The 121,896-nt window shown below is 44.9% G+C and overlaps 3 protein-coding genes across 10 annotated transcripts; all 3 read right to left on the reverse strand.

Moving 5' to 3' along the window:
* Nucleotides 1-29,140: 29,140 nt before the first annotated feature.
* On the reverse strand, nt 29,141-29,745 carry LOC115081044 (zinc finger protein 501-like). Its single transcript, XM_029585556.1, has 2 exons — nt 29,701-29,745; nt 29,141-29,512 (listed from the first exon to the last, which is right to left on the reverse strand). The coding sequence occupies exons 1-2, from the start codon at nt 29,743-29,745 to the stop codon at nt 29,141-29,143; spliced, it is 417 nt and encodes a 138-aa protein (XP_029441416.1).
* A 16,959-nt stretch (nt 29,746-46,704) lies between these two features.
* On the reverse strand, nt 46,705-115,408 carry LOC115080610 (zinc finger protein 2-like). 8 transcript variants are annotated; one of them, XM_029584886.1, is made up of 12 exons: nt 115,160-115,408; nt 114,340-114,466; nt 110,882-110,995; nt 110,611-110,724; nt 109,702-109,851; nt 109,196-109,270; nt 88,120-88,233; nt 86,936-87,085; nt 86,430-86,504; nt 65,703-65,821; nt 46,978-47,091; nt 46,705-46,820 (listed from the first exon to the last, which is right to left on the reverse strand). In XM_029584886.1, the coding sequence occupies exons 1-11, from the start codon at nt 115,181-115,183 to the stop codon at nt 46,993-46,995; spliced, it is 1,161 nt and encodes a 386-aa protein (XP_029440746.1). In that variant the 5' UTR covers nt 115,184-115,408; the 3' UTR covers nt 46,705-46,820; nt 46,978-46,992. The 8 variants fall into 8 exon arrangements, 7 of the variants coding, with proteins under 7 accessions (XP_029440746.1, XP_029440745.1, XP_029440744.1 ...); XM_029584885.1 differs by having other exon boundaries at nt 86,430-86,507; XR_003853607.1 differs by lacking the exons at nt 46,705-46,820; nt 46,978-47,091 and adding an exon at nt 75,928-76,809 and having other exon boundaries at nt 65,728-65,821; nt 86,430-86,507.
* Nucleotides 74,663-75,901, reverse strand: LOC115080613 (oocyte zinc finger protein XlCOF8.4-like). Its single transcript, XM_029584891.1, has one exon. It carries the CDS (start codon nt 75,878-75,880, stop codon nt 74,699-74,701), a length of 1,182 nt encoding a protein of 393 aa, XP_029440751.1. The 5' UTR covers nt 75,881-75,901; the 3' UTR covers nt 74,663-74,698.
* Nucleotides 115,409-121,896: the final 6,488 nt, after the last annotated feature.

Consider the following 121,896-nt stretch of genomic DNA (forward strand, 5'->3'; position numbering starts at 1 on the left):
CAGGCACAGCGCTTACACCTCCACAGCCCCCAGGAGCAATGAAAGAGGTACTCCAGGTTGGAACGGAATCGCCAAATGTGAGTGATCTTGAATCGCAACATGTTATGGCTGAGGCTGAATCAGCCACCTACGCTGAAGTAGGGGAGGAGCATATCATTGTTAACATTGGCGACTCTCAGATAAGCTCTGTAGATCCAGCTAATGTGAATCTAGGGGATTTGTGGAAAGTGCTGGTAAAATTGGACTCAAACTTAATTCAGGTCAATTCTTCTCTCTCAGCTCTAGTAAATGTGAATAGAATATCTATTGTAAATCAAGGTAAAAGAGTGAATGAAGTAGAGTTAGCATTGAAAGATCTGTCTGTAAAAATTAACAAGGCTCAGAATTTAGAAAGTATGATCATTGGAGATACCAAATTGTTACATTTCGAACTAGAAAATGTGGAAAATTTAATTAGAATCAAAAATTTGAGATTGGTTAACTTTCCTGTTACTAGATTGTTGTCACCTAAAGAAATGTTAGTGAAATATTTGAAAGAGATTTTGTCGTATGATGAAAAGGATATACCATCTATATCTAAGATATATTATTTTACTTCAAGATCTAATAAGGATACTAGTATAGTTGAAGAAAATTCTGAAGGTATTTCTACTTTCTTAGAAGAAAGTACAGACATTATATGTTGGATTCGTGGACCCTTGGGCCGATCGGAACCAGAGGAGGAGTTGCTGTGGATGGTGGCAGCAGTGGCCCCGACCGGGAGGCGGCAAAGACGGGCTCGGAACTGGCCGGAGGAAGGACTCTGGAAGCCCTATGCGACCAAGGGCTTTGGCGAGGAGGGTGGAGACGACGGAGCTGGTCCAGTAGTGGGAAGATCTTCGCCCTGGAAGCCGATCCTCCCCCGAGAGGAGCTTGTAGGAGTTCGGCCGCTGGGACTTAGGAGATTCACCCTGGAAGCCGGAGTCCCCCCAGGAGGAGCCTGTAGGAACCCGGCCGCTGGGACTTAGGAGGGCCCGCGGGGGCTGAGTCGGATGAAGTCCAAGGTTGAGTGCCGAAGAGTCGTCGCTCGCCAGTCCAGAGTCAGGGACCAATGGATCACCGTAAGCCAGTCCGAGGTCAGGAGCCAAAGAGACAACGTAAGCCGGTCCGGGTTCTGAAGCCAGAGGATCACCATAAGCCAGTCCGGGGTCAGAAGCCAGAGAATCACCGCAAGCCAGTCCGGGGTCAGAAGCCAAGAATCACCGCAAGCCAGTCCAGGGTCAGAAGCCAAGTAGAAGCCAAAGGATACAGGAACGCAGCAACTGGAGACAGGAATACCTGGGAACCTCGTTGCAAGGCGAGGAGCAGATCTCGTAGCAGGGTTTAAATACCCTGAGGGCGTCTGACGTCATCCTGGGGCTGTGCAGCAATTTCCCGCGCTGGCCCCTTTAAGAGCCGGGGCCTGCTGCGCGCGCGTCTAGGAGAGCAGAGCCAACTGCAGGGAACGCCGGCGGAGCTGGAGAGGCTGGAGCGTGGTGCCAGGAGGCCCTGCAGGCCCGAGAGCGGCAGAGTCGCGCCGGGAACGCTGCGGCCGAGGTCCCTGCGGCCCCGGGGGACAGGAAATAGAACCGAGACCGCGACGGGGTAAGAGCCGATCCCGGGGCCGTCCCGGGATCGCAACATTATAAACAAAAGATCAACGCTTTTTGTGTCATTTGCTTTAGAGAGAGAGAAAGATGTGTTATTAGAAAAGTTTTTTAGGAATAAAGATCTTAAATTTTGTGGCCAAAAGGTGTTTATTTTTCCAGACATCTCTAGAACCACTCAGGTTCGTAGGAGAAAGTTTCTGGAGCTTAAAAGTAAAACTCTGGAAATTGGTGCTACCTTTTATTTAAAATATCCTTCGAAGTCTTTTATAAATTACCAGAGTAAAAAATTTATATTTACTGAGCCACATCATTTAGAAAAGATAAATCGAGCCCAAAAGAAAACCAGGAGATACCATCAGTAATAGCGCTAGAGAAAGATGAGAATAATATCCCTTCTTAGATGATATTATTATTCTGTGTATTGGATTATATTAAGCCCTGGACATTATTTGTTCTTAATAGAAAATTTGAGGAGAAATTCTTTATTTATTTATTTTAAATTTTTATATACCGGAATTCCTGTATGCAATACAAATCAGTCCGGTTTACAAGTAACGAAAGAGGTTGCCCTGGTCTGGGAGGTTAGACCTGGGTTTTTTTTACATAGAACATGGAACAATAACAATAAACCATTGAACATTATTACAAGTAACATAGAAAGTAACAATAGCATTTAACAAATTTAACCTTTTTTACAAAGAACTTTAGTAGCGAATATGGTCTGCAGTAGACGGTTATATAAAGGTGAATAATGACTGTTAGATAGAATTGCGAATAAGCAAGTACGGTATGAAAATTAAGTGGCAAGGTGTTGGTGACACCCTGCAATGGTTGGATCTGAAAGTCAGGAGGAGGTGCCTATTGGAAAGCTTGCCTGAAGAGCCAGGTTTTTAACCTTTTTTTGAACTCTGGTAGATTGGGTTCGAGTCGAAGGTCTGGTGGGTCAATTTATGTATGGTCAATTATAAGTGAAAGTAAATATGTATATGTTCTTATTAAGATTGCCTATTGAGTTGGAGAATGAGATTTATGTTTGTAATTTTGTTTTAAAATATAATAAAGAGAAAATTGAAAAAAAAATTTACATGATTTATGAATAAAGTACTATTTTAACAGCGTTTAAAATTATAGCAACTTCTGATCGTTTCAGACAGTTAGTTATATACGGATTTCAATTGGAGACTAATTGACCCTTTTGTGCAGTGTTAGCTGAATTGTTGTTCATTTACCTTTTTATTTCGGAGCTTTTTTTTTTTGGTGTTCGGTGGGCCCGTGCCTTTGTTTTTCGCCGGGGTTTCTTTTAGTTTTTTTGTTTATTTCATACTTTTTATTTCGCGCCATTTTTTCTTTATAATGCCGCGAGGCGCGGCCTGCCGCGCTTGTGAAGATGCACGCGCGCGTCTCTCCAGGGAGAGTCTCTGTTCATCCTGTCTCCCCAGGGGGGAAGGCTCATCAAGTTTGCCGATAAAAAAAGGGACTCGGCCACTTCGCGCGGCCCCAAAACCTCGGCCCAGCTGCTCTCCTGCCCCGGACTCTTTTAGCTGTGTGTGGGAACTGAGGCACTCCTGTCTACTCTGAGGGTGGCGACACAACAAGCTTTTCCGGGTGCTTCTGACCCGCCTCCGCTGTTGCCGCAGCCGGCGGTCCCTGGGGGGGACAAGCCACGTGAAACAGGGCCATATTTATCGACTGAAAGCCTGGAGGAGATTTCAGATTCTTCTTCCTCTTCTTCTGCCTTTTCAGGGGATTTTCTTCGTTTTCTTACAAATCTAAGAAATTTCATAAGAGACATAAGAGTCTCTCATCTGAACAGAGGTTAAGGCCACGTTCCTCAAAAAGGGCTAGTCCCACCGATTTGGGAGAGGGGTCAGCTCCGAAGCGTCCCCTTTGTCAGGGTCCGGATCAGACAATTTTTTCTTTTTCAGATGATTCTGAGCATGGCTCTTTACCTATCCCGGACAAGTCCTTGCCGGAGAGGGATTTAAATGAAGATCCTGCTTTGAGAGATTTAAGAGTTTTGTCCGAAAACTCTTTTTTCACTCTGAAATGATGTTAGAACCAGGTTTTCAAGCATTCTGCACAATCTCTGAGGTGAAAATACAAGATTTAAGAGTTTTGTCCGAAAACTCTTTTTTCACTCTGAAATGATGTTAGAACCAGGTTTTCAAGCATTCTGCACAATCTCTGAGGTGAAAATGCAAGATTTAAGAGTTTTGTCCGAAAACTCTTTTTTCACTCTGAAATGATGTTAGAACCAGGTTTTCAAGCATTCTGCACAATCTCTGAGGTGAAAATGCAAGATTTAAGAGTTTTGTCCGAAAACTCTTTTTTCACTCTGAAATGATGTTAGAACCAGGTTTTCAAGCATTCTGCACAATCTCTGAGGTGAAAATACAAGATTTAAGAGTTTTGTCCGAAAACTCTTTTTTCACTCTGAAATGATGTTAGAACCAGGTTTTCAAGCATTCTGCACAATCTCTGAGGTGAAAATACAAGATTTAAGAGTTTTGTCCGAAAACTCTTTTTTCACTCTGAAATGATGTTAGAACCAGGTTTTCAAGCATTCTGCACAATCTCTGAGGTGAAAATACAAGATTTAAGAGTTTTGTCCGAAAACTCTTTTTTCACTCTGAAATGATGTTAGAACCAGGTTTTCAAGCATTCTGCACAATCTCTGAGGTGAAAATACAAGATTTAAGAGTATTGTCCGAAAACTCTTTTTTCACTCTGAAATGATGTTAGAACCAGGTTTTCAAGCATTCTGCACAATCTCTGAGGTGAAAATACAAGATTTAAGAGTTTTGTCCGAAAACTCTTTTTTCACTCTGAAATGATGTTAGAACCAGGTTTTCAAGCATTCTGCACAATCTCTGAGGTGAAAATACAAGATTTAAGAGTTTTGTCCGAAAACTCTTTTTTCACTCTGAAATGATGTTAGAACCAGGTTTTCAAGCATTCTGCACAATCTCTGAGGTGAAAATGCAAGATTTAAGAGTTTTGTCCGAAAACTCTTTTTTCACTCTGAAATGATGTTAGAACCAGGTTTTCAAGCATTCTGCACAATCTCTGAGGTGAAAATACAAGATTTAAGAGTTTTGTCCGAAAACTCTTTTTTCACTCTGAAATGATGTTAGAACCAGGTTTTCAAGCATTCTGCACAATCTCTGAGGTGAAAATACAAGATTTAAGAGTATTGTCCGAAAACTCTTTTTTCACTCTGAAATGATGTTAGAACCAGGTTTTCAAGCATTCTGCACAATCTCTGAGGTGAAAATGCAAGATTTAAGAGTATTGTCCGAAAACTCTTTTTTCACTCTGAAATGATGTTAGAACCAGGTTTTCAAGCATTCTGCACAATCTCTGAGGTGAAAATGCAAGATTTAAGAGTTTTGTCCGAAAACTCTTTTTTCACTCTGAAATGATGTTAGAACCAGGTTTTCAAGCATTCTGCACAATCTCTGAGGTGAAAATGCAAGATTTAAGAGTTTTGTCCGAAAACTCTTTTTTCACTCTGAAATGATGTTAGAACCAGGTTTTCAAGCATTCTGCACAATCTCTGAGGTGAAAATACAAGATTTAAGAGTTTTGTCCGAAAACTCTTTTTTCACTCTGAAATGATGTTAGAACCAGGTTTTCAAGCATTCTGCACAATCTCTGAGGTGAAAATGCAAGATTTAAGAGTTTTGTCCGAAAACTCTTTTTTCACTCTGAAATGATGTTAGAACCAGGTTTTCAAGCATTCTGCACAATCTCTGAGGTGAAAATACAAGATTTAAGAGTATTGTCCGAAAACTCTTTTTTCACTCTGAAATGATGTTAGAACCAGGTTTTCAAGCATTCTGCACAATCTCTGAGGTGAAAATACAAGATTTAAGAGTTTTGTCCGAAAACTCTTTTTTCACTCTGAAATGATGTTAGAACCAGGTTTTCAAGCATTCTGCACAATCTCTGAGGTGAAAATGCAAGATTTAAGAGTTTTGTCCGAAAACTCTTTTTTCACTCTGAAATGATGTTAGAACCAGGTTTTCAAGCATTCTGCACAATCTCTGAGGTGAAAATACAAGATTTAAGAGTTTTGTCCGAAAACTCTTTTTTCACTCTGAAATGATGTTAGAACCAGGTTTTCAAGCATTCTGCACAATCTCTGAGGTGAAAATGCAAGATTTAAGAGTTTTGTCCGAAAACTCTTTTTTCACTCTGAAATGATGTTAGAACCAGGTTTTCAAGCATTCTGCACAATCTCTGAGGTGAAAATGCAAGATTTAAGAGTATTGTCCGAAAACTCTTTTTTCACTCTGAAATGATGTTAGAACCAGGTTTTCAAGCATTCTGCACAATCTCTGAGGTGAAAATGCAAGATTTAAGAGTTTTGTCCGAAAACTCTTTTTTCACTCTGAAATGATGTTAGAACCAGGTTTTCAAGCATTCTGCACAATCTCTGAGGTGAAAATGCAAGATTTAAGAGTTTTGTCCGAAAACTCTTTTTTCACTCTGAAATGATGTTAGAACCAGGTTTTCAAGCATTCTGCACAATCTCTGAGGTGAAAATACAAGATTTAAGAGTTTTGTCCGAAAACTCTTTTTTCACTCTGAAATGATGTTAGAACCAGGTTTTCAAGCATTCTGCACAATCTCTGAGGTGAAAATGCAAGATTTAAGAGTTTTGTCCGAAAACTCTTTTTTCACTCTGAAATGATGTTAGAACCAGGTTTTCAAGCATTCTGCACAATCTCTGAGGTGAAAATGCAAGATTTAAGAGTATTGTCCGAAAACTCTTTTTTCACTCTGAAATGATGTTAGAACCAGGTTTTCAAGCATTCTGCACAATCTCTGAGGTGAAAATGCAAGATTTAAGAGTTTTGTCCGAAAACTCTTTTTTCACTCTGAAATGATGTTAGAACCAGGTTTTCAAGCATTCTGCACAATCTCTGAGGTGAAAATGCAAGATTTAAGAGTTTTGTCCGAAAACTCTTTTTTCACTCTGAAATGATGTTAGAACCAGGTTTTCAAGCATTCTGCACAATCTCTGAGGTGAAAATACAAGATTTAAGAGTTTTGTCCGAAAACTCTTTTTTCACTCTGAAATGATGTTAGAACCAGGTTTTCAAGCATTCTGCACAATCTCTGAGGTGAAAATACAAGATTTAAGAGTATTGTCCGAAAACTCTTTTTTCACTCTGAAATGATGTTAGAACCAGGTTTTCAAGCATTCTGCACAATCTCTGAGGTGAAAATACAAGATTTAAGAGTATTGTCCGAAAACTCTTTTTTCACTCTGAAATGATGTTAGAACCAGGTTTTCAAGCATTCTGCACAATCTCTGAGGTGAAAATACAAGATTTAAGAGTTTTGTCCGAAAACTCTTTTTTCACTCTGAAATGATGTTAGAACCAGGTTTTCAAGCATTCTGCACAATCTCTGAGGTGAAAATGCAAGATTTAAGAGTTTTGTCCGAAAACTCTTTTTTCACTCTGAAATGATGTTAGAACCAGGTTTTCAAGCATTCTGCACAATCTCTGAGGTGAAAATACAAGATTTAAGAGTTTTGTCCGAAAACTCTTTTTTCACTCTGAAATGATGTTAGAACCAGGTTTTCAAGCATTCTGCACAATCTCTGAGGTGAAAATACAAGATTTAAGAGTATTGTCCGAAAACTCTTTTTTCACTCTGAAATGATGTTAGAACCAGGTTTTCAAGCATTCTGCACAATCTCTGAGGTGAAAATGCAAGATTTAAGAGTATTGTCCGAAAACTCTTTTTTCACTCTGAAATGATGTTAGAACCAGGTTTTCAAGCATTCTGCACAATCTCTGAGGTGAAAATGCAAGATTTAAGAGTTTTGTCCGAAAACTCTTTTTTCACTCTGAAATGATGTTAGAACCAGGTTTTCAAGCATTCTGCACAATCTCTGAGGTGAAAATGCAAGATTTAAGAGTTTTGTCCGAAAACTCTTTTTTCACTCTGAAATGATGTTAGAACCAGGTTTTCAAGCATTCTGCACAATCTCTGAGGTGAAAATACAAGATTTAAGAGTTTTGTCCGAAAACTCTTTTTTCACTCTGAAATGATGTTAGAACCAGGTTTTCAAGCATTCTGCACAATCTCTGAGGTGAAAATGCAAGATTTAAGAGTTTTGTCCGAAAACTCTTTTTTCACTCTGAAATGATGTTAGAACCAGGTTTTCAAGCATTCTGCACAATCTCTGAGGTGAAAATGCAAGATTTAAGAGTTTTGTCCGAAAACTCTTTTTTCACTCTGAAATGATGTTAGAACCAGGTTTTCAAGCATTCTGCACAATCTCTGAGGTGAAAATGCAAGATTTAAGAGTTTTGTCCGAAAACTCTTTTTTCACTCTGAAATGATGTTAGAACCAGGTTTTCAAGCATTCTGCACAATCTCTGAGGTGAAAATGCAAGATTTAAGAGTTTTGTCCGAAAACTCTTTTTTCACTCTGAAATGATGTTAGAACCAGGTTTTCAAGCATTCTGCACAATCTCTGAGGTGAAAATGCAAGATTTAAGAGTTTTGTCCGAAAACTCTTTTTTCACTCTGAAATGATGTTAGAACCAGGTTTTCAAGCATTCTGCACAATCTCTGAGGTGAAAATACAAGATTTAAGAGTTTTGTCCGAAAACTCTTTTTTCACTCTGAAATGATGTTAGAACCAGGTTTTCAAGCATTCTGCACAATCTCTGAGGTGAAAATACAAGATTTAAGAGTATTGTCCGAAAACTCTTTTTTCACTCTGAAATGATGTTAGAACCAGGTTTTCAAGCATTCTGCACAATCTCTGAGGTGAAAATACAAGATTTAAGAGTATTGTCCGAAAACTCTTTTTTCACTCTGAAATGATGTTAGAACCAGGTTTTCAAGCATTCTGCACAATCTCTGAGGTGAAAAGAGCAAGATTTAAGAGTTTTGTCCGAAAACTCTTTTTTCACTCTGAAATGATGTTAGAACCAGGTTTTCAAGCATTCTGCACAATCTCTGAGGTGAAAATACAAGATTTAAGAGTTTTGTCCGAAAACTCTTTTTTCACTCTGAAATGATGTTAGAACCAGGTTTTCAAGCATTCTGCACAATCTCTGAGGTGAAAATGCAAGATTTAAGAGTTTTGTCCGAAAACTCTTTTTTCACTCTGAAATGATGTTAGAACCAGGTTTTCAAGCATTCTGCACAATCTCTGAGGTGAAAATGCAAGATTTAAGAGTTTTGTCCGAAAACTCTTTTTTCACTCTGAAATGATGTTAGAACCAGGTTTTCAAGCATTCTGCACAATCTCTGAGGTGAAAATGCAAGATTTAAGAGTTTTGTCCGAAAACTCTTTTTTCACTCTGAAATGATGTTAGAACCAGGTTTTCAAGCATTCTGCACAATCTCTGAGGTGAAAATGCAAGATTTAAGAGTTTTGTCCGAAAACTCTTTTTTCACTCTGAAATGATGTTAGAACCAGGTTTTCAAGCATTCTGCACAATCTCTGAGGTGAAAATACAAGATTTAAGAGTTTTGTCCGAAAACTCTTTTTTCACTCTGAAATGATGTTAGAACCAGGTTTTCAAGCATTCTGCACAATCTCTGAGGTGAAAATGCAAGATTTAAGAGTATTGTCCGAAAACTCTTTTTTCACTCTGAAATGATGTTAGAACCAGGTTTTCAAGCATTCTGCACAATCTCTGAGGTGAAAATGCAAGATTTAAGAGTTTTGTCCGAAAACTCTTTTTTCACTCTGAAATGATGTTAGAACCAGGTTTTCAAGCATTCTGCACAATCTCTGAGGTGAAAATGAAAGATTTAAGAGTTTTGTCCGAAAACTCTTTTTTCACTCTGAAATGATGTTAGAACCAGGTTTTCAAGCATTCTGCACAATCTCTGAGGTGAAAATGCAAGATTTAAGAGTTTTGTCCGAAAACTCTTTTTTCACTCTGAAATGATGTTAGAACCAGGTTTTCAAGCATTCTGCACAATCTCTGAGGTGAAAATGCAAGATTTAAGAGTTTTGTCCGAAAACTCTTTTTTCACTCTGAAATGATGTTAGAACCAGGTTTTCAAGCATTCTGCACAATCTCTGAGGTGAAAATGCAAGATTTAAGAGTTTTGTCCGAAAACTCTTTTTTCACTCTGAAATGATGTTAGAACCAGGTTTTCAAGCATTCTGCACAATCTCTGAGGTGAAAATGCAAGATTTAAGAGTATTGTCCGAAAACTCTTTTTTCACTCTGAAATGATGTTAGAACCAGGTTTTCAAGCATTCTGCACAATCTCTGAGGTGAAAATGCAAGATTTAAGAGTATTGTCCGAAAACTCTTTTTTCACTCTGAAATGATGTTAGAACCAGGTTTTCAAGCATTCTGCACAATCTCTGAGGTGAAAATGCAAGATTTAAGAGTTTTGTCCGAAAACTCTTTTTTCACTCTGAAATGATGTTAGAACCAGGTTTTCAAGCATTCTGCACAATCTCTGAGGTGAAAATGCAAGATTTAAGAGTTTTGTCCGAAAACTCTTTTTTCACTCTGAAATGATGTTAGAACCAGGTTTTCAAGCATTCTGCACAATCTCTGAGGTGAAAATACAAGATTTAAGAGTTTTGTCCGAAAACTCTTTTTTCACTCTGAAATGATGTTAGAACCAGGTTTTCAAGCATTCTGCACAATCTCTGAGGTGAAAATGCAAGATTTAAGAGTTTTGTCCGAAAACTCTTTTTTCACTCTGAAATGATGTTAGAACCAGGTTTTCAAGCATTCTGCACAATCTCTGAGGTGAAAATGCAAGATTTAAGAGTATTGTCCGAAAACTCTTTTTTCACTCTGAAATGATGTTAGAACCAGGTTTTCAAGCATTCTGCACAATCTCTGAGGTGAAAATGCAAGATTTAAGAGTTTTGTCCGAAAACTCTTTTTTCACTCTGAAATGATGTTAGAACCAGGTTTTCAAGCATTCTGCACAATCTCTGAGGTGAAAATACAAGATTTAAGAGTTTTGTCCGAAAACTCTTTTTTCACTCTGAAATGATGTTAGAACCAGGTTTTCAAGCATTCTGCACAATCTCTGAGGTGAAAATGCAAGATTTAAGAGTTTTGTCCGAAAACTCTTTTTTCACTCTGAAATGATGTTAGAACCAGGTTTTCAAGCATTCTGCACAATCTCTGAGGTGAAAATGCAAGATTTAAGAGTTTTGTCCGAAAACTCTTTTTTCACTCTGAAATGATGTTAGAACCAGGTTTTCAAGCATTCTGCACAATCTCTGAGGTGAAAATGCAAGATTTAAGAGTTTTGTCCGAAAACTCTTTTTTCACTCTGAAATGATGTTAGAACCAGGTTTTCAAGCATTCTGCACAATCTCTGAGGTGAAAATGCAAGATTTAAGAGTTTTGTCCGAAAACTCTTTTTTCACTCTGAAATGATGTTAGAACCAGGTTTTCAAGCATTCTGCACAATCTCTGAGGTGAAAATGCAAGATTTAAGAGTTTTGTCCGAAAACTCTTTTTTCACTCTGAAATGATGTTAGAACCAGGTTTTCAAGCATTCTGCACAATCTCTGAGGTGAAAATGCAAGATTTAAGAGTTTTGTCCGAAAACTCTTTTTTCACTCTGAAATGATGTTAGAACCAGGTTTTCAAGCATTCTGCACAATCTCTGAGGTGAAAATACAAGATTTAAGAGTTTTGTCCGAAAACTCTTTTTTCACTCTGAAATGATGTTAGAACCAGGTTTTCAAGCATTCTGCACAATCTCTGAGGTGAAAATGCAAGATTTAAGAGTTTTGTCCGAAAACTCTTTTTTCACTCTGAAATGATGTTAGAACCAGGTTTTCAAGCATTCTGCACAATCTCTGAGGTGAAAATGCAAGATTTAAGAGTTTTGTCCGAAAACTCTTTTTTCACTCTGAAATGATGTTAGAACCAGGTTTTCAAGCATTCTGCACAATCTCTGAGGTGAAAATGCAAGATTTAAGAGTTTTGTCCGAAAACTCTTTTTTCACTCTGAAATGATGTTAGAACCAGGTTTTCAAGCATTCTGCACAATCTCTGAGGTGAAAATACAAGATTTAAGAGTTTTGTCCGAAAACTCTTTTTTCACTCTGAAATGATGTTAGAACCAGGTTTTCAAGCATTCTGCACAATCTCTGAGGTGAAAATACAAGATTTAAGAGTATTGTCCGAAAACTCTTTTTTCACTCTGAAATGATGTTAGAACCAGGTTTTCAAGCATTCTGCACAATCTCTGAGGTGAAAATAGAAGATTTAAGAGTTTTGTCCGAAAACTCTTTTTTCACTCTGAAATGATGTTAGAACCAGGTTTTCAAGCATTCTGCACAATCTCTGAGGTGAAAATGCAAGATTTAAGAGTTTTGTCCGAAAACTCTTTTTTCACTCTGAAATGATGTTAGAACCAGGTTTTCAAGCATTCTGCACAATCTCTGAGGTGAAAATACAAGATTTAAGAGTTTTGTCCGAAAACTCTTTTTTCACTCTGAAATGATGTTAGAACCAGGTTTTCAAGCATTCTGCACAATCTCTGAGGTGAAAATGCAAGATTTAAGAGTTTTGTCCGAAAACTCTTTTTTCACTCTGAAATGATGTTAGAACCAGGTTTTCAAGCATTCTGCACAATCTCTGAGGTGAAAATGCAAGATTTAAGAGTTTTGTCCGAAAACTCTTTTTTCACTCTGAAATGATGTTAGAACCAGGTTTTCAAGCATTCTGCACAATCTCTGAGGTGAAAATACAAGATTTAAGAGTTTTGTCCGAAAACTCTTTTTTCACTCTGAAATGATGTTAGAACCAGGTTTTCAAGCATTCTGCACAATCTCTGAGGTGAAAATGCAAGATTTAAGAGTTTTGTCCGAAAACTCTTTTTTCACTCTGAAATGATGTTAGAACCAGGTTTTCAAGCATTCTGCACAATCTCTGAGGTGAAAATGCAAGATTTAAGAGTTTTGTCCGAAAACTCTTTTTTCACTCTGAAATGATGTTAGAACCAGGTTTTCAAGCATTCTGCACAATCTCTGAGGTGAAAATGCAAGATTTAAGAGTTTTGTCCGAAAACTCTTTTTTCACTCTGAAATGATGTTAGAACCAGGTTTTCAAGCATTCTGCACAATCTCTGAGGTGAAAATGCAAGATTTAAGAGTTTTGTCCGAAAACTCTTTTTTCACTCTGAAATGATGTTAGAACCAGGTTTTCAAGCATTCTGCACAATCTCTGAGGTGAAAATGCAAGATTTAAGAGTTTTGTCCGAAAACTCTTTTTTCACTCTGAAATGATGTTAGAACCAGGTTTTCAAGCATTCTGCACAATCTCTGAGGTGAAAATGCAAGATTTAAGAGTTTTGTCCGAAAACTCTTTTTTCACTCTGAAATGATGTTAGAACCAGGTTTTCAAGCATTCTGCACAATCTCTGAGGTGAAAATGCAAGATTTAAGAGTTTGTCCGAAAACTCTTTTTTCACTCTGAAATGATGTTAGAACCAGGTTTTCAAGCATTCTGCACAATCTCTGAGGTGAAAATGCAAGATTTAAGAGTTTTGTCCGAAAACTCTTTTTTCACTCTGAAATGATGTTAGAACCAGGTTTTCAAGCATTCTGCACAATCTCTGAGGTGAAAATGCAAGATTTAAGAGTTTTGTCCGAAAACTCTTTTTTCACTCTGAAATGATGTTAGAACCAGGTTTTCAAGCATTCTGCACAATCTCTGAGGTGAAAATGCAAGATTTAAGAGTTTTGTCCGAAAACTCTTTTTTCACTCTGAAATGATGTTAGAACCAGGTTTTCAAGCATTCTGCACAATCTCTGAGGTGAAAATGCAAGATTTAAGAGTTTTGTCCGAAAACTCTTTTTTCACTCTGAAATGATGTTAGAACCAGGTTTTCAAGCATTCTGCACAATCTCTGAGGTGAAAATACAAGATTTAAGAGTTTTGTCCGAAAACTCTTTTTTCACTCTGAAATGATGTTAGAACCAGGTTTTCAAGCATTCTGCACAATCTCTGAGGTGAAAATGCAAGATTTAAGAGTTTTGTCCGAAAACTCTTTTTTCACTCTGAAATGATGTTAGAACCAGGTTTTCAAGCATTCTGCACAATCTCTGAGGTGAAAATGCAAGATTTAAGAGTTTTGTCCGAAAACTCTTTTTTCACTCTGAAATGATGTTAGAACCAGGTTTTCAAGCATTCTGCACAATCTCTGAGGTGAAAATGCAAGATTTAAGAGTTTTGTCCGAAAACTCTTTTTTCACTCTGAAATGATGTTAGAACCAGGTTTTCAAGCATTCTGCACAATCTCTGAGGTGAAAATACAAGATTTAAGAGTATTGTCCGAAAAACTCTTTTTTCACTCTGAAATGATGTTAGAACCAGGTTTTCAAGCATTCTGCACAATCTCTGAGGTGAAAATACAAGATTTAAGAGTTTTGTCCGAAAACTCTTTTTTCACTCTGAAATGATGTTAGAACCAGGTTTTCAAGCATTCTGCACAATCTCTGAGGTGAAAATACAAGATTTAAGAGTTTTGTCCGAAAACTCTTTTTTCACTCTGAAATGATGTTAGAACCAGGTTTTCAAGCATTCTGCACAATCTCTGAGGTGAAAATGCAAGATTTAAGAGTTTTGTCCGAAAACTCTTTTTTCACTCTGAAATGATGTTAGAACCAGGTTTTCAAGCATTCTGCACAATCTCTGAGGTGAAAATACAAGATTTAAGAGTTTTGTCCGAAAACTCTTTTTTCACTCTGAAATGATGTTAGAACCAGGTTTTCAAGCATTCTGCACAATCTCTGAGGTGAAAATAGAAGATTTAAGAGTTTTGTCCGAAAACTCTTTTTTCACTCTGAAATGATGTTAGAACCAGGTTTTCAAGCATTCTGCACAATCTCTGAGGTGAAAATGCAAGATTTAAGAGTTTTGTCCGAAAACTCTTTTTTCACTCTGAAATGATGTTAGAACCAGGTTTTCAAGCATTCTGCACAATCTCTGAGGTGAAAATACAAGATTTAAGAGTTTTGTCCGAAAACTCTTTTTTCACTCTGAAATGATGTTAGAACCAGGTTTTCAAGCATTCTGCACAATCTCTGAGGTGAAAATGCAAGATTTAAGAGTTTTGTCCGAAAACTCTTTTTTCACTCTGAAATGATGTTAGAACCAGGTTTTCAAGCATTCTGCACAATCTCTGAGGTGAAAATACAAGATTTAAGAGTTTTGTCCGAAAACTCTTTTTTCACTCTGAAATGATGTTAGAACCAGGTTTTCAAGCATTCTGCACAATCTCTGAGGTGAAAATACAAGATTTAAGAGTTTTGTCCGAAAACTCTTTTTTCACTCTGAAATGATGTTAGAACCAGGTTTTCAAGCATTCTGCACAATCTCTGAGGTGAAAATACAAGATTTAAGAGTTTTGTCCGAAAACTCTTTTTTCACTCTGAAATGATGTTAGAACCAGGTTTTCAAGCATTCTGCACAATCTCTGAGGTGAAAATACAAGATTTAAGAGTTTTGTCCGAAAACTCTTTTTTCACTCTGAAATGATGTTAGAACCAGGTTTTCAAGCATTCTGCACAATCTCTGAGGTGAAAATGCAAGATTTAAGAGTTTTGTCCGAAAACTCTTTTTTCACTCTGAAATGATGTTAGAACCAGGTTTTCAAGCATTCTGCACAATCTCTGAGGTGAAAATACAAGATTTAAGAGTTTTGTCCGAAAACTCTTTTTTCACTCTGAAATGATGTTAGAACCAGGTTTTCAAGCATTCTGCACAATCTCTGAGGTGAAAATGCAAGATTTAAGAGTTTTGTCCGAAAACTCTTTTTTCACTCTGAAATGATGTTAGAACCAGGTTTTCAAGCATTCTGCACAATCTCTGAGGTGAAAATGCAAGATTTAAGAGTTTTGTCCGAAAACTCTTTTTTCACTCTGAAATGATGTTAGAACCAGGTTTTCAAGCATTCTGCACAATCTCTGAGGTGAAAATACAAGATTTAAGAGTATTGTCCGAAAACTCTTTTTTCACTCTGAAATGATGTTAGAACCAGGTTTTCAAGCATTCTGCACAATCTCTGAGGTGAAAATGCAAGATTTAAGAGTTTTGTCCGAAAACTCTTTTTTCACTCTGAAATGATGTTAGAACCAGGTTTTCAAGCATTCTGCACAATCTCTGAGGTGAAAATGCAAGATTTAAGAGTTTTGTCCGAAAACTCTTTTTTCACTCTGAAATGATGTTAGAACCAGGTTTTCAAGCATTCTGCACAATCTCTGAGGTGAAAATGCAAGATTTAAGAGTTTTGTCCGAAAACTCTTTTTTCACTCTGAAATGATGTTAGAACCAGGTTTTCAAGCATTCTGCACAATCTCTGAGGTGAAAATGCAAGATTTAAGAGTTTTGTCCGAAAACTCTTTTTTCACTCTGAAATGATGTTAGAACCAGGTTTTCAAGCATTCTGCACAATCTCTGAGGTGAAAATGCAAGATTTAAGAGTTTTGTCCGAAAACTCTTTTTGAGGTGAAAATACAAGATTTAAGAGTTTTGTCCGAAAACTCTTTTTTCACTCTGAAATGATGTTAGAACCAGGGTTTTCAAGCATTCTGCACAATCTCTGAGGTGAAAATACAAGATTTTTATTTTTTTTTGAAACCTTTATTTATCACAGTTTTCAATAACATGAATCACATCACAAATAACCTCTTGAAATTTGTTACAGATGGGTAAGATCCCCTGGTCCGTGACCGTGGATCATGATAGAAATAACAACAATATGAGACATCTGATATAGAAGAAGGAATGATGATTAACAATATTGAAGGGGATGTGTTGAATACAACAAGAAGTTATTACTTTCCAGCTTGCTCGATTCTCCCCTTCTCCCCTTCTCCTCCCCCCCTCCCCCCCTTTCCCTCCCCCACCCCGAGCGCTATGAAGGTTAAGATGAAAGAAGGATTAATATAGCACCAACAGCCAAAGACATTAAGTATAGAAGTAGGAAAACATAAAATAATCTTATCTGATGAGTCTCAATGGTAGCCGAACATGTGAAATAGAAAATAAACAGTCAGTGTTCAATTGTCTTTGTGTGATTTGTCCGTGGGTAGAGTTGCAGAGGTCGACTGCTATTGTCTAAACCAGCTATAACTAGGTCTCCCAGGACAAAATCTGAGTAGCAGGATTAACCTAAGGGTCAGAAATTGAGAATAACAGCATCCTCAAATTGAGGAGGCCAGGATTTTGCTGCGAGCCTTAGGGTTGAGAGACAAGAGGTATGGATTCCACATGTCCAGGTAGAGGTCATAGCGTTGTTGAGATGGCGATGACTTCGCTGACATATGCTCAAAGATGGCCAGTCTGTGAAGTCGTAACCTCCACTGCGTAATTGAAGGAGGTTCCTTCGCCAGCCACTGAGTGAGGATGGTCTGTGTGGCCAACAAAAAAGCTTTGCATAAGAATTGGCCCATGGGATAAGTAGTTGGGTCCGAGAGCGTGTTTTTGATGATGTGCAGTAAACAAAGTTGCGGGTTCAAGGGCAGATTAAAGGCTAGAAGTCCACTCAGGTAACGAAGGATCTTGGTCCAAAAACGCTGAATTAGCTCACAGTCCCAAAAATTGTGAATCAAAGTCGCAGGCTCCTTACCACACTTAATACAAGCGGCTGATGGCGTCAGCTTCCACTTATAAGCGAGAGTAGGCGGGATATAAAGTCTGTGCAGTAGCTTAAACTGAGTTTCCCTCAATTGTACATTTTCAACATAGGTGGCGATGCGCTGAAAACCTTTAGTTATATGAGAGGGAGAGACTTGGCAATGTAAGTCCTGGGACCATAAGGCCGCCAATTTTATAGCCCTGTCCGAGGAGATCAGGAGGTGAAGTTTCTTTACCATTGTAGAGCATTTCCTTGAGTTCGAAGTAGGCATGAGGAATCTGTCCAGGGACTCGTGTATAGTGGTATCAGTGGAAGAGCGTCCCCCACTCCGTAGGAAGTGTCGGATCTGCAAATAAGCAAAAAATGTAGTAGAAGGGAGATTAAAGCGAGACTGTAAATCCTCAAAGGAGTGGAGACAATTGCTCACAGGATCAAACAATTGATGCACATATTGCAGTCCTAGCACGGTCCAATGTTTAAAAGCAGATGCCTCCCAGCTAGGTGAGAACGCTGGCAACCCCACAATATTGGCGAAAGTGAAGGTCCCCCAGGAGATGTGGAGTTGTGTGCACAATCTCTTCCAGGCCGTGCGACAGGCTGTAAAGTATGGAAAGTTTTTGATATGAGCAGGTAGGAGGGATGGCGAAGCCCCTAGGATGTTGCATAAATCAAAAGGTGCGCACCAAGCCTGAAGTAAGGGCCGTGGAATCAAAATCTCCGTAGCAGCCACCCAGTCTTGCAGATGACAAAGTAAAGTAGCCACATTATACAAATGGATGTTGGGGCACATCAAACCTCCCTCAGACAATGGGCGCATGAGCTGTGCCAAACTTATCCTGGCTTTTTTATTCTTCCAGAGAAAGCGACGAAGGGCGTGATGTAGGTCCATTATATGTTGACGTTTAATCCACAATGGTAGCATATGTAAGACGTATAACCATTTTGGGAATTCAATCATTTTGAAGAGTTGTATCCGTCCTGATAGTGAAAGCGGTAGGTCCGTCCAATCTTTCAGCTTCTGCTTGGTTTTTGCGAGTAGAGGGAGGATGTTAGCAACATAGAGATTATTAATATCGATTGGAATACGAATGCCCAAATATTTCATCTCAGTCGTTACCCAGCGTAATGGAAAAGCCCCACACCAGCTACTTCGCACCTGATTTGTCACATCAATGGCCTCAGATTTATCGGTATTTATCTTTAAACCCGAAAATTTGCCAAATAGCGTCTGCAGTTCCAATACCCGGGGCAGGGAGGACAAAGGTTTTAAAACAAATATGAGCACATCATCGGCGAATGCCGCTACCTTAAAGCAGGTTCCTCCCACCCGGAACCCCTCTACTACCGGATCTGAGTGAATGGCCCTGAGAAGTGGGTCTAACGTAAGAATATATAACAGAGGAGAAAGCGGGCATCCCTGCCTGACGCCTCAATTCAATTTAAATGGGGCTGACAATAATCCATTTGCCACAATTCTCGATTGCGGCTGCCAGTAGAGTTGAGATATATTTTGGAGGATCGACCCTTGAAAGCCAAATCTTTTTAATACAGAAAACATGTACGCCCAATTCACCCGGTCAAAGGCTTTTTCAGCGTCAAATCCTACTGCTAATGCCGGGATTGCTCGAGCCGAGCAGTAAGTCATTGCAGCCCACAAACTTAATATATGTTTACTGGCTTTACAGCCCTTCACAAAACCCACTTGGCTGCTGGATATTAGGTGGGGTAGGACGGCACTCATCCTGGTAGCTAGGATTCTCGCAAACAATTTGACATCATAATTTAAGAGTGAGATTGGGCGGTATGAGGCCGGACTCAGTGGGTCCTTACCGCTTTTGGGAAGGACTGTTATATATGCCATAGTAGCCTCTGCTGTGAATCCTGTTTGTGCTACCGTAGAGAAATATAGTTGTAAGGGACCCGCACACTCAGTTTTCAACAATTTATAATAGTCTGCATTCAGACCATCAGGGCCCGGGGCTTTGTGGGACTGACTGGCCCTTATCTCATCCCAAATTTCCTTCTCTGTTATTGGGGCATTCAGGAAGTTCAATTGATTCTGAGTTAGATTAGGCAGGGAGAGGGAGCTGAAAAAATTGTCCTCAATCTGCTGAGCTTGGGGACGTGGCTCCTCCGCATACAGAGTTTTATAAAATTCCCTGAATAATGCACAAATTTTGGAGCTGGACGTATGCCTAGAGCCGTGTGGGTCTTGAAGGGCTGCTATAAAAGCCGTTCCTCTGTGGGCACGGACCTGGTTAGCCAACAATTTACCCATCTTATTGCCAAACCTATATAGCCGATGGGAATGAAAAAGGATATCCCGCTGTGTCCTCTGATGAATATAGCAATTTAAGGTGGTCGCTAGGTCTCTGTAATTCTGTTTAGATTTAGGAGTAGGGTGAGCTATCATAGTTCTTTTCGCCAGGTAGACAGCTCTGCCAAGATCGATCAACTGTTTGCTAGCGGCTTTCCGTTGTCTTATAACATATGCAATGATCTCGCCCCTCATAGTAGCTTTCCCCGCCTCCCACAATAGCGCCGGGTTATTTTTATGTTGGGAATTATGATACATATAATTGTCCCATTTCTCTTTGAGGAAGACTTGAAAGTCTTTATCTTCAGAGAGATGGTCAGGGAAACGCCATCGAGCCTTAGAAGCTTTTGGGCCCCCAATAAAGGCCTCTATCCATATTAAGGCATGGTCCGAACATTCAGCAGGCCCAATCTCTGCGGAAGCTATCTTATTGAAGCCATGGGTTGTAGTAAATATATAATCTATTCTGGACATTGAATTATGCGCCCTAGCAATGTGTGTATAGTCTCTCTCTTCTGGATGCAATATACGCCATGGGTCAACTAACTGCAGTTGATTACAAAGAAATGGAATCCCTTTTCGGGTGGAAGGCCGAGATTGTGGCATGGGGTTAGAGCGGTCTATTGTCGGATCTGCCACTTGATTAAAGTCCCCGGCTAATAAAACTAACCCTTTACTATGAAGTGTGATGAGTTGGGTTAAGCGTGTGAAGAAACTGTGTTGGTAGACATTCGGGGCGTAGACACTGCATAACGTGACCTCTTCACCAAATAATTTCCCTATGAGTAGTACATAACGACCTTCCCCATCCGCCAGTACCTGAGTCTCCTCAAACACTGCACTTTTTCCAATCAAGATGGCGACCCCCCCCTTTCCTATTCTGTGCAGGGGAATAAAACACCTTTCCTACCCAATCCCGGGACAGTTTTTGGCTTTCTGAAGCACTCAGGTGTGTCTCCTGCAAAAAGGCGATTTTTGCTTTGTATCGCCTCAAGGCTTGTAAAACTTTAGCCCTTTTCACAGGCGAACCCATACCCGCTACATTCCAGGAAACACAGCGAAGCTTGTCAGCCATAGTCTATCTGGAAACTGATCATGTAGAACCTCTTTAGTACGTAAATCTGAACCCAGGTATCGCACCCCTCCCAGCCTAGGGGTACCACGACCAGGGTCCACAAGCTTAAGCTCTGATACCAACTCAATCTGGTGAACAAGTTCCTATAGACCTCAACAATAAGTAGTGCCATGGTGCAAATAAAAAAAAAAGCGCTCCCCCAAGACCCTTTCCCCCCCCCTGCCCCCCTACCCAACCCAATAAATGTGAAATCCCCTAACTCCTCCATAAAACGGAGACAGGAGACCACAATTGTGCCTTACCAGCCCCCCCATCGTTAGTCAAGCGTCCAGTGACCAACCGGATTTTTAAGCCGAACAATAACATATAAAGCATAAATCCCCTGTTTTAACCATATGCAGAGGTAGCAAATACAAAAGGCAACACCAAGAATTTAACAGATTGATCGTCTCCTAAAAGGAGAAGAAGAAGTGAACACTGAAGTAGCCAGCGTGTCAGCGTCATTGCGGAGTGGAGGCGCTTGCCAGAAATGTTTTAGCATCTTCTACAGATTCGAAGTTGCGCCAGGCCCCATTATGTTCCAGTCTCAGTTTGGCCGGGTATTGGAGCATGAACCTGATTTTTCTGTTCACTAACTCAGCACATATTGGCGAGTACTCTCGGCGCTTAGCAGATACCGCTACTGAGTAATCCTGAAAAATCATGATTTTACAGCCTTCGTATACGAGATTAGCATGGCGCCGGAAGGCTTGAAGAATCACAGTTTTATGACAAAAATTCAAATAGCGTGCTATCACTACCCTGGGTCTCAGGGCATCCGCTTTTTTTATCCCCATTCTATGCGCTCTTTCGACAGTAACACTGCCCAGGAGCTCTGTCAGGCCCAGCTCAGTTAACAGCCATGTTTCCAAAAGTTTTGCTAGGTCTTTATCGAGCACAGCTTCGGGGAAACCCACAAATCTTAGATTGTTTCTTCTGGACCTATTTTCTAAGTCCTCCACCTTATCTTCAAGGGAGTGTACCTGTTTTAAAAGTTTTCCTTGATGTTGAAGAAGATTTTGGGTTTCAGTTTCCACATCAGCTATGCGCTGCTGCGTATCTGCCACTTGAGTTTTTATCTCTTGTAAAGTTTCATTGCCAGAGATAATTTTTTGAGCCAGGTCCGAGAATGGAGGTTCCAGTGCCTGGACTACTGCTTGTGTAACCTCTCCTACCAGATCTGGAGATTCTTTCGGCGTGCCGGGGCTCGGGGGTCCGGCGGCCATCTTGCCTTCTGTTTGCCGACTCGGAAGTTTTTCTCTGCGCTGTGATTTAGAAGCCATCCCAGGGTCACCACTATTGAAAAACGAGTCGAGGGTGGTTTGATGTGGGGTTATGTCCGCTGGAGCCGCCACGATGCACGCTAAATTCGCCGGTTTATTAGCTGTTTTTTGACGGGGGAGCCGGGAGCGCGGTGAGCGTGCTGCCTACCCGCTCATCAGGTCACGTGGTCTCCTCGAAAATACAAGATTTAAGAGTATTGTCCGAAAACTCTTTTTTTTCACTCTGAAATGATGTTAGAACCAGGTTTTCAAGCATTCTGCACAATCTCTGAGGTGAAAATACAAGATTTAAGAGTTTTGTCCGAAAACTCTTTTTTCACTCTGAAATGAGGTTAGAAGCAGGTTTTCAAGCATTCTGCACAATCTCTGAGGTGAAAATGCAAGATTTAAGAGTTTTGTCCGAAAAACTCTTTTTTTCATTCTGAAATGATGTTAGAACCAGGTTTTCAAGCATTCTGCACAATCTCTGAGGTGAAAATGCAAGATTTAAGAGTTTTGTCCGAAAACTCTTTTTTCACTCTGAAATGATGTTAGAACCAGGTTTTCAAGCATTCTGCACAATCTCTGAGGTGAAAATGCAAGATTTAAGAGTATTGTCCGAAAACTCTTTTTTCACTCTGAAATGATGTTAGAACCAGGTTTTCAAGCATTCTGCACAATCTCTGAGGTGAAAATGCAAGATTTAAGAGTATTGTCCGAAAAACTCTTTTTTCACTCTGAAATGATGTTAGAACCAGGTTTTCAAGCATTCTGCACAATCTCTGAGGTGAAAATGCAAGATTTAAGAGTTTTGTCCGAAAACTCTTTTTTCACTCTGAAATGATGTTAGAACCAGGTTTTCAAGCATTCTGCACAATCTCTGAGGTGAAAATACAAGATTTAAGAGTTTTGTCCGAAAACTCTTTTTTCACTCTGAAATGATGTTAGAACCAGGTTTTCAAGCATTCTGCACAATGTCTGAGGTGAAAATACAAGATTTAAGAGTTTTGTCCGAAAACTCTTTTTTCACTCTGAAATGATGTTAGAACCAGGTTTTCAAGCATTCTGCACAATCTCTGAGGTGAAAATACAAGATTTAAGAGTATTGTCCGAAAACTCTTTTTTCACTCTGAAATGATGTTAGAACCAGGTTTTCAAGCATTCTGCACAATCTCTGAGGTGAAAATACAAGATTTAAGAGTTTTGTCCGAAAACTCTTTTTTCACTCTGAAATGATGTTAGAAGCAGGTTTTCAAGCATTCGTGCAGAATGCTTGAAAACCTGGTTCTAACATCATTTCAGAGTGAAAAATCTCTGAGGTGAAAATGCAAGATTTAAGAGAACTGTCCGAAAACTCTTTTTTCACTCTGAAATGATGTTAGAACCAGGTTTTCAAGCATTCTGCACAATCTCTGAGGTGAAAATGCAAGTTTTAAGAGAAATGTCCGAAAACTCTTTTTTCACTCTGAAATGATGTTAGAACCAGGTTTTCAAGCATTCTGCACAATCTCTGAGGTGAAAAAGCAATATTTAAGAGTATTGTCCGAAAACTCTTTTTTCACTCTGAAATGATGTTAGAACCAGGTTTTCAAGCATTCTGCACAATCTCTGAGGTGAAAAAGCAAGATTTAAGAGTATTGTCCAAAAACTCTTTTTTCACTCTGAAATGATGTTAGAACCAGATTTTCAAGCAGGTTTTCAAGCAGGTTTTCAAGCAGGTTTAGAACTAGGTTTTGAAGCATTCTGCACAATCTCTGAGGTGAAAAAGCAAGATTTAAGAGTATTCTCCGAAAACTCTTTTTTCACTCTCAAATGAATTTAGAACCAGGTTTTCAAGCATTCTGCACAATCTCTGAGGTGAAAATGCAAGATTTAAGAGTATTGTCCGAAAACTCTTTTTTCACTCTCAAATGATGTTAGAACCAGGTTTTCAAGCATTCTGCACAATCTCTGAGGTGAAAATGCAAGATTTAAGAGTATTGTCCGAAAACTATTTTTTCACTCAGAAATGATGTTAGAACCAGGTTTTCAAGCATTCTGCACAATCTCTGAGGTGAAAATACAAGATTTAAGAGAAATGTCTGAAAACTCTTTTTTCACTCTGAAATGATGTTAGAACCAGGTTTTCAAGCATTCTGCACAATCTGTGAGGTGAAAATGCAAGATTTAAGAGTATTGTCCGAAAACTCTTTTTTCACTCTCAAATGATGTTAGAACCAGGTTTTCAAGCATTCTGCACAATCTCTGAGGTGAAAATGCAAGATTTAAGAGTATTGTCCGAAAACTCTTTTTTCACTCTGAAATGATGTTAGAACCAGGTTTTCAACCATTCTGCACAATCTCTGAGGTGAAAATACAAGATTTAAGAGAAATGTCTGAAAACTCTTTTTTCACTCTGAAATGATGTTAGAACCAGGTTTTCAACCATTCTGCACAATCTCTGAGGTGAAAATACAAGATTTAAGAGAAATGTCTGAAAACTCTTTTTTCACTCTGAAATGATGTTAGAACCAAGTTTTGAAGTATTTTGCACAATGTCTGAGGTGAAAATGCAAGATTTAAGAGAAATGTCCGAAAACTCTTTTTTCACTCTGAAATGATGTTAGAACCAAGTTTTCAAGTATTTTGGACAATCTCTGAGGTGAAAATGCAAGATTTAAGAGAAATGTCCGAAAACTCTTTTTTCACTCTGAAATGATGTAGAACCAAGTTTTCAAGTATTTTGCACAATCTCTGAGGTGAAAATGCAAGATTTAAGAGAAATGTCCGAAATCTCTTTTTTCACTCTGAAATGATGTTAGAACCAAGTTTTCAAGTATTTTGCACAATCTCTGAGGTGAAAATGCAAGATTTAAGAGAAATGTCCGAAAACTCTTTTTTCACTCTGAAATGATGTCAGAATCAAGTTTTCAACTATTTTGTACATCTGTGAGGTGAAAATCTAAGATTTAAGAAAAATATCAAAAAACTCTTTTCTCACTCTGAAATGATGTCAGAACCAAGTTTTCAACTATTTTGGACATCTCTGAGGTGAAAATGCAAGATTTAAGAGACATGTCAGAAAACTCTTTTTTCACTCTGAAATGATGTTAGAACCAAGTTTTCAACTATTTTGTAGCTGGGCTGTGACTCACAGCCTATTCCCAGTCCATCCTGCAGACCTCTTCTTCATGTGTCGGCAGTCCTAATTGTGTAAGCCTGAGCCCTAAGGGGGTGGGCCTCAAACCACCCCGATCCACCTGTGGTTACACCACTACTGTGGAGTATGAACTGGTTCAAAGACAGGAAACAGAGAGTAAGACTAATTGGTCAACTCTCTCAATGAAAAACGGTATATAATTCAGTGCCCCAAGGATCTGTATTGGAACCAATGCTTTTTAATCTTCTTCTATAACAATCACTATATAATCTCTGTCTATATATGTCTATCTCTCTATATATGCATATCTATCTATACTACTGGGTTCTTTATATCAACTGTCTCTAACTATATATACTGTATACAGTGTGTATAGATATATAGATGTAGTATATTATCGAAAACTGTCAGGCATTGCTTGGGTTGTCTGGTCCATAACAGCTATAAAGGTTAATATTAAACAATAAATATTATTTTAAATATTAATATTAATGTTAATATTAAACAATAAATATTATTTGTTATGCCATATAATATATTTATATTTTCCAACCACCTTGCTATATAGCTTTTCACTATAATATATTATGTTATTTTATTTTGCATTATGTTTCAAGATGTTTTTTGTTTCCTGTTTTATGTACTGCACAGTTAGTATTCTGATATTCTGTTGCCTGACATGTTACATGTAAACCGATGTGATGCTCTGCGAACTTCGGTATAAAAAAGCTTTAAATAAATACATAAATAAATAAATACATTTTATTTTAAGTAATTAACAAATATATATTTATGTCCTTTGGTCATTCAATGCATGCTATTTCTGCTCTGTAATTCAGGTTTTCTATCCACATTTTTTTATTTTTATAATTTTCATGCTGCAAGATGCATAGCAAACATTAAATGTTGGGACGGTAACTTTCCTACCGGCACACGTGTGCCCATTCGTCGGCCCACGCCCAGGGACACGGCCATTTTATAACACTCGCACGTGCATATGTGCACATGTTATAAAATAGTCTTGCTCTACGTACATGTGCACGCATGCGTGCAAATCCAACAACTTTTACCGCGTACGTTGGGGGGGATTTTAAATGGGACGCGTGCCAATGGCATTGCCAGTAAAACCAGTTCAACCCCAGTTCACCCAGTTAGCAGCTAGCTTCACCAAACCCCTAGTTTAAATGCCTTCATTTCCCCTCCCCCCCAGTTAGCCCCAACCCTTCAAACCCTGCAGATATGCCTAGTTTTTTTAATTTACACGGCATCCATAGCAGAAGCAAAGTTACGCAGTGGGGGGTTTCAGCGTGCGCTGGATCGCGTAAGTATCTGCACAGATATCAGCTTGGTCTGTTTCCATCTGCTGGCAGGGGAGCATAACGCATTGGTCCTGAGTCCATCCATCTATACTAAAGGAAAATGAAATTATGAGGTAAGTAATTTCTCCAATGGGTTACATAATAAAACATTTGCAGTAATCCAACAAAAACAACACAAACACATAAATAAAGCATACAAACAGCAATAATAAAATGTCATAAAAACTGAAAAATAGAGCTGTCCCATAATCTGACTATGTAGCTAAAAGCCCCATCATAGTGCATCGAACTTCCTGTCTGTGGGAATAGGAACGTCCCATGTGATCACTTCTTTGCTCTTCTATTCTATTAGGGTTGTGCTCCTAGTGTTTCTTTGCACGTTGATGTTATAATGTTTACACAGCTTCCAATGAATAAGCCCTGCCACCTTATTGTGCCTCTTTGTGTATAGGCTGGTATCACATCCCGAGCAGAGATGTCTAACCGCTTCCAGTTCTGTTCTGCAGAATCTGCATTTCTCCAGTTTACCTGACTTTTCTATGCTGACTATAAATCATCTTGTCTTTAGTCCATTATGCTGTGCTGCAATTACCAATCTCTCATCCATAGGTCTGAATTCACCTCTTCTCAACCACTGCTGTGTCAAATCTTGATCCACATGGGGCTGCTGAAGTAATTCTCTGTACTTCCCAGTGAATTTGTGTTTCTGAAAATCATCCTTCCTTGTTTGCTGATCTGATTCTTTAGAGTGTTTTTTGTTTTGCTGTTCTGTAGTATATTGGATTATTTTGTCTCATGTCTGAACAGATTTCCAACTGAAACATTTGTTGCATTCACAACATATAAATGATTATTTTGTGGGTGTTATAGCAGATTTATGAAAGAAATGTAGCAGAGAGGAGGCTGAAACCTAAAGACTGGTTAGCCTCACCTCTGTGGTAGGAAAATTAATGGAGACTCTGAAAGGATAATGAACTATCTATAATGGGGTCGGTTGCGGGACCCGAGGTAGCATGGATTCACCATGAGAAGGTCCTGTCTGACTAATTGTATTGATTTTTTTTGATTGAGTGACTAGAGAATTGGAGCAAGTAAGAGCACTCGATATGATTTGCTTGGATTTCAGCAAAGCTTTTGATACAGTCCCCCAGAGAAGGCTTGTGAATAAAATGAGAAGCTTGGGAGTGAGCGCCAAAGTGGTGATGTGGATTACAAACTGGCTGATGGATAGAAGACAGCGTGTAATGGTAAATGAAACCTGCTCTGAAGAGAGAATAGTGATAAGTGGAGTGCCTCAGGGATTGGTGTTGGGACCGGTCCTGTTCAATATCTTTGTTAGCGACATTGTGGAAGGGATAGAAGGTAAAGTTTGTCTATGTGTGGATGATACTAAGATCTGCAACAGCATGGACACGCCAGAAGGAGTAGAGAGAATGAGATGTGATTTAAGGAGGCTTGAAGAGTGGTCAAAGATTTGGCAGCTGGGATTCACTCGGCCCATTCAACGGCTCAGGAAAAACATTAAGAAATAGTCATGTCTCAAGTACACATTCGATTTTTCAACAGTCTCCTATTTTTGCATTGACTACAGCCCAAAACTTCCGTGCCATAGTTGTAAATTCATCTTATCAGGAACAAGGTCAAACCGCCCCCGATAACCAATCACTGGGACAATACATGTGACCACTATAATGAGTGTGATAAGATCACCCAAGGACCCCAACTGAGGTTACCTCAGCGTAAATCTTTTAAGTATCGACAGCACTTATCCTGTACATCCGAAGGTGTCATATATGCCCTATGGTGCCTTTGTGGATTAATATACATAGTTTTTCCTATTAGGATGTATCGTACACGAATCCAGGAACAAATGAGCTGTATTCACTGCCAAAGAACAGAGACACCAACGTTAGCTCATTGGATAACAGCATCACATACAGCAGAGGAAATCAAAAAGGCAGGGCTCATTCAGCTACATCTATCACCAAGAGGTGGAGACTTTGACGCACAACGTTTTAGAGTGGAACAACAGTTCATTTACAACAGAGATACCATCATAACTAGAGGACTGAATAAAGAGATAGATTGGTCCTTATTTTATTAAAAATACTTTATTAAATAATCATAACAAGCAGTTTTGACTCCCGCAGTGTTACATTGAGTGGATAGATTCAGGAGGGATTATAGCGAATGATTCTGTTGTAGGGGGCAGTTTCTCTAAATGGGTTTATTTTGTGCAGACCTTGATGGGAATCAACCTCATTCATAAACCAGGTTAGGTTAGGAATGATCTCAGTCTCTCTCCAATTCACAGCTAATGCCCTTGTTAGTACATGCATTATGCCAAAGAGCACCTCCTTCTGAAGGTGATTGGGTATAATATTCACAGGAAACATATCAAGGTACTTGGAAATTCCTTTGAATTATGCTAGTGTAGATTCTTTCAATTTTGCTTAGAGCAGATATATGACAAATATTTACCATAGTCAAAACATGTAAATGGTTTTGCACCTGTGTGGATTGTTTGATGTAGAGACAATTTTTTAATGATACATATCACATTCAGAATAGTTAAATGGTTTCTCATTGTATGAACTCTCTTGTGGTTATTAAGACTACATTTATAAGCAAAACATTTATCACACTGAAAACATTTAAATGGTTTCTCACCAGTGTGGATTCTGTGGTGTATTTTAAGATCAGATTTCTGTAAGAAACATTTATCACATTCAGAACATTTAAATCATTTCTCACCCATGTGCATTCTTTTGTGTTCTTTAAGTTTATATTGCTGAGTAAAACATATATCACACTCAGAACATTTAAATGGTTTCTCACCTGTATGGATTCTTTCATGTCTCCTTAGAACACATTTCAGACTAAAACATTTACCACATTCAGAACATTTAAATGGCTTCTCATCTGTATGAACTCTCTTGAAGTTTAGATTGCTGAGTGAAGCATTTACCACATTCAGCACATTTAACAGGTTTCTCACCTGTTTGGATTCTTTTGTGTAGTAGGAGAAGTGTTTAATGAAACATTTATCACATTCAGAACATTTAAATGGTTTCTTACCTGTGTGGATTCTTTTGTGTTCTGTAAGCTTATATTGCTGAGTGAAACATTTATCACACTCAGAACATTTAAATGGCTTCTCTCCTGTGTGAACTCTCTTGTGGGTTTTAAGTTTAGATAGCTTAGTGAAACATTTGTCACATTCAGAACACTTTAAAGGTTTGTCTTGTCTGTGAATTTTTTCTTGTTCTCTGAAGTTTGATTGCTTAGTAAACCTTTACTCACAATCAGGGCCCTGAAATGGTCTCTCTGCTGAGTGAATTCTTCCATGTTGGTGCAGCTCAGCTCTGAAGAAAAAGTACTTTTCAGACAGTGCATTTTAATGAGGGTTTTTTTATGTGAACTTTTCCATGTGCTGTAACTTTTGTTTTCTTAGGGCTTCTTATCTCTTTTTCCTTTCTGTGATATTATTGGATAGATGTGTGACTTGTTCTCTTGGGAAACTTGTTCCCACATTCAATCATTTTTTGCTGCTCAGCAGATTGCGAGTTTGAGGTTAAGTTTTCTGAAGTGTCAGCAATTTGAAATGGTCTCTCTCCTTCACTCAGTCTCTGCATTTGTACAAGAATTGGGCAGTGGTTGGAATTTATCTCTTGTTCAGAACATGCATATGGACTCTCTCGTTTCTGGACTTCTTCTTTCACCCTATGTCATGTTATTCTACTGATTCCTCCTGGACACTCAGTTGAAGGTCCTGGGCTGTCTCTGGAGGGGTCTCTCTCTTTCCATTCCTCCGGCTGCTGCCCATCACATATTCTCTTTCACTATTATTCCTGAATCCATCTTCTGGTGGATAAAAATGAGAATATATGATCATTAAGTTTACAGCAATGGAGAGAGACATATATAAGAAAATTGGTTCTTACTTGTTAATTTTCGTTACTGTAGTTCTGTAGACTCCTGGGTTTTGCCTCCCTGCCAACAGATGGAGACAGAGAGAGTCTCACTGACACTGTACATTTTATTTATTTATTTATTTAAAGGTTTTTATATAACGCGGCACGTTCCAAACATCACCTCGGTTTACAATAAACATAATTTAGCAACAAGCTTTATAATCAATTTAGAAAGAACGAGCATATATCGCATGTGGTAAAAGAACATAGCAGTAAATCAACATATATTACAATTGAATCAGGCCTAATCTCCTAGTAGAAACTATGTATAATTAGATACAATCAAACAAATGCAGAACATAGCAGTAAATCAACATATATTACGATTGAATCCGGCCTAAACTCCTAGTAGAAACTATTTATAATTAGATACAATCAAACAAATGCAGTAAGAGGAGTAAGGATTGGGATGTATTTGGAGTGGGGCAAGAAAATGAATGAAGAACATTGATTATTACCAGAGTGAGATGATCTTAGAGTTAAATTGTGTGAAGGAGAGGGGAAGGGGAGGACAGCAGTTTTAGGGTGGTCATTATGTATAGGCTTGTCTGAAAAGCCAAGTTTTTAAATTTTGTTTAAATTTTTTATGACAGGGCTCCAGGTGCAGGTCTGTGGGCATTTTGTTCCAGAAGTTGGTTCCTGCTATGGTAAAAGATCGTTCTCTTGTTGAAACATGCTTGATATGTTTGAGCGTGGGAGTCTGGAGTTTGGCTTGGTGCATTGTTCTTGTAGGTCTATTTTATTTATGGAATGTAAAATGGTCAGAGAACCATTGCATATCTTGGATGTAGATGGATTTGTGTATGAGGGTAAGGACTTTGTATGTAATCCTGGATGCTACTGGTAGCCAGTGAAGGTATTGGAGTACAGGCGTAATGTGTTCATGGCGGTGTGCGTCGGTGAGTATTCGGGCAGCTGCATTTTGTAGCATCTGTAAAGGTTGTAGCGAATTTTTTGGCAGTCCTAGCAGGATAGAATTACAGTAGTCCAGTTTTGACAATATTGTAGCTTGTAGAACTGTTCGGAAGTCGTGAGGGTGCAGGAGAGATGTAATTCTTTTTAGCATATGGAGTTTAAAGAAGCCGTTTTTGACAGTGGCCGCGATTAATTTTTTTTATTGAAAAATGATTGTACATGATGATACCGAGGCTGCGGACCTGCTGTAAAGAGAAATGGCCAGCTTGTGGAAAATTAGTAGGGTTTAGGGGATGTTGCTTTGTGGAGAGATGATGAGTAGCTCTGTTTTGTTGGTGTTTATTGCTAGAAAGTTTTCCGTGAGGAGATTCTTTATTTCTGCAAGGGCGGCATCCCAGATTTTCAGTGCGTTGGGTATAGAGTCCTTAATGGGGATGAGGATTTGCACATCATCTGCGTATATGAAGTGCGGGAATCAGAGATTCATCAAGAGTCGACCTAGGGGGATAAGGTAGATATTAAATAGTGTGATGAGAGAGAGGATCCTTGAGGTACTCCTTGTAGCAGTTTTCTAGGTTTGGATTCATGGCGGCCCATTTTTACACTGTATTTTCTATCATTAAGGTAGGATTGGAGCCAGCATAGGGCAGAGCCAGAGATTCCCATTTGAGATAGGCGAGTGATAAGGGTATTGTGGTTGACTGTGTCAAATGCAGATGATATGTCAAGCAGAGCAAGGATGTAAGAGTGTCCCATGTCTAGGGTTTTTAGTATTAATTCTGAGAGTGACAGGAGCAGTGTTTCGGTACTATGGTTCTTGCGGAATCCATACTGGGATGGTAGAAGTAGTTGATGTTCATTTAGAAAATCTGTAAGTTGTTTGTTTACGATTTTCTCCATTATTTTGGACAGGAAAGGGAGGTTCGAAACTGGGCGATAATTAGCTGGTTCAGTAGGGTCCAAATCCACTTTTTTGAGGGTCAGTTTTATTATGGCATGCTTGAGTTGAGTGGGTACCAGCCCAGAAGTGATGGATTTGTTGAGAATCTCAAAAATGGGTTTAGAGCATGTGGGTTGAATTGGTATTGATGAATCCTTGATGCGTAGTAGTCTTTCTTGGCTTTGTCTGTATTTTTACGGTATTCATGTAGAAGAGAGCGGAACTTTAAGAGTAGTGATGGGGCTTGGTTTCTACGCCATTTCTTTTCCATTTTACGGAGTTCCGTTTTCATAATTCTCAGATCGGGGGTGTACCAAGGTCTTTTGTCTTTCTTCTCAGTGTTGATTTCTTTCGAGAGTAGTGGGCACAGTTTATTTGCAATATTGCTGGTGATTTGGTGCCAGGAGGAACCAGCAGAGTTGGCATCGGTGAGATCTAACTCGAGGTGCAACCTGCAGTCCCTCAGAATTGATCTGTACCAAGCCAAGATGATAACCATACTTAAAAAAACCCTAATCTCCCGAAAGAGTAAACAGACAACATGGAGAAATATTAACACTGCACTACATACAAAATCATAAACGAGTGGCCGACTCTCCCACCCTCAATGGGCGGCTCTCTGGCCTGATCTGTGGTACTACAGGAACAAACATTAGAAGGTAAGAACCAATTTTCCTTTCCTGTTCATATCCCAGATCAGTCCAGACTCCTGGGATGTACCTAAGGTCCCTGTAACTTGGGTGGGACCTGGAGATTCCACTCGCAGAAAACTCTCACCAAAGCACATGGAAGCCGGAGCCCCGACATCCAAGCAACAGCATCTGGTGAATGTGTGCAGCAGCAGCAGCTACCAAGCAGTCTCCCTGCAAATCTCCTGTGGAGATACCTTCTGAGCCTCAGCCCAAGAGGTTGCCTGAGAACGCTTTACCTCATGCGATATATGCTCGTTCTTTCTAAATTGATTGTAAAGCTTGTTGCTAAATTATGCCTCACGAGAGGCAGGAAATGAATAAGCGCCAAATGCACAGCCCTCGTTTCCAGGCGACTGATTGGCCAGACGGCTTGTGCCTTTGTCCACTGCCCCTGGGCGGAGCTCCGTTGACACACTGCTCCCCAACCTGTCAGGCTGGCATTGGTGGTGACCACCACCCAATCCGGCATTTTGAGCGAGGTGCCTTGTGCGAGATGCAGTGGATCCAATCACCAAAGGAGGCTGGATCTGGCAATCAAGGGGAGAGGGAGGACTAGCTGGTAGTCCTGCGATACCGGTTTCCAGCGCGAGAGTAGAGCTGCTTGTAAGGGACACAGATGCGCGAATGCCCATGGTACTAGATCGATGGTGGAGGCCATGGATCCCAGGATCTGCAGATAATCCCAAGAGGTGGGCTCCAGAAGCGTGGCGAAGCGTTGGATCTGGTCTCGGAGAGATTGCGCCTTGTCTGGGCGTAGGAAAACCTTGCCCTGAACCATGTCGAAGCGTGCGCCCAATAAATCCAAATGCCTCGAAGGCCTGAGACAGCTCTTGGCGAAGTTCACCACTCAGCCGAGAGATTGAAGGAGTTGAACATCCCGGGAGACCGCCCGCTGTCCCTGGGAGAAGGTCTTCGCCCGGATGAGCCAATCGTCCAGGTAGGGATGGACTAAGATTCCCTCCCGTTGGAGAGCCGCTGCCACTACAATCATGATCTTTGTGAACGTCTGCAGGGTGGTTGCCAATCCGAAGGGGAGAGCCTGGAATTGAAAGTGCTGGTTGAGAATCTTGAAACGCAGAAATCTCTGATGAGCCTTGCAGATTGGAATGTGGAGATAGGCCTCTGTCAGGTCCAGAGAGGAGAGGAACTCTCCCTGATGTACCGCCGCGATCACGGAGCTCAGGGTCTCCATTCATAAGTGAAGGACCTGGAGGGACTTGTTGACCTCCTTGAGATCCAAGATTGGGCGGATGGCTCCATCCTTTTTGGGTACGACGAAGTAGATTGAATAATGGCCCGAACCCACCTCTCCGGAGGGGACGGGCGAGATGGCCCCAAGATCCAGGAGCCTGTTGAGGGTTTGTTGCACAACTTGTCGCTTGTGACTCAGACAGCACGGTGAGAAGAGAAATCTGTCCCTTGGGGTGTGAGCAAACTCCATTGCGTAGCCGTTCCTTAGGATGTCTAGGACCCACTGGTCTGAGGTGAACCGAACCCAGTCCTCATAGAAAAGGAATAGTCGTCCTCCGATCTGGGGGGGGGGGGTCGAGGAGTGGGTGAGCCTGGCATCATTGGGGGGATTTGGAGGAAACCCCTTGCGGAGCCCCCTCCCTGGGTGGTCTGCACCCATGAAAGGAACGGGGCCACGACTGTGTTCTGGTGGATGGAGACCGTGGCACCATCTGCCGGGGTCCGCGATAGTGGCGTTGAGCGCGGGGCCGACTCCGGAAAGAAGTGAACGATCGATTAGACCGCTGGTGGTCCTCGGGCAGATGATGGACCGCGTTTTCCCACAAAGACTTAATGATCTTGTTGAGGTCGTCTCCAAAGAGAAATGCCCTTGAAAGGAAGAGATCCCAGGCTGGCTTTGGAAGAGTAATCTGCCGACCAGTTGCGAAGCCAGAGGAGGCGCCTTGCTGAGAACACGGAGACCATGGACCTTGCTAAGACCCGGAGCAGATCGTACAGAGCATCCGCTCCGTAGGCTATGATGCCCTCCAGGCAGTCCGCTAGGACTGCATCCTCTAGTGGTAGTTCCTGGGAGGTGAGAAGTTGTTGGACCCAATGGAATCCAGCCCTCTGCATGAAAGAACTACAAATGGCAGCGCGAACTCCCAGGGCCGAGACCTCAAAAACCCTCTTTAGGTAGACTTCCATCTTCCTATCCTGGAGGTCACGCAGGGCCGTCCCACCAGTGACCAGTATTGTTGTCCGTTTGGTAACCGCCGACACCGCTGAATCCACCTTAGGAAACCTGAGGAGCTCCAGGAAGTCCTCTGGAAGCGGATAAAGTTTTTCCATCGCCTGGCTGACCCTGAGGGAGGCTGAGGGAGTATCCCTTTCCCTGGCCAGGAGCTGTAGGAAAGTGGCGTGGGTGGGAAAGGCCTGGGACGAGGGGCACAAGCCAACCAGAACTGGATCCCCTTTCTTGCTAGAAGAGGCGACGACTGGCGCGGGGGATCCTGGGGGGGGGGGGGGGGGGGTGTCTAGGGGAGGCTCGAGGTCCAGCTCCTGCAGGATATGAGGGATTAGGTCCTCTAGCTCCTCCTTTTGAAAGATGCGAAGGACCCGCGGATCATCTCCTTCCAGTTGCGCAGCGAGGAGCGGATCATCCCCAGTGAAGACGGCGGAGCTCCCCCCGGATCCGGGAGAGAGGTCACTCCTCCCCTGGAGGGGAGGGCAAAATGTATCCTGGGTACCCCCTGGTCCAGCCCTGGTGCCCCTCCAAAGTGCCCTGGGCCCCCATGGGTGTCTCCGATAGCCGGGGAGCCTTGGCTGGTGGTGGCTCGAACCCGGAAACCCTAGGATTCTCCAGGCGCTGCAGGTAAGCATTGTGCATAAGCACAATGAACTCCGCCGAGAACGCGGGGGGATCAGCGGGGGGGTGGGTCCCCCGGGGATGCCGGGAGAGCTAGCAAGGGAACCGGGGTAAGCATCGGCGGGGGTATGTCAAAGAAATCCTCCCCTGCATCTCCTGATGGCTGCTGCATGGTGTCCCCTGCTTCCAAAATGGTCACCGTTCCCGTTGAAAGCGGGGACGGGGCCGGCTCCTGTAGTCCACGGCGCGCTGGAGCGCGCGAAAAAGCTTTATCCCGCGGCAGGGAGGTGTCCTCCCCACCAGGGAGGCACCTTTCACAAAGACCCTCATGTGACCCTCGCGACCCCGGTCCGTGGCACGCCGAGCAGGGGGACCGCAGCATGCTTGGGGGCGACCGGGGGGGGGGGGGGGGAGAGGAGGGAGGTGAGCCGCTCGGAGCCAACAACTGAAGAGCGCCGTGGGGAGCGGGAAAGACGCCTCTGCTGTACCCTTATCCCCGGCAAGTGACAGCATAGGAATGTGCCTCTCTGCTGAGGTGGCCCGGGGAATGCGTGTCTCCGGGCCGCTGGGGAAAGCAAGGCGAGGTGGGGGGAGGGGCTGGCACCACCAGCATCCACCGCCCTAACAGCAAAGAGGCTAGAACCTGTAGGAGGAAACAGGAGAAAAATAACAAAAAAGTTCGAAGGAGCCACTTACCCCACCGAAGGAGGGATGGGGGAAGGGAAGGTGCCCACACAGAGCTTCTAACTTTCTTAAAACTCTTTTTTTTTTTTTTTAACCAAACTTGATCCAACCTTGAGAAGAGAAGAAGAAAAAATAGAATTGTGGAGAAAAATCCAAACAGGGGAAGGTTCCCCTACTCCTATCTGCTGGAGTCAGAAAGATACTGAGGATCTAGAGAGGGTGCACTGGTTAATATGTCAGCACCCTCCGAAGCTTTGTCTGACTCCATCTGCTGGACGGGGGACATAACCCACCGTCTGGACTGATCCTGTTACGTACAGGGAATCCAAGCCTTTCCTCACCGACGGACGCAAACGCTTCGCTCCCCGAAGGAAAGGTAGGACATCCCCGATGTGTTGACAGAGAATAACCCTGTAACTTGCCTTGGAGACAGCTCAAAGTTGCCACCTGCGCCCTCAGAGAGATAAAGGCCAAAACCTCCAGAAGGAAGTCAAAATATTCAGTACTGTAGCTTGAGTAGGGGTGGCAAAGCTATGGCGAAGTTAAATCGGTTACCGGAAGAGACGTACACCAGACCTTGAAGATTCTCCAAACTCGCACATACGCTAAAGACATGGAAGAGATAAGTGCCCCCACTCTATCAAGGGACTCGCCCCCCCCCCCAAAAAAAAAAACGGCACCAATCTCCCGAGCAGGGCGCGCAGTAGAAACGCTCTAAGAGCACAGATCCAGGAGAAGGGGAGGGGTCCATCATGGCCAGCCCCCCTTAGAATTTCCCTCAGAAATAATCCGCTGTGCCCCAATTCCTTCACCCCCGTCGGAGAGATCCGTAGGATCTGCCCATCACCCAAGACATTAAAAAATGGCTGCCGGACCACTGCCCTGAACCTTACCAGGAGAGAGAGGGACTGAGAGAGGCGGGGATGGATCTATCTTCCTCCCGCAGGCTAGAACCTGAGACGCTAAACCTGCCCCGCAGATCCTGCGTGCATCGGGGCACGATTATTATAACAGGAGCCTCTGTCATGGTCCCCGTGCAACTTCTCGACCCCTCAACGCTATCCCCCTCCCCCCCCGCCATGACCGTAAGAGGGAAAACCCCCTGGACATCGCCTCCCGCGCAGGCAGTTACCACGGTGCTCGCCAATGTAGAAGCGTGCACCGTGCACCCCCGCTCGCCTCAACGCCGCCGGCCTCCTCTCCCCGCTCCAAACAGCGAACGTCCGCTTCTAAATTAAACCGCCTGCGTGTCCCCCCCACCCCTTACAATGCCGCTGCAACCATCCAGGCCTGCGCTTAACACGAAGGAACTGTCCCGGTACCGCAGGCTCCACTTCCCGCCATCAGCGGCCCAAACGCTCTGCCTGCCACCGGGCGATCCTGTGCTCCCGATCTCAGCGGGATCTAGCAAAATGGCAATGCAATATTAAAATCGGAGAGGTGACCTCCTGCTCCCGCCACCGGCAGGACTGAGTACAGAGGCTCTCTGTACTCAGAGAGCCTCTGTACTAGTAAGGATGGTTTTGTGGTAGTTAAGATGGCATATGATGTGCAGATGGCATATGATGTGCAGATGGTTTTGTGGTAGTTAAGATGGCATATGATGTGCAGATCCTTATACCTATCAAGGACTCTCTTCCCAACGCACTCAAAATAGTGGAAAGTGTTCTAAAATAGTGGAAAGTGTTCTAAACATCAAAATCATAGAACATATAGAAAGACATGGTTTAATGGAACAAAGTCAGCATGGCTTTACCCAAGGCAAGTCTTGCCTCACAAATCTGCTTCACTTTTTTGAAGGAGTTAATAAACATGTGGATAAAGGTGAACCGGTAGATATAGTATACTTGGATTTTCAGAAGGCGTTTGACAAAGTTCCTCATGAGAGGCTTCTAGGAAAAGTAAAAAGTCATGGGATAGGTGGCGATGTCCTTTCGTGGATTGCAAACTGGCTAAAAGACAGGAAACAGAGAGTAGGATTAAATGGACAATTTTCTCAGTGGAAGGGAGTGGACAGTGGAGTGCCTCAGGGATCTGTATTGGGACCCTTACTTTTCAATATATTTATAAATGATCTGGAAAGAAATACGACGAGTGAGATAATCAAATTTGCAGATGACACAAAATTGTTCAGAGTAGTTAAATCACAAGCAGATTGTGATAAATTGCAGGAAGACCTTGTGAGACTGGAAAATTGGGCATCCAAATGGCAGATGAAATTTAATGTGGATAAGTGCAAGGGAAAAATAACCCATGCTATAATTACACAATGTTGGGTTCCATATTAGGTGCTACAACCCAAGAAAGAGATCTAGGTGTCATAGTGGATAACACATTGAAATCGTCGGTTCAGTGTGCTGCGGCAGTCAAAAAAGCAAACAGAATGTTGGGAATTATTAGAACGGGAATGGTGAATAAAACGGAAAATGTCATAATGCCTCTGTATCGCTCCATGGTGAGACTGCACCTTGAATACTGTGTACAGTTCTGGTCGCCGCATCTCAAAAAAGATATAATTGCGATGGAGAAGGTACAGAGAAGGGCTACCAAAATGATAAGGGGAATGGAACAGCTTCCCTACGAGGAAAGACTAAAGAGGTTAGGACTTTTCAGGTTGGAGAAGAGACGACTGAGGGGGGATATGATAGAGGTGTTTAAAATCATGAGAGGTCTAGAACAGGTAGATGTGAATCGGTTATTTACTCTTTCGGATAGTAGAAAGACTAGGGGGCACTTCATGAAGTTAGCATGGGGCACATTTAAAACTAATCGGAGAAAGTTCTTTTTTACTCAACGCACAATTAAACTCTGGAATTTGTTACCAGGGGATGTGGTCAGTGCAGTTAGTATAGCTGTGTTTAAAAAAGGATTGGATAAGTTCTTGGAGGAGAAGTCCATTACCTGCTATTAAGTTCACTTACAGAATAGCCACTGCCATTAGCAATGGTTACATGGAATAGACTTAGTTTTTGGGTACTTGCCAGGTTCTTATGACCTGGATTGGCCACTGTTGGAAACAGGATGCTGGGCTCGATGGACCCTTGGTCTGACCCAGTATGGCATTTTCTTATGTTCTTATGTTCTAACGGAAAACTCATTGGCAATAAATACCAACAAAACTGAACTTCTCATCATATCGCCACAAAACAACAACTTCACTAACCCTACGCAACAACCTCTATCTGACTCACACTCTATACAACAAGTACGCAGCCTTGGTGTTATAATTGACAATAATTTTACACTGAAAAAATTTATCACCTCCACCATAAAAAATGGTTTCTATAAGTTTCATACATTGAAAAGGATAAAACACTTCTACACCCAAATGACTTCCGGACTGTACTACAAGCTACTATATTAGCTAAACTAGACTACTGTAACTCTATTTTACTAGGTCTACCGAAAAATGCAATACAGCCACTGCAGATGCTACAGAATGCAGCTGCGCGACTCCTCACGAATACACACCTCCACAAACACATTACTCCAGCTCTTCAATTCCTACATTGGCTTCCAATCGGATTTAGAATAATATTCAAAGTCCTCACCCTTATACATAAATCATTATACAATCCAGATATGAATTGGTTCTCTGAATGTTTTATATTCCATACTTCAGTCAGACCTATTAGAAAAATGCACCTGGCGAAACTAACTACACCTAAACATAAACAAATAAAACATGTCGCAACGAGAGAACAAGCATTTTCGATTGCAGGAATTAATCACTGGAATAAACTACCTACAGATCTACGCCAAGAACCATGCCACAAGAAATTTAAACAGAACTTAAAAACATGGCTCTTCAAAAAAGCATACAATTTGTGAATTCTATCCATTTTGTTTCTTATTTCATATCATGACATTGTATAGAATAATTTCCCATTCCTTCATTCAGTTTATTTGCCAACAATTCTTAACACTCATTTTGGTAACATTTATTTCAAAATATACTTACTATAATAGTAATAATCAGTCTATTAATCTTGAATTTTCAAGAAATCACTAATTAGTAGGGATGTGAATCGTTTTTCAACGATTAAAATTATCGTCCGATAATGTTAATATTGTCTTAAATCGTTATAGAACACGATACAATAGAAATTCTAACGATTTATCTTTAAAAATCGTTAAATCGTGTTAGTGCACACTAAATCGAGTTAGTGCGCACTAACTCGATTTAGTGCGCACTAACTGAAAATGATACAAATAAACACTTTCCAGGTCACTGAAGGTCAGTTAGGAATGAATATGTGTTCCTATTGGCTGGCTGCCCTCTTATCTATTGATGTTACCAAGGTTACCACTGAGGTGATGGTTGGGGGGATGGGAAATGGAACTGGAAACTAACGAACACCAACAGAAAATGAAACAAAGTGTTCACACTTCCCAGGTCAGTAAAGGTCACTTAGGAATGAATATGTATGTATGTATTCCTATTGGCTGGCTGTGCTCTTATCTATTGATGTTACCAAGGCTAACACTGAGGTAATGGTTGGGGGGATGTGAAATGGAAACAGTTGGAAGCTTGACAAAAAAGTAATGTAATGATCAGCACTCACGTGACTAGAACTTGTTTGTTTATTATTTTTGTTAGCAGGCACCTGAAATGCTAGTGCAAGTTGAATTTGCCAATCACTGTGCATTTTAGAAAGGTGGTCCTGGCTGGAACTGTACACAGTTCAAATATATGTAATTGATTGTTGGTAAATGTATTTTTTAAGTAGCCACACTGGCACAAGTATGTTTACTTTTCCTCCTACTTAACTCACTAGCTCAGCTTTGTAAGAAGGGCTTCTCTGCTTGTGTGTTGTTTTTGTTTGGTGTGAGGAGAGCAGAAACATCAGATCTTTATTCAATCTACTACAGTCATCTCTTACAGTGCCCTATCCCTATTAATACCAGGAGTGTTGTGATCTTCCTGCACACAGTGCCCTAACCCTGATACCAGTCTGAGACAGCTGCCTCCCTGCATTACTAGTGAGAGGCTGGCTTCACAGACAGGGGGGAGCTGCCTGACCCTCACTCCTGACTTCCCCCATGTCCCAGCTAGTGAATGGTGTGTGGGTGAGGGGGGGGGGGAGGATGGTGAAGTCTGAGACAGCTCCCTCCCTGCATTACTAGTGAGAGGCTGGCTTCACAGACAGGGGGGAGCTGCCTGACCCTCACTCCTGACTTCCCCCATGTCCCAGCTAGTGAATGGTGTGTGGGTGAGGGGGGGGGGGGAGGATGGTGAAGTCTGAGACAGCTCCCTCCCTGCATTACTAGTGAGAGGCTGGCTTCACAGACAGGGGGGAGCTGCCTGACCCTCACTCCTGACTTCCCCCATGTCCCAGCTAGTGAATGGTGTGTGGGTGAGGGGGGGGGGAGGATGGTGAAGTCTGAGACAGCTCCCTCCCTGCATTACTAGTGAGAGGCTGGCTTCACAGACAGGGGGGAGCTGCCTGACCCTCACTCCAGACTTCCCCCATGTCCCAGCTAGTGAATGGTGTGTGGGTGAGGGGGGGGGGGGAGGATGGTGAAGTCTGAGACAGCTCCCTCCCTGCATTACTAGTGAGAGGCTGGCTTCACAGACAGGGGGGAGCTGCCTGACCCTCACTCCTGACTTCCCCCATGTCCCAGCTAGTGAATGGTGTGTGGGTGAGGGGGGGGGGGGGGAGGATGGTGAAGTCTGAGACAGCTCCCTCCCTGCATTACTAGTGAGAGGCTGGCTTCACAGACAGGGGGGAGCTGCCTGACCCTCACTCCTGACTTCCCCCATGTCCCAGCTAGTGAATGGTGTGTGGGTGAGGGGGGGGGGGAGGATGGTGAAGTCTGAGACAGCTCCCTCCCTGCATTACTAGTGAGAGGCTGGCTTCACAGACAGGGGGGAGCTGCCTGTCCCTCACTCCTGACTGCCCCCATGTCCCAGCTAGTGAATGGTGTGTGGGTGAGGGGGGGGAGGATGGTGAAGTCTGAGACAGCTCCCTCCCTGCATTACTAGTGAGAGGCTGGCTTCACAGACAGGGGGGAGCTGCCTGACCCTCACTCCTGACTTCCCCCATGTCCCAGCTAGTGAATGGTTTGTGGGTGAGGGGGGGGGGGGGGGAGGATGGTGAAGTCTGAGACAGCTCCCTCCCTGCATTACTAGTGAGAGGCTGGCTTCACAGACAGGGGGGAGCTGCCTGACCCTCACTCCTGACTTCCCCCATGTCCCAGCTAGTGAATGGTGTGTGGGGGAGGGGGGGGGGGAGGATGGTGAAGTCTGAGACAGCTCCCTCCCTGCATTACTAGTGAGAATCTGGCTTCACAGACAGGGGGAAGCTGCCTGACCCTCACTCAAGCAGAGAAGCCCTTCTTACAAAGCTGAGCTAGTGAGTTAAGTAGGAGGAAAAGTAAACATACTTGTGCCAGTGTGGCTACTTAAAAAATACACTTACCAACAATCAATTACATATATTTGAACTGTGTACAGTTCCAGCCAGGACCACCTTTCTAAAATGCACAGTGATTGGCAAATTCAACATGCATGTGTCTGCTAACAAAAATAATAAACAAAGAAGTTCTAGTCACGTGAGTGCTGATCATCACATGTCAAGCTTCCAACTGTTTCCATTTCACATCCCCCCAACCATTACCTCAGTGGTAACCTTGGTAACATCAATAGATAAGAGCACAGCCAGCCAATAGGAATACATATTCATTCCTAAGTGACCTTTACTGACCTGGGAAGTGTGAACACTTTGTTTCATTTTCTGTTGGTGTTCATGAGTTTCCAGTTCCATTTCCCATCCCCCCAACCATCACCTCAGTGGTAACCTTGGTAACATCAATAGATAAGAGGGCAGCCAGCCAATAGGAACACATATTCATTCCTAACTGACCTTCAGTGACCTGGAAAGTGTCTATTTGTATCATTTTGAGTTAGTGCGCACTAACTCGAGTTAGTGTGCACTAATCTGAAAAAACGATTTTTAACGATTTTTCAACGAAATAATCGTGCCAAACACGATTTTCTTCTCCTGCCACACGATTTCTATCGTTAAGACGATATGGAAAACGATTCACATCTCTACTAATTAGTATGAGTTACTCTCACTTTCTGTCATAATTGAACTGCTATTTCTGTACTGATATTCTTGATCCTCCAGTACCCTACACCTCCTTGGAAGTATTGTTGAGTTTTATTGTGTATTAACCTAATGTATTAGTTACATTATTATTGTTTATAAACTTGTTTAGCTATAATTTAATTTTGATTGTAAAGCCTGTTGCTAATTTAATGTTCTCTGTAAACTGAGGTGATGTTTGCTAACGAACCGCGGTATATAAAAATCCTTAAATAAATAAATAAATATTTGAGCAAAACATTTATCACATTCCGAACATTTAATTGGTTTCGCACCTGTGTGAATATTTGTGTGTTTTCCTATACTACATTTCTGACATTAATCTTTATCACATTCAGACCATAAAAATGACTTCTCTCCCTTGTGACTTTTCGGGTGACCTTTAAGCCAGGATCTATATCTGAAACATTTTTCACTTTGAGAACACTTAAAAGGTTGGTCTTGTCTGTGAATTTTTTTGTGTTCTCTCCGGTCTGATTTCTCAGTAAACCTCTCCTCACATTCAGGGCACTGAAATGGTCTTTCTCCAGATTGAATTCTTACATGTCCTTCCATCTCAGCTTGGAAGAAAAAGCATTGTTCACACTGAGTGCATTTTAATGGTTTCTTCTTTAGGTGATCTTTTGCATGTGCTGTAAGTTTTGTATTCATAGGGGTCCGTATCTCTTCTTCAGAACCCCCTGTAAATGTTGTTTTTTCCTTTTTCTGATATTGTTGGATAGATGTGCGACTTGTCCTCTCAGGAAACTTGTTCTCACATTCAATAATTTCTTGTTGTTCAACAGATTATGAGTTTGTGGTGAAGTTTTCTGAAATGTCAGCACTTTAAAATGGAGTCTCTCCTTCATTGAGTCTCTGAGTTTCTACAAGACTGGGGCAGAGGTTGAAATTTCTTCCTCGTTCAGAACATGCATATGGACTCTCTCCTTTCCCCCTGGGTGATATTATTCTACTGATTCCTCCTGCATACTCAGCTAAAGGTCCTGGGCTGTCTCTGGAGGGGTCTCTCTCTTTCCATTCCTCCATCTGCTGCCCATCACACATTCTCTGCCTCTCACTATTATTCCTGAATCCATCTTCTGGTGGATAAAAGCGAGAGTATGATTACTAAATTTACAAAAATGGAGGGAGACGTATATAGGGAGATAGCTCCATCTAATCACTGAACGGCATTAGGGTGGCTATGAATCCCTATCATATATAATAGAGCCTGGTGCTGATTGTAGACATGTACAGGTGGGCAACAGCGCATGAACAGAGGGGAACAGACCACGTCTGATCTCACCCTGCTGGTTCTGTGCCTCTCATCCTCACCTCCAGTCTCTGCACTGATTCCCTTCACTCTGATTGCAGTCACTCACCAAAAACTCTGCAATGCCCTGCTGGAGACCTGGGATTCATTCAGGACCCGGGTCCCTGAACCTCAGACCTGTCAGCTTAAAGTAACTGAACTCTAATGACTTAGTAATGAGAATTTAACTGAGAGCCAGTAATAAGATTCACCTCTACATGTAAAGTTTAACATTCTACATAGCCCATATTTTATGATAAATTAATGTTCTGCTCATCGCTCTTGGTCTCCTCCTCCTCCTCTCCTCCCTCCTGCTGGTCGCTGAAAAGAGGATCCTCCATTTTCAGGATCTCTGCTATGAGGTCAGGTCTGTGACCTCGGCTGCCTGTTAGAGAAATGGGAAAACATCTTCAGCCTTTAACCAGTCTTGGACCCTGACCCAAGAAAAGAGAGAAATGCAGAGTAAAAGACAGGAAAGAGGAGAAGAGGAGGTAGGAATGGGACAAGAGAGGGGGGAGGGAAATGGTGGGGGAAGATGAGAGAGAGGGAGAAGAAAGGAAAGAGAAATCTGAACATGAAAGAGAAAAGCAGAAGGAATGGAAAGAGAGCAAACAAATTCTCCACACAAGAAAGGTCAGAGGGCAGGGACATGATTTAACGCCTCCTCCCCGCTGTGTCTGGTCCAGAGGAGGCCTCGTGTCTCAGCAATGTTTGGATCGGCCCAGCAGTACCTTTAATCCAAGCTGCAGCGCCTGCTTCATGCAGCTCCTCACAGGCACTTGGGATGTTCAGGTTCCCTCTGTCCTCAGATCTCGGGGACTCAGTCCCACGTCCTTCTTGCTTAAATCGGATTAAAATGTCAGGGGTGACACTGGTGGAGCCTGGGATGGGAAAAGATGGTTATAAGATGTAGAAACGTTACCCTAGAGCCTGTATTATCAGTGCAAGTGAGCTCAGGATTATGCTGTGTTCATAGACACTGCCACCAGTGCAGCACTAAGAAAGGAGGGTGCTGTGTGCTGATCATCATCAGAAATTCATTCTAACAGTATCCTGAACATTTTAACACCGAGGTGGGCAATTTCATTCCTCAGGATCTACAAAATAATCTGGTGTGGTTACTGCTATTGCAAAAACATGCTGAACATTTCTACCTCAAAGGGTATTTTTGATAAAACCAGATGTTTTTTATCCAGCTGCCAGATTTCAGAAATCTGATTCTACCTGGCTCCTCTGCTTCATTATAATTATATGAGGCAGGGTGGGAGATGTCACTAGAAGGCACCAAAGCCAAGACAGGAGGGCGAGGGAAGGTGGAAAGGAGACTCCTGGAGAAGAGGACAGGATATGAAGATGACGGAGGAATGTGCAGAGGAAACGTGAGAGAATATTTCTTTACTGACAGGGTGGTGGATGCCTGGAGTCCCCTCCTGACAGAGGCAGCAGCAGCATCCAACCAATCAGCAAATTTACACAGATTTAGGACGGACACAGAGGGCGGTGGTAAAGGCAGGTGGGGAGCAATGAGTACAAGAAACGAGGGAGGGGCCTGTGTGTTAGCTCAGTCGTATGGAAATTCAGAGGGAAGACGAGGGGAGAATACAAGCCGAGGGCAGGGAGTGGTACTTTTTTTTCTTTTTATTTAAAGTTTTTCTATACCGGCATTCACAATAGATATCGCATCATGTCGGTTTACAATTAACAAGTGGATAGGTAACAAAAAAGGTAAAAACTAATATTTATCTTAATAATAATAATAATAATAATAATAATCGTAGTAATAATAATAAAACATTAAACAAGAGAAGGCTAAGGTATGCAGTTACAATAAAACAAGGGCGTAATACAACTTGGAGCATAGAAAAGAAGCAGGGGATACTTGCCTGTTACAGGAGGGTGAATCCCTTCAGGCCTCTTTGATTCAGGAGGATCCAGGAAGGGCAGATCTGCCTCTTGTTTAACGTTCAGTGAGAACACAGAAGTTACAATCGGAAGGCCTGGGATGAGAAAACAAACGTGTCTAGGAGGATTCACCCAGGACCTGCTAATATTATATTAGGAAATGGATTTGAAGTCTCCAAATGTTTGATGTTAATGCCCCATCTCCTGTGATCTGAAAATGCAGAGCCCTTTAAATCCAGAACATTTACTTACTGATGCTGGGGTCCTTCATGGTTTCTTTCCCCTCCAGCTCCCAGTGCTGAGGGAAATATGTCTCATTTTCCTTCTTAATCTTGAATACAACATCGGGATTAAGAGTTGAATAACCTGCCAATAAAGATAGCAAAATTACTCATAAATTGTACTTGTGCAGGCCTTGGAGCTTTTATCTCTTCACTGTTCTGATGGATATATGTGTGTGTGTGTGTCCGTGTGTGTGTGTGTGTGCACGCGTGCGCATCTTTGGATATTTGTGTGACAGAGCTTGGTGAGAAGAGACACTTGCAGGCTAGCACCTGATTAAGGTTAAACCTTGGAGGGTTTCTGGTGCAGTCATTTCTATTCCTGACCCTCCAAGTTGGAGACATTGCAGGTGCCAGTGCTCTCTGCCAGCCTGTGCCCTCCTGGAGAAGGGGTGCCCAGCTTCATATCAGGAGTGTCTGAGAAAGAGTTATCTTTGTATCCCAGGACTTGGGTTTTCCTATCTAGATGCCAGTGAGAGGGAGAGAGAGGATATTTGATCTGTGAAATATATAAAATGGTGCAAAAAATATATAGAATATTTGAATTTTCTTTTCTTCATTGTTTACAAAACATATTTTAATAGAAAGTCATTGTTAATACAATCTATGATATATAAACATCCCCACAAGCACGAGTGCTACCCCAGCCACACACACAGACACCACCCACTGAAAACATCACTAATCTCAACGAGGACCTGAGTTTTGATGACTGCAGTTACTCTTCTGCAGGGGATAAGTACAAGCCATTAGAAACACGATGCACTCTGCCCAAAGTACAATGTCACCACCATACAGTAATCATTGCCCAAACTCACATAAGATGCATTTAAATGTATTATTTCACAGTATAATTGACAATATTTAATATGCTCCGCTCGATGTCTTGGTTTGAGCCCACTGGTTCCCATGAGATGAACCTCTGTCCCTCCTGTGTCAAAACTTTAGAGACGCTGCCAGCTCTCCTAAAAGTCACCCAAGAAATCACAAAGAACCTTCGATCTTCTACCCTGTGCTCCTTTTAACCTCCAATGACCTCCCAGCGGAGCCCCCTCCTTACCCGTACAATCCTGGTTCTGACCCAATATATACCCGACTACTGCAAGGGCACAAAAATCGCATACATCGCTTGGGATGACAGACAATCCTATCCTGCCGGAAGTCCACATTCTCGCCGTTGAGTTTCTACAAAAAAAGTGCGTTGAGTTAAAAAACACAAGAGCATGCTGGACGGGACCCACACCGAACTTGTCCAGTTTGTCTCTATGGTACTTAAATCTGATACTGGAAGACGTGAAGAAGTTACACGGTCTCGCAACGAACGATTCTCTCTCATCACAAACACCGGTAATTCCTTAAACATAAGGCTCATGGCTTCAAACAGACCAATGGTGGCGAGCAATCGCCTGGACTTTGTTTGAAGGAGGAGCGTGAACAAACCTAGAAACCTGCGCCTTAACGGACGGTATGAATAGATTAGCAAGATTCGCGTAAAGCGCCCCTTACATACGTTCCTTTATGCAATCTGAAACCTTTGCAGAAGATCTAAATATCGGAGCACACAAAGAACCCCGACTTTCGTAAACCCGCAAATCCAAAAATGCTCTATGTTCCTGATGGCACTGTTAGCTAAACTGAAGATCTGGATCTAGAGTATTAATCCACTGTACAAACTCTTGTAATGAATCCAATGGACCAAGCCCAATGCACAGGGCATCATCGATTCACCTTTTCCAAGTGATTATATATTTCCAAAACTCAGATCCATAAATATGTTGACTTTCGGATCGGTCAATGTACAGAAGGGCAACTGAAGGGCCCACAGAAGACCCCCATCAGTATGCCTTTAAATCTGATGATAGATTATATCTTCAAATAAAAAGAAACTTTTCCTTAGCACAAAATTAGACTCCTAGCTGGGATTAGTAAAGTTTTTAGTTGGGGGTGGGGGTGGGGGTGGATTGGGCAGCACTCATGCTTAGGGGGATGATTATATATTTTGTATTGTATTTACAAAATATATTCTAATAGAAAACTATTAACAATGAATAAATAAAATCTAAATATTTTGTATATTTCATGCACCTAACTGTTTACTCCCCTGGTGGGCTTCCGAACGGATACAGCAGGAAGAAAGTCAAGAAATTAACAACGACCTACTCGGCTTCGCAGCCTAGCAATAGGCAGAGGAAAAAGAAGGAAGTGACTCCTCTTTGAGGTAAGAGCCCTTAACTTCGGGCTCTTTCCTCTGGCGTCTCTTATGTTTATGCTCTGTTTCTGCCCCTTCAACCAATGTCTCTTGTTAATTACTGTGTACCTACATTTGCTCCCTACCCATCCCCCATGTACGCTGCGTCTTGATTTCTCAATCCTGCACCCCACCCCTACACAAGCTCCAAGACTCATCTATACTCATGCGCTCTCCACAACTGGCTAGATAAGAACCTTCCCAAATTCTCACTCTCTGCATTCTCCCTTTCCACACACCACTCACACGCCCCTGTCTAACACCCCATCCGCACAACATGTATCAGCACCACATCTCCATCCTCAAATACAATAAACGTAGGCCCATCTATCCCCTCCATCCACGACAACACTCACATCTTAAAACTTGCCTCCCTTCTATGATCTCCCCACCTCTTTCCCAAATCATCGGTCTTACTGCTCTCTCTCTCATCTTCCTCAATGCCCAATCATTAAACAAAAAACCCCCTCTTCTCACTGACCTACTCACAGACCAAGACCCAGATATCTGTGCTATAACAGAGACCTGGCTTAAGGATTCCGACACGGTTCTCCTAAACCAGCTACCTTCCAAAACATACGACATCTTCTCCATACCTAGGCCAGAAAAGAAAGGAGGAGGTCTACTTTTAACCATAAAGAAAAAATTCAACATGATACTTCACCCCATCCCCCCCCCTCCCAAAATTGAAATAGGCCTATTCAAATCCCCGACTCTGCAAATCTGTCTCGTCTATGCCCCCCCTGGAACCCTACACAGCAACCCTTCAACCCTCATAGAATACATTGCACAGAACATATCCATTGACACCCCAGCAATCATATTAGGAGATTTCAACCTGCATGTTGACAACTCCCCCCGTTCCCCTTCATGTGACGCTATTCTTGATTCACTAAATGCACTAGGCTACAAGCAGTCTATCTACTGCCCCACTCATAAGGCAGGCCATACCCTCGACCTCCTTTTTACCAACGCACTCATTCAAGTTGATCCTCCCTCCCATACACCCATCCCCTGGTCAGACCATCACCTCATCGAAGCCTCTCTCTCCATAAAGACACCCTCCTTCCATCATAACACAAACAAAACTATCCAATACAGGAAAAACTGTACTAGAGATGACCTCATCTCAACGATCTCTAACAAACTCGACCACTTAGACCTCACCAATGCAAACACAGCGCTTGCCTCTTGGTATGACATCACCAGCAATATAGCCAACACCACTTGCCCCCTTCAATCAAAACTCATCTGTCCACAACAAAATGAAAAAAAGAAAGATTGGTACTCCCAAGAACTAAAAAACCTAAAACAACACCTTCGAAAATCCGAAAAGATCTGGCGTAATAACCCTACTCCTTCACACCTAGCACAATTTAAATCCTCTTTACATCTGTACAGCGAAAAACTTAATATAACAAAACGAGACTTTTTCGCTACCAAAATTCATCAATTCCAATACAACCCTAGAGTGTTATATGATTACGTTGCCTCACTTACCAAGTCAGCAGCCCCCGACATTCCAGATGAAGTAGCCAAATCCAAATGTGAAGAACTTGCCACATTCTACCAAATTAAAATAGACAAGTTGCTATCCAATTTCACCATTTCCTCTACAACTCCCTCCAACCACTCTAAATTTAACCTCAACCTTACAAACACTAGCAACAACACTAAAGTTCTTTCCTCCTTAGACTGCACCTCAACACTTGAAATAGAATCCTTTATCAAGAAAGCCAAACCCTCCACCCACCCAACCGATACAATACCCACCAAACATCTACTAACTATCCCAAACCTTATTGCTAAACCTTTAACAAACATCATTAACTTGTCCATCAGCTCAGGACAGGTTCCTGTTCCCCTTAAACAGGCAATCGTCAAACCTATTTTAAAGAAACCTAAACTTGACCCCTCCAATCTCGCTAATTATCGTCCCATTTCCAACCTACCCTTCATCTCTAAACTCCTCGAAAAAACCGTCAACAAACAACTCACGGAATACCTTGAGGATAACCAAATCCTTGCCTCCGCTCAGTATGGTTTCCGGAAATCCCACAGCACAGAGACACTTCTTCTCTCCCTGTCAGACCATATTCTTAAAGGATTTGATAAAGGACAATCCTATATTCTTGCCTTTCTCGACATCTCATCCGCATTTGACACCATCAGCCATTCCATTCTCCTACAGCGCTTAACTGAAATTGGTGTCACAGGTGTTGCACACAACTGGTTCAACTCCTACCTCAACAACAGAAACTTCAAAATCCAAATAGGAAATCACGAATCCAAGGCCATCCCCCTTAATCAGGGTGTCCCACAAGGCTCATCTCTCTCCTCAACCCTTTTCAATATTTACATGCTACCCCTCTGTCACCTCCTCTCTAGTCTCAATCTCCTTCATTTTGTCTACGCTGATGATGTACAGTTACTCATACCAATCACTGACTCTCTACCAAAAGCCATGGATATCTGGAACGATACCCTCCAATCCATAAACAATCTTCTATCTTCCATACATTTATCACTAAACACCACTAAAACTGAAATCATGCTCATCTCACCACAAAACCACCCTAACCACCCCTCTCTTACTCATATCCCATTTGCCCAACAAGTCCGTGATCTGGGAGTCATCCTGGATGGACATTTCACGCTGAAAAAATTAATCAGTAATATACTAAAAGACGGCTTCTTTAAACTACACACCCTAAAAAAACTTAAACCCCTACTACATCCCCCTGACTTCCGCACAGTACTTCAATCCACCATCTTCGCCAAAACTGACTACTGTAACGCTCTCCTCCTCGGCCTTCCGAACAACTCCATCCACCCCATCCAAATATTGCAAAACACAACTGCCCGAATCTTGACCAATTCACGCAGAAACGACCATATCACTCCTGTATTAAAAGAATTACACTGGCTCCCAATTGCATCCCGCATCCAATATAAGGCTCTCTCTCTCGTTCACAAGGCCCTTTACAATCCTGAAATGAACTGGTTTAACGAATCCTTCCGCCTCCACCAATCCAACAGGCCCACCAGACACCAACACCTTGCCACCATGCCCACCCCCTCTCCTAAACTCTATAAACTAACATCCACGAGAGCTAGAGCACTCTCGATCGCCTGGCCGACCCTCTGGAACTCAATGCCAGTCGAACTTCGGCAAGAAGAATGCATAAAAACCTTCAAACGGAATCTTAAGACCTGGCTTTTCACTAAAGCATACACCTAATTTCCTCTTCTCCCAACTTCTCCTTTCTCTTTTCCGTTAACCTATACTCTCCGCCACCTTCCCCTCCTTCCACTTCCCCCACCCCTCCCCACCCCTCCCCTCTTCCCCCTCATCTCATCCCAATTTCCCCCTAATTAATTTTTTATGTTATCTCCTCTTAATGTACATTTTGTATATAATTGCTAATCCTGTTTATAGTTTTTGTGTTAAATTCCCCATTATATCTCCCTTCCTCAATTATTCTTATGTTAACTCGTTATAACTGTTCGATGTAAAGCGCTACCCCAGGCGTCAGTTTGCGTTACACTGTGAACCGATGTGATATCATTGATGAATGTCGGTATATAAAAATTTTAAATAAATAAATAAATAAATGCAATTGCATTGGTGCCTTCAATGTAACAATACCGTGGTGATATTTGATCTGTGACAACTGGTTACCACAGTGGGGAAGTGCTAGAATAAACACTGAATACTGACCGTCAGCAAGGAAAATCTTTATTAGTAAGATATCTTACGGAGCAATGCAGAACATCATAGCATGGTAAGGTAAGGGTGGAGCTCGCTCATCTGAAGCTGGGCAATATGAAAATTAGTTCTTACCTGTTAATTTTCATTCCTGTAGTACCACGGATCAGTCCAGACAGTGGGTTGAGCCTCCTTTCCAGCAGGTGGAGACAGACTAAAACTTGAACATAAGAACATAAGAAAATGCCATACTGGGTCAGACCAAGGGTCCATCAAGCCCAGCATCCTGTTTCCAACAGTGGCCAATCCAGGCCACAAGAACCTCGCAAGTACCCAAAAACTAAGTCTATTCCATGTTACCATTGCTAATGGCAGTGGCTATTCTCTAGATGAACTTAATAGCTGGTAATGGACTTCTCCTCCAAGAACTTATCCAATCCTTTTTTAAACACAGCTATACTAACTGCACTAACCACATCCTCTGGCAACAAATTCCAGAGTTTAATTGTGCCTTGAGTAAAAAAGAACTTTCTCCGATTAGTTTTAAATGTGCCCCATGCTAACTTCATGGAGTGCCCCCTAGTCTTTCTACTATCCGAAAGAGTAAATAACCGATTCACATCTACCCGTTCTAGACCTCTCATGATTTTAAACACCTCTATCATATCCCCCCCATCAGTCGTCTCTTCTCCAAGCTGAAAAGTCCTAAACTCTTTAGTCTTTCCTCATAGGGGAGTTGTTCCATTCCCCTTATCATTTTGGTAGCCCTTCTCTGTACCTTCTCCATCGCAATTATATCTTTTTTGAGATGCGGAGACCAGAATTGTACACAGTATTCAAGGTGCGGTCTCACCATGGAGCGATACAAAGGCATTATGACATTTTCAATTTATTCACCATTCCCTTTCTAATAATTCCCAACATTCTGTTTGCTTTTTTGACTGCCGCAGCACACTGTACTGACGATTTCAATGTGTTATCCACTATGACACCTAGATCTCTTTCTTGGGTTGTAGCACCTAATATGGAACCCAACATTGTGTAATTATAGCATGGGTTATTTTTCCCTTTATGCATCACCTTGCACTTATCCACATTAAATGTCATCTGCCATTTGGATACCCAATTTTCCAGTCTCACAAGGTCTTCCTGCAATTTATCACAATCTGCTTGTGATTTAACTACTCTGAACAATTTTGTGTTATCTGCAAATTTGATTATCTCACTCGTCGTATTTCTTTCCAGATCATTTATAAATATATTGAAAAGTAAGGGTCCCAATACAGATCCCTGAGGCACTCCACTGTCCACTCCCTTCCACTGAGAAAATTGCCCATTTAATCCTACTCTCTGTTTCCTGTCTTTTAGCCAGTTTGCAATCCACGAAAGGACATCGCCATCTATCTCATGACTTTTTACTTTTCCTAGAAGCCTCTCATGAGGAACTTTGTCAAACGCCTTCTGAAAATCCAAGTATACTATATCTACCGGTTCACCTTTATCCACATGTTTATTAGATCCTTCAAAAAAGTGAAGCAGATTTGTGAGGCAAGACTTGCCCTGGGTAAAGCCATGCTGACTTTGTTCCATTAAACCATGTCTTTCTATATGTTCTGTGATTTTGATGTTTAGAACACTTTCCACTATTTTTCCTGGCACTGAAGTCAGGCTAACCGGTCTGTAGTTTCCCGGATCGCCCCTGGAGCCCTTTTTAAATATTGGGGTTACATTTGCTATCCTCCAGTCTTCAGGTACAATGGATGATTTTAATGATAAGTTACAAATTTTTACTAATAGGTCTGAAATTTCATTTTTTAGTTCCTTCAGAACTCTGGGGTGTATACCATCCGGTCCAGGTGATTTACTACTCTTCAGTTTGTCAATCAGGCCTACCACATCTTCTAGGTTCACCATGATTTGATTCAGTCCATCTGAATCATTATCCATGAAAACCTTCTCCATTACGGGTACCTCCCCAACATCCTCTTCAGTAAACACCGAAGCAAAGAAGTCATTTAATCTTTCCGCGATGGTCTTATCTTCTCTAAGTGCCCCTTTAATCCCTCGATCATCTAACGGTCCAACTGACTCCCTCACAGGCTTTCTGCTTCGGATATATTTTAAAAAGTTTTTACTGTGAGTTTTTGCCTATAGGATGCCCTATATCAGGACAGAGCCTATCCTCTAACCCAGGGTTGGGCAATTCGGTCCTCGAGGGCTGCAAACCAGTCGGGTTTTCAGGATATCCTTAATGAATATGCATGAGAGAGACCTGCATACACACTGCCTCAGTTGTATGCAAATCTATTTCATGCATATTCATTAGGGGTATCCTGAAAACCCGACTGGTTTGCAGCCCTCGAGGATCAGACTTACCCACCCCTGCTCTAACCCTTCAGTATAACGTTTGTCAAAGCAGAAAACAACAAACCCAAGAATAGGATCAAGCAAGTAACCATAAAGCTCAAAGGAGCAACTATAGAATAATGTAGAAACATGGTAACCTATACGCTCTTGCATAAACTTGGTATAAAAAACAACCAAGGCTTCCAGTATAATAGCTCAGTAATCTTGCACAAAGTGAAATATGAGAATCTGCGAACCTGCAAGAAAACAAGCTTCGAGGGGACAGAAAGACAGACAGGGAAAGGCTTCTGGACTGATCCGTGGTACTACAGGAACGAAAATTAACAGGTAAGAACTAATTTTCCTTTCCTATACGTACCCGGATCAGTTCAGACAGTGGGGTGTACCATAGCTTCCCTAAACTGGGTGGGACCGAGACAGTCCCGCTCGAAGCACTTGCCGCCCAAAGGAACCGAAAACCGGAGCGTGCACATCCAGACGGTAGTGCCGAGCAAAAGTGTGCAGAGACGTCCAAGTGGCGGCCCTGCAAATCTCCTGCGGGGAGACAGATTGACTCTCCGCCCATGAAGTAGCCTGAGAACGTAGAGAATGGGCCTTCGGACCCTCAGGAAGCGGACGACCTTGACAAAGATATGCCGAAGAAATGGCTTCTTTTAACCACCGCGCAATCGTGGTCTTAGAAGCCTGTTTACCCCGGTTGGGACCACTCCAAAGGATGAAGAGATGGTCCGACACGCGAAAGTCATTGGTAACCTGGAGATAGCAAAGCAAGACTCGTTTGACATCTAGCCGACGAAGGTCGCCACTAGACGTATCCGCAATCTCCTCCAGAGAGAACGCAGGTAGTTCTACTGACTGGTTGACATGGAAGGCGGAGACAACCTTAGGCAAGAAGGAAGGGACCGTCTTGAGAGAGACCCCGGAATCAGAAAAACGCAAGAAGGGCTCCCGACAGGACAGCGCCTGGAGCTCGGAAATCCGGCGAGTGGAAGAGATAGAGACCAGAAAGACAGTTTTGAGTGTTAGATCTTTGAGCGTAGCGTGGCGAAGAGGTTCAAAGGGAGCTGCACAAAGAGCACGAAGGACTAAGTTGAGACTCCACGACGGACACGTGGCACGAGAGGGGGGGCGGAGGTGTCTAACACCCCTCAGGAAACGAATCACGTCCCGGTGAGTTGCTAAGGAATGACCGTCCACCCGACCCAGAAGAGAGCCGAGCGCAGAGACTTGAACGCGTAGAGAACTGAAGGAGAGGTCCTTAGAGAGACCCTTCTGAAGAAAGGAAAGAACCAGAGGGATCGAGGCGGAGCGCGCCGGAACACCCGACTCCGCACACACGGACTAAAAAACTTTCCAGATGCGCACATAGGCCAGAGAAGTCGACTGCTTTCGGGCTCGCAGCAGGGTGGAGATGACCTCCTCCTTATTTATTTATTATTTATTTATTAAAGGCTTTTATATACCGACTTTCTTGATACAAATCAAATCAACTCGGTTTACATCGAACTAAGCAGTAACTATAACTAACCAATCAACAAGAGACAATTTAAAGGAGCATAAAGTTACATTATAACAAGGATGCCTTAACTGGGAGTAGGAAATAAAGAAAGGGAGAACGAAGATAAAGTACTATATGCAAGGGAGGGAGGCAAGGAGCCGACCTCATGATAGCTTGTAAGCGTGATTTAGCATTTGTTTATTTACATAAGTGATGGAACAATTCTAAAGTCAGGCTGTGGGGCTTGTAGTGGAGAAGGCTTGGCAGAACAGCCATGTCTTTAGTTTCTTTTTAAAAGTTAGTAGGCAAGTTTCCTGCCTAAGGTCCGGAGGCATGGCGTTCCAGATGGAGGGGCCTGCGATAGAGAATGTCCGGTCTCTGATGTTTGAGTGGTGTACAACTTTGATTGGAGGAACATGTAAGGATCCCTTGTAGGCATCCCTTAAGGGTCTGGCCGTCGAGTGCAATTTGAGAGGGTGTAGCAGATCAAGAGGGGTCTGATGGTGAATGTTTTTATGGATAATTGTGAGTGATTTATGGAGAATCCTGAAGTTTACTGGGAGCCAGTGAAGATCTTTTAGAATGGGAGAGATATGCTCTCTCCGATTGGTATTCGTCAAAATTCTCGCCGCTGCATTTTGGAGCAACTGGAGAGGTTTTATAGTAGAGGCCGGGAGACCTTGCAAGATGGAATTGCAGTAGTCGATCTTGGAGAACAGAATGGCTTGGAGGACGGATCTGAAATCGTAATGGAATAGGAGCGGTTTGAGTTTTTTGAGTACTTGTAACTTGTAGAAGCACTCCTTTGTAGTGTGTTTTATAAAATGCTTTAGGTTCAAGTGACTGTCAATTATGACTCCAAGATCTCTAGTGTGGGATATTTGTATATTAGCTTGCAATTGGTGATGGAAGGGACTGCCTTCTGGAGCGATTAGCAAAAGTTCTGTCTTGGAAGTGTTGAGCACCAGGTTGAGGCTTGAAAGGTAATGGTTGATCGTTTGCAGATGAGAGTTCCATAAACTGAGTGTTGAGTCCTTATAACCCTTATAAGGTTATAAGGACTCAACCCTGAGTGTTGAGTCCTTATAACCCTTACGCCTCAGACGACGCCGTTCAAAAGCCAGGCCACTAGACAAAAGTGATCGGCCTGGTCGAAAAATACAGGTCCCTGCCGGAGGAGACGAGGAAGATGACCGAGGCGCAGAGGCCTGTCCACCGCTAGATTGATGAGATCCGCGAACCACGGTCTTCACGGCCACTCAGGAGCGACGAGAATCACTGGTCCCTGGTGGAGTTCGATTCTCCTGAGAACTTTCCCCACCAGGGGCCACGGGGGGGGGGAACACGTACAGGACGTCCGCTGGCCAAGGCAGAGCCAGAGCATCCATGCCCTCTGAGCCGTGCTCCCTCCAGCGGCTGAAGAACCAACTGGCCTTGGCATTGCGCAGAGTCGCCATGAGGTCGAGGTGAGGTGGACCCCACCTGTCCACTATCAGAGCCATGGCGGCGTCCGAGAGCTCCCACTCTCCCAGATCGAGCGACTGACGGCTGAGGAAGTCGGCTTGAACATTTTCCTTGCCCGCGATGCGGGAAGCCGCAAGGCACTGTAGGTGTCGCTCCGCCCAAGAGAGGAGACGGCTGGCTTCTAAGGCTACCATGGGACTGCGAGTGCCCCCTTGGCGATTGATGTAGGCAACTGTGGTGGAGTTGTCGGACAGGACTCTTACCACCTTGCCGCGGATCAGGGGAAGGAACTCCTGAAGAGCCAGGCGAACCGCCAGGGTTTCCAGTCGATTGATGTGCCAGCGAGACTGAACCGGCAACCAGGTTCCCTGGGTGGAGTGGAGAGGCAGACCGCACCCCAGCCCAGCAGGCTGGCGTCCGTGGTCACTATCGTGCACTGTGGAGGTTGAAGAGGCATCCCTTGCAGAAGATGAGGAAGAGACAGCCACCACTGTAAGTCGTCGACAGTAGAGTCCAAGAACGGAAGGCCTATGTGAAACTGCTTCGACACTGGTTCCCAACGGGATAGCAAAGCTTTCTGCAATGGATGCATATGAGCAAAAGCCCAGGGAACAAGGTCGATGGTGGAAGCCATGGATCCCAGAACTTGCAGATAATCCCAGGCTGTCGGGGAAGGTAGCGCAATCAGATTCCGGACCTGATCGATTAGCTTGAGGGTGCGTGCCCGTGGTAAGAAGACCTTGCCTACTCGGGTGTCAAAGTGGGCTCCCAGGAATTCCAACTCCTGGGAGGGCTGAAGCTTGCTTTTGGAAAAGTTCACTATCCACCCGAGGGAAGCGAGGAGATCCAGTACGCGATCCACCGCCTGTTGGCAGGAAACTGCCGACTTGGCCCTGATGAGCCAATTGTCCAGATAGGGGTGGACAAGAATCCCCTCCCGGCGCAGAGCCGCCGCTACCACTACCATGACCTTTGTGAAAGTGCGGGGCGCAGTCGCAAGGCCGAAGGGGAGCGCCCGAAACTGGAAGTCCTGATTGAGGATGTGAAAGCGAAGAAATTTCTTGTAGTCGCGGTGGATGGGAATATGGAAGTACGCTTCTGCGAGATCGAGGGAAGCGAGGAACTCTCCGGGACGGACCGCCGCAATGACCGCACTCAGGGTTTCCATGCGGAAGTGAGGGATCTTGAGGGCCCGATTGACCCTCTTGAGGTCCAGGATTGGGCGGAAGGACCCGTCCTTTTTGGGCACGGTGAAGTAAATAGAATATTGGCCGGCGCCAATCTCCCTCTCCAGAACTGGAACCACCGCACCCAGATCCAGAGGTTTGGAGAGAGTCTGCACCACCGCGTCCCTCTTGGCCCGTCCGCAAGGCGAGAAAAGAAAGAGCCGGCAAGTCCCTGACAATCTCGAAAGCGTACCCGTCTTTGATAATGTCGAGGACCCACTGATCCGATGTGATTTTGACCCATTCCTCGAAGAACAGGAAGAGGCGTCCGCCGAGGTAAGGAACCGAGAAATGAGTCAGCTGAACTTCATTGCATGGCAGGTTTAGGGGTGGCATGAAAGGGCCGCCTCCCACGAAAGGGCTGCGACCAGGACTGAGCACGAGAAGAACCCCTCGAGGAACCGCCCCGCCCCCGTGAAGCGAAACGACGCTGACCTCTGAAATGAGAACGGGAGGGCGTGAAAGACCGGGCAGTTTTAGGACGGTCCTCTGGAAGCTTATGGACCTTGTTGCCAGCCAAAGAATCCATAAGCTTCTCGAGATCCTCTACAAAAAGCATCTTACCTTTGAAGGGCAGCGTGCCCAGCCAAGTCTTTGACGACTGATCAGCCGACCAATGGCGTAGCCAAAGGAGCCTCCGGGCAGCCACCGCCGAAACCATCGCCTTCGCCTGCACACGGACCAGATCGTAGAGGGTGTCCAATACGTAGGCGATTACGGCCTCCAGACGTTCAGCCTGCTCTGCCTCTGCCGGCGAAAGTTCCCGGGCGCAGAGTAACTGTTGGACCCACTGAAGGCCTGCCCGCATCATGAGGCTGCTACAGCAAGACGCCCGGATCCCGAGAGCCAAGACGTCAATATACATAATAAAATGTTTCACGACACAGCCTATCTTGTGAAAACCTTTCATTTATATTAAAAATATATAATATTCCAAGATTAATGTTATTGTTATAATTTATGAGTAACAATAATAAAACAAAGTTATTGTGTTATTCAATTTACCTCTTTAATGAGATATATGAGCTTGATGGGATGAACACAGCTTTTGAATATTTGGTAGGGATGTGAATCGTTTTAGGACGATTAAAATTATCGTCCGATAATTTTAATATCGTCTTAAACCGTTATGGAACACAATACAATACAGATTCTAACGATTTATCGTTATAAATCGTTAGAATCGTGAGCCGGCACACTAAAACCCCCTAAAACCCACCCCCGACCCTTTAAATTAAATCCCCCACCCTCCCGAACCCCCCCCCAATAACTTAAATAACCTGCGGGTCCAGCGGCGGTCCGGAACGGCAGCGGTCCGGAACGGGCTCCTGCTCCTGAATCTTGTCGTCTTCAGCCGGCGCCATTTTCCAAAATGGCGCCGAAAAATGGCGGCGGCCATAGACGAAAAAGATTGGACGGCAGGAGGTCCTTCCGGACCCCCGCTGGACTTTTGGCAAGTCTCATGGGGGTCAGGAGGCCCCCCACAAGCTGGCCAAAAGTTCCTGGAGGTCCAGCGGGGGTCAGGGAGCGATTTCCCGCCGCGAATCGTTTTCGTACGGAAAATGGCGCCGGCAGGAGATCGACTGCAGGAGGTCGTTCAGCGAGGGTTCCGGCGCCTCGCTGAACGACCTCCTGCAGTCGATCTCCTGCCGGCGCCATTTTCCGTACGAAAACGATTCGCGGCGGGAAATCGCTCCCTGACCCCCGCTGGACCTCCAGGAACTTTTGGCCAGCTTGTGGGGGGCCTCCTGACCCCCACGAGACTTGCCAAAAGTCCAGCGGGGGTCCGGAAGGACCTCCTGCCGTCCAATCTTTTTCGTCTATGGCCGCCGCCATTTTTCGGCGCCATTTTGGAAAATGGCGCCGGCTGAAGACGACAAGATTCAGGAGCAGGAGCCCGTTCCGGACCGCTGCCGTTCCGGACCGCCGCTGGACCCGCAGGTTATTTAAGTTATTTGGGGGGGGGTTCGGGAGGGTGGGGGATTTAATTTAAAGGGTCGGGGGTGGGTTTTAGGGGGTTTTAATGTGCCGGTTTTTCGATTTTTCGATTTTTAACGATTTTTAACGATTTTTCACGATATTTTACCCCCCCAAACGGCAACAATACGATTCCCTCCCCCTCCCAGCCGAAATCGATCGTTAAGACGATCGAGGACACGATTCACATCCCTGATATTTGGTGTTAATAAGAAAGTCCAAAGGGTCTTCTGCGTAATTTTAAAAAGCTGGCCAGTTTCACACTATATAATTATTTGATAGCCTCATTCAACTAATTCTATAAGACTTTGAGAGTGAAGTCTGGAATTTATAGGAAGGGACAGAATGTCAATATAAATCCTGCACCTCCAGTTCTGTAACTCTGTGCATCCACTGAAATTCCCCCAAACAATGGAGCTTGGATGTCTTATCCGCATCATGAGTACACTATCCAACTTTAGGCCTTCATAGTCCCCCTACTCAATTTTCCCTGTTTTTTCGCCCAAGTTATACAGACCCAATTCTCTATACTTGCTTCACCCACTTTATGTTTATCCAGAATATGTTGTTCCAAATTATTTCTACCCTGTTCATTGTTTATCCAGGTTATTTCTACCCTGTTCTTTGTAAAACAAGACTTTGTCTCTGTTAATTTTGCTGGTTATAATGTAAACCGAAGTGATAATTAATCTTGTTAATTGAACCTTGGTATATAAAAGTTATAAATAAATAAATAAATAAATAAATAAATACATGTTTCCCTTACAGCTCATCATACTAAAAGATATTTTCAAATTCTGGTGTCACCTCACAGTAACAGCAGCACAAACACCTTCCACTGCCAGGCACATTGTGAACGAAAATAAAACCTCGCAAAAAAAAAAAGACACTCAAAATCTATACTGCAATCCCATTGTAACATAACAGTAATAACACCACGGACTCAAACAACAATAACCCTACCTGTGAAAAAGCAAGGGTAAATATTATACTGGGTCCTAGAATACCAATACACCACCTACTGAGGAAACAAAACAAACCCGATTGCTATAGATCCCTATGCTAGCGAATTTCTCATCATGGTCACACACACAGAGCAGAGACAGACCCTCACCAAATACAGAATACAAAATAAAGGAGAAAAAATTAGACAAAAACTGAAATGGAAACCCCAAGAAGCCAGACTCTGTGTATTAATAATGGAAAAACAGAACCACCATTCCTCATAAAACAAATAAAATCAAGAAACATAAAGCATCAGTTATAATAGTAAAACCATACTAATAAAAGAATATTTTAAAACTACTGATAAATAGAATTTCTATTCATTAAAATCATATGCATTTTTTACAATTTCCCAAACACCAATAAAATATTTCAAAACAGCACATATATCAAATAACACCCAATAATTAAAACTAATAAGGATTTTTAAAAGCCCCTGATGTCCGTACATGGGAGCTCTTGATTTCCAGTCACCCTGATATTGTCAAGGATTAGGAGGTTATCCTCTCTCTCTCACACATACTCACATTTCCATTCTCTCTCACACATACACTGTCACATACATACACATTCATGCTCTTATACCCACCATAACCTCTCGCTCTCACAGACACTGACACACTCTCAAGCTCTAAGACACTCTCTCCCCCTCCACACACACCCCCCACACAAACTCTTACTCCCCTGGATTTTCTCATACACACTCTCTCTGGCTCCCTCACATACAAACAAACACACACACCCAGGCAAGTTCCCAAACATTCTCACACAAACACACACACCCAGGCAAGCTCCCAGTCATTCTCACACACTGAAACTGACCCCCAGGCAGGCTTCCATTCATTTTCACACCACTCCCTCACCATCCCCCAGGCATGCACACATTCATTCTCACACACACAGACCCCCAGGCAGGCACCAATTCATTCTCACACACACATACACCACACACAGGCCGGCACCTATTCTCACACATACAAACCCCAGGAAGACACCCATAAATTCTCATACACAGACACACCCTCAGGCAGGCACACACTAAAGGCAAACCCCCTCTCTTTCTTTTGCCAGCAACCTCGGAGCCTCTCTCATTCCTCTGCTGCCACTGTCACTGATGCCGCATGGCTATTGGGGAGGCGCTGATTGCTGCTATTGGCACTGAAGCCCATTCTGCTGCCTCCTCTGTGCAGGCCCCGTGGGTTTCCACTTCCTCCATGTTGATCTCGTACATTGTGAAATCAGCATAGAGAAAGTGCTAGTCTTGCACATTACCAAAGATTACATGTGCCAATCAGTAAAAAGTAATTTATTTCTTTTTTTTTACCTTTACTGTCTGATCTTAGTTTTCTAATCGGTTGGTCACAGGCTTTTTTGTTCCACCTCCCCTTTCTTATTTTTTTTGCCAATTCCTTTCATATTGTCTTTTTTTCTATTTCTTTTCTCTCCATCTATCTTCTTCCCTCAAACATTCAGTCAGGTTCTCATTCTCACATGCTTTCTCTCTCACATGCTTTCTCTCTCACACACACACACACAGGCTCTCACTCTCACAGGCTCTCTCTCATACAATGAGTCTCTCTCTTGTACGTGCTGTCTGACTCTCACACACCCAGGCTCTCTCTCACACCCACATGCTGTCTTGCTCAAGCACAGGCTCTCACTGTCACATGCTCTCTCTCATACAATCATTCATACACACAGGCTCTCACTGTTACATGCTGTCTCTCTAACACACACACACAGGCTCTCTCACATGCTGTCTCTGCAAACATTCAGGTCCTCACTCCCACACACAATCTCTCAACTCACCTCATACACGCACACAATCGCTCAACTCACCTCATACACGCACTCTACGGGCCCTCAGCCTCTCTCTTACCTCTGGGCCTCCTCTTCACGGGTTGCTGCAGGATGGGCTCTGCAGCGGCCCTGATCTTCTCGGGCCGATCGCGGACGGCAGTGGCCCTGATCTTCTCGGGCCGATCCGCGGTGGGGACCCTGCTATCGGGCCTCCTCCTCTTCTCGCCTGCTGCAACAACGCTGCTGCTCCTCTTCTGCACACGGCTGACGCTCCTCCCCCTTTCTGCCCGTGCGGCTCCGGCAACATTTTTCTTCCGGGGCCGCATGGGCAGGAAGGAGGAGGAGCACCTGCACGTATATACATGACCTTTTTCTTCTTCCGGCCGTGGTGACGTGAGCTCCACCACGGCCATACCGATCTTCCTGCTGTGTGTCTCCGGCACACAGCACAGCGATATTTCACTGCTCAGCCGCCAGTGGGATGAGCTCCACCGGCGGCTGCATTGGCTCCCACTTGCCGGTGTGTCAGGTGCACCGGGCTTGTGCGACACACTGGCAAACTGCAGGCGACACACTAAAGTGTTGCGACACACACTTTGGAAAGCTCTGGGTTAGAGGATAGGCTCTGTCCTGATATAGGGCGTCCTTCAAGTTTTAGTCTGTCTCCACCTGCTGGAAAGGAGGCTCAACCCACTGTCTGGACCGATCCGGGTACGTACAGGAAAGGTTGTATACATTACCTCCTCCAGACCTGCACACCAATGGGTTAGTTTCTATATTTGCATAATATGGTTAGTACTATTATCTTCTCTCACATATGCCAATAATACCACATTCTTGTAAGCTGAGCCCAGAAGATAGGAGCAAAATTTAATGTGAGGTTTGACATATTTCAATATCCTAACAGCCTTGGCTATTTCCAGAAGTCTGAGCAGTTCCATCTTCTTATGCTGCTATTACCTTTCTGCTTCTTCACCACCTCCAACTGTTCTGTCTCCACAGAGAACCCCTTATAGCATCCTTACACTGGTGCAGAGCTAACGTATGAGCTCCTTGCACAGAAGCTGGAATCAGAAGAGCAAATCCTCCCTACTGTTCCTCTGTGCCAGCTTTAGTTGTAGAGAAAGGAGAGACAGACTCCAGCTGGTCTACGTTAACCTATAAAAGATTCATCTTCCAGCACAGAGCAGCATCTTGTGCCGGGCCTGCAGCAGAGGTGTCTCTCACTGGGCCCTGGGGACCACAGCAGCTCCTGTTGGACTTGGCATGAGATCAGAAGCCAGACTGTATATTATATGTGCCCAAGGGACCTGGCACCTGGGATTATTCCAGCCCTGATAAATGGCAGAAGCCATCCTGCAGGGTGTGTATGGGAGGTAGATGATAGAAAAGGCAGACTTACCCCGTGACATGACGACGCCGTGAATCTCGATGACCTTCTTGTACAGCTCCTTCTGCCATTCTCCCAGAATGTTCCACTCCACGTCCCAGAAATAAGCAGCGACGTTACGTGACCGATGCCTGGAACAGCAAACAGGACACCCTCAGGTATTTTAAAAAGCCATTTATGTGCATAAAGTGCCCTTACAGGTGAAGATCCTATGGACAATGCAATGGCATATATAGTAGCAATTTTTAAATCCACCTGCCAAGTACATTTACAGGTGGAAAACCCCTATATTAAGTGTATAAATGGTTTTTAAAATCCGGCCCTTAAATATTCCTTGTGGTGCACAGCCTGCCTGATCCCCAGACAAACACTGGAAATCTGGAAGGCTGGATGGAGGGCCGGAGCTTGGGGACATGGGGCTTAGAGTACAACAGCCAGAGCAGGACCCCCAGATGTTGAAGAGCAAAGACAGGGAGTCCCATCCAGAGGCTGACAGGGGTGGGGGGCTCTCTCCATACCTGTGTTCCATGGGTATTTCTTGAGGTAATGTTGGTGGCCACTGCACTGCCTCATCCTCCCTCCCCAAGGACATCCTGACCTCATCTCCTCATCCCCACTATCCCTCCCCTTGCACAGCTTCATCCCTCAGTCCCCTCTCTCCTTCCCTCTCCTGAATCCCGGAGTCCTGGACTTGAAGGCTGTCACTCCCTCCCCTCCTTGGCTTGATTAGCAGAAGATCTGGGCCAGTTCTGGCAGAGCCCAAGTAATAACCCAGAGCACAAATACCTCAAGAGCTCGGCCCTGAAATGGAGCAAACCCCAAGGCTCTCCTCTATCACTCATCCTCTTCAATATATAATCTCACGCTCCTCGCGGTCATCACTAGCTTACACGGACTCAAAGTCTCCAGAATGGAAATCCTCGGAGGGAACTTTCTTTTGCCCTCCCCTCAACTTCCCGTCCCTAACCCACCCGCCCGGCCCTGTCTAAACCCCCCCTTACCTTTGTCGGGGGATTTACGCCTCCCGGAGGGAGACGTAAATCCCCGCGCGCCAGCGAGCCGCTAGCGCGCCGGGACGCGACCTGGGGGCGGGTCCGGAGGGCGCGGCCACGCTCCCGGACCGCCCCGGGCCGTAGCCACGCCCCCGGACCGCCCCCGACACGCCCCGAAAACGCCGCGTGGTTCGGGCCCGCCCCCGACACGCCCACTCAGAAAACCCCGGGACTTACGCGAATCCCGGGGCTCTGCGCGCGCCGGTAGGCCTATGTAAAATAGGCTCACCGGCGCGCAGGGCCCTGCTCGCCTAAATCCGCCCGGATTTGGGCGGATATAGGCGAGCAGGGCTCTTAAAATCCGCCCCTTAGTGAACTTAATAGCAGGTAATGGACTTCTCCTCCAAGAACTTATCCAATCCTTTTTTAAACACAGCTATACTAACTGCACTGACCACATCCCCTGGTAACAAATTCCAGAGTTTAATTGTGCATTGAGTAAAAAAGAACTTTCTCCGATTAGTTTTAAATGTGCCCCATGATAACTTCATGGAGTGCCCCCTAGTCTTTCTACTATCCGAAAGAGTAAATAACCGATTCACATCTACCCGTTCTAGACCTCTCATGATTTTAAACACCTCTATCATATCCCCCCTCAGTCGTCTCTTCTCCAAGCTGAAAAGTCCTAACCTCTTTAGTCTTTCCTCGTAGGGAAGCTGTTCCATTCCCCTTATCATTTTGGTAGCCCTTCTCTGTACCTTCTCCATCACAATTATATCTTTTTTGAGATGCGGCGACCAGAACTGTACACAGTATTCAAGGTGCGGTCTCACCATGGAGCGATACAGAGGCATTATGACATTTTCCGTTTTATTCACCATTCCCTTTCTAATAATTCCCAACATTCTGTTTGCTTTTTTGACTGCCGCAGCACACTGAACCGACGATTTCAATGTGTTATCCACTATGACACCTAGATCTCTTTCTTGAGTTGTAGCACCTAATATGGAACCTAACATTGTGTAATTATAGCATGGGTTATTTTTCCCTATATGCATCACCTTGCACTTATCCACATTAAATTTCATCTGCCATTTGGATGCAAATTTTCCAGCCTCACAAGGTCTTCCTGCAATTTATCACAATCTGCTTGTGCTTTAACTACTCTGAACAATTTTGTGTCATCTGCAAATTTGATTATCTCACTCGTCGTATTTCTTTCCAGATCATTTATAAATATATTGAAAGGTAAGGGTCCCAATACAGATCCCTGAGGCACTCCACTGTCCACTCCCTTCCACTGAGAAAATTGTCCATTTAATCCTACTCTCTGTTTCCTGTCTTTTAGCCAGTTTGCAATCCACGAAAGGACATCGCCACCTATCCCATGACTTTTTACTTTTCCTAGAAGCCTCTCATGAGGAACTTTGTCAAACGCCTTCTGAAAATCCAAGTATACTATATCTACCGGTTCACCTTTATCCACATGTTTATTAACTCCTTCAAAAAAGTGAAGCAGATTTGTGAGGCAAGACTTGCCTTGGGTAAAGCCATGCTGACTTTGTTCCATTAAACCATGTCTTTCTATATGTTCTGTGATTTTGATGTTTAGAACACTTTCCACTATTTTTCCTGGCACTGAAGTGAGGCTAACCGGTCTGTAGTTTCCCAGATCGCCCCTGGAGCCCTTTTTAAATATTGGGGTTACATTTGCTATCCTCCAGTCTTCAGGTACAATGGATGATTTTAATGATAAGTTACAAATTTTTACTAATAGGTCTGAAATTTCATTTTTTAGTTCCTTCAGAACTCTGGGGTGTATACCATCCGGTCCAGGTGATTTACTACTCTTCAGTTTGTCAATCAGGCCTACCACATCTTCTAGGTTCACCGTGATTTGATTCAGTCCATCTGAATCTTTACCCATGAAAACCTTCTCCATTACGGGTACCTCCCCAACATCCTCTTCAGTAAACACCGAAGCAAAGAAATCATTTAATCTTTCCGCGATGGCCTTATCTTCTCTAAGTGCCCCTTTAACCCCTCGATCATCTAACGGTCCAACTGACTCCCTCACAGGCTTTCTGCTTCGGATATATTTAAAAAAGTTTTTACTGTGAGTTTTTGCCTCTACTGCCAACTTCTTTTCAAATTCTCTCTTAGCCTGTCTTATCAATGTTTTACATTTAACTTGCCAATATTTATGCTTTATTCTATTTTCTTCTGTTGGATCCTTCTTCCAATTTTTGAATGAAGATCTTTTGGCTAGAATAGCTTCTTTCACCTCCCCTTTTAACCATGCCGGTAATCGTTTTGCCTTTTTTCCACCTTTCTTAATGTGTGGAATACATCTGGACTGTGCTTCTAGGATGGTATTTTTTAACAATGACCACGCCTCTTGGACATTTTTTACTTTTGTAGCTGCTCCTTTCAGTTTTTTCCTAACAATTTTTCTCATTTTATCAAAGTTTCCCTTTTGAAAGTTTAGCACGAGAGCTGTGGATTTGCACACTGTTCCTCTTCCAGGCATTAAATCAAATTTGATCATATTATGATCACTATTGCCAAGCGGCCCCACCACCGTTACCTCTCTCACCAAGTCCTGTGCTCCACTGAGAATTAGATCTAAAATTGCTCCCTCTCTTGTTGGTTCCTGAACCAATTGCTCCATAAAGCTATCATTTATTCCATCCAGGAACGTTATCTCTCTAGCGTGACCCGATGATACATTTACCCAGTCAATATTGGGGTAATTGAAGTCTCCCATTATTACTGCACTACCAATTTGGTTAGCTTCCTTAATTTATCTTACCATTTCACTGTCCGTCTCACCATCTTGACCAGGTGGGCGGTAGTATACCCCTATCACTATAGTCTTCCCCGACACACAAGGGATTTCTACCCATAAAGATTCAATTTTGTATTTAGTCTCATGCAGGATGTTTATCCTGTTGGACTCTATGCCATCCCGGACATAAAGCGCCACACCTCCTCCCGGGTGCTCCTCTCTGTCACTGCGATATAATTTGTACCCCGGTATAGCACTGTCCCATTGGTTATCCTCTTTCCACCATGTCTCTGAGATGCCAATTAAGTCTATGTCATCATTTACTGCTATACATTCTAATTCTCCCATCTTACTTCTTAGACTTCTGGCATTAGCATACAAACATTTCAAAGTTTGTTTTTTGTTTGTATTATCATTCTGCTTTTTAATTGATAGGGATAAGTTTGAATTTTTTAGCTCAGGTGAGTTTTTAGTTACAGGCACTTGGACTGCTTTTCTAATTATTGGAACCTCACTGTCGGGATGCCCTAATTCTAATGCATCATTAGTATCCTTTAAAGATACCTCTCTCCGAACCATGCGCTGCTGAGCGACTGTCGGCTTTCCCCTTTGTTCTAGTTTAAAAGCTGCTCTATCTCCTTTTTAAAGGTTAGCACCAGCAGTCTGGTTCCACCCTGGTTAAGGTGGAGCCCATCACCTCGGAAGAGACTCCCCCTTCCCCAAAAGGTTCCCCAGTTCCTAACAAAACTGAATCCTTCTTCCTTGCACCATCGTCTCATCCACGCATTGAGACTCCGGAGCTCTGCTTGCCTCTGGTGACCTGCGCGTGGAACAGGGAGCATTTCAGAGAATGCTACCCTGGAGGTTCTGGATTTAAGCTTTCTACCTAAGAGCCTAAATTTGGCTTCCAGAACCTCCCTCCCACATTTTCCTATGTCGTTGGTGCCCACATGTACCACGACAGCCGGCTCCTCCCCAGCACTGTCTAAAATCCTATCTAGGTGACGCGTGAGGTCCGCCACCTTCGCACCAGGTAGGCATGTTACCAGGCGATCCTCACGCCCACCAGCCACCCAGCTATCTACATTCCTAATAATCGAATCACCAACTATGACGGCCGACCTAACCCTTCCCTCCTGGGCAGTAGGCCTTGGGGAGATATCCTCAGTGCGAAAGGACAATGCATCACCTGGAGAGCAGGTCCTTGCTACAGGATCCTTTCCTGCTGCACCTGGTTGGTGCTCTCCCATCATGAGACCTTCTTCCTCCAAGGCAGCACCAGGGCTGCCAGTCTGAAGTTGGGACTTGACTACTATGTCCCTGAAGGTCTCATCTATATACCTCTCTGTCTGCCTCAGCTCCTCCAGGTCTGCCACTCTAGCCTCCAGAGATCGGACTCGTTCTCTGAGAACCAGGAGCTCTTTGCATCGCATGCACATATATAACTTCTCACCGGTGGGAAAAAATCATACATGTGACACTCGATGCAAAAGACTGGGAAGCCCCCCTCTTGCTGCTGGACTGCTGCCTTCATCTCAATTTTGATCAGTTCCTAGTTAAGTTTTAGGTTGCTATGTTTAACCCTGTCTGGTACGGTCCCGTTCCCTTAACATGGGGACGAGGATATGCTTCTCTTCTTGCTCCCACAGGTCCACTTTGGGTTCCAAGCTGTTATATCAAGCCGTGGAAAGATGGAAAGGTGTCCAGGTCTACAGGACCCGATCCCCAACTTCTCCCTGAGCCTCCACAGCCCTCAGATGGACAGAGACCGGACTCCCCGCAAAAAGCAGCACCACATGACCTGGGGACAGATCAAGGCCCTATCCAACCAATCTGCACAACTCTTGGAACAGCAAGGCCTTGAGAAAACTCCAGAGAACTTATTAGCCGCCTTTTCTTGCCTGAATGCCAACTCATTAACAATTGTGTTCTGCACCCTCCTCCTTTGCCTTATTTCTTCAGCTATGGTGATTTCCGAACAAGGACTTTGGCAGGACAACATGTACATCCTCGATGCACAGAACTTTTCACACCTGTTGAATCGACTGATGCATGCTGTACCATTTAACCTTACAGTGTGGACTAATTATCCTTTACAGAGAGGTGTTTTCATTACTTCTCCAGTTGGTAATACCATAATATCCATCGGCAGCCGTATTCAAGAGACTGCCGCTCTTTGTTGGGACTATGATACAGGGGATGGGAAGGGGCTTCAGGTGGGAAAATATCCATATTGTAGCCGAACCATTGTATTAGAAGAAGTCATGATCAGATCATACTCTAATGTAACAGCATACCCTGAATTCCCAAAAAATATCACAGAATACTTGCATAGCTTTACCCACTATATGTGCAATTGGCTGATCTCAGGATATTCCGTGGGAGAACCAACAAGGTGTGATAGAAAAGAAAAATTCTCAGACGGGCAATTTAGCTTGTGTGAGTATGTAGCCGCAATGGTACAACAAGTCAAACAGCCCCGTAACTGGTACACTAACCAGATAGGGAACATTTGGATGCTGTGTGGGCGTAGAGCATATATGCACATTCCCCCCAGATGGAGAGGCAGATGCACTCTAGGCTACATCCTCCCCTCATACTATGCAGTCAACAATTTACCCAAAGCAAGACTCCGTAACAAAAGGGAGGCGATCAAGAGTCCCATAGATATGTATACAGAAACCCAGGTGGCTAGAAGCCTGTTTCCCCCAATGGGAACAGCTATGAATTACAGGGACTTATACATCCTAGCTAACTGGACGACTGCCCTATTTAATCAGACAGTCCATGCATTAAAACTACTCACAACAGAAGTTTCTCAGATTAGAGAGGTAGCATTACAGGACCGCTATGCCTTAGACACCATTTTAGCTTCAAAGGGTGGTGTTTGTGCATTAATTGAATCTCATTGCTGTGTGTACATATCAGTTTATAAAGCAAACCTCACACATACCATAGAGCAGATAGAAACCATGGTTGCTGATGCACCACTTTCAGGCAGAATACCAACTTCTCCATGGGACTGGCTATGGTCCTGGCTCCCTGATATTTCTGGTCTCAAAAGGGTGATTCCTATTATAATGACCGTAATTGTCTTAATTATTTGCCTGTGCTGCTGTATTCAGTGCATACCCAACCTCATATCCATACTGAAACCTTGCTCTCAGCCCGGATACAAAGATGTCTTGTATGCTGCTTAATAGGGAATCCTGAGCCCTGCAGCAGTTGGCACACCACGCTGCACCAGCTCTGGGTGATGTGGAGACTCAAGCGCTCTGCGGCAGCTGGCACACCACGCCGACTCAGCTTTTCTCTCCATATCCCCCTTCCCCTATCTCCAGCCCATTCCAAGACATAACAGATTTCAGTAGGGGTCTAAAGCTTTCTTGTGCTGCTTAAATAAAAACAGAAAAGGTGAGATGTGGGGAATTATGAGCTTTGCCAGCAGGCCATGTCAGGGTTTAACACTAACTTCCCTTCTCCCTGACCTTTGCACTGAATGAAGCAACACTAGTGCATCTAAATCTCTAGCTTATAATTAAACCTCTCTGCCCAAGGAGAGGATACCTGACTGTCACGTATTTCTCTAGCTTATGATTAACCCTGACTGCCTGAAAGGATAGCTAGTTGCCACGTAGTCAGATGCAGTTAAAAGACAGACACATATGGTATAGGATTCAGCAGCCAATGAGATGATCCGTACACACCCCCTGAGCCAAGCCAATGGTGTAGTGACACGTCTGTATGCTATGGGGAGAGGAGCCAATGATGTGATGACACATTGTATGCTATGGGTGTATGTACAATAAAAAGGGGACCCACGGGAGTGGTCAGCCCTTTTCCTGCCTGCCATGAATCCTGCCTGATGTGTCTTCATTGCCTCGAAATCTGCTGGACAGGAGGCTCAACCCACGGTCTGGACTGATCCGGGTACATACAGGGTCCAGGCAGTTCCATCGCGGGCGGGGAGGGCATGTCTGGGCCGCGGTTTTTGTCTCGCTCTTTTTCTCTTTCTTTTCGCACTACGCGGTCTCAAAATAAAGGCAGCTAGTTGTAAAAAGAAAGAAATTAGCCGGCGAATCCTGTCTGTCAGTGATAAAAGTCGTGGATGGGGTTAGATATCGGGGAGTAGGCAGAGAAAGGGAAACCTACATCTGTTCCCCTCACTGCCTCACGTGATCTCTTCCGGAGCAGGTGGTGAAGACAAAAACAGTGATTTCAAAGGGGCATGGGATTAACACTGAGAATCCCTAAAGGCTCGAGGATGGAAATGAGGAAAAGGGTACATGGGAGTAATTTTCTCAGTGCGGCAGTTACGAGCCTTAACCAATAAGCCTTGATGCTTTTCATGCAAATAAAACACAGGTCTCCACTTCATCAGCAGGGGAAAAGAGAAATGGGATTCAGACCACAACCAACAAGGACCCAGACGTTTACATTCTGGGGAACTGATAAGCATGGGGGTAACCTGCAGGGAGCAGCAGTTGCTACCCTTAACAGAAAGCATGGGGATTATAACCCTTAACCAATAAGCCTTGATGCTTTTAACACAACTGCAACACTCCCTCTCTGCTTTGATAGTGGCGGGGGAGTGTCAGGAAAGAGGAATTGGATTCAGAGACAATCAACATGATCCCTGACTTTTACAGTCTGGGGTACTGATGCACAGACATAAGGGAAAACATACAGGACAAGTCCATAAGCAAAGCAGATCAGGCAACACTGTCTGAATTTTCAAGAAGGCTCATCACCCCGTAAAAATGGTGCTAGCACTACATTTTTTATGGGTTATCCTAAGGCTTGGGGATAACTGCAGGGAGCAGCAGCTGCTACCCTTAAAAGAAACTGTGGGCTAAGCTGCATGGCGCAGCAAATAGTACCATAAGAAGCTTGCTGGGCAGACTGGATGGACCATTTGGTCCATTTCTACCGTCATTATTTTGTGACTATGTATATTGTCACATTCAGAGCATTTATATGGTCTCTGTTTCACATGGCTCATTTCATGCTGTTGTATGGGGCAGTTTCTCTAAATCAGTTTATTTTGCAATGACCTTGACAGAAATCAACCTAATTCATAGCCAGGTTAGGTTAGAAATGATCTGTATCTCAAATTTACGAATAATAACCTTATTAGAGAGCCTCCTTCTGAAGGTCATCATGTGTAATTTTCACAGGTAACATATCCGGGAGTGTTTGGAAATTGCTCTGAATCAGACTAGTATGGATTATTTTGTGCTTCTTGGAGCAGATATATGTCTGCAACAGTTACCAAAATCAGAACATTTAAACCTTTTTGCAATGGTATGGACTCTTTTGTGTTTATTAAGGTTAAATGTTTGAGTGAAACATTTATCACACTCAAAAAATTTTAAATGGTTTCTCACTGGTATGCATTCTTTCGTGTTTTTTAAGATCAGATTTCTGCAAGAAACATTTATCACATTGAGAACATTTAAATGGTTTCTCATATGTATGGACGGTTTTGTTGTATTTAAGAGGGGAATATTTAAGCAAAGCATCTCATTCAGAACATGTAAATAGTTTCTCACCTGTATGGACAGTTTTGTGGTATTTAAGATGGGATCTTTGGGAGAAACATTTATCACATTCAGAACATCTAAATGGTTTCTCACCTGTATGAACTCTGCAGTGGATTTAAAGCTTAGATTGCTCAGTGAAGCATTTATCACATTCAGAACATGTAAATGGTTTCGCACCAGTATGGATGGTTTTGTGGCAGTTACGATGCCATATGAGAGCAAAACATTTATCACATTCAGAACATTTAAATGGTTTCTCGCCGGTATGGACAGTTTTGTGGTTTTTAAGAGTGGACATTTGAGTGAAACATTTATCACATTCAAAACATTTAAATGGTTTCTCTCCTGTATGGACGGTTTTGTGTCTTTGAAGATAGTATTTTTTAGCGAAACATTTATCACATTGAGAGCATTTAAATGGTTTCCCACCACTATGGAGGGTTTTGTGGTATTTAAGATGGGATCTTTGGGAGAAACATTTAAATGGTTTCTCACCTGTATGGACGTTTTGTGGATTTTAAGAGTGGACATTTGAGTGAAACATTTATCACACTCAAAACATTTAAATGGTTTCTCACCTGTATGGACGGTTTTGTGCTTTTTCAGAGTGGACATTTGCGCGAAACATTTATCACATTCATAATATTTAAATGGTTTCTCACCTGTATGGATGTTTTTGTGGTTTTTAAGATTGGGCATATTAGCGAAACATTTATCACATTCAGAACATTTAAATGGTTTTTCGCTGGTATGGACAGTTTTGTGGTTTTTAAGAGTAGCCATTTGCGTGAAACATTTATCACATTCAGAACATTTAAATGGTTTCTCGCCGGTATGGACAGTTTTGTGGTTTTTAAGATTGGACATGTCGGCGAAACATTTATCACATTCAGAACATTTAAATTGTTTCTCACCTGTATGAACTCTGATGTGGCTTTTAAGATTAGATTGATAGGTGAAGCATTTAAAACATTCCGAACATTTAAATGGTTTCGCACCTGTGTGAATATTTGTGTGTTTTCCTAAACTAAATTTCTGATATAAATCTTTATCACATTCAGACCATATAAATGACTTCTCTCCCTTGTGACTTCTCTGGTGATCTTTAAGCCAGGATCTATATCTGAAACATTTTTCACATTGAGAACACTTAAAAGGTTGGTCTTGTCTGTGAATTTTTTTTGTGTTCTCTCAGGTTTGATTTCTTAGTAAACCTCTCCTCACATTCAGGGCACTGAAATGGTCTTTCTCCAGATTGAATTCTTACATGTCCTTCCATCTCAGCTTGGAAGAAAAAGCATTGTTCACACCGAGTGCATTTTAATGGTTTCTTTTTTAGATGATCTTTTCCATGTGCTGTAAGTTTTGTATTCATAGGGGTCCATATCTCTTCTTCAGAACCTGTAAATGTTGTTTCTTCCTTTTTCTGATATTGTTGGATGTGTGACTTGTCCTTTCAGGGAACTTGTTCCCACATTCAATAATTTCTTGTTGTTCAACAGATTGTGAGTTTGTGGTGAAGTTTTCTGAAGTGTCAGCACTTTCAAATGGTCTCTCTCCTTCACTGAGTCTCTGAGTTTCTACAAGACTGGGGCAGAGGTTGAAATTTCTTCCTCGTTCAGAACATGCATATGGACTCTTTCCTTTCCCCCTGGGTGATGTTATTCTACTGATTCCTCCTGCATACTCAGCTGAAGGTCCTGGGCTGTCTCTGGAGGGGTCTCTCTCTTTCCATTCTTCCATCTGCTGCCCATCACACATTCTCTGCCTCTCACTATTATTCCTGAATCCATCTTCTGGTGGATAAAAGCGAGAGTATGATTACTAAATTTACAAAAATGGAGGGAGACGTATATAGGGAGATAGCTTCATTTAATCACTGAACGGCATTAGGGTGGCTATGGATCCCTATCATATATAATAGAGCCTGGTGCTGCTTGTAGACAGGCACAGGTGGGCAACACAGCACATGAACAGAGGGGAACAGACCACGTCTGACCTCATCCTGCTGGTTCTGTTCCTCTCATCCTCACCTCCAGTCTCTACACTGATTCCCTTCACTCTGATTGCAGTCACTCACCAAAAACTCTGCCATGCCCTGCTGGAGACCTGGGATTCATTCAGGACCCGGGACCCTGAACCTCAGTCCTGTCAGCTTAAAGTAACTGAATTCTAATGACTTAGTAATGAATATTTAACTGAGAGCCAGCATTAAAATTCACCTTCTATGTGGAACGTTTGAAATTCTCATACGCCAAAGACTGGGGGTCAATTCCCATAGAATGACCAAACTAAAAAGGTGAATAAAGATTCAATCACAAATCTTACACAATTTACTGCAGTTTTTAACGACCATCACAATAGGCTCTACCAGTCAATAGACCTTCATCTGCCTTATATTTAATCAGTGGTTGCAGTGCAATGCAAACTTTTTATATTTTGATCTTAAAATGCAAATAAGACACATCTGCTTGTCTCTTTTCTTCTTAAATATCACAAAAAGATCCAGACACAGGCTGTGTTTCAAAGCGGATTCTGCATTGGGGGAAATCACACAGGAAATCTCATAAGCAGTGATGCACGTCCTAATTCGTCCTTACATTCAGATACATTGGATCTGTCAGCATTTTAAACTCTCGGTGCCAATTTTTAACTTATTGCAAATAGAGGAAGTTACAAAGAGACCACTGCTTAAATATAAGGCAGATGAAGGTCTACTGACCGGCAGAGCCTATTGTGATGGTCGCTAAAAACTGCAATAAATTGTGTAAGATTTGTGATTGACTCTTTATTCACCTTTTTACTTAGGTCAGTGAGAAATACTCCACAGCACCCAGGAAGAAAGAGAGAAATGATGGTAGAAAAGGACCAAATGCTCCACCCAGTCTGCCCAGCAAGCTTACGCCAGTATCTGCTGCAATGTGCAGGTTACCCCCCATGCTTATCAGTTTCCCAGACTGTAAAAGTCAGGGCCCGCGGATGCTGTTTGAATCGAATTTCCTTTAACCAGTGCCATTGAAGTAGAGAGCAAGGATGGAGCTGCATTAACAGTGTCAAGGCTTAATTGTTAAGGGTAGCAACTGCCGCACCAGCAAGTTACCCCCAGTTACCCCCATGGACTCTTTTCCTCACTTCCATCCTCGAGCCTTTAGGGACCCACAGTGCTTATCCCATTCCCCTCTGAAATCTTTCACTGTTTCTGTCTTCACCACCTCCTCCGGAAGGGCATTCCAGGCCTCCACCACCCTCTCCATGAAGAAATATTTCCTGACGTTGGCTCTGAGTCGTCCTCCCTGGAATTTCACTACCTGACCCCTAGGTCTACTGATTTCTTTCCAAAGTGAAAGGTTTGTTGATTGTGCATCATTAAAACCTTTCAGGTATCTGAAGGTCTGTATCCTATCCCCCTGCTCCTCCAGGTTTATACATATTTAGGTCCCTCAGCCTCTCCTCATAGGACTTCTTATATAGATCATCCACCTTTTTGGTCGCCCTTCTCTGGACCGCCTCCATCCTGTCTCTGTCTCCTCTGAGATACGGTCTCCAGAACTGAACCCAGTACTCCAGGTGAGGCCTCACCAAGGACCTGTACAAGGGGACTGTCACCTCCTTTTTCTTACTGGTTATTCCTCTCTCTGTGTAGCCCAGCATCCCTCTGGCTTTAGCTATCGCCTTGTCACATTGTCTCGCCGCCTTCAGATAAGAAAATTGATTCTTACCTGATAATTTTCGTTCCTGTACTACCACAGATCAGTCCAGACCATGGGTTATGCCTCCCTTCCAGCAGGTGGAGACAGAGAAAAACTTGAAAGGCACCCTCACTTAACCTGGTGTGCCTCCTGCATCCCTTCAGTATATAGAGAGTCTCAAAGCAGAAAAAGACTAGCAATGAATCAAGCAAGAACAGAACTGCAAGAACAAACATACAAACATGTAACCATAGCTTTCTTTCTCAGTATGCTGCAATAACATAATCTGAATATGCGCACGGACTTTACAGATCCCCCTGATACCCACTCCTAGTCTTTGGGCGGCCATCTGGACTGATCCGTGGTACTACAGGAACGGAAATTAGCAGGTAAGAACCAATTTTCCTTTCCCTGTACGTACCCGGATCAGTCCAGACCATGGGATGTACCAAAGCTTCCCTAAACCGGGTGGGACCTTGCGAGTCCCGCGCGCAATACGCCACTGCCAAAATCTCCGGGCGCCTGAATGTCCAAGCGGTAGTGGCGAGCAAAGGTATGGAGCGTCTTCCAAGTAGCGGCTCTGCAGATCTCCTGAGGTGATACCAACTGGCATTCGGCCCACGAAGCTGCTTGAGAGCGAAGAGAATGGGCCTTCAGGCCCTCAGGAACCGGTCGTCATTTTCAAATGTATGCAGACAAAATGGCTTCTCTCAACCATTGTGCCATCGTCGTCTTAGACGCCTTGTGACCCTTCCTGGGACCGCTCCATAGGACAAACAAATGATCTGAGAATCTGAAAGAATTTGTGACTTCCAAGTAACGTAACGCCGAACTTCGAGTTGATGAAGCTCTCGTGCATGTTGAACATCGTTCGACAAATGAGGAAAAGGCGGAAGCTCAACAGATTAGCTTAAATGAAAAGATGAGACCACTTTAGGCAAAAAGGACGGAACCGTTCGGAGAGAAACTCCCGAGTCAAAGATTCTCAAAACGGGTTCCCTACAGAAGAAAGCCTGCAACTCAGAAATCCGGCGAGCTGAGCATATAGCGACCAAAAACACAGTTGTCAAGCTGAGGTCCTTCAATGTCACCGACCTAATGGGTTCAAACGGCGGATCACACAATGCGCAAAAAAACAAAATTAAGACTCCACGACGGACATAACAGATGGACAGGGGGCTTCAAATGCCTTACTCCTCTGAGGAAACGTACCACATCTAGAGGTGATGCCACCGAGCTACCAAGCAGAGTGCCTAAGCCCGCCACCTGTACAGGGAGGGAATTAAAAGACAAGCCCTTGGCTAAATCATATTGAAAAAGCTTAACATCTGAGAAATTGTAGCAATCTCTCGCTCACGACGCCACGTCTCAAAAACCCTCCATACTCTAATGTATGAGAGAGAGGTAGACATTTTCCTGGCTTGTAGCAGTGTAGTGATCACCTCCTCAGAATACCCCTTCTTCCTCAATCTCCGCCTTTCAAAAGCCATGCCGCTAGACAAAAGCGAGCTGCCTGGTCGAAATATATAGGCCCTTGATGGAGAAGACGCGGAAGATGCCCAAGTCGTAGAGGGCCATCCTCGGCCAGATTGATAAGATCTGCGAACCACAGATGTCAGGGCCACTCGGGAGCCACGAGGATTACCCTCCCTGGGTGGATCTCTATCCTGCGAATCTCCTTACCCACCAGAGGATAAGGAGGGACCACGTACAGGAGAACTGAGGTTGGCCAGGGAACTACTAGCGCATCGACCCCCTCTGCGCCGTGATCTCTCCTGCGACTAAAGAAGCGAGGAGCCTTGGCACTGTCTCGCGTTGCCATCAAGTCCATGTAGGGAGTCCCACATCTGCGAGAAATGAGATTCATTGCTCCTCCGACTCAGGAAGTCCGCTTGTATGTTCTCCTTCCCGGCGATGTGGGAAGCTGCTAGCATCGCAAGCTTTTGCTCCCCCCAAGTCATGAGTACCTCTGCCTCGTCGGCTACAGCTTGACTTCTGGTCCCTCGTTGACAGTTGCTATAGGCCACCATTGTCACATTGTTCGACAGGACGAGAACCGCCTGATGGCGTAATCGGGGGAGAATGTGTTGCAAGGCCAAGTGAACCGCTCTGGTCTCCAGGCGATTGATCGACCATCTGGACTCCTCCAGGGACCAGCTGCCCTGTACTGAAAGATCCTGGCAAACAGCTCCCCAACTGGAGAGACTGGCATCCGTGGTCACTACTATCAGTTTGGAACTTCATGATCCACCCCTCGAGACAGGGTGTGTGGGCAAAGCCACCACCCAAGACTGGACTTGGCATGATCGGTGAGTGGTAGAGGGAAATTCTCCAACTTGGGATCCCCCTGGGAAAGCAATGCTCATTGTAACGGTCTCATAAGAGCAAAGGCCCAGAGAACCACCTCCAGAGTAGATGCCATCGAGCCAAGAACGTGAAGGTATTCCCAAGCCTTGGGCAACGGGAGTGCCAACAAGCAACAAACTTGCCCCATCAATTTCTTCATTCGGTCTGTCGGGAGAAAAACTTTCCCGACCGAGGAGTCGAACCGGGCTCCCAGAAATTCCAATGTCTGAGAGGGGACCAGATTGCTCTTTGGCTGATTGCCCAGCCTAGGGACTCCAAGAGAGTGGTCACCTTGTGGATCGCTTCCACACAGCATTCCCTTGACTCCGCCCTGATGAGCCAATCATCCAGGTAGGGATGAATGAGGAGGCTTTGTCTCCGGAGGGACGCCACCACAACCACCATGACCTTGGGGAACGTACGGGGTGCGGTCGCGAGACCAAAAAGTAGAGCGCAGAATTGGTAATGCATTCCCAGGACCATGAAGCAAAGGATTTTTTGATGATCTTCGCGGATGGGAATGTGCAAGTATGCCTCCGTCAGATCTAGAGAGGCCAGGAATTCGCCCTTGCGCACCGCCGAGATGACTGAACGCAGAGACTCCATGCGAAAGTGCGGCACCTTGAGAGACTTGTTTACCTTCTTGAGGTCCAAAATTGGCCGGAAGGATCCCTCCTTCTTTGGAACTACAAAGTAAATGGAGTATCTTCCCGTCCTCCACCATTCTGGAGAGACCGGCTTTACCACTCCCAGAGCCAGGAGACATTCGAGAGACTGACGCACGATCTGCCGTTTGACTTGTGGACCGCATGGAGATATTAAGTATAAATCTCGGAGAGGCCAAAGCGTAGCCCTGTTCTATTATGCTTAGCACCTACTGATCGAAAGTAATGCTGGCCCACGCCTCGGGACAGGGATCGAGGGATGGGTCGGCCCCATCTCATTGTGGAGTCCTGGAGGCAAGAGAGGAGGAAGGACCTCCCGGGAGGTTCTGCAACCCCGAAAGGACGAGGACCAGGCTTGGCTCCTGGCCAACGGTTGTCACTGTCCGGCCGCTTGCTGACTGTTCTGCTGAAACCTCTGCTGCCCCCGAAAACGAGAGCGGGAGGATGGAAACCCTCTGGAAGGTTTCGGTCTGTCCTCTGGCAACTTGTGAACTTTGTTCTCCCCCAGGGACTTTATCAACTGCTCCAAATCATCTCCAAATAAAAAAAACACCTTTAAATGGAATAGCCCTGAGCTGAGCCTTAGAGGAAACATCCGCTGACCAGTTGCGGAGCCACAGGAGCCGCCTCGCTGACACTGCCGATGACATGGTGCGAGAGGAGGTGCGGAGCAGGTCATACAGTGCATCCGCTCCATAAGCCACCGCAGCCTCCAACTGCTGCGCCTGCTCGGACTCTCCCGGAGGAAGATCTCTAGACGCCAGCAATTGCTGAACCCAGCGCAGGCTCGCCCGCAGCATATAACTGCTACACACCACCGCCCGGATACCCAGGGCCCTGCCCCCACAGCCCTTGCCTGAGCTGCAGCAAAGTTGTTTAAGATGGCTGACGACCCTGCACTGAGGGGAAACAGATCAGCCAGAAGCTCCCGCGGAGCAGAGCGATTCTGAGCCCCTCGAGGCTTGGCTACTGCTGCAGACTCTGAAAGAGAGCTGCCATCCCCTCCAGGTAGGCAGCGGGAGTAAACACCGGCCCTAGAAAGCCGCGCGGATGATTCTCCACAAGCCACACACCAAGATGGCCGCGGCATCATGGGGGGGGGGGAGAGAACGGCCCAAAACACGCGAAACATGCGGTGAAATTCGTCAAAACCACGGCGATTCAGATGGGGAGGGGTCCTGGATTGCAGCAGAGCAAAAAAGAAAACATTTTTAAAAAATTTTTATTTTTATTTTTTTCCAAAATGCTCAGAATAAGCCCGGGGTAAGAGAGGGACTGGACCCCCAGCACCTTACCTGGCTGGAGCCCTGTGGGGTTACCGACCCCAGCTCCAATAACCTGCCACCAGAGAGGATGACCCCGCAGGATCTCACAACCCTCTGGGAGGATTGGGAAAACTCTCCCCTGGAGAAGAGCTTCTCCTTTTTTTTTTGTTATACTTGCTTGATTCACAACTTATAGCTAGTTCACTCTTAGTTAATTTTAAGGGATAGCCTAACCCCAGAAACAGGGCAAGACTGCAGGGTTTGCACCACCTCCATCTGCTGGAGACAGAGAAATACTGAAGGGATGCAGGAGGCACACCAGATTAAGTGAGGACACCTTTCAAGTTTTTCTCTGTCTCCACCTGCTGGCAGGGAGGCATAACCCATGCTCTGGACTGATCCGGGTACGTACAGGGAACATCAGATACTTTCGCCCCAAGATCCCTTCCTTGGTCCATGCACAACAGACTTTCACCCCCATCACATCTTTTGGATTTCCACACTCCAAATTCATGGCTCTGCACTTCTTGGTATTGAATCTCAACTGCCGTACCTTCAAACACCGTTCAGGCTTCCTTAAGAACATAAGAAATTGCCATGCTGGGTCAGACCAAGGGTCCATCAAGCCCAGCATCCTGTTTCCAACAGAGGCCAAACCAGGCCACAAGACCTGGCAATTACCCAAACACCAAGAAGATCCCATGCTACTGATGTCAGTAATAGCAGAGGCCATTCCCTAAGTAAACTTAATAGCAGTTAATGGACTTCTCCTCCAAGAGCTTATCCAAACCTTTTTTGAACCCAGCTATAATAACTGCACTAACCACATCCTCTGGCAACAAATTCCAGAGCTTAATTGTGCATTGAGTGAAAAAGAATTTTCTCCGATTAGTCTTAAATGCTAAGTTCATGGAATGCCCCCTAGACCTTCTATTATTCGAAAGTGTAAATAACCGATTTACATCTACTCGTTCAAGACCTCTCATGATCTTAAAGACCTCTATCATATCCCCCCTCAGCCGTCTCTTCTCCAAGCTGAACAGCCCTAACCTCTTCAGCCTTTCCTCATAGAGGAGCTGTCCCATCCCCTTTATCATTTTGGTTACCCTTCTCTGTACCTTCTCCATCGCAACTATATCTTTTTTGAGATGCGGCGACCAGAATTGTACACAGAATTCAAGGTGCGGTCTCACCATTGAGCGATACAGAGGCATTATGACATTTTCCAATTTATTAACCATTCCCTTCCTAATAATTCCCAACATTCTGTTTGCTTTTTTGACTGCTGCAGCACACTGAGCCGACTATTTTAAAGTATTAACCACTATGATGCTTAGATCTCTTTCCTGGGTGGTAGCTCCTAATATGGAACCTAACATCATGTAACTACAGCAAGGGTTATTTTTCCCTATATGCATGACCTTGCACTTGTCCACATTAAATTTCATCTGCCATTTGGATGCCCAATCTTCCAGTCTTGCAAGGTCCTCCTGTAATGTATCACAATCCGCTTGTGATTTACCTACTCTGAATAATTTTGTATCATCCGCAGATTTGATTACCTCATTCATCGTATTCCTTTCCAGATCATTTATAAATATATTAAAGAGCACCGAGCCAAGTATAGACCCCTGAGGCCCTCCACTGTTTACCCTTTTCCACTAAGAAAATTGACCATTTAATCCTACTCTCTGTTTCCTGTCTTTTAACCAGTCTGTAATCCACAAAAGGACATCAACTCCTATCCCATGACTTTTTAGTTATCTTAGAAGCCTCTCATGAGGGACTTTGTCAAACGCCTTCTGAAAATCCAAATACACCACATCTACCGGTTCACCTTTATCCACATGTTTATTAACCCCTTAAATCCCGTCACTTTCTCTCCACTCCTTCCGGCGTGTCCACTCTGTGTTGCGATCCCCCCTGCTGCTGCGCTACAGGAGGTCTCTTACCTTCCTCCAGAGGCCGCTCTGAAGCCAGGGCCTCGCCTACGTTCCATCCAGGACTTGCTCCAGGGCCTGAGAGGCCTAGCTGTGCCTGTGGCTTGCATGCCAGCGTTTGGACTTCCTGTTTGGCGACGCCCTTTCCTAGGGGCTGGCCCGCAGCTCTCCACCTGACTTATAGGACCAGCGGTGGGCGGTCCTGGCAAGCTCCTCCCAGGGAGTTGCCTTCTACCTCCAGTACTTAAGGACTTTCTGTTCACTTGCAAAAGGCCTTCGGATCAGGTCCTACAGTCGTCTGTATCCTTGCTGATCCAGGTCTTCCGTGATCACATATGCTTTGATGGATCCCTGTCCAGTGTCTCTGCCTAGATGTTTGTTCCTGTGCCTGCCAGCCGTAAGGACTTCGGATGTGAGTATCCCAGCATCGGAGTTCCTGTTCGCCTGGAGTTTCCCTGCACCCTCCTTCTCAGCGTGGTCCGCGACCAGCCTTCCTGGGCTGTGTAGGGCGCGTCTGGGACAGGGTGGTCCGCGACTCAGTCCCACGGGTGGGCTGAGTAGGGCGCCCTGATGGACAGTGCCATGTTTCCGTCCAGCCTTGTCTACAGTGTCTGCTTCAGCCCTTGCCCGGATGTCTTCCTGTCTCTGCCTTGACCTACGTCCTCGTCTGGTTCCTGAGCCTTCTGTCCTGTTGGGCCCTGGAGTGGCCAACAGGAGGGATTCGTCCCACGGGCTCTTGAGCTTCTGCCAGCCGAGGGGGCTTCGGATGTGAGTATCCCAGCATCGGAGTTCCTGCTCGCCTGGACCTTTCCTGTGTCTCGCTTCAGCCCTTGTCCTGATGTCTCCGTCTTGCTTCAGCCTGCTTCTGCCCCGTCTGATGTCTTCTGTTTAAGGACTCTGTCTGCCCTCGCCTCTGTCCGGCCTGCTGCCCATTGCCGTTCCCTGCGGCAGGTCCGAAAGGGCCGGGAACAGTCGGAGGACCGTTCATTAGTCAACTTCCCCGTGTTGGCTACCATGGGCATGCAGGTCCGGCTGAGGGTCGGACTCCCTGCTTCTGTTCCTGCCTGCCTCGCTCACCATGCCTGCTCAGCTCACCTCCCACGGTGTGGCTTGGGGCTCCTCCTGGAGTCCTGCCGTGGCCCAAGGGCTCACCACCACCCGCTTACGACGACCGCGCCCGCGCGCGCTCGTAACACTCTGTTGCAGATCTTAGTATCATTCACAAACAGACAGACCTTACCTTCTATCCCCCTTCCACCAGGTCGCTCACAAAGATACTGAACAGAATCTGTCCTACAACCGATCCCTGTGGCATGCCCCTTAACACCGCTCTCTCTTCAGAGCAGCTTCCATTTACCATCACCCACTGTCTCCTGTCCCTCAACCGGTTTGTAATCCACATCACCACCTTGGCGCTCACTCCCAAGCTTCTCATTTTGTTCACGAGTCTCCTATGCGGGAGCGCATCAAAAGCTTTAAAGTGTTGTGTTAGGAAGGAATATTTTGCTCACCGCTCTTGCTCTCCGTCTCCTCCCCGCCCATTCTCAGGATCTCTGCTGCAGGGTCAGGACTGGGACCTCGGCTGCCTGTTAGAGAATGAGATTGTGCCTTCAGCTTTTAAACAGTCTGGGATATTGACCTAAGAAAGGCAAAACTTGAACTGCCAATCGGTTTTCTCAGCATTAGGTGAACTTACGTGGGTAAATGGCTTTTGAAAATTGCTAGGACGGTCTGTTACATTTGCACGCATAACTCCTTTCATAATTCTCCTGCTGGGGTCCCACAATCCCACGAGGATGGAAACCGTTTGCTGTGCAATCCCCCCTCCCTCCCTCCTGCTGCTCCCCCTGTCTTCCTCCCTCTTACTGTTCCCAGTGGGGCTTTTCCTGCTGCCACTGTGAGCCCTCCACACAAGAAAGGTCAGAAGCCAGGGACGTGATTTAACGCCTCCTCCTTGCTGTGTCTGGTCCAGAGGAGACCCCGTGTCTCAGCAATGTTTGGATCGGCCCAGCACTACCTTTAATCCAAGCTGCATCGCCTGCTTCATGCAGCTCCTCACAGGTGCCTATAATGCTCAGGTTCCCTCTGTCCTCAGATCTCGGGGGCTCAGTCCCACGTCCTTCTTGCTTAAATCGGATTAAAATGTCAGGGGTGACACTGAGGGAGCCTGTTATGGGAAAAGATGGTTACAATATGTAGAAAAGTTACCCCAGAGCCTGTATTATCAGCGCAAGTGAGCTCAGGATTATGCTGTGTTCATAGACACTGCCACCAGTGCAGCACTAAGAAAGGAGGGTGCTGCTCTACTAATCATCATCAGAAATCCATTCTAACAGAATCCTGATCATTTCAACACAAAAGTGGGTGACTTCATTCCTCAGGATCTATAAAACAATCTGGTGTGGATACTGCTATTGCAAAAACATGCTGAACATTTCTACCTCAAAGAGTGTTTTTGTTAAACCAGATGTTTTTTTTATCCAGTGACACATTTGAGAAATCTGATTCTACCTGGCTTCTCCACTTCCAGTCGTATGGAAATTTAGAGGGAAGATGAGGGGAGAATACAAGCCGAGGGGCAGGGAGTGTTAGCACGGCTGACACTGGCTTCCAGGAAAGCTGGGCTGACCTGCATGGAGCAGTCCTGGTTATTCTCAAACAGAACTGGGATCACTGGATCAGGCTTCCCAGACGGCTGGAGCGGTCAGCACTGAGCATCCATGAACTGGGATCGGTGGCCACAGGAGGTAAACTGGGCAGACTGGATGGGACCCATTGTCCTGTCTAGATTTGGTTTCTGCACCCAGTCCTGTAAGCGCTTGCTGGAGCGCTGGTACCAATGTGATTTCATCTGAGTGCGGGAAGGGGAGCTGTGAGGGGCACACACTTGTGTACGCTGTGTTCCCCATGATTTGATGGCATCTCCTGCAGCGTGCACTGCAAACTATTCCCCGGAGCAGGAAGGCAGCCTGGCACCAGCACTCAATGTCTGCCTAAATCCCTCCCTGCTCACTGGCCATGCTCCCCCGTGTATCTCCTGCAACACCCCCAGCCCCAGAACCCTGTCAGGTGCCCCCCAGTCACATTAGGGAAACAGATAAGAGCGAAAGAGGGGGCCGGCCTCTTACCCTCCCGGTGCTGAATTCCTAACTGGCACCGCCTGACCTTAGTAAAGACGCCCGGGAGGAATCTGATACTTGCCTGGTACAGGAGGGTGAATCCCTTCAGGCGTCTCTGATTCAGGAGGATCCAGGAAGGGCAGATCTTCCTCTTGTTTAACGCTCAGTGAGAACACAGACGTTACAATCGGAAGGCCTGGGATGAGAAAACAAACGTGTCTAAGAGGAGTCACCCAGGACCTGCTAATATTATATTAGGAAATGGATTTGTAGTCTCCAAATGTTTGATGTTAATGCCCCATCTCCTGTGATCTGAAAATGCAAAGCCCTTTAAACCCAGAACATTTACTTACTAATGCTGGGTCCTTCATGGTTTCTTTCCCCTCCAGCTCCCAGTGCTGAGGGAAATATTTCTCATCTTCCTTCTTAATCTTGAATACAACATCAAGATTAAGAATTGAATGACCTGCCAGTAAAATAGCAAAATTGCATTTAAATTGTTTTTGTATAGCCCTGGGAGCTTTCATCTGTTTCTTGTTGTGATGGAGGGATGTGTGTGTGTGAGAGAGTGTGAGAGAGTGTGAGTGTGAGAGAGTGTGAGTGTGAGAGTGTGAGTGTAGAGACCCTTGCAGGCTAGCACTTGATTAAGATTAAACCTTGGAGGGTTTCTGGTGCAGTCATTTCTATTCCTGACCCTCCTAGCTGGAGGCATTGCAGGTGCCAGTGCTCTCTGCCAGCAGAAGCCTTCCTAGATAGGGGGCATCCCAGTTTCTTATCAGGAGCATCTGAGAAAGAGTTATCTTTATTTATATTTTTTTTTAATTCTGCTTTTCGGCACTTCAAAGCAGATTACATTCAGGTACTGTAGTATTTCCCTATCCCCAGAGGGCTTACAATCTAACAGGGTCATTTATCATTTCGCGTTATGGCCCTTATCACGCAAGGTAAATACCACATCGCAAAATGCATATACAACGTGAAAATCAGTATTCCAGTGGGAGGAGTTTGGGCAGATTAAATGGGAGTCTGCTACCGCGGCGTGTGAATTGGTAACGCATACCATCGTGGGATTTAACAGGGGAAATAACTAAACCTTTTTTTTCTTTGCAGTACAGTGAAGAAAGTATTTATTGGGATAAAAACAAGAAATCAAAACGGCCACACCCACCAGGCCTTCCCTGCCCAATAAAAAACGCCTATTTCACCAGGTCTACCTTCCCAAAGCCATTATGCTCGTGGCCAGTGAAACTGTTGCAGCATACTGGATGCGTCGACAGACTCGCCGCGGACAAGTTCAACTGGGACCACAACAACCTCAAGAACAGGCCAGACCAGTTCCAAGCCCTCCTAGGGAAGTGCGTGGGCCCGGCCGGGTGACCGGCGCGCAGGAGATACAGGGAGCGCGTCTTTCCTCCACGGACATCCTTGCTGGGCACGCCAGAGGACTATGTGGTTTGCAGGCATCACCTCAGCTCTCGGGCTCTCCTGGAATTACGGGAAGGAATCCGAGGGGATCTGCATCCGGTCGCCGATAGGTCCCACCCCATGCCAGGCCTCACCAAACTGTTGGGCACCCTGCATTTCACGACAAGCTCCTTCCAAATTACAGAAGGGATGTCCCAAACCACTTTTTCCCCACTGTCTGGACCAGGTCGTTGCCACTCTCTGGGCTCCAACTGCTGACGGCCAAGGAAATCCGCTCGCACATTGTCCGTTCTCGCTATGCGAGAAGCCGCCGACAGCGTCAGATGCTGCTCCACCCAGTGGGACAACTCCTGGCCGCTTGAGCTACCGCCCGACTCTTGGGTCCATCCCGTCGGTTGATGTGAGCCTCCATCATTGCATTGTCCGACAGGACTCTCACAGGCTTGCCCCTCAACAGAGGCAGAAACGCCTGCTATGCCCCTCTCACTGCCCTCGTTTCTAGGAGGCTGATGGACCACAACGCTTCCTCCGCCAACCACAGATCCTGAACAGACCGGTCCTGCTCCCCACCCAGAAAGACTGGCGTCAGTGGTAACAGTCCAGAACCTCCCACATCTCGACTCAACTTCTCCCGTACAAGTCACCATGAGAGGCTGGACCTGGCCAACTCCCGAAAGGAAGCGCCAGGTGAAACTGCCCCGACCACGGATTCTGGCGGGAAAGCAACGCTGACTGCAGAGGTTGCATATGAGTGAATGCCCACAAAATTGTGAACCACACATTGACAGATATTTCTAATTTATTGAAGCATGAGCTTTTGTCAGATGCATGAAGTGTAGTACAAGCAATGGCTAATATATAGGGATGGGGGGTGAAGAGGATACAGAAAGAAGAGAAGGCATTGGATTAGGCAGGACATGGTGTGGAGAGAGGGTTAACAGCATTCTAGTACAGCCTACTGACAACTGAAGTAAGTGTGAAAGAACAGGAAATTCATAGATAGTTGTAGTGAGTCATGAAGCTATTGTCTCTGTTCACATCTAGGGTGATGGTGTTAAGTGTTTTGTCCAGCAGTTTGGGGCTGGAGTGTTCTTTGGAAGTTCCTATGTAGGGCAGCCATGTTGCCATAGAACCATATGAGGCTGTTTATTGGCAGCTAGGTGATGACAGGATGGGTAATCCCCAGTATTTCGGAAGTAGTGTGAAGAAATGTAGTCCTTGAAAGCTTGAGAAAAGCTGCAACAGGAAAAGCATTGCTGAGCTAATAATTATGATTTGCAATATTTGTATCCATGGATGTTGGTTACAGATGAAATTGCTAATTTTGTCCCCTGAAGAACCCTAACCATAGGTGACACAAAGGTTCCTTTGCCTCTATAAAGCATACTGTTGTTGACTCATTTGGGGATAATTCTACTAAGTATATTATTTTCAAATTCCTCATTTGAAAGATGTGAGCTTGTTCACTCATCTACTCCATATATTGATGATAAGTTATATTGCATATAATGATGTATTAATGATCTGTTTTATTTTATTGTATGAATGAGTGTGTATACATGGGTATATGAAAGAAAGCGTGGGAGTGAATGTGAGTTTTATCTTGCTGGTAATTATATTGGTAGATATAGAATAGTTATGTACATTAAGATTTACATTATGTAATAATTTATCTCATCTCTTGGGATCTGCTGATTACATAAGAACATAAGAAAATGCCACACTGGGTCAGACCAAGGGTCCATCAAGCCCAGCATCCTGTTTCCAACAGTGGCCAATCCAGGCCATAAGAACCTGGCAAGTACCCAGAAACTAAGTCTATTCCATGTAACCATTGCTAATGGCAGTGGCTATTCTCTAAGTGAACTTAATAGCAGGTAATGGACTTCTCCTCCAAGAACTTATCCAATCCTTTTTTAAACACAGCTACACTAACTGCACTAACCACATTCTCTGGCAACAAATCCCAGAGTTTAATTGTGCGTTGAGTAAAAAAAAACTTTCTCCAATTAGTTTTAAATGTGCCCCATGCTAACTTCATGGAGTGCCCCCTAGTCTTTCTACTATCCGAAAGAGTAAATAACCGATTCACATCTACCCGTTCTAGACCTCTCATGATTTTAAACACCTCTATCATATCCCCCCTCAGTCGTCTCTTCTCCAAGCTGAAAAGTCCTAACCTCTTTAGTCTTTCCTCATAGGGCAGTTGTTCCATTCCCCTTATCATTTTGGTAGCCCTTCTCTGTACCTTCTCCATCGCAATTATATCTTTTTTGAGATGCGGCGACCAGAATTGTACACAGTATTCAAGGTGCGGTCTCACCATGGAGCGATACAGAGGCATTATGACATTTTCCGTTTTATTCACCATTCCTTTTCTAATAATTCCCAACATTATGTTTGCTTTTTTGACTGCCGCAGCACACTGCACCTACGATTTCAATGTGTTATCCACTATGACACCTAGATCTCTTTCTTGGGTTGTAGCACCTAATATGGAACCTAACATTGTGTAACTATAGCATGGGTTATTTTTCCCTATATGCATCACCTTGCACTTATCCACATTAAATTTCATCTGCCATTTGGTCTTCTTCTGCCGTCATTTCTATGTTTCTGTGTTACTCTCTCATTACACATAATGCCTTTAATGATGGGAGAGATTTATTCCCACATACCTTGTTAATAACACTGGTCAGACAAAATGCTTCCGAAATCTGGGACACTAAGAACAAAACTGAGTCTTGAAATTGTTGGATTGGCGCTACTGGGTCAGTATATACGACCTTTGACTTGGGAACTGCGGAGGAGAAGGGAGTTAAGAAGGGAAAGGATCTCGAATTAAAGCAGAAATGACCAATATACATCTTTGAATCTAGGAATAAGTCTATGACTGGGTTGGAAATTGCTTGCGTTTTGCGCACAGCAAAGCCATGAGAAAACTAAAGCAGCCTTCAAGAACCTCGGTGCTAAAATGTCCACGGTTAAGAGAAGCTAAGATAAAGGAAGGTGTCTGCTGGCACTCAAATTTGTGAACTTCTTCAAGATGATGCATTCAACTGTGCATTGCGTGGCAAGGAAAAGATGGCGTGGAAAGGCTTCCAGTTAGAGGCAACTACAAGGAGTTGGTGGAAAACCTCCGCAAGGCATACAAACGCCTTGGCTGCAACATCACGAAAGACCCGGTTTTTGCACGCTCAACCAGATGTTTTCTACCAATTTCGGAGAAACGAGCGACAAGCATGGCGAGCGATTGCACCAGGACACTGCCGCAATGGAAAAATGGTATCAGAGCAAACGGAGCCCATCGCTGCTTGCAGACTATTGCTGGACAGTGACAAGAGATGCTCCATTTAATGACTACAAGAGGCAACCAAGAAGAGCCGAGCTGGGCTGCACAGAGAGGGGAATAATCAGTATGAAAAAGGAGGTGATAGTTCCCTTGTACAGGGCCTTGGTGAGGCCTCACCTGGAGTACTGGGTTCAGTTCTGGAGACCTCATCTCAAAGGAGACAGAGACAGGAAGAGGTGGTCCTGAGAAGGGCGATCAAAATGGTGGGGGGGTCTGTATGAGAAGGTTTGGATAAGTTCTTGGAGGAGAAGTCCATTAATGGCTATTAATCAAGTTTACCAGTAGCATGGGATCTTCTTAGTGTTTGGGTAATTGCCAGGTTCTTGTGGCCTGGTTTTGGCCTCTGTTGGAAACAGGATGCTGGGCTTGATGGACCCTTGGTCTGACCCAGCATGGCAATTTCTTATGTTCTTATGACCTATGAGGAGAGGCTGAGGGACCTAAATATGTATAAACCTGGAGGAGAAGAGGAGCAGGGGGATAGGATACAGAGCTTCAGATACCTGGAAGTTTTTAATGATGCACAATCAACGACAAACTTTCTCCATTGGAAAGAAATCAGTAGAACTAGGGGTCACGTAGTGAAACTCCAGGGAGGACGACTCAGAGCCAACGTCAGGAAATATTTCTTCAGGGAGAGGATGGTGGAGGCCTGGAATGCCCTTCCGGAGGAGGTGGTGAAAACCAAAACAGTGAAAGATTTCAGAGGTGCATGGGATAAGCACTGTGAATCCTACAGCTGGCGGGACCGCTGTGCGACCTGTTCAATAGATCCCTAGAAACGGGAGTGGTGCCGAGTGATTGGAGAAGAGCGGTGGTGGTCCCGCTTCACAAGAGTGGGAACAGAGAGGAGGCTGGTAACTACAGACCGGTTAGCCTCACTTCGGTGGTGGGAAAAGTAATGGAGTCACTGTTGAAAGAGAGAATAGTGAACTATCTACAGTCGGGAGAATTGATGGACCAGAGGCAGCATGGATTCACCAGAGGAAGATCCTGTCAGACAAATCTGATTGACTTTTTTGACTGGGTAACCAAGGAATTGGATCAAGGAGGAGCGCTCGATATCATATACTTGGATTTCAGCAAAGCTTTTGATACGGTTCCGCACAGGAGACTGGTGAATAAAACGAGAAGCTTAGGAGTGAGTGCCGAGGTGGTGACCTGGATTGCAAATTGGTTGACGGACAGAAGACAATGTGTGATGGTAAATGGAACCTTCTCTGAAGAGAGAGCGGTTTTAAGTGGTGTACCGCAAGGATCGGTCCTGGGACCGGTCCTGTTCAATATCTTTGTGAGCGACATTGCGGACGGGATAGAAGGTAAGGTTTGTCTTTTTGCGGATGACACTAAGATCTGCAACAGAGTGGACACGCCGGAAGGAGTGGAGAGAATGAGACGAGATCTAAGGAAACTGGAAGAGTGGTCGAAGATATGGCAGCTGAGATTCAATGCCAAGAAGTGCAAAGTCATGCATATGGGGAGTGGAAATCCGAATGAACTGTATTTGATGGGGGGGAAAGGCTGTTGTGCACGGAGCAGGAAAGGGACCTTGGGGTGATAGTGTCTAATGATCTGAAGTCGGCGAAACAATGTGACAAGGCGATAGCTAAAGCCAGAAGAATGCTGGGCTGCATAGAGAGAGGAATATCGAGTAAGAAAAGGGAAGTGATTATTCCCTTGTACAGGTCCTTGGTGAGGCCTCACCTGGAGTACTGTGTTCAGTTCTGGAGACCGTATCTTCAAAAAGACAAAGACAAGATGGAGGCGGTACAGAGAAGGGCGACCAGAAAGGTGGAGGATCTTCATCGGATGACGTACGAGGAGAGATTGAAGAATCTAAATATGTACACCCTGGAGGAAAGGAGGAGCAGAGGTGATATGATACAGACTTTCAGATACTTGAAAGGTGTTAATGATCCAAAGACAACGACACACCTTTTCCGTAGGAAAAAAATCAGCAGAACCAGGGGTCACGATTTGAAGCTCCAGGGAGGAAGATTCAGAACCAACGTCAGGAAGTATTTCTTCACGGAGAGGGTGGTGGATGTCTGGAATGCCCTTCCGGAGGATGTGGTGAAGACCAGAACTGTGAAGGACTTCAAAGGGGCGTGGGATAAACACTGTGGATCCATAAAGTCAAGAGGCTGCCAATGAAGAGTGGGTGACTCGCCAGAATGATGGCTACTGCCTGGAGACAATACCCTTATTAAATAAACATACACATGCTTACTGTGACTCCAACATCGCTCTAAGCTTCAACAGCAAGAGGAAATGTGGAAAAAAGGATTCACACTCACAAAGAGGGGAGTAGCTGGCTTGTTACGGCGGTTACTACCCCAAATCAAATAAGCCTGATACTTCACTTTCAATGCATATACAGCATAGTTCTCTGCTTCAACGGCAGGGGAGAAGAAAAACTGATACTTCACACATCCAGCAGAGCTCTCTGCTTCAACGGCAGGGGAGAAGAAAAGAGGGTTCGCACTCACAAAGCGGGGAGTAGCTGGCTTGTTACGGCGGTTACTACCCCAAACCAAATGTGCCTGATACTTCACTTTCGATGCATATCCAGCATGGCTCTCTGCTTCAACAGCATGGGAGAAGACTGATACTTCACGCATATCCAGCATAGCTCTCTGCTTCAAGAAAAAAAAAGAAAACTGATACTTCACGCATATCCAGCATAGCTCCCTGCTTCAAACGGCAGGGGAGAAGAAAAACAACCAATAAGGGCTGTATAACAGTCTGGGTAAAACAAAAAAGCATGGGTGTAGCTTGCTTATTGGCAGGGGAGAAGCTTGCTTATTGGCAGGGGATAAGAAAAACAACCGATAAGGGCTGTATAACATAGTCTGGGTAAAACAAATAAGCATGGGTGTAGCTTGCTTATTGCGGCGGCTACTACCCCTAACTAATCAAGCTAGATATTTCACTTGGATGCAGCTCCATCACTGCTCTCTACATTAAAGGTGGGGGTGGAAGGGAAATAGAACCAAGAGCTAAGAGAAACAGATAAGTATGAGAGAGAAAATGTGTGAAGCTTGCTGGGCAGACTGGATGGGCCATTTGGTCTTCTTCTGCAGTCATTTCTATGTTTCTATGTAAAGGTTAGAGGATGTGAATGAAGCAAAGAGTGCATGGGGGTAACTTTCTGGTGTGGCGGTTACTACCCTTAACCAATAAGCCTTGATGCTTTGGATGCAACTTCAACATTGCTCTCTGCTTCAATGGCAGGGGAAAGGGGGAATGGGATTCATATCGCAACCAAAGGCCCCGACTTTTATGTTCTGGGGAACTGATTAGCATGGGGATAACCTAAAAGGAGCAGCAATTACTACCCTTAACCAATAAACCTTGATGTAATTCATGCAACTGCAACATTGCTCTATGCTTTGATGTGTGTGTGTGTGTGTGTTGGGGGGGGGGGGGGAGTGGCAGGAAAGTGAAATGGGATTCAGAGACAATCGACACGAGCCCTGACTTTAGTATCTGGGGTACTGACGTGCAGACATAAGAGAAGTAATACAGGACTGCTCTATAGCCATGTCCATAAGCAAAGCTCGTCCAGCAGCGCTGTCTGAATTTCAAGAAGGCTCCTCCCTCAGTGAAAATGCTAGCACTACATTTTTTATGGGTTATTCTAAGGCTTGGGGGTAACTGCAGGGAGCAGCAGTTGCTACCCTTAAAAGAAACTTGGGGCTAAGCTGCATGGCGCAGCAAATAGTACCGTAAGAAGCTTGCTGGGCAGACTGGATGGACCATTTGGTCCTTTTCTGCCGTCATTACTGTGTGACTATGTAGAGCAGCGGTTCTCAACCTATGGGTCGCGACCCCGGCGGGGGTCGAACGCCCAAAGCACAGGGGTCGCGCGCTCCCGGTCTCTCCCGCTGCCGTTGCCGCCGGGCTGTCAGCACGTTCAAGCCCAGCGGGAACGGCAGCGGCGCTAGAAGAAGCTCTGCACCCGCGGCTGGGCCTTTTCTTCTTCCTGCGCCTGCCCCCCCCTCCCGTGACCCGGAACAGGAAGTGAATCGTGGTGCGCGGGAAGGAGAGAGAGCCGCGCCGCGTGAAAAAGTAGCAGCAGCGGCTGCAGCATCGCTCTCCGAGCAAAAGAAGCAGCCGGTAATGGAGAAAGGAGACAGCAGCATGAGCCTCCTGCGGCCGATGGGATTCTTCTTTCTTGGCCAGCGGAGGCTGCTGCAGCTCCCATTTGTGCTCGGGGGAGAAGAGGAAGTGAGTGAGAGAAAGAGAGAGAAGCAGCCAGCCAGCCTGTGTGTGATTGACTGGTCAGAGAGCTGATGTGTGTGTGTGTATGTGAGAGACAATGAAAGTGATTGCTCAGGGAGATGACTGATGTGTATGTGAGAGTGTGAGACATTAGTCAGGGAGGTGGACTGATGTGTGTGTGTGAGAGAGAGAAAAAGCATGGAAGTGAGAAGTCTGGGTATGTGAGAAAGCATGGGCGTAAGAAGCCTGGTGTTGTGGGGTGAAAGAAAGCATGGGAGTGAGAAACCAGGGTGAGTGTGCATGCATGAGAGAGAGAGACTGCTTGTGTGTGTGAGAGAAAAAGACTGGTGTGTGTGTGTGAATATGAGAGAATGTGATTCAGGGAATGAGAAGCCTGTGCACGTGGAGAGTGAGCATGGAAATGAGAGAGACTGGTGTGTGTGTAACAGAGAGAAAGTGATTATGGGAATGAGAAGCCTGTGCATGTGGAGAGAACAAGCATGGGAGTGAGAGACTGGTGAGTGAGTGAGTGTGTGTGGGGGTGTGTGTGTGAGAGAGAGAGACAGAGAAAGTGATTATGAGAGTGAGAAGCTCATATATGTAAGTAGAACACGGGAGTGGGAAGCCTGTGTGTGTGTGTGTGTGTGTGTGTGTGTGTATGGCATGAGAGAAACTGTTCAGGAAGGTGACTGGTGTGTGTGTGTGTGTGTGAGAAAGTGATTATGAGAGTGAGAAGCCCGTATATGTAAGTAGAACACGGGAGTGGGAAGCCTGTGTGTGTGTGTGTGTGTGTGTGTGTATGGCATGAGAGAAACTGTTCAGGAAGGTGACTGGTGTGTGTGTGCCAAAGACTGTTTGGGAGATGATTGGTGTGTGAGAGACAGAAACTGGTCATGGGGGCATGACTGGTATGGTGTGTGTGTGTGTGAGAGACATGGGCACTAAGGAAGAGGACCATAAGTATAGAGCTTAGCTTCTACTGCTGCTTCTGGTGAGTGCCACGGCCTGCAGGGAAGGGGAGTAGGAGAGCTGCTGGAGGGGGTAAGTAAAGGTGGCTTTTTAAGTTTATTTTTCTTGACTGCCATTTTAATTGTGTGATGTCTGCTTTTTTGAAATATTTTATTGGTGTTTGGAGAATGTTTAATAGTTTTTATGCGTTTTTAATTGTTGGATGTTCATAGCTGTTTTGAAACATTTATTCTGCTTATTAGTATAGTTTTACAATTATTTCTGTGTGGGGATCTATAGCTGCTTGCTAGTTCTGTTTTCCTAATAAGAGGTGTATTGGTTTTTAGGACCTGATTTAATATTTGTAGTGTTGCCTTTTCATAGATAGGGTTGCTCCTGTTTGAGTGTATTCCATAACACAGGTGTAACTGTGTGTGGATTAGTTTATGTGCATTACTACAGATCCTGGGAGTATGTTAGGTCGGTTCTGTGTCTGTTACCGAGATGAGATATTTTGCTAGCATGTAAGCGTTTGTATCGGTCTTATTTGTTGTGTTTTCTCAGAAGACATGCATTGGTGGTAAACTGCTGTCTTTTCATAAGTAGGGCTATTGAGCCTGGAAATAGAAGGAGTTTGAGTTGCTGTTACTGAGATGTCACTAGAACCAGAATATCTTTTTTGTAGGGTGAGTTGTATGGGGAATGTCATAATTCTGCTTTACATCCATTATTGTGGGTCAGGGGGGTTCCTGTGGATACAAACTGTACTTTTACATCTAGCCCCGTGACGATCATGGGTCAGTGTGCCATGCATGTGAGAACCTATGGTGAGTTGAGTTACATTCACATTATAAATGTCATAATTAAATGATAAGTGTGCACTAAAATCCAACCCCATCCATAACCCCGCCCCCATATGACCAAAGCCCCGCCCTCGCCCCACCCTCACGGGGCGAGGGCGGGGCGAGGGGTCACCGCAACATGAGGAACTGTATTGCGGGGTCACGGCATTAGAAAGGTTGAGAACCACTGATGTAGAGCATTTATATGTTTTCCTTTTCATGTGGCTCATTTCATGCTGTTGCATGGGGCAGTATCTCTAAATGGGTTTATTTTGTGCATACCTTCACAAGACTCAACATCATTCATAAAGCAGGTTAGGTTAGGCATGATCTCAGTCTCTCAAATTTACAGTTAATGCCCTTGTCATTGTGCCAAAGAGACTCCTTCTAAAGTTCATCGGGTGTCATTTTCACAGATAACATATCAGCGTGTGCTTGGAAATTCCTCTAAATCAGGCCACTGTGGATACTTTCAAGCTTCCTTACAGCACATATACGACTGAAACATTTACCACAGATAAATAGTTTCTCACCAGCGTGAACTTTTTTGTAGCTTTTAAGACTAGACTGATGAGTGAAACATTTGTCACATTCAGAACATTTAACTAGTTTCTCATCTATGTGGATTCTTTTGTGTAGTAGTAAAGAAAATCTTTGAATAAAACATTTCTCTCATCAGAACAAGTAAATGGTTTCTCACCTATATGAAATTGTTTGTGGTTATTAAGATTAGATTTATGAGAAAAACATTCACCACAGTGAAAACATTCAAATGGTGTGTTGCCAATGTGGATTTTTGTGTGTTTTTTTAAGATCAAGTATCAATAAGAAACATTTGTCAAATCCAGAACATTTAATTGGTTTCTCGCGCATGAATTCTTTCATGTCTACTTAAAACACATTTCAGACTGAAACATTTACCACATTCAGAACACTGAAATGGCTTCTCACCTGTATGAACTTTTGTGTGGTTTTCAAGAGTACATTGTTGAGTGAAACATTTGCCACATTCAGAACACTTAAATCGTTTCTCACCAGTATGAATTTGCGTGTGCTGTCTCCAAGATTTTTTAAAACTAAAACATTTATCACAAACAGAACATTTAAAAGGTTTCTCACCTCTATGAACTCTTTTGTGGCAATCAAGACTAGCTATTTGAGCAAAACATTTCTCACATTCAGAACGCTTAAATGGTTTCTCTCCAGTGTGGATTCTTTTGTGTTGTCTCAAAGAGTTTTTAAAACTAAAACATTTATTACAAACGGAACATTTAAATGGTTTCTCACCAGTGTGCATTCTGTTGTGCTTTTTAAGATAAGATTTCTGAATGAAACATTTGTCACATTCAGAACATTTAAATCGTTTCTCCCCTGTTAGAACTCTTGTGATTTGTAAGATTAGATTGCTGAGGGAAACATTTATCCTGTTCAGAACACGTAAATGAATTCTCTCCTTTGTGACTTCTCTGATGAACTGTAAGCCAGGATCTATATCTGAAATGTTTCTCACATTCAGAACACTTTAAATGTTTGTCTTGGCTGTGAATGTTTTCATTTTCTCTTGGGTCTGACTTCTTAGTAAACCTCTCCTGCCATTCAGGGCACTGAAATGGTCTTTCCCCCGAGTGAACTTTTACTTGTTGCTCCAGCTCAGCTCGGAAAAAAAGTATTTTTCACACCGAGTGCACGTTACTGGTTTATTTTTTAGCTGAATTATTCCATGTGCTGTAAGTTTTGTATTTGTAGCAGTTCTTTTCTCTTCAGTACTTGTAAATATTTTTTACTTTCTGTGATATTGTTGGATAGATGTGTGACTTGTTCTCTCAGGGAACTTGTTCCCACATTCAATCAATTCTGAATGTCAGCACTTTGAAATGGTCTCTCTCCTTTACTCAGTCTCTGAGTTTGCACAAGATTGGGGCAGAGGTTGAAATTTCTTCCTCGTTCAGAACATGCATATGGTCTCTCTCCTTTCTGGACTACTTCTTCCCCCCTGGGTGATGTTATTCTACTGATTCCTCCTGCATACTCAGCTGAAGGACCTGGACTGTCTCTGGAGGGGTCTCTCTCTTTCCATTCCTCCATCTGCTGCCCATCACACATTCTCTGCCTCTCACTATTATTTCTGAATCCACCTTCTGGTGGATAAAAGGAGAGTATGATCATTAAGCTTACAGCAATGGAATGGGACGTATTTAGGGAGATTAACTCCGTATGATCTCTGTACAGCATGAGCATGGCTGTGGATCCCTATCACATATAAAAGAGCCTGGTGCTGCTTGCTGTTGTGACCGTTGCTGCCCGACGTCTACACTCCGTCCACCTTACCTCTTTTGCGACTCCCTCTTTGGTTGATGGAAGTTTGGCTGCCGCGGCGTCATATTGCAGTCCTCCTCCGGTGTCCCCGAACTGGCTGGACACTGCCTTCCGCCATGTTCTCCTGAAGCCTAAGGGCACGCGCGCGGCCCCGACTCAAGTACCAGCTGTGGCGTGAGCCTCAGGGGCATTCCCCCTGAGATGACTTCATCTTCACCGGATACTTAAAGTCTCTCGTTTTGCTAGCTAATCGAGTTAGCAAAGGTTTAGCTTCCTTCAGGTATCGTGTTGTGATCCTGCCCGTGAGAAGCATGGGCAGGCTCTTACCTTCACAGCCAGTCGGGCTGCTGACGCTGCTTGCTTCCTCTCTGAATCAGCTGGGGCTGTCCCCTCAGCTGTTCCTGCCTTCCCCCGACGTACTGCTGCGATCCCGGGATCTTTCAGCCAGCAGGGAGGCCGTCCTTGCCAGTGCCTGCTTCAGCCCGGGTCCTTGCCCAGCAGGGAAGCCGTCCCTGCCGGTGCCTGCAGCCTGCTACAGCTCTCTACTCTGCCTGCAGTCTCTCTGTTCTCCCTGCAGCCAGCTTACCTCGCTTCTGCCTTCCTGCTTCAGCCTTGCTGTGTGGAACGGTGCCTGCTGTTGCGATTCCGGTCGCCAGACTGGTGACCGGGTCCCTACCCTTTCGCCGGCTTCCCCGGTCCTGCCGCGCTCCTCCGAGCCCCGGGCCTGCCCGACAGCATGGCAATGGCGTCTGCCTCGTGGAGACACCGCTGAGCCTCGTTTCCAGCTCCTCCCCCCGCCGGGGAACGCACGCGCGAGGGGACGCTCTTTGTAGGTCCAGCACCCGGAAATGCTGAACCGCCCATTTCCTGACGTCAGACGCTGGCTCTCTATTTAAACCAGCCTCACTCACTCACTCCTCGCCTTGCAACGAGGTTGCTCCTGTGAGTACTTAGTTGCTTCCCTGCTGGATCCTGCTTGTTCCTGTTGTGCCTTGGTTCCTGTTTGCTCCTGTGTTCCTGGTCGTGCTCCGTTCCTGTTTGTTCCAGTTCCGTCTGTTCCTGCTTGTTCCCCTGTGTCTTCGCTCCTGCATCTCCAGCATCTTGACTTGCCTTCAGCCCGCCTCGACCACTGGACCTCTGCTCGACGCCTCTTGTCTTCTGCCAGCCTCGACCACCGGACTTCTGCTCGACTCCTCTTGCCTTCAGCCCGCCTCGACCACTGGACCTCTGCTCGACTCCTCTTGTCTTCTGCCAGCCTCGACCACCGGACTTCTGCTCGACTCTTCGGACTTCTACCTTCTTCAGATCTCCTAAGTCCCAGCGACCCGGACCCCTACGGGCTCCTCCTGGGGGGGTCTCGGGTTTCCAGGGAGAACACTTCCTTCTCTACGCCAGATCTGTTCTGCCTCCCGGCTCCTTTTCCATCGACCGGAGTCCTCTCTCCAGTCAGCCGGCCCAAGGGTCCACAAACAGACTTTCTTCTCAACAGCCTGCAGCCTGCTACAGCCCCCTGCTTCCCCTGCAGCCAGCCTTACCTCTCTCTGCTTCAGTCCTTGCAGCTGGGAGCTGCTCCAGTGACCTGCCTTCACCCAGCTCCAGTCCAGGGCTGCTCCACTGCTTCCCTGGGCCCTCCACGTGGCTGAGGACACCACCAGCTTCCAGCTCTTCTCTCCAGCTTCCTAGGGCGCGGGCGCGCGCCTCTCTGCTCTTCTTCAAGGGCCAGCCAGGTGTGGCCCCCTGCTGACCCCTCCCTGGGCGTTGTCCACCTCAGCCCTACTAAAGGGCTCAGCTTTCAGTTTGTCTTTGCCTTCGCAAGGAGTTGGTCACTCCTGAGATCCTTCGCTCCAGGAAGTAGTCCGTGTTCCAGCACTTCTGCAAGGTCCTGTGTTTCTTGTTACCTGTCGGAGCTCCTCGTCCAGTCCTGATGTCTGCTTGCCGTTCCAGTCCCAAGGTCTGTCTTTTGATCCAGTACTCGTGTTCCAGTCCTGATGTTCCTGATGTTTCAGATGTCCATGTTCCAGCCCTGAGGTGTGTCTCCTGTTCCAGTATCCGTGTTCCAGTCCTGTTGTTCCTGCTGTTCCAGATGTCCTTGTTCCAGCACTGAGGTCTGTCTTAATCCTTGTTCCTGATCCTGATGCTTTAACCTGCCTTGTGCTGCCAGGAGTGCAGCGTATCCTTGCCTTGTGCTACCAGGAGTGCAGCGAACCTGCTTCCTCTTTCCTGTGCTCTCCCGCTCTCTGCGTGGTCCGCGACCAGCCTTCCAGGGCTGAGTAGGGCGCGCATGAGGCAGGGTGGTCCGCGACTCAGTCCCGCAGGTGGTCTGAGTAGGGCGCCCTGAGGGACGGTGCCCATGTCTTCCTTCAGCCCTCGTTCCTGATTCCACCTCTGTGCATCCAGTCCTGAGTCCACGCCTGTGCCTGTCCACGTCTATGCATCCTACACCTCATTCCTGAGTCCACGTCTTTGCCTGAGTGCACGTCTAAGGATCCTGCATCTATGCCTGAGTCCACATCTATGGATCCTGCACCTCGTTCCTGAGTCCACGTCTATGCCTGAGTCTACGTCGTTCCTGAGTCTCGTCTGAATCCATGTTCCAGTCTTCACTGCCCTGGCCTCCATCCGACCTGCCACTTCGTGCCGTACCCTGCGGGAGGTCCGAAAGGGCTAGGAACGGTCGGAGGACTGTTCACAAGACCAACATTGCGTTGTTGGGTCTTTCGAAGCATGCAGGTCCAGAGGAGGGCCTGTCTTCCATGTCACTCCAGCCCTGCTCCCGTCCAGCCCATGCTCGGGCATGCCACGCCTCCCGCGGCACCTCTTCAGAGCCCTCTGGGGTTGAGCCGTGGCCCAAGGACACACATCACCCAGGAGTGGGATCGCTCTCCTAGCGCTCCACAACATATCGCTGCGGATGGGATTTGCTCTCCGCATACCTTGCTACTCTGCCTCCTCGGACTTTACCAGGGGTACCCGCTCCTCGGGGGCCTCGCTCTCTCTCTTGCTTTTCAGGTTACAGTATGCAACCGGTACTCGCTCCTCGAGGGCCCACGTTCCTGGACCTGCTACCGAATACAACTTTTGCCAGGAAGTCACCGCTGCCTACAACACCAGTGAGTTACCATCTCTCTCTCAGAGCTTTCCCTGGAACCAGGTACTCGCTCCTCGAGGGCCTATTTCATTCCAGCTCCGGGGCTGTTCCAAGGGACTATTGTGTGAGTGTTACCATGCAAGGTTCTGTTCCTGAACTCTGCATACTCTGCCTTTTCACTATCTCAGTTTCTCTACAGCTCTGCCATCCTGGGATCGCTGTTCCAGTGCCTGAGGGACTACAGCCCTGCCGGGCTCTTCCAGCTCACTACTGCCACCTCTGGTGGTTCACTATACTGTTTAATAAAAGAACTACTGTGTGTCTGTCTCCCAACTCTGCGCCTGACCGGTGGCCTCTCTCGGGACCTTCCCCCCGTGGGTGTGGTCATCTGCCACCGGCCCAAGGATCCACCCACAATTATCACAAATAATAACACTTGCAGACAGGTACAGGTGGGCAACAGCCCATGAACTGAGGGGAACAGACCACGTCTGACCTCATCCTGCTGGTTCTGTGCCTCTCATCCTCACCTCCAGTCTTTGCACTGATTCCCTTCACTCTGATTGCAGTCACTCACCAAAAACTATGCCACGCCCTGCTGGAGACCTGGGATTCATTCAGGACCCGGGTCCCTGAACCTCAGATCTGTCAGCTTAAAGTAACTGAACTCTAATGACTTAGTAATGAATATTTAACTGAGAGCCAGCATTAAAATTCACCTTCTATGTGGAACGTTTGAAATTCTCATAAGCCAAAGACTGAGTGTCAATTCCCATAGAATGACCAAACTAAAAAGGTGAATAAAGATTCAATCCCAAACCTTACACAATTTACTGTAATAATTTTTCTTGTAATTATTAATTTTATTGGAAGCTTAGGTAATAACTAAAACAATTTAAGACCATCAATAAACAGGTCAATTACAGTAGCACACCCAAATACATAACGTACATCAGAAATGGAGCTCCAATCCCCATTTTATATATCTCACAAAAATAACCGATCCATTCAGTACCAAGATGAGATCAATACCAGTGAGTTTTATACCCCTTCCCCCTTCCAGTATCCATAGAAACATAGAAATGATGGCAGAAAAGGACCAAACGGTCCATCCAGTCTGCCCAGCAAGCCTCCCATGGGAGTCCCTGCTGCGCCATGCTGGTCACCCCCACACTTATCAGTTTCCCAGACCATCAAAGTCTGGGCCCTTGTGGGTTACTGTCTGAGTCCAATTCCCCCTTAACCCTTGCCACTGAAGCAGAGAGCAATGCGGGAGTTGCATCAACAGGATGAAGGCTTATTGGTTACGGGTAGTGACTGCCGCACCAGCAAGTTACCCCCATGCACTCTTTCCTTCATTCCCATCCTGTAGCCTTTAGTGATTCTCAGTATTTATCCCATGCCCTTTGAAATCTTTCACCGTTTCTGTCTTCACCACCTCCTCCGGAAGGGCATTCCAGGCATCCACCACCCTCTCCGTGAAGAAATATTTCCTGACGTTGGCTCTGAGTCATCCTCCCTGGAGTTTCACTACGTGACCCCTAGTTCTACTGATTTCTTTCCAGCGGAGAAGGTTTGTCGTTGATTGTTCACCATTAATCCACTAATAATGGTTAATGGCTATCCGGTAGGTAGGCAAAACAAAACCTTTTAACGTTTTGAACTAAAAGAGGACCTTGAGGCTTACCCTCTTGATTTCCAAGCTTTTTATGGCCACCAAAATGTTTCAAAAACAATCGTCCATTTGTTTCTTATCTCCATAAAATGTTCTCACACATTCCCACTTTTTCCAACGACTGATATCCTCTCTTGCTCTGAATGCCCCCCTCCAATAGTACGCCGCCTCACATCTAGCTGCTAGAATGACTCCAAATAATTCCCATTTATCACGTTCCAACACAGGCATCTTCTGGAACAGAATTAATGGGGTCTTTTGATACCTTTTGCCCCCGCCCTATTATATAAATTGATTGACGGATCTTCTCCGAAAATCCCACCAAACTCGGGGCACTCCTGCCGTACGTGCACGGAAGAACCTCGCAACCCCGCAGAGTCTCCCTACATCAATCCCCCTCTCCAGGTACCAACTCGTGCAAACGAGCAGGGGTCAAGCTGCAGCGAAAGTACATTACGTAACGGAGCTTCTCCTCGGGGAAGGAAAGCACAAACCCACATCTTATCTCCTAAGGTAGGCTTCCCAGTTATCCCACAGATCCCCGATCAGACCGCAGCGAAAGTACATTACGTAACGGAGCTTCTCCTCAGGGAAGGAAAGCACAAACCCACATCTTATCTCCTAAGGTAGGATTCCCATTTATCCCACAGATCCCTGGTCAGACTGCAGTGAAAGTACATTACGTAAGGGAGCTTCTCCTCGGGGAAGGAAAGCACAAACCCACATCTTAGTCTCCTAAGGTAGGCTTCCCATTTATCCCACAGACCCCGGGTCAGACCGCAGTGAAAGTACATTACGTAAGGGAGCTTCTCCTCGGGGAAGGAAAGCACAAACCCACATCTTATCTCCTAAGGTAGGCTTCCCATTTATTTATTTATTTTATTTATTTTTAATTTTTATATACCGGAATTCCTGTATACGATACAAATCAGTCCGGTTTACATGAAACGAAAAGATTGCCCTGGTCTGGGAGGTCAGACCGGGGTTTTTTTACAAAGAACATTGAACAATAATATATAATACATTGAACAATAACATATAATACAATCCTTGAACATTGAACAATAACAATAAATACTTAAATTAAGCCAATTGGCATGTTAAACTTAAATTAAACGTAAAATTAAATTGAAATTTAATTTTGGATAATATTGTATATTATTAACTGTAATACAAAATATTCCCAAGTTCAGTCAGGATAAGGCGCTTAGTTAAATTCTGGAGATTGGAACACTTGCCTGAAGAGCCAGGTTTTTAACTTTTTTTTTTAACTCTGGTAGACTGGGTTCGAGGCGTAGGTCTGGGGGGAGAGCGTTCCAATGATGTGGTCCTGCAGTTGAGAGTGCTCTTTTTCTTAGTAATGATGTTGCTGGAGGGGCGAACAATGTGCCTCTGTAGGCGCTTCTGATGGGTCTGGAGGATAGGTGTGGAAGAAGTTGAGTTTGGAGTGATATCGGAGCGATGTTGTGTATTGATTTATGAATAATGGTGAGGGTTTTAAAAAGGATTCTCTGTTTGATGGGTAGCCAGTGGAGGTTGCTCAGAATGGGGGAAATATGTTCTCTTTTATTGGTGTTTGTTAGGATTCTGGCAGCGGCGTTTTGTACCATCTGTAGAGGCTTAATACTGTTGGCAGGGAGGCCAAGGACAATTGCGTTGCAATAGTCGAGTTTTGAAAAAATAATGGATTGTAGGACGAGGCGAAAGTCGTTGAAGTGAAGGAGTGGTTTTAACTTTTTGAGGACTTGTAGTTTATAGAAACAGTCCTTGGTGGTGGTATTTATAAATTTTTTTACGTTAAGTTGACTGTCAAGCCATGCTCCTAGATCCCTGATGTCTGAGGGGAGATAAATGTTTAATGAGGAGGGTTGCGAAAGGCTGGGTGAGTAGATACGTGGGTCTAGTGAGATAAGTAGCATCTCTGTTTTGCTGGAGTTTAAAATCAAGTTAAGGTTGGAGAGGAGTTGTTTAATTGGTTGTAAACAATCCTCCCAGAAGGAGGATTGTTTACAGATCACAGATCCCCGGTCAGACCGCGGCGAAAGTACATTACGTAACGGAGCTTCTCCTCGGGGAAGGAAAGCACAAACCCACATCTTATCTCCTATGGTAGGCTTCCCATTTATCCCACAGATCCCCGGTCAGTCCGCAGTGAAAGTACATTAACGTAAGGGAGCTTCTCCTCGGGGAAGGAAAGCACAAACCCACATCTTATCTCCTAAGGTAGGCTTCCCAGTAATCCCACAGATCCCCGGTCAGACTGCAGCGAAAGTACATTACGTAACGGAGCTTCTCCTCGGGGAAGGAAAGCACAAACCCACATCTTATCTCCTAAGGTAGGCTTCCCATTTATCCCACAGATCCCCGGTCAGACCGCGGCGAAAGTACATTACGTAACGGAGCTTCTCCTCGGGGAAGGAAAGCACAAACCCACATCTTATCTCCTAAGGTAGGCTTCCCATTTATCCCACAGATCCCCGGTCAGACCGCGGCGAAAGTACATTACGTAACGGAGCTTCTCCTCGGGGAAGGAAAGCACAAACCCACATCTTATCTCCTAAGGTAGGCTTCCCATTTATCCCACAGATCCCCGGTCAGACCGCGGCGAAAGTACATTACGTAACGGAGCTTCTCCTCGGGGAAGGAAAGCACAAACCCACATCTTATCTCCTAAGGTAGGCTTCCCAGTTATCCCACAGATCCCCGGTCAGACCGCAGTGAAAGTACATTACGAAAGGGAGCTTCGCCTCGGGGAAGGAAAGCACAAACCCACATCTTATCTCCTAAGGTAGGCTTCCCATTTATCCCACAGACCCCGGGTCAGACCGCAGTGAAAGTACATTACGTAACGGAGCTTCTCCTCGGGGAAGGAAAGCACAAACCCACATCTTAGTCTCCCCCCCTACGAAACGGAAAGCGGATTCTGCATCACACAGGAAGTCTCATAAGCGGAGATCCACGTCCTCATTCCTCCTTACATTCAGGTGCATTGGCTCTAGCGGCATTTTAAACTCTCGGTGACAATTTTTTTAACTTATTGCAAACATAGTGAGTTAAAAATGTGTGCTCCCCTGCCAGCAGGTGGGAAACGTCACCCTACATACAGCCCTGCAGTGACCGCGGCCCCTCAGTATCTCTCTCCATCTCCTTTAGGAAATGATCGTTAAAAACTGCAGTAAATGGTGTAAGATTTGCGATTGAATCTTTATTCACCTTTTTACTTAGGTCAGTGTGAAATACCCCACAGCACACAGGAAGGGCGGTGTTAAGAAGGAATATTTTGCTCACCGCTCTTGGTCTCCGTCTCCTCCCCGCCCATTCTCAGGATCTCTGCTGTAGCGTCAGGACTGGGACCTCGGATGCCTGTTAGAGAATGAGATTGTGCCTTCAGCTTTTAAACAGTCTGGGATATTGACCTAAGAAAGGCAAATCCTGAACTGCCAATCGGTTTTCTCAGCATTAAGTGCACTTACGTGGGTAAATGGCTTTTGAAAAATGCTAGGACGGTCTGTTACATTTGCACGCATAACTCCTTTCATAATTCTCCTGCTGGGGTCCCACAATCCCATGAGGATGGAAACCGTTTGCTGTAAAATCCCCCCTCCCTCCCTCCTGCTGCTCCCCCTGCCTTCCTCCCTCTTACTGTTCCCAGTGGGGCTTTTCCTGCTGCCACTGTGAGCCCTCCACACAAGAAAGGTCAGAGGCCAGGGACGTGATTTAACGCCTCCTCCCCGCTGTGTCTGGTCCAGAGGAGGCATCGTGACTCAGCAATGTTTGGATCGGCCCAGCAGTACCTTTAATCCAAGCTGCATCGCCTGCTTCATTCAGCTCCTCACAGGCGCCTGGGATGCTCAGGTTCCCTCTGTCCTCAGATCTCGGGGGCTCAGTCCCACGTCCTTCTTGCTTAAATCGGATTAAAATGTCAGGGGTGACACTGGGGGAGCCTGGGATGGGAAAAGATGGTTACAATATGTAGAAAAATTACCCCAGAGCCTGTATTATCAGTGCAAGTGAGCTCAGGATTATGCTGTATTCATAAATACTGCCACCAGTGCTGCACTAAGAAAAGAGGGTGCTGCTGTGCTGATCATCATCAGAAATCCATTCTAACAGAAACCTGATCATTTTAACACCGAGGTGGGTGACTTAATTCCACAGGATCTACAAAATAATCTGGTGTGGTTACTGCTATTGCAAAAACATGCTGAACATTTCTACCTCAAAGAGTATTTTTGTTAAACCAGATGTTTTTTATCCAGCTGCCAGATTTCAGAAATCTGATTCTATCTGGCTCCTCCGCTTCATTATAATTATATGAGGCAGGGTGGGAGATGTCACTAGAAGGCACCAAAGCCAAGGAATTCTTAGACAGGAGTGCGAGGGAAGGTGGAAAGGAGACTCCTGGAGAAGAGGACAGGATATGAAGATGATGGAGGAATGTTAAGAGGAAACGTGAGAGAATATTTCTTTACTGACAGGGTGGTGGATGCCTGGAGTCCCCTCCTGACAGAGGCAGCAGCAGCATCCAACCAATCAGCAAATTTACACAGATTTAAGATGGACACAGAGCGTGGTGGTAAAGGCAGGTGGGGAGCACCGGGTACAAGAAACGAGGGAGGGGCCTGTGTGTTAGCTCAGTCGTATGGAAATCCAGAGGGAAGAGGAGGGGAGAATACAAGACGAGGGCAGGGAGTGGTACTTGCCTGTTACAGGAGGGTGAATCCCTTCAGTCGTCTCTGATTCAGGAGGATCCAGGAAGGGCAGATCTTCCTCTTGTTTAACGCTCAGTGAGAACACAGACGTTACAATCGGAAGGCCTGGGATGAGAAAACAAACTTGTCTAGGAGGATTCACCCAGGACCTGCTAATATTTTACTAGGAAATGGATTTGAAGTCTCCAAATGTTTAATGTTAATGCCCCATCGCCTGTGATCTGAAAATGCAAAGCCCTTTAAATCCAGAACATTTACTTACTGATGCTGGGGTCCTTCATGGTTTCTTTCCCCTCCAGCTCCCAGTGCTGAGGGAAATATTTCTCATCTTCTTTCTTAATCTTGAATACAACATCAGGATTAAGAATGGAATAACCTGCCAATAAGAAATAGCAAAATTACTTGTGCAGGCCTTGGAGCTTTTATCTGTTCACTGTTCTGATTCAGAGGTGCATCTGTGTGTGTGTGTCTATGTCTCTGTGTGTGTGTGTGTCTGTGTGTTTTTTTTATTTTTTGTTTATCGGCTCGGGCGCAGCCGATAAACAAAACCGCGATCGGGCGGGACGAAAAAAAAATACACGATGTGAATCGGAACCGGAATCAGAACCGATTCCAGTTCCGATTCACATTTCTAATATGCAACACCTTGCACTTGTCCACATTAAATTTCATCTGCCATTTGGATGCCCAATTTTCCAGTCTTGCAAGGTCCTCCTGTAAATTATCACAGTCTGCTTGTGATTTAACTACTCTGAATAATTTTGTATCATCCGCAAATTTGATAACCTCACTCGTCGTATTCCTTTCCAGATCATTTATATATATATTGAAAAGCACCGGTCCAAGTACAGATCCCTGAGGAACTCCACTGTTTACCCTTTTCCACTGAGAAAATTGACCATTTAATCCTACTCTCTGTTTCCTGTCTGTTAACCAGTTTGTAATACACGAAAGGACATCGCCACCTATCCCATGACTTTTTACTTTTCTTAGAAGCCTCTCATGACGGACTTTGTCAAACGCCTTCTGAAAATCCAAATACACTACATCTACCGGTTCACCTTTATCCACATGTTTATTAACTCCTTCAAAAAAATGAAGCAGATTTGTTAGGCAAGACTTTCCTTTGGGTAAATCCATGTTGACTGTGTTCCATTAAACCGTGTCTTTCTATATGCTCTACGATTTTGATCTTGAGAATTGTTTCCACTATTTTTCCTGGCACTGAAATCAGGCTAACCGGTCTGTAGTTACCCGGATCTCCCCTGGAGCCCTTTTTAAATATTGGGGTTACATTAGCTATCCTCCAGTCTTCAGGTACAATGGATGATTTTAATGATAGGTTACAAATTTTAACTAATAGATCAGAAATTTCATTTTTTATTTCCTTCAGGACCCTAGGATGCATACCATCTGGTCCAGGTGATTTGCTACTCTTTAGTTTGTCAGTCTGGCCTACTACATCTTCCAGGTTCACAGTGAGTTCGTTCACTTCGTCTGACTCATCACCCTTGAAAACCATCTCCGGAACTGGTATCTCCCCAACATCCTCATTAGTAAACACGGTAGCAAAGAATTCATTTAGTCTTTCTGCAATGGCCTTATCTTCCCTAAGAGCCCCTTTAACCCCACGGTCATCTAATGGTCCAACCAACTCCCTCACAGGTTTCTTGCTTCAGATATATTTTTTAAAGTTTTTATGAGTTTTTGCCTCTATGGCCAACTTCATTTCAAATTCTCTCTTCGCCTGTCTTATCAATGTTTTACACTTAGCTTGACAATGCTTATGTTTTATCCTATTTTCTTCAGATGGATCTTTCTTCCAATTTTTGAAGGATGTTTTTTTTTTTGGCTAAAATAGCCTCTTTCACCTCACCTTTTAATCATGATGGTAATCGTTTTGCCTTCCTTCCAACTTTCTTAATGTGTGAAATAAATTTGGACTGCGCATCTAGGATTGTATTTTTAAACAATGTCCATGCTTGTTGAATACTTTTAACTTTTGCAGCTGCACCTTTCAGTTTTTTTCTAACTATTTTCCTCATTTTATCAAAGTTTCCCTTTTGAAAGTTTAGTGTTAGAGCTGCAGATTTACTTATTGTCCCCCTTCCAGTTATTAGTTTAAATTTGATCATGTTATGATCACTGTTGCCAAGTGGCCCCACCACCGTTACCTCTCTCACCAAATCCTGCGTTCCACTAAGAATTAAATCTAAAATAGCTCCCTCTATTGTTGGTTCCTGAACCAATTGTGAAGGAGTTCAAAGAGGCATGGGATAAACACTGTGGATCCATAAAGTCTAGAGGATGTGAATGAAGAGAAGTGGCATGGGGGTGGCTTGCGGGAATGACGGCTACTACCTGGAGATTAATATCCTAATTCAATAAACATACACATGGTTAATGTGATTCCAACATTGCTCTATGCTTCAACGGCAAAAGGAAATGTGAAAAAAAAAGGATTTGCATCCACAAAAAAGCAGGGGAGTAGCTTGCTTGTTACGGCGGTTACTACCCCAAACCAAATAAGCCTGACACTTCACTTTCAATGATATCCAGCATAGCTCTCTGCTTCAGTGGAAGGGGGAATGATGAAAAGATGATTTATATTCAGACAACAACCAACAAGGACTGAGTTGCACAGGCTGGATAAACATGCGTGGGAGTAGCTTGCTATGACAGTGGTTACTACCCCTAACCAATTAGCTAGATACTTCACTTAGATCCAGCTCCAGCACTGCTAAATACATCGATGGCGGGGGTGGAAGGGAAATAGAACAAAAAGTCACTTACAAGGGACAAGAGTAACAGACAGGTATGGGGAAAAAAAAAAGTGAAAGCTTGCTGGGCAGACTGGATGGACCATTTGGTCTTCTTCTGCCGTCATTTCTATGTTTCTATGTGTGTGTGTGTGTGTGTGTGTGTCTGTGTGTCTGTGTGTGTCTGTGTCTGTATGTGTGTCTGTGTTTCTGTGTATGTGTATCTGTGTCTGTGTGTCTGTGTCTATGTGTGTGTATCTGTGTGTGTTTGTCTGTGTGTCTGTGTGTGTGCGTGTCTGTGTCTGTGCACGCGCGCGCATCTTTGGGTATTTGTGTGACAGAGCTTGGTGAGAAGAGACACTTGCAGGCTAGCACTTGATTAAGGTTAAACCTTGGAGGGTTTCTGGTGCAGTCATTTCTATTCCTGACCCTCCTAGCTGGAGGCATTGCAGGTGCCAGTGCTCTCTGCCAGCCTGTGCCCTCCTGGAGAGGACTCCCAGCTTATCAGGAGTGTCTGAGAAGGAAAACCCCAGTGCTAGGATATAAAGATAACTCTCTCTAGAGGTCAGTGAGAGGCAGAAAGGGGGGATTTGTGACCTGTGACATCGGGTTACCTCCTGGAGGAGTTACATGTTGTGCAGTAGATTCACCTAGAACATAGCTATTATTTCAGGTCCTTTTGCAGAAGTTGCAGGTCTCAGAAAGGAATCAGAGAGGCAAATCCTCCCCCTGTTCAGCACAGAGCAGCATCTCGTGCCGGGCCTGCAGCAGAGGTGTCTCTCACTGGGCCCTGGGGAGCCACAGCAGCTCCTGTTGGACTTGGCATGAGATCAGAAGCCAGACTGTATATTATATGTGCCCAAGGGACCTGGCACCTGGGATTATTCCAGTCCTGATAAAGTGGCAGCAGCCATCCTGCAGTGTGTGTATGGGTGAGAGATGATAGAAAAGGCAGACTTACCCCGGGACAGGAGGACGCCGTGAATCTCCTTGATGACCTTCTTGTACAACTCCTTCTGCCATTCTCCCAGAATGTCCCACTCCACTTCCCAGAAATAAGCAGAGACGTCCCTGAACGTGATCGATGCCTGGAACAGCAAACAGGACACCCTCAGCCCCTCTCCCTCCAGCTTCATCTCTCTCACCTGTCTCTTTCTTTAATCTCATTTCTCTCCAGCTATCTCTCTCTGTTTTACTTCTCTTTTCCAACCCTTCCTGTCTCTTCCCCGTCTCTTCTTCTCTCTCTCTTTACTGTCTCTCAGCCCTTCCTCTTCTTATTATCTTTTGGTCTTCATCTCCTTCGCGCTGACCTTTTTCCCGCACACCTCCCTCTCCCTGTTTCTTTGCTCACCCCATCTTGGCCTCTCTCCCGTGGCAACAGGAGAAAAGCAACAGAGCAACCACAAGCCAGGGCGTGGAGGCGACCCAACCGGCCAGAGAGCTAAAGCAGAGGCATCCTCCCAGCGATGTGCAAGCTTCATGGAGCCGGATGAAGTACATTCAGCAGAACGTCTATCCTGCTGGATAACCAGCACAAATTAACTTGTCCGCTTACCTGCTTACTGAATATTGGCCTCAGTGTTTATACTGTATGTGTGTGTGTGTGTGTGTGTGTGTGAGAGCGAGACTGCGTGTATGCACACAAGAGTCTGCAGAGACACAGAGACAATCTGCACCCTCCAACTGACCTCTGCTGATCTCGGGAGGAGGGAAGGCTGGAAGAGCTGCACAGGGAAAAGGTTTCCTTTAAATGCACAAGAGGACAGAGAAGGATTGCTTACCTGATCAGACACCAGGGCACACATTGCCCTCCTCTTTTCCCTCTCAGTGCTGCAGGTGCTGGGAGGGATTCAGGCTGTTCCTGCTCAGAGGGGGCAGAGCTGATTCCTTGGGGGGCTCAGATAAAGCCCCTGCTCTCCCCCTCTGCAGATCTGGGGCTTGCAGGGATTTCCAGTCCTGGGGAGGCAGAAAGTTCTGATTTTACTCTGAGTCTTTCCTGCTCTCTGCAGCCCTGCGGACTCTACAGGAAGAGAGAGCAGCAGGAGCATGCGCAGAGCTCCCCGGCAGCCATGCTGCTTCTCCAGTGCATGCTGGGAGTATCCCACCTCCTTAAGGTGGATCTGTAGAGATAGCAGTGCGCTGCAAAGTTTCCCAGACAGGAGTGAGAAACACGTCCGGGATCAGGTCTACTCCTGTTGCATCCATCTCTGAACTTTAAACTTTTTCTCCCTTCTATGCTAATGTTGACTGCATGGCCGACCTGATCAGTGGAATTGTAACCGTCTCTTTTTAGTCAGTAAGGAGGCCCAGACAACTGATCCGTAAAGATAAACTTTTATTGCCAGCAAGATGCAGCTAAGACAACGGCTTAGTACAACTGCATGCCCCTCCCCTCCAGGAGCAGACTCTTATGCACTTTACAGTTCTTATCTTTCACACATGCGTTCTAAGCACTGCTGAGCGAGCATATTCCGGCTGAAGGGGCTACTGACCCCCTCCCTAGACACCCTGGAACTTTCGTGAAACTTCTCCCATGTTCTGCAGGAGAGGCTGCTGGGACTTGCAGTTCTGGAAAGGAATTCGCGAGTCTGCAGTAATACAGCCCATCACATAATACATCCATTGTTCTAATCTAGGTTACAGCAGTGAAAGCTTATCAGAGAATAAGAACAGCGAAGCCAAAAAAATGAAAATGTGCAATGTGCTGACAGAGAGTTCCTCAATGTCCTAATTACAGCTGTATTGCAGACTGTAAGTAAACCCGTCATGAAGCAGGGAATTCTGGTACATGAAGTCCTTTGTCAGGTTGAAGCGTTCAGACTCCTTCATTCCCCCCTTTGATACTTATCATTCTCTATGAAAAGTATCACACCATCACAACGCAACTGTGGAGCTGAAAGAAACAGAAACAAGAAAAATTAGCAATTTGAGTTCTCAGGGGGCCCTAATTTCCCAAACAGTCCGATGGTTTCTTCACGGGTTTGAGACGGATGGGCCCTAATGGCTCCACCCCCCTTTGTAGCCCGAACTTGTCATGTATGGGAAGATGGCCCAGGATAAAACATGAGGATGGTTAAACAGGTTCTATAGGCTCAGAGGAATACATGTACAGTAACAGGAGCTGCGTGGCTGTTTTGCGTTCAGCAATGTCCTTCATCACCCGACGAAGGCGGTTTGAGCAAGAAAGGAATAATTCAGGGTCCTAAAAGACAAAACAGAATTAAACTGGCTGGGATAACAAACAAGCTCTTAAATCCATCGATCATGGAAAACCAACCACGGAATCCATTGGTCCAGTCCCATGCACTATTCCACTGCTGGACAGGGACGTGTGCCATCTTGACCATGCGATCAGTGATATCTTGGATAACCTTGCTTTGGTCATCTACCTGTAAACAACAATTGGAGAGGTTAAATGTTCCACAAACCCTCCTTCCTGGGCCAGAGGGTAATCTAAAACCAATCTATTCTGGTACACTGCAGTCATAATTTTGGTATTTTCTTTTGCCCAGAGTTTAAGAGCGAGAGCAGTCGTTGGTGATGAGCTCCAGGACTGCCTGAAGCCTGATTGTTCAGTTGTTTTCCCTCTATAATGCTCCATGCACTTGAATTGTAAGAAAGGCATATTTAGAGTCTGTTTAGATATTTACAGTTTTCCTTCTGCCAACTGCAGAGCTCGAGTAAGAGCAATTAGTTAAGCTTTTTGTGCAGACGTTCCTGGGGGAAAAGGTTGAGCCTCAATGATTTCATCTTCGGATACAACAGCATATCCAGCAGAACGTATCTCATGAATGATTTGGCTGTTCCCATCAGTGAATAAAGTCCAAGCTCCCTGCCAGGGTTGATCCCTCAGGTCTGGTCTACTGGAATGTATTGTAGTCATGACTTCTTCACAATCATGGGCAACTGGTTCAGGTGCCGGCATAAGAGTGGCCGGGTTCAAGTTTTTGCTGTCCTGTATTTGAAGTTCAGGTGTTTCACACAGTAAGGCTTAATACTTGACGAGACGTGAATTAGTCATCCATTTTGGTCCATGGGTCTCTGGTAGTCCTTGAATAGTAAGAGGAGTTGTTACTTGTAAAGTCTGTCCAAATGTTAGCTTAACAGCTTCGGGTATCAGTAAGCATGCAGCAGCAATGCTTTGAAGGCAACCAGGCCATCCTTTTGCAACATTGTCCATTCCTTTTGACAGATATGCAACAGGTCGTTCCTATGATTCAAAAGTTTGAGTCAATACCCCAATGGCCATTCCTTTCTTTTCATCGACGTATAGATGAAATGGTTTCATTACATCTGGCAACCCTAGAGCAGGGGGTGAGATCAAGGCTTCTTTCAGTTGATGCAGATTTGCTAGTTCATGTCCTTCCCACTGGAAGGGATGAGATTCTGATTCTTTTCCTCGTAACTTGTCGTACAGGGGTTGGGCACTAACTGCATAGTTAGCAATCCACAGTCTACAATATCCAGCAGCTCCAAGGAACGCTCGGAGCTCTTTCTTGCAAGTGGGTACAGGTTGACCTCGTATTGAACTGGTACGGGATATTCCAAGACAGCGGGTACCTTCCCGGATCTGGAATCCCAGGTATTCTACTTCCAATTCACAAATTTGCGCCTTCTTTTTACTTGCACGGTATCCTTTTGAGTACAACGTCTTTAGCAGGTGAAGAGTGGCTACTTCACATTCGTGATACGTTTCACGAAACAACAGAAGGTCATCAACATACTGTATGACTGGCCCATACATGACTTGGTACATCTTCAAGTCTTTTGCCAGTTGCTCCCCGAACATCGTGGGTGAGTGCTTAAATCCTTGCGGTAAGCGAGTCCATGTGTACTGCTGCCTGATTCCAGTTTGTGCATTTTCCCATGTGAAGGCAAAGATCTTCTGGCATTCTTCTGCTACTGGAACGGAGAAGAAAGCATCTTTGAGGTCAATGACACTGTACCACTTGGATGTAGGGGAAACTTGAGCCAAGATTGAGTATGGATTGGGTACGAGGGCTACTAGATCTGCTACTTGATTGTTCACTTTCCGTAAATCTTGTACAGGTCGGTAGTCAGAAGAACCGGGTTTCTTTACGGGCAGCAGAGGGGTGTTCCAAGCAGATCGGATTCGCCTGAGAATACCCAAATCATACAGTCTTTGCAGATGTATCTGGATTCCTTGCCTGGCCATATATGGAATGGGGTATTGAGGTTGATTAATCACCTGTGCATTCTGTTTCATCTCTATCCATATGGGGGTAGCGTCGATAGCTATTCCTCCCGGGTTCTGTTCGGACCATACTTGGGGTACACTATCCATCAGTTGTCTTCGTTTTTCGTTGAGGGGGGTGTTGTTTTCATATCGATGTTCGATGGTTCGTTCGACTATGGGAAGATGTAGTCTCCATTCTTCTTGGAGGGGATAGATGAGTATCACTGGATGGTCCCCGAAGGAGGCTTTAACTTCCCCTGTTGGTTGAAATCTCAATGTGGTCTGTAGCTTACACAGCAGGTCTTGTCCGATAAGGGATACCATGGTCCCGCCTACTTGTATAGTTCATTCTTTCTGCAGAGGGGCAGTGAGTACCTGACCTGAGGCACCCACTATAGAAACAGTCTCTTTCGTCGGGGGGGCCGATTGGTGCAGTCATGACAGATCGTTGGCCTCTGAGTCCAACAGGCCCCTGATTTTTGTTGTTACCTCGTGGATCTCCACCAGAGGGTCAGTGGGGATTCTTCCCTCCCGGTCTCTTCAGGCTGTATGCTCCTTGTCGCCTCCCCCGCCATCTGCCAGTGGGGGTTGTCCAATCTCCTTCCTCCTCGGCCCCTTTGTGTCGGTGCAGGTCCATTTTTGTCGTTAGTATTCACTGCAGGGCTCCCGTATTTCTTTTGCCATTCTTCACAGTCTCTCTTCCAATGGCCTTCATTTTTGCAGTACGCACACTGATTCTTTCCAAAGGGGGGGTCTTGTTCCCCCTCCTCTTCGCGGTCTGCCATTGTCTTGGCTCCTTCCCGTCCCGAGTGTCCTCGAGAGCGGCGGCTAACAGTCACTTTCTCCTTCATATGTCTACTTGCTTCTCTCTTTTCTCTTCCACTTCTCTATTTCCACATACCTGGTCTGCTATAGCTTTTAACTGGCTGAGGCTCATGCCCTCAAAGCCCTCGGCCTTCTGCAGGTTCTTTCGGATGTCAGGTCTATTATTAAGTTCCTGGTTGCAGGGACGGGCCCCTTTTCTTCTCTTCCTGATCCCTGTTCCCATACATCTCAAAATACGATGAAAAGATCACAGTCCATCTGGAAATTGAATAGGTGACCTGCGCCTGGAGGCAAATCAATTCTGACGAGGCTGAGAAGCTGCAAAACATTGCTTCCTTCATACTTGTAAGTTTGGCATTGGGTTAATTCAATAAAGTCAACCTGGCTCTGCAGGCAAGGATCCAGGGGGGGCGCTTTAGGTGTGCAGGAGTGATGATCAAACCCTTGGAAGCCTTGTACCAATTACATTGCAAACACTAAGAACATATGGTAATAGCCAGAGCCCAGCCCCCACCAGTGGTAAAAGAACATAATTGCAATATATATATATATATGTGTGTGTGTGGTATTTGCTCTTGTTCCTAATCTTGCATAGTGGCCCCTTCTCTTGCCCACAACTTCCAATAATCCTTATCTTGCGCCTGCCACTGAATCAAAATTTGTAATATTAAGTCTTTGTTTTCTCTGTGTTTTTTTTTTTTTTTTTTTTTTTACAAACGGCATCCTGTAATTCCCACAGTCAGAACTGCAGCTGTCTTATCTTGCCGCTTGCTATGCTCTGTATATTTAACAAAGCTTTAACAAAGGTCCCATTCTTAATCATTTCTCCTCTAATTTTCCCAGAGACAGCTTCAAAATAAACTGCGTCAGCAAAAGAGAGTTCATACTTTATCATGCGTTCCAATGTAACTTTTAAATAACAGATAATATATAGGAGACAAGTAAGAACAATAATTAACATGGTATTAGAGAATAGAAAGATAAGCATAGGGAGGACACTGGGATAGAAGATATGAGAAAACTAAAAACTTCTGATTAGCAACGCCAGCATTGAAACGCACAGCCATATTGAATGCCTACGCACTACGTACTGACACGCAGTGGGACGCACCACCATTCCACTTTGTACTGTAACAATTAATTTGCTGCTATAAAATGTCTTAAAAATAGCCCGCATCATAAGGCACTAAATGATTTGTAAGGGACCCTTGGTTCTGGTATTTCTTTGCAAGTAGCAATCCTTTGTCAGATTACAGACAGTTTTAGCAAGGACCTTGGAGAATAAATTTAATCAGCAGAAACTCGGAGCTACAATCTTCCTTTCTTTTAATTAACATACCACAATTCTATCTTTATTCACATACGCACACCATCAACTAACTTTCAATAATGTTCTGTTAAAACAAACGAAACAATTTTCATTCACCCAGGCTAGCCCAATGTCCCCTTTTTTTTTTTTTTTTTACACGTACCTTACAGACAGACAGACACTGGGGACTTCCGGTTCCCCATTTTGCGTACTTGAGTTACCATTACGAGGGCGGCTCCCTCTACTAGCTTCTTTGCCCACGACGGAGGATTTTCAATAACTGCAATCCAAGCGGTTATGTACGGTATATCCTCAGGGCAACCCGGATTCCCTTCTTGTATAACTATATTCTGGACCCTTGTGGCCGTTTGGAAATTGAAAGTTCCTGCCGGAGGCCAATTTACACACAAACTGGGCCACCTATGGGTACATTGTTGAATCATTCCGGGTTTAGTACATTTATGTCTATCGAACACTTCGCTATAGTGCTCCGTCATGATTTTTAATGGAGTAGAACCGCCCCCTCCCATTAGGATAGAATCACAGACAAAGGAGGGAAGGGAAGACGGATAGGTAAGGGGTCCGTATCCGTCAGACACAATCGCCCCGACTAGGACGCGGTCAGCCCGGCCTAGAACTGCGAGGCCATTCACTCTCTTTCACACAACAAGAAACCTATTCCCACTAGCATATGCTTTACTTATTACTTGTACATGCGCGTGGTCTTCGGAACGTAATTCCTACTAGCACACTGCGTGGGGTGTGATCAAGGCCCCCTCGGTCCGCCGGGGATGGACCGGTTACTTGTTACTCTTTTATCTATTCTTTACTTATTTCCATGTTCCCATAATACTCGCCTGCAGGGTTCTTCCGATCATCATGAAAGCCTTCTTCCTGGATCACCAGCCCAAAGGTCTCAGAGGATCTCCGTGGAATGACCCCCTCAGATACCTGATCACTGAACTCAGCGGTGGCCACTCACCAGGCAAGTCTGGGGGATCACTCCGCCACAAAATCCCCTGGACCAACTGGGGGGCTAAAATAGCGTCCCCGGTACCTCCTGGCTGAGCTCGCCAAATGTAACCGTCTCTTTTTAGTCAGTAAGGAGGCCCAGACAACTGATCCGTAAAGATAAACTTTTATTGCCAGCAAGATGCAGCTAAGACAACGGCTTAGTACAACTGCAT

This window comes from Rhinatrema bivittatum, chromosome 19 (genome assembly GCF_901001135.1).
Source record: "Rhinatrema bivittatum chromosome 19, aRhiBiv1.1, whole genome shotgun sequence".
Taxonomy (NCBI): Eukaryota; Metazoa; Chordata; class Amphibia; order Gymnophiona; family Rhinatrematidae; genus Rhinatrema; species Rhinatrema bivittatum.

Coding starts and splice junctions, on each gene's coding strand:
- LOC115081044 (XM_029585556.1), bottom strand. CDS start 29,745: ATGGAAGAATTCACTCAGCAGAGAGACCATTTCAGGGCCCTGATT. Junction 29,513..29,700: donor ACCATTTCAGGGCCCTGATT/GTGAGTAAAGGT, acceptor TGTTTCACTCAG/CAATATAAGCTTACAGAACA.
- LOC115080613 (XM_029584891.1), bottom strand. CDS start 75,880: ATGTCCAATCTTAAAAACCACAAAACTGTCCATACCGGCGAGAAACCA.
- LOC115080610 (XM_029584882.1), bottom strand. CDS start 115,183: ATGTGTGCCCTGGTGTCTGATCAG. Junction 87,086..88,119: donor GATTCACCCTCCTGTACCAG/GCAAGTATCAGA, acceptor TTCCCATAACAG/GCTCCCTCAGTGTCACCCCT. Junction 86,508..86,935: donor CGATGCAGCTTGGATTAAAG/GTAGTGCTGGGC, acceptor CTCATTCTCTAA/CAGGCAGCCGAGGTCCCAGT.